General features: G+C 48.1%; 3 protein-coding genes across 3 annotated transcripts; 2 read left to right on the top strand and 1 right to left on the bottom strand.

Annotated features, from left to right (window-relative positions):
• The first annotated feature begins 42743 nt into the window (after nt 1-42743).
• On the top strand, nt 42744-102631 carry sema3c (sema domain, immunoglobulin domain (Ig), short basic domain, secreted, (semaphorin) 3C). Its single transcript, XM_056275602.1, has 18 exons — nt 42744-42860; nt 46566-46739; nt 76862-77022; nt 77910-77972; nt 85217-85336; nt 87101-87191; nt 88441-88560; nt 89180-89322; nt 89447-89561; nt 90109-90178; nt 92553-92697; nt 92909-93131; nt 95690-95778; nt 96519-96560; nt 96965-97122; nt 99594-99661; nt 100480-100610; nt 102118-102631. The coding sequence occupies exons 2-18, from the start codon at nt 46604-46606 to the stop codon at nt 102526-102528; spliced, it is 2286 nt and encodes a 761-aa protein (XP_056131577.1). The 5' UTR covers nt 42744-42860; nt 46566-46603; the 3' UTR covers nt 102529-102631.
• Nucleotides 102632-105484: 2853 nt separating this feature from the next.
• Nucleotides 105485-112956, bottom strand: cd36 (CD36 molecule (thrombospondin receptor)). The gene is made up of 12 exons (XM_056275603.1): nt 112819-112956; nt 112243-112403; nt 110114-110258; nt 108816-108971; nt 108613-108704; nt 107903-107952; nt 107695-107764; nt 107147-107334; nt 106839-106957; nt 106545-106618; nt 106401-106455; nt 105485-105968 (listed from the first exon to the last, which is right to left on the bottom strand). The coding sequence occupies exons 1-12, from the start codon at nt 112939-112941 to the stop codon at nt 105786-105788; spliced, it is 1416 nt and encodes a 471-aa protein (XP_056131578.1). The 5' UTR covers nt 112942-112956; the 3' UTR covers nt 105485-105785.
• Nucleotides 112957-115712: 2756 nt separating this feature from the next.
• On the top strand, nt 115713-140161 carry gnai1 (guanine nucleotide binding protein (G protein), alpha inhibiting activity polypeptide 1). The gene is made up of 9 exons (XM_056278012.1): nt 115713-116056; nt 129404-129446; nt 130060-130201; nt 132683-132840; nt 135646-135774; nt 136758-136887; nt 138317-138470; nt 138834-139047; nt 140016-140161. Exons 1-8 carry the CDS (start codon nt 115939-115941, stop codon nt 139022-139024), a joined length of 1065 nt encoding a protein of 354 aa, XP_056133987.1. The 5' UTR covers nt 115713-115938; the 3' UTR covers nt 139025-139047; nt 140016-140161.
• Nucleotides 140162-144179: the final 4018 nt, after the last annotated feature.

Raw genomic sequence — 144179 nt, 5'->3', positions numbered from 1 at the left:
CTTGGGGACGTAGGACCGGGGGAGGCAGTGTTGAGACATCGGAACGGGAGCGAAGGCACCGGCAGCGCTCCGGGACGCACTGAGGTGAGAGGCGGCCGACCAGGGAGTCGTAGCATCCGGAAGAAACTCCCCCGGAACTCGCAGGGGCTGGCCATACACCAGCTCAGCGGAGGAGGTCTGGAGGTCTTCCTTCGGGGCCGAACGCAGGCCGAGCATGACCCATGGGAGCCGGTCCATCCAGTCGCAGCCAGTGAGGCTTGCCCGCAGAGCGGCTTTCATGTCCCGATGGAACCGCTCACAAAGTCCGTTGCTCTGCGGGTTGTACGCCGTAGTGCGGTGGATCTTCATCCCCAGGTGCTCAGCGACCGCCGTCCAGAGCTCCGAGGTAAACTGGGAGCCCCGGTCGCTCGTGATGTCACCCGGTGTGCCGAAACGGGCCACCCAGCAGCCGATGAACGCCCGTGCTACCTCTGCTGCCGTCGTGGAGGACAAGGGAATAGCCTCTGGCCACCTGGTGGCCCTGTCCACAATAGTGAGGAGGAACGTATAACCACGGGAGGGGGGCAGGGGACCCACCAGGTCAACATTGACGTGGTCAAACCGCCTCTCTGGAACCACAAACGGCGCCAAAGGGGCCTTGGTATGGCGGTGCACCTTGGCGCGTTGGCACGCCACACAAGAGCCGGCCCAGGCTCTAACATCCTTACGGAGCCCAGGCCAAACAAACTTGACGCTCACCAATTTGGTCGAGGCCTTCACTCCCGGGTGGGAAAGGCCGTGGACGGTGTCGAAAACTCGGCGCCGCCAGGAAGTAGGCACCAGGGGGCGCGGTTGACCGGTGGAGATGTCACAGAGGAGGGTGGTGTTGGCCGCGTCGAACGTCACGTCCTCCAGCCGTAGCGCCGTAGGGGTCGACCGGTAGTCTTGAACGGTCGCGTCCTTGGCTTGGTCCGCTGCCATAGCGGCGTAGTCGAGTCCCAAGTGAACGGCGTTAACAACCGCCCGTGAAAGGCAGTCGGCGACGGAGTTATCCTTGCCCGACACGTGTTGTATGTCCGTGGTAAACTCGGAAACCGCCGCGAGATGACGCTGCTGACGCCCAGACCACGGTTCTGAGGTTTTGGCCATACAGAACGTCAGCGGTTTGTGGTCCACGAAAGCGGTGAACTGTCGGCCCTCCAATAGGAACCTAAAGTGTCTGGTTGCGAGGAAGAGACCCAGTAGTTCCCTATCAAAGGTGCTGTATTTGCGCTCGCTCTCACGGAGTTGTTTACTGAAGAACGCCAACGGCTGCCAGCCCCCCCCCACCCACTGCTCACACACGGCCCCCACGGCGTAGTCGGAGGCATCCGTTGTAAGGGCTATGGGGGCGGCAGGCGACGGGTGAGCTAGCAGCGCAGCGTTGGCCAGCGCGGTCTTGGCGGCCACAAAAGCCTCGTCCATCCCCGAAGACCAGTGCAGCTCGTCCTTAGACTTCTTACCCCGCAGGGCCTCATACAGGGGACGCATGATGTGGGCGGCACGGGGCAGGAAACGGTTATAAAAGTTCACCATGCCCAGGAATTCCTGCAGCGACTGTACAGTGCGGGGGCGGGGGAACATGGTGACAGCCTCAACCCTGGCAGGGAGGGGAACGGCCCCCTGTGGAGTGATGTGGTGCCCGAGGAAGGTGATGGACGACTCCCCGAACTGACACTTAGCTGGGTTGATGATGAGGCCGTGTTCGCTGAGCCTGTCAAACAGCTGTCTGAGGTGCGTCATGTGTTCCTCCGCCGACGCGCTGGCCATGAGGATGTCGTCTAAGTACACAAACAAAAATGGCATGTCACGGAGCACAGAAGCCATAAGGCGCTGAAACGTCTGCGCCGCCCCTTTAAGGCCGAAAGGCATACGTAAAAACTCAAAGAGCCCAAAGGGTGTGATGACAGCCGTTTTTGGGACATCCAGTGGGTGGACCGGCACTTGGTGATACCCCCGCACTAAGTCGATTTTGGAATAGATGGCAGCGCCCGCCAGGTGGGTAGAGAAATCTTGTATGTGCGGGATGGGGTACCGGTCGGGGGTCGTGGCATTGTTTAGGCGACGGTAGTCCCCGCACGGGCGCCAACCCCCGTTGGCCTTAGTAACCATGTGAAGAGGGGAAGCCCACGGGCTGTCAGAACGGCGGACAATGCCGAGGCGCTCCATAGTCGAAAACTCCTCCCTGGCTATTGCGAGCTTGGCCGAGTCGAGGCGTCGGGCCCGGGCGTAAACTGGGGGCCCCACTGTGGTGATATGATGTTCCACGCCGTGCTTGGCCACCGCCGAGGAGAAGGTGGGTGTGGTCAGCTCGGGGAAATTTGCGAGCAGGCGTTGGTATGGATCCCCGGTGGAGAGTGTGTTAGCGAGGCACAGCGCTCCAGCGCCCCCAAGCGTGCAGGGGTATGACGCAAAAGAGACGGCATCAATCACGCGACAGTTTTTAACATCCACCAGCAGGTTGAAAGCACAGAGGAAATCCGCACCTAGGAGCGGGGTGGATACAGCAGCCATCACAAAGTCCCAGCCGAAACGTCGGCCGCCAAAACACACGTCCACATGTCTGATACCGTACGTCCGAATGGACGTGCCGTTGGCGGCGTCCATCTGGGGGCCGTGACTGTCGGTCATCGTGTCCACAGCTTGTGCTGGTAGTATGCTGCGTTGAGCGCCAGAGTCAACCAGCAGCCGCCGGCCCGACAAGGAGTCTCTGATGAACAACAGCTTGCAGTCACGGCCGGCGCCCATAGCCGTTAACAAGCGCCGGCCTTGGCGTTTCCCTGAACCCTGTAACTGCAGGGTTTGCAACACCGTTTTGCTTTTGCCCCAAACCTGGCATGGTAATAACAGAGCCCGTCGTCAGGTTGGCGGCGGGCTGTCACCGCAGCCGCGGTGTCCATATAGTCGTACACAGGTGGTGGTGGGGCGGTCTGGTGGGGTAGCAGGGCATGCACAAACTGTTGCCGGTTGGCCAGGAAAACCCTGTCTGCTTCAGCAGCCAGAGAACGGTAGTCCTTGGAGGCGGCGAGAGGAGAACTGGCCAGTGCTGTGCGTACAGGTGCGGGGAGCTGCCTCAGAAAAATGTGTGTGAAAAGAAAGGCCGGATCAGCCGATCCCAGCACAGACAGCATTTTTTCCATTAAATCAGACGGTTTGCCGTCGCCGAGGCCATTCGGGGCCAGTAAACGGTCTGCCTTCTCCAGCTCCGACAGTTCAAATAGTTTCAGGAGGAATGTCTTTATAGCATTGTACTTGCCAGCAGCTGGCGGAGCTTCCAACAGTGTCATTGCTCGCGCCGTTGTCGATGCGTCTAACGCCGCCACTACGTGGAAGTACTGCGTTGCATCCTGCGTTATCCCTCTCAGCTGGAACTGGACTTCCACATGTTGAAACCACGGCCGTGGATTATGCTGCCAAAAGTCGGGTAGCTTCACAGTAGCGGTGTAAATGCTAGCGTTAGCAATAGCCATGTTGTTAGCACCGGCGTCGTCGTTGTCAAACATACTCGTATTAGTTGTTCGATCACGTCGGGGTCACCAATGTGGAGTTAGAAAACAACGAGGCAGGAGACGTGAGAGTAGACGTAGTCGAGGTAGTTTACTAGCTCCAACTTTACATGTCATATATTCGACAACGACACTGAACTCTCTGGACCGGAAGCGGAAGTGCATTCTCTCTTAGGTGAATGTCTCTAGTTATATAGATGTGGGTCACCACAGTTCAAACAATAAAATTAAAGCTACAAGAACCCCGGAAGTAATTGTGTCCTGTGTGGTATCTAATTCCACGGGCTACACAGGGAACAAGCCGAAAGGAGAAGAAGAAGTCTGACCAGGATCTCCTCTGCAGTTTTGCTGCTGGTTCCAGGGTTCCAGACCAGATACATTATTAGCAGCAGGCTTGTTGGACACCCCACGCCTCTTGAGGTAAACGACCTGCTGCGTGTTGGCCCTGACACTTTAACACCCGCCCACAGAGAGAACTGCTCCTACCCAGCCTTTAAAACACAATTAGCTAACCTGTGGATGTGACAGCGCTGTAATTACCTCTATCAGCCCTAAAGACTGTACAAACGGGGGCATCTGTGGCACCGCTGAGGCCCAATTACATTTAGCAGAGATGGCGCTAGATTCAAGTATCTGAGCAGGGACACATCGGTGTTGGTTCAACCTCTGGCCTACCCACACACACGTCACTATTGACAGGGTGAGGTCTAATTGTTGGAATGAAAGGAAGGCTATAGGATACTTCCCTCTCTTTCTCTCCTGCGGCTCCGTATCCACCAGCCTGCAGGACACGTTCATTAATGAACCCCGCTTTCCTGAACTCTGTGGATGACGTCCGTCTGCTCTTCGAGGTCAGTTGATCCGTTTGGACGTTAAGTAACCAACTGAGAATGTCTGCACCTGAGCTCCCCGTTCCAAAACCTGCTGTCTCTATAGTGGTCCACGCTTTTCAGCTGTTGAGTGCTACCAATGAAAGCAGGAAGAAAATGAAAACACTGTCGATGATTGCTACCCTGCTGATAATGAGTCGGCATGTTAAAGTGTGATTTCCTCAAAGCTTTTATAACACAGACGCGGGGGATGAGTTCGGTTTTTGGCCTCTTCGTGTCCTTGGCCCACTTCACATCCCTTCAGGGCTTTGTGTGAAAGAATAGAAAGAGGGGCGTCCAGGTGGCGTGGCGGTCTATTCCGTTGCCTACCAACACGGGGATCCCCGGTTCGAATCAGCGCGTTGCCTCCGGCTTGGTCGGGCGTCCCTACAGACCCAGTTGGCCGTGTGTGCGGGCGGGGAGCCGGATATGGGTGTGTGTCGACTCTGCACCAAAGCACAACGGAGAAGACTGATCTTCCATACAGGAGTGTGACAGAACCACACGCCATCTTAACAATACCGTGTGTTTGCGTGTTTAATGTCATGTGATCAGAGCAGATGGCGCTAAAGGTTTGGCGGTAGCTGTAAAGATGGCGCTGCGTGTCTGATATGCCCGTTAAAGCGTGTGAGAACCGCAGAGCTCCACTTTGAGAAACATGTAAATCGATGCTGCTGCTCGTGTGTCCGATCCAAATAAAGAAGATAATGTTTTCATCAAGAGTTAACCTTTCCCACAATTAACTTTCTTTCTTTTTTTTTTGAATTTCCTCTTTACTCTTACAGGCTGCAAAACCCTCGCCCTTGCTGATACCCTAACGCGTTAAATTGAAATTCAAAGCATTGCATTCGATCATTTCCCATCTCTTTGCTTTTTACTCGTTCTGCACAACAGTTGTTATTGAGACGTAGATAAATTTAGCCCTTCCCATTATTATGACTTGTACTTGCACCATAAATCATGCCGGGAGTCAACAGATGTCCTCTGCTATTGAGAAGGACGGGCTGATGAGCGCCGACATGAGAGGAGTGATTGCGCCGAGGAGCATCAGCAGGATTGCTACCTGCGTCGTTTTATTGATGGGCACAGTGGGAGGCTTTTGGCCTAAAGCTACTTAAACCCGGGTGAAAGGACTTCGGCGGGACAATAGGAGGAGATATTTTACATCAGGTTAACAAGTCTCTCAGTGGCATGACTCAGGAGGTGGAGCCAGGTCGTCTAATCATTAGAAGGTCGCAGGTTCGATCCCCGGCTACTGCAGAGAGCGTGTCGAAGTTCCCTTGAACAACACACTGAACTCCTAACTGCTCCTGATGAGCAGGTTGGTGCCTTGCATGGCGGCCTCCGCCATCAGTGTGTGAATGGGTGTATGAATGGGTGAATGTGAGGCGTGCACTGTGAAGTACTTCGAGGGGTTGCTGGACTAGAATAGCGCCGTGTAAATACAGTCCATTAAAACCTCACCACTGCTTGTATGAAGGGGAGAGCAGTTCACAAACTTTAGCTTTTACAGTTCTTAAAATATTGTACCGACCACGGATGACTAGACTCGCTAGCTGTTGGCTAACGAGTCGAACCCTTTAGTCGACTGGTTAACATAGTCGCCCACGGTGCGGGAGACCCGGGTTCGCATCCCGGCTGCGGCGGTTGCCGGCTGCCCCCTGAATTCGCTACAATATGTACAATATAAAGCATACACAGCAACACCGCCAACACCGAGGGGGAAAGAAATCACTAATGTAATAATATAAAGTCTATGATAGATGATGCTTTAAACTTACCTTGAATGAGGAGGAGGAGGAGGACAAATGGAGGTAGTGAAGAATTGACTTGCAGGGATAATTGTCAACTTGCAGCAGAAAATACAACAATGCTCCAATCCAGCACTGATGATGTATTGGTTGTGGTAGAAAATGTGGCCAGCTGTTGTATTTTAGTCCTAACTGGGAACTACCGAGCATCGATTTCTCTTTCAAATTAAATTGTCATGAGACATTCTCTGGAAACTGACAAATGACCTTTAGTATAACCCAGTCACAAAGTGTTTAAATAGACACTCAGTGGTTGCTTACTTACCTTGGGTTATGCTGCGTGACTGCTGTAGCCATCCTCAGCCAGGTAGCCGTCCCTGTGGTTATAGGAGGTATATATATATATATATATATATATATATATGTGTGTGTGTGTGTGTGTGTACTAGGATGGGATGCTGTGGCTCTCATATTTACAGTACATACCAGTCCTTTGGGGATGGGAAGCTGTAGCCATAGGGAAGGAGCTATTTTGTGACCCAGAAAAAAGAAAAAAAAACAGGAGACAACAACAAACTAGATGAAAAATGAAGTTTGTCACCCCACCACATCCTTCGACATACTGAGAGTATGATTATAAGTCTGGATTAGGTGTTAATTTTACATAGTCTGCCTTTAATTAAACAGCAGTGAACCAGAGATGCAACGGAAGGAGGGAAAAGCTCCATTTGGATTCAGTCCCACAGTATGCCGGTGGGGGTTACAGGGTCTTATTTTCCCTTTTCTGTCGTTTTTCTTTGCTCTTGGTGTTCCTCCACAATGTCTTATCCTGTTTGTGGCTGCAAAATTAGGTAGCCAAAACGAAATGCGAGGGTGTGGAAACCACAAGCTTAGTCCCGTTAAGAGCGTGCATAAACGCACAAATCCCAACTCGTACATGACATGTAGTTCGGCAGCTCGGTGTGTGTTGTGTGGATGTGTGTGTGTGCGTGTGTGAGTCTTGTTAGGCTCGTCTGGGCTGTGCTCGACTTGTTGGGTGGCAGTGGGAGGACAGTTTCGCCTCGCTGCTATCTCATCGTTATGCATCCCCGACTCCGGCACCTTGCAGATGCCTCCACCTCAACTGCCAGAGGATACGGCTACTTTCAGGCTGAATTATGCTTCCCCTACCTTATAAAAATGTATGGGGAGTAAACAGCCCTAACTCGAACAGAATTTTCAAATTATCGAAAGGCCCTGCGTGGGTTTTTGCATGCCTTGTTGGAAGACGTACATAACGGGATGCTCCGTAACGCAGCATCACTTCCAGGTGTCTGGAGGGGATGAACTGAAGTCTAAACTAAAGCAATATAGGAAAAAATAACAAGATGAAGTAATCTCATTTCAATGTGGGCTTAATTTCTCATTTGTGGAACGATGGCCCCAAACCCTGGGCAGCCTAATGTGTGTTGAGATAGCGCCCCCAGGTGGCTGAATACAGAACTGCCTTGCTGAGGTTCTCCGTGGATCAAAGAAAGTTGAATCAGTGCATCCGGGTGCGTTTATTGACAGATACATTTCATCACTCAACTACGTGACGTCTTATATCTGTCAATAAACGTTGTATCTAGAGGAACTGATTTAAACTTGTTCTTTCTTTTGTAGACCCCCCCCCCCTCTTTCTTTCTCCTCCACAATTGTACTTGGCCAATTACCCCACTCCTCCGAGCCGCCCCGGTCGCTGTTCCACCCCCTCTCTACCGATCCGGGGAGGGCTGCAGACTACCACATGCCTCCTCCCATACATGTGGAGTCACCAGCCGCTTCTTTTCACCTGACAGTGAGGAGTTTCACCAGGGGGACATAGCGCGTGGGAGGATCACGCTATTCCCCCCAGCCGCCCCCCCCCCGGAACAGGAGCCTCGACCGACCAGAGGAGGTGCTAGTGCAGCGACCAGGACACATATACACATCCAGCTTCCCACCCGCAGACACGGCCAATTGTATCTGTAGGGGCGCCCGACCAAGCCGGAGGTAACACGGGGATTCGAACCGGTGATCCCCGTGTTGGTAGGCAACGGAATAGACCGCCACGCCAGTTCTTTGTTTTGTTGTTGTTGTTGTTTTTTTACCTGGGTTATGAACATGCATCAAGACGTTCTCCACGGATGTCCCTCGTGTCTAAACGGTCACCCTGGATTTGCGAAACTCTTGCGCATGCGCACTTGATTCGGCACAGTTAGCGTTTCATAAGCGTTAGGTTAAAAATCCCGCGAGAGTTTCACAAATCCGGGGTTACCGTCTAGAAATGCTGGTGGGTGTTCGGGCCTGCTGCTAATACAGCACATGCTTTTCTCATTCCGCTTGTTTATCTAGCCCTCTGTCTCCCCGCCAGCACGTATGTTGTGCGTTAGTGGCAGCCCAAAATGTACAAACAAAGACGCCCCCCCCGACTTTTCCCATGATAAACTCAGAGGTGACATGCCACAAACAAAACAGATCCGTTTGGCCAAATTTCCACAGAGATGTTAAACTCAGAACGGTTAAAAAAACAACTGTACAAATCACATCTCGGTAGGAACAATATTAGATACAGACGGGGTCTGAGCCTGGTCATTAGAATCCTGGTGAGGCAGAGATGACGCTTTATTTTAGCTGGAGCCATCAAAAACAAGCCCAGGCTGAATCAGAAGACATTAAGAAGAGATGCTGCTCGCCGTCCCACTTTCACCTCTTGGTCGGTATGATCACATGCATGTGCATCTGCAACGAGCATGCTAATGCATGCATGTAATTTAGTTTCTGGTGCTGACTACTGCATGGAACAAGGATATCGGTGAATATCGGTGTCAAATAATATTCTCGAGTCGGCCTCAGTTGTGCTCCAGCTCATCGTGGATATCTCTGTGTATTGTCATTGACCCGGCCTGCTCTGCTTTGTCTTGTCTTTACTGTTTCTCTCCGAGGCGGTGTGGTGGGAGACGTTATTTCTCCCCATATCGTAAAAAATAAAATCCACTGTCCGAGGTGATACGTGGTATTTGACATTTCCACATTACATAGCTTGTAAAATTTGGTACCCTAAATTCAAGCTTCATCTTCTGCACTTGCAGTACAATTTGAAATCCTGTCCGGATGGCTGCATGAAATTTAACTCGCATAATGAAACAAACAAAACGAAAAAGTGTGTTCAGTTCTCCCCCACATTTTCATCATAGATGTCTCGTGTATATTATTAGCTAATGACAGACTATGCTCACAAGGTGGCAGCCTTAACAAATGTACTGGGCTACTTTGGTTGCTCTCCTGTGGTTGTACTTTCCATTTCATGCTGTGTTGTGGTTGTCATTTAGGGAGAAGGTTGAGGAAGACTGTGGAACAAATATGGATTTGTCAAAATCATAATTAGTGAAATCTGTGTTGCCTGGGCGGCACGGTGGCCCAGTGGTTAGTGCTGTTGCCTCACAGCAAGCGTGGAGTTTGCATGTTCTCTGTGCGGGTTTCCTCCGGGTGCTCAGGTTTCCTCCCACCATCAACAAGACATGCATGTTGGGGTTAACACTCCTGCCTGTGCCCCTGAGCAAGGCAATGGGAAGAAGAACCGGAGTTGGTCCCCGGGCGCTGCAGCTGCCCACTTCTCCTATACAATAGGATGGGTTACATGCAGAGAACACTCACTGTAAGAATACGGTGACAGAATAAAGCAGCCTTTGTAAGTTATCTCAACTCTTGAACCAATTCACTGGGTGTGTCATGCAGGCTGAAGTTTATTGACTTGGGTGCTGCATGAAAGTCCGAGACTAAAAGAAAAAGATGTGGCAACACTTAGATTGTATTTTATTTGTTTTTGCGCGGCTTGCTTGAGGTCAAATGTGGTCCACAACATGTTTTGTGCGTCCACGGCGAGGGGAAATATGTTGATATTAGATTCAGCCGAAAGATCCTCCTGCTTCTCCTCAAGCTTATCAGCTGCACTTGGTTTTGTAGCAGCTGGCTGACGTATTCCCCGGCTGCCGTGCCTGTTGTTCCTCTGCGAGACGGGGGGAAAGTGAGAGAACCGTCCCCGATGTGTCGTGAATCCGAACACACGAAGCAGCTTGCCACGATGAGGTCCTCCCAACTCCGCAGGATCCTCTCCAGTCCGCCGGTCGGATGACTTGCGGTGCAGCCTGGCATGCGCTCCCCCGTTATTATGTGAAAATAATGCTGGATGTCTATTGCGAAAATCGAACACAGTCCGCCCACACCATTAAAAACATGCAGCTTGGCAAAAATAAATAAATAATAGTAATAAAAAAAATCAGCGACTGCCCGTATGGGCCAGATTCTTTTCTGTTTGAAAATCCATTGAAAGAATATGTTCATGTAGGAACAGGGAGAATGATACCGACGATCAAAGTGGGATTTTCTCCTTAGTTGGCTAATCACTGTCATTCTCACAGCGAGTAATGGACAAAAGGGATGTGGGGTGGGGGTAAATCAAAAATCTGCTTCGGGGCTCCAAAAATGCATGGGCCAGTCCTGTCTCGATGTAAACCTGCACGTTGGGGAGTGATTTATGAGCTGGCGCCACACACGGGGTAATAACATCAGGTGGCGTCCAGCAGCTCCTTCCTTTTTTGGGGGGGGTTTCCCCCCTTTTTCACCCCAGTTGTACTTGGCCAATTACCCTATTTTCCGAGCCATCCCGGTTGCCGCTCCACCCCCTCTGCCGATCCGGGGAGGGCTGCAGACTACCACATGCCTCCTCTGATACACGTGGAGTCGCCAGCTGCTTCTTTTCACCTGACAGTGAGGAGTTTCACCAGGGGGACGTATTCCCCCCAGTTCCCCCCCTTCCCCGAACAGGCACCCCGACCGACCGATGAGAGGAGGCATGAGTGCAGCAACCAAGACACATACCCACATCCGGCTTCCCACCCACAGACACGGCCAATTGTGTCTGTAGGGACGCCTGAAGAAGCCGGAGGTAGCACGGGGATTCGAACCGGCGATCCCCGTGTTGGCAGGCAACGGAATAGACCGCTACGCCACCCGGATGCTGCAGCGCCTTCCTTTGATCGTGCCCTTATGCCAGCAGGCCCTCCAGCTTACCGGGCAGGCACCCACCCGATGCAGTTGATGTGAAACCACAAGCTAACGGTGTTAATAGAGTGAACTCTTTGCATTCTGCATGGCGGTGTTTCACCCGTGCTAACCACCCATCCAGTTTATGGAAAGAGGTCACGGTACGGTAGTTTCCCAACACCTCCCGTTATTCTGACTGGAGAGTGTGTGTAGGTGTGCATAATTTGAAAGCGATCCCGGCCATGAGAGAAGAAAGATGGTGCCAGCAGGGGCATCTGCGGAGGGGTGGGATGAATGCGGGTGGGTGGTGGTGTGTGTTAGTCAGGGAGAGGGATATCTCACTGTGTCAAATGGCCAATTACACAGCGCCGGTTGGGGGTGTTCGCGGGCCCAGAGTGCAGCCTGCTGTTTTCTCCGTTTGTGTGACCTCACCAGAGGAGCCAGCGAAGAATTTCACCGACACGTCACAGCACCTTGTAGAAACAGCACAGGGCAATCCTGAAGAAAAGGTGGCTTAAACGACAGAAAGTAACACGATCGCATTTGACGGGAGCGTTGCTTCATAGCTGAATTCTGCGAGAGCCACAGTCAATTATTCATCCCACCCAGCATTTGTTGGCTTGCAGTCGGGTCCTTTGTAATGGAGCATGTCGTCCAAATGGACACACCAACGGGGTTCATCCACACTGCCAACAGTGTCCAGTGTTCCCACCAAGCGGATTTGTTGACGCGAAGGCTCGGCAATAGAGCACAGGATGATGCACCTCCCAAACTCTTCAGGCTCTTATCAGGCCTCGTTATAAAAGAGGTGTGGGGTTCACACGGGATTTGTGGTATGCCGTGCGTCGAGATAGCTCCCCAGGCTCGTAATGTGATGTTTTTCGCTGGGTGTAATCTAGCCACAGGTGGAGGGGTCCCAAATGCTCACCCGGTCCGGCCCACGAGAGATTGGTAATGACGGCGTATGTTAGATTTACATGCTGAAGATGTCCTCGGCGGTGTTCTCCGCCTTCTCGGGTCACTCGGCAAAAAAAAAACAAAACTCTCCACAGCTCAAGTCTTCATTTAAAGCCACAATCCTGAATACATGCTCGTGAAGAAGTGTAACTTGTGATTCTCTCCATCGTTGGGGGTTCGGTCCTCACACAAACAGCACTGGCGGCTCTGATCCATTATGAATGGACTTTGATTATTTGAAGTGGTCACGTACCAACCCAGGTAGCGTCCGGATCTGGGCCACTTCAGGCAATGGTGCGGCACTGACGGCCTTCTTCTGGCCCTGACAAAATGGATGTGAGCCTGAAGTGGCCCACATGTATACTAGCAAATATGGCCCAAATATGCCAAATCAAATGTGGGCCTTTTTTGGCAAAGATGCGGTGCTCTGGGCAACATGGGATCTGGATGTGACCCTGAAGTGGCCCGTGTGGGAAAAGGTGAATAAGGCCCAAATATCACAAAACAAATATGGGCCACCTCTGGCAAAGATGCGGCACTGCTATGGCTTGGTTCTGGCCCAGATCTGGCAAACGGGAGCGGGGACCGCCCCCAAGTGCCATCATTCCACGCGGCATGTGGGCCCGGATGAAAGCGTCGGGTGTGGGACGGGTCCGGGCCGCAGCAGTTTTGCTATCTGGGGATGCAATCGCCAATATCACCCGAGGTGTCGAAGCAAAATAAAACCGAAGCCCTTCAACATCGCAGCTTTAAAGGGCGGTGCTGGAGTTTTACTAGCACGCTCTTCTGAAACCGATCACTGACAGTGAAACCTTCCGTCCTGAGCCCATTGCAGCTGAAACCCGAGTAAGGTTTTTAAAGCGGGCCATAACGTTATTCTTCAGAGAGTAACAAAGGAGGCAGGGAAGGCAGAGATGTTGTATTCATGATGGAGACAAATTGCAGCAATTCGACGAAGAGGAAAAAGGAGTCTTATGATTATGTGCATACAGTATCCACACACACACGTGTGTGTGTGTGTGTGTGTGTGTGGAGGGTAATTGTGCAAGAGGGTAGCGTGCCGAGCATGTAAAGCCGTCCTTTCTGGCGAAGGTCTGCTGATTTGGTTAAATGGCTCGTGTCGCACATAAATCTGGAGCCTGCCAGTGCTGCGGAGAGGAGACGGGGAGGCTCTCGGGTCATTGTGGTGCGCATGAGGTTATGGACATCTCCCCCCCAAACCGCCCTGTGCTGGAGGACCGTCCACATCCAGTCAGGATTGCTGCCATTATTCCCTCTTTTTTTATCCTTTTTGTTTGTTTAGTCATTGTGTGTGTGTGTGTGTGTGTGTGTCTGTCTGTCTGTCTGTCTGTCTGTCTGTGTGTGTGTGAGACGTTTCACAGGGAGTGAAGTATATTGGAAAACCAGCGCACACAACACCATGTAGCAAAGCGTGCGAGGAGGCATGCTCGCGAAGTTACCCCCGCCGCCCCCCTCCACCCCCACCACCACTTTTACATGCCTGGTCTGCAACCACAACTGTGCATCCAGCATCGGACTATTAAGCCACCAAGGGACTTGCAAATAGGAGAAAATGGTCGTCATCGGATACGATGCACAACCGGCAAGCTGTGTGTGTGGGTGTGTGTGTGTGTGTGTGTGTGTGTGTGTGTGTGTGTGTGTAAGAAATGGAAACGGATGATCTGCTGTGGTGACCCCTAATGGGAGCAGCCAAAAGTTGTAGTAGTAGTAGATTTTGTGTGTGTGTGTGTGTGTGTGTGTGTGTGTGTGTGTGTGTGTGTGTGTGTGTGTGTGTGTGTGTTAGGTCCTTGCGGTGACACTTATGGGTCTACTTTTTTATGTTAAAGGGGCCGGTATTTAACCCTATTTTTAGACATTCTACACAATTCTTCAGCGTATAAAAAAAGTGTTGTGCGGTGTGCAGCTTTTTGTAGCTTGTGCGTCAACCTCTCCCTTCTCAGAGACGTGTTCAGATGTCACACGGCATTCCTGATGTGCAGCATTGTGGGCCGCACACAATGAGAGTTTGACCAGAATTCCTTCCACTGTAGCTCAGTGACTTTGAGAAGAATGATTTGGGGGGGGGGGGGGTTTCTAGCATTGCCACCATGCAAACAGGCCCTGGAGTTTCCCCTTGCCAGAAAGGCACAGCGGGTGTGTGTAATTCGTGTGAGTAATGCCGGGACGGGCTCGTGGACAGGCATGCTTCATATAAACAGAACGGGAGACGTTTGATTTCCTCTTGGAATTTCGGAAACCGCCGGCATAATGAATGTTTATTGACACTCGGCCTTCGCCATCCGTTCCACTGTGTGTTCAGCCCGTAAGCGATATGGCGGCGGCAGGTGGCCCCGGACTCAAACACTCGACTGCAAGTGGATTCATGCGAGCGCCGTATGGGGGGCCCCCCTGGCGTATTTCCATGTTTACAGAGGAATTAATCATTAAGCGACACGGCGGCTCTGCGGGCGGTGGGCTCTGTTTTCGCTGCGTCGGTCTTTGCTGGGTTTTGATGTGTGCGTCGTGCTCTCGAGTCAACGCGCTCAGGAAGCCACCCGGCCTCCTGCTCGGCCTCCTGCCCGGCCTCCTGCTCGGCCTCGACATATGGGCGAATAGACTTGTTTGTTTCTTACTGGGGGGAGCCATGAAACGTGTTGTGCGTGCTTCTCCAGTAAATCTTGCGTGCTTTTTCCTGCGTGTGACGACTCCTCCAGACGTGCTTCCACTCAACCCCCTGAACGCCAGGTTACCGAATTCCGTCTATCAGCCCCATTATGTGTGTTCGGAGTGAAACTGACTGTGGAGAAGTGCACGGGGGGACCCCGGGGAGTCGTTCACCTTCCCCCAACTCGCACTCTGCTTATCCTTGCACTTCAACGCACAATCTGAACCGTATATAATCTCTGTAAACACTCCGAAGGTGTAACGAACACTGCGGCCAGAAGCCGGTCTCCAAACACGAACCCAATCACTGCGAGAAATGCTGCCGGCTCGACTCCCAAGGCCGGTCCCGGCGAGGCCGTTCATCAGGTATTGAGTAGAAAAACATTTGAATGTGACTCCGCAGGACCCCACAGGTGTCTTGGTTTGTTCTCTGAAAAAGAGGCAACATGGGGATGGAAAACAAAACAAAGGATTATTGGCTGGGTGAATCCCATTCCGCCTTCCACTTCCAGTTTTATAACGGCGGTGTTCGAGGATGCAGATGTCGGTGTAGTCGCGCAGTGTCTGTGCACATGGTAGCTGGCCTGCTTCCTCTCCCAGCAGTGCACCACACAGCTGGCTAAGAGAGGAGACACTTGCTCAGACAGTTTGGTTGTAAAAGATTAATTGCGTTCTGGACTGGGGTGTACTCAACCCACTGTGTGATGTTTTTAGTGCTGAAATCTCTGATTTTTCTCCAGGTTACACAATATTAACTGGCAACCTTACCATGGTTGGAAGAAGACTTACTTTGTATTGCTGTTGAAATTTTGGACCGTGTAAGCAGAGCCGAAACTACCACATATATATGCAGGTAATGCAGCTGCATTGGGGCCCACAACAGTTTGGGGCCCGAGGGGCGTCCGGGTGGTGTGGCGGTCTATTCCATTGCCAACCAACACTGGGATCGCCAGGTTTAATCCCCGTGTTACCTCTGGCTTGGTCGGGCGTCCCTACAGACACAATTGGCCGTGTCTGCGGGTGGGAAGCCAGATGTGGGTATGTGTCCTGGTCGCTGCACTATCGCCTCCTCTGGTCAGTCGGGGTGCCTGTTTGGGGGGGAGGGGGAACTGGGGGAAATAGCGTGTTCCTCCCATGCACTACGTCCCCCTGGCGAAATTCCTCAGTCAGGTGAAAAGAAGCGGCTGGTGACTCTACATGTATCAGAGGAGGCATGTGGTAGTCTGCAGCCCTCCCCGGATCGATAGAGGGGGTGGAGCAGCGACCAGAACAGCTCGGAAGAGTGGTATAATTGGCTGGATGCAATTGGGGAGAAAAGGGGGGGTAGTTTAGGGCCTGCACGCATGGACCCCTCTTTAACTCGCTACTATCATATCAAAGATCTCGACTTGATCACTGAGTCTACCATATACGCTATGTTAAAAAATGTGCAAAGTGTGCCCATGTGTAATTATAGACATTTGTACTACTCTGTAGCAAAATCCACACAGAAGAGTTAGCTAGCAGGGGAACTGTCAAGACTTCACACAGCAAAAAGCCCGGAGAGTACATCTATGATGTACGTAGAACTTTATTATTTATTGGACTAATAATCAACCTACACACTTGTGTTTTGTGTGTATACGGTCTATGCACAGACATGAATAATGTTGTCTATGTGCAGGTGCGCTGTCACTGATTATGTTTTCATCTGTGTCAAGGTGCACTGTCACCAATTATGTTTTCCTCTGTGTCCAGATGCACTGTCACCAATTATGTTTTCATCTGTGTCAAGGTGTGCTGTCACCAATTATGTTTTCATCTGTGTCAAGGTGTACTGTCACCGATTATGTTTTCCTCTGTGTCAAGGTGCACTGTCACCGATTATGTTTTCATCTGTGTCCAGGCGCACTGTCACCGATTATGTTTTCATCTGTGTCAAGGTGCACTGTCACCGCGTAAGATGAACACTGGTGCAGTGGTAAAAACATTCCTATTCAAACAGGAAACTGGATTGAAACGTGATGACAATGTGGTGATACTTCTGTTTGACGGGTACTCTACCGATTCAACAATTAATATTACAATAAAACCGTGTTCCCATATAGTTAAATGTAGTTTTTAATACATTAAACTGTCTATGTTAGTTTTGGTCTGCAGATGCCACTTCACAATGATGGGAACTGTTCACTGCTGAGCTGACGGCACACAAGCGACAATGGCTGCCAAACCTAGTGTGTAGTTCCCACCGCCAGAAAGGGGAGCAGATCAGAGGAATTCATGGATTTTATCTTTAAATCAGCGTCAGAGTAAAACATCCAGAATGCAGTTTGTGTAACAGTCGGGATCTGACCTCACAGAAGAATTTCTGATGGACATTTCATCAACTCGGGTATGCATAACTGTGGGCATTCTTTTCAAAAATATCAGCATATGGGATCTCATTCCTCCGGTGTCACCGTGGAAGACTGCACTGAATACACTTATTAAAACCTCCTCTTACCCCCCCCCCCCACGAATTTCCACCAAACCCTGTTGACTTTACCCAGGAAATCCTTGTCTGGCTATTGTGTCAAGAGTGCCCAGAGTCTGGGATTATTCTCAGCCATCTGTTCTTAGTCCAACACAGAGAAAGGAAGTGACAAAATGTGTCACTTAGTTAAATTTCGGTTGCCCCAGATCGCATGATCAAGGCCCCATAACAGAGGATTGTAAAACTGTTGTTTTTTACATGATCATATCCTTAATGTATTGCTGATGTTACACATTGCTCCGGTCTCAGATTATTTCTGAAGGAATCCAGATTTAGAGAAAAAATTTAATTTTAGTGTCAAGGACAGCTCTTTGAACTGCACTGTTGACAGAGATGAGCAGTCAGTGTACCTTTACTACACACATAGTTATGATTGTGCAGGTCCCGCTGACAATGTGTTAATAATAATAATAATACATTTTATTTGTGGTGCCTTTCAGAGCACTCAAGGACACCTTACAGAACACAGTAAAAAAAAAAACAAGCAGCACTGTATCAGACAGCATAAAATCAAAACAAAGCAGGTTAGACAATAAAAAGTTAACACAACAGAGGAGTATAAAATCATCATCTGCACAAAACTCAATGAAACGTGTATCAGACTGAATATGCCAGTTTAAAAAGGTGCGTTTTGAGATGGGATGTGAAGGTTGAAGAGAGTCAGTGTTGTGAATGTCTTGTGGGAGAAAGTCCTATAGGTGGGGGGCAGAACGACCGATGGCTCTAGACCCCATGATAGTCAAGCAGGCTGATGGTGTAGTGAGTTGGAGAGCAGAAGAGGATCTGAGAGTGTGGGAGGGCGTGTGGATATGAAGGAGTTTGGAAAGATACGAAGGAGCTAGGTTATTAAGGGCCTTCAAGGTGAGGAGCAGGATCTTAAAGTCAGTACGGTATTTAACAGGGAGCCGATGGAGTTGCTGAAGAACACAAGTGAAATGATCTATGGAAGGAGTTCTGGTAATGATATGGGCAGCTGGATTCTGGACCAACTGAAGTTTATGAAGACACTTGAGGGGAAGACCAAAGAGGATAGCATTACAGTAGTCAATACTGGATGTAACCAGGGTGTGAGTGAGTATGGCAGTGCATATTGTGTAGGTGGAAGTATGTGTTATACTGTGTGATTTCATAAGTCACTGTAAAAAAACAGGCATACAAGATGGTCATGATCACTCTCATTGATGAGATCTTAAGTTGTGCATCAGTAGTGTCAAACCATGTGCAACTGAAAAGCTATGTGCACGTTTTCATCCCAACTCCGCGCTACGTCACACTTTTTCACTCGCAAACCTCGGCAAGAGAGGAAGGTAGTTTACTATTCAAACCGACTAACTTCATGTTTGCTTGGAATGGCAGCTTCTGTCTACATGGCACTCAGTGGCACGTGGTTGGTTGACAATAACTGACATGTGATGTTGAATGTGCCGATACAGCAAAGTGACTGACCTAGTGCTGTGTGTGTGTGAGAGAGATGTTTGACCTCACAGCAACAGGACACAAAAGGAAGGAATTAACCCCGGCCCTTTTCATGAATTATAACAAAGATGCCTGTCCCCACAGCCCCCTGGGAAAATTAGTCCACAGGTCAACGCTGACAGAATCAATTAGAGACCTAAATAGAATTAGCTATGCATAGTCCTGGTCATCCACTCAGCTAATTAGAACTATTCATCTAGTGCAGATGGATACGGTCCCTTGACATCGACAGGGTCGACCCCAATTAAATAGCTAGACTTTATACAGCCCCCTCATTGCCTCCCTCTTTCTCATTTACTTACAGTACGGGCAGCACAGGGGTGGAGGTAGCTCAAATTGTAGACTTAAACAGGATTTCCCCTGTGTGTTGGACTATTGATCTGGACCTGAAGTCATGCCCTTTTCAATGTTTTCAACTCTGTAAGGCTCACCCTGCAAAGGTAATAGGAATGACTCGGAGAGACAGGTCAATGACCTGCTGGAAATTGAATTGTTCTGTGGCACAATAAAACCAAAGCCAGTTCACAGTGATATTATGTGGATACTGGATATATGTTTAGTTCCGGCGGCACAGTGGCCCAGTGGTTAGCACTGTTGCTTCACAGCAAGAAGGTCCTGGGTTCGAACCCCAGGCTGTTCCAAGGCCTTTCTGTGTGGAGTTTGCATGTTCTCCCTGTGTCTGCATGGGTTTCCTCCAGGTGCTCCGGTTTCCTCCCACCATCAAAAAGACATGCATGTTAGGGTTAATACTCCTGCCTGTGCCCCTGAGCAAGGCAATGGAAAGAAGAACTGGAGCTGGTCCCTGGGCACTGCAGCTGCACACTGCTCTTATACAATAGGATGGGTACAGAGAACAAATTCATTGTAAGAATACAATTCGTTGTAAGAATACAATCTCAAGTAAAGAGGCTGCCATTAAATTGGCTTTAATTTCTGAGAGAGCTAAAACATTGAATAGACTCCAATAATCCAAAAATTCCCCTTCGAATGGCAGCCAATGGAAAATGCAGTTGAAATGTTACGTGACAGCGTGAGGGCGTGTTTGTGTTTGTGTATGGCTATTTGTTTTTGTTCGCATTTTGAATAACCACCAAATTTTAAACGCCATGACCAACCGTGCATGTTATTCACATATGGTTATAATCCTCGGACTTGCCCGATTGTTGGTGTAATGAGCATGTTTCTTGTGATGAAGCAGTACTGGCCTTGAACACGGCAGCAACCCTCCCTATGAGAGTGATGTCATATCTATGAACTTCTATCAGCCAGTCCATCTGCCAAGGGAATCCAGGATCTTACCCAGAAGGCATTATGAAATGCTTAGGAAAGTGGAAAACCTCGAGTGCATTGGATAAACCTGATAATCAACATCATACCTCAGAGGAAAAGTCAAGCATTTTAGCCATAAGAAAGTTATGGATAGTTTTATGTCATTACCTCAGTGCATACTGTCCATGATACATTAAACTGCTGCATTTCCTGTGAGGCTACAGCATCACTGTGGCAAGGTGAGAAAGACGGATAGTATCTAGGCTGGAGAGAAAGGAATGGAAAAATACTCATAATCACATGATAGCTCCTATTCTTCAGGCATTTATGCTTCACTTGTTCTCAACAATAGGATATGCTTTTTCTCAAGCCACAGAAAAACAAGAGGCAAAACTAAATTTTTCATTATTATTTATCTCTGTCTTTCTCTCAGACTTCTCCGATTTTCTGACCCAATGTGCCAGCTCACCTTTTGTTCTCCTCCTGGGTGATTTTAATATCCGCATTGATGACACTCACTGTAAATCTGCCATCGAATTCCTGGAACTGCTTCAGTGCTTCAACTTCACACAACATATCAACTTCCCCATGCCGTGGCCACATTCTGGATTTGGTTTGCTCCATTGGTTTCACAATACATCAACTCTTCAGCCTCAACCTCAATATCTCTGACCACCTGGTAATCACCATGGACATTGACATCCCTATCCCATTCCAAAAGTCAAACACATAATATCCTCCAGAAATCTCAACTCGATCTCCCCCCCTGCTCTTTCTGCCTCTCTTGCCATTAAAATGTCTGCCTCCCGTCCCCTGCTGTCTGAAAATCCCTCCGATGTTGTTAATTATTATAATGACACACTCGCCTCCTGTCTTGTTTAGCTGGCCCCCATTAAAAACCAAAATAGTCTCATTCACATACTCAGCTCCCTTGTATACTCCTGAACTCAATCAAATTAAATCCTGTGAGTGCCAGCTCGAAAGACTTTACAAGAAAACCAGTGTAACTGCATCTCCAAGCCTACACAGACTACCTTCAACACTACAAAGATGCTCTCGTCACAGCCTGGTCCACCTACTACTCATATCTCATGCACTCTGGCTCCACCAACCCAAAGGCTCTCTTTGCCACAGAAACAAACTTCTCAAACCCAGTGACAATTCCTCCAATACTTTCAATTCCTTCACAGTTTACAAGTACAACTTTCATTTCTTTTCCCCCAAACTAAAATTGACACCATCTACAGCAACCTGACCACTTTCCCCACCCTCTCCACCTCCCAACCTATAACCCCCCCCCCCCAACACTCAGCCCCTGTGAACGTTCTCCCCTGTGTCCCCAGTGGAGCTGTCCAACTTTATGATAGGAATGAAAAGCTCCGGTTGTGTGCTGGATCCCCTCCCATCCAATCTTGTTAAGGACTGTCTCCCAACTATCTTCTCACTCATTGCAGAAATCATTAACTCCTCCTTCAGCTCTGGTTCAGTCTCCCATATATTTAAACTGGGTGCTGTCACCCTCACCCTCAAAAAACCTGGACTCAACCCTGATATGAGACATTTTCGGCCCATCTCCAATCTCCCCTTTATGTCAAAAATACTGGAACATGTTGCCTCCTAAATCAAAGCCCACCTCATCTTCAATGACTTGTTCCAACCATTTCAATCTGGTTTCCGCTCACAGCACAGAAACAGCCCTCCTTAAAGTCACCAACTACCTCCTCCTTTCCGCAGACTCTGGCCACCTCAGCATTTTCATCCTCCTCAATCTCACTGCAGCTTTGACACTATCAACCACACCATTCTTCTCTCTCTTGAATCCTCCCTCAACATCACTAGTGCTGCCCTCTCCTGACTTAAGTCATGTCTCACAAACAGACAACAGTTCACCAGCATCAACAGCAGCCCCTCCTTTACAGCTCCTCTGTCCCAAGGCACCCCCCAGAGTTCGGTGCTTGGTCCACTCCTGTTCAAGCAGCTCCTGCAGTTTCTGCTTGTAGCAAAGCATCTCTGATGTTTATTTCCCTTGGACTGTCATGATTGTAAGGAAAGGCCCATTGGCGATGGGGGAAGACCAACGGACATCCGTGAAAGAACGGACGACAGCTTGATGCAATAGTGTTAGGCCTAGCACCCTGAAGCACTGCTTAAACAAGCTACAAGTACCAAACCGAGGGGGATACCCCCAGGCAGACCGAGGAGGGGGGAGAATAATCGTCCTGGACAACACCCTGAAAGGCGATGCAACCAAGAAGATAAAGACTATGGTGCAAGTTGTGTATCAGGCATGCCAAGATGCTTTTGGTGTGAAGGAAGGCAAAACTTTCAAGCCACCAGTAGGTTCCAGTAGGAAGCAGCACCAGATCATGGAATTTGCATAAAGAACTAAGGATGCTGAAGAAAAGGTGGCGAGAAGCAGATGATGGGTGAAAAAGAAGCCCTGAACCAATTTAGCTCAGAACTGCAAAAAAAACCCTACTCTGGCTTTGCAAGACAAAGACAATCCAGCAAAAGCAGAGAGAGAAGCGTCGACAGAGGAAAGCCTTTTTAACAACCCCTTCTGGTTCACAGCTGACCTCCTTGGAAAGCCTAAAAGCAGGAGACTGATGTGTTCCAAGGAAGAAGTGGAGAATAGTGTAGCAGCAGCACATGGCAACCCCAGCAAAGACATTCCACTGGGAGACTATCCTTCCCAGCTGTCAACACTCAAGCCACACATCCCTTTCAACATGGCAGACTTAACTCTTGACGAAGTAAGGGCAGTGGTGGAAAATGCTCAAGTAGGATCTGCTCCAGGACCGTCAGGCACCCCTTAAAAGATTTACAAAAACTGCACACGGCTACTAAAGAGGTTATCGAAGCTTTTACAGACACTCTGGAAGAAAAAGCAGGAACCCTGGCTCTGGACACTTGCTGAGGGCTGCTTTGTCCCTATTGAATTCATTAGGACTTGACCAGTTTCAAGAGATCTCCCTGCTAGACGTTGAAGGGAAAACATTCTGGTCCATCATTACTAAAAGACTAACATCTTATCTACTTGCCAATGAGTACATTGACACACGTGTCCAGAAAGGAGGAGTCCTGGGGTACTCAGGATGTCTGGAGCATACATCAGTAATCAGCCAGGTCATTAAGGAAGCAAAGAGCAGCAATAACACACTCTCAGTCGTATGGTTAGATCTCGCCAAAGCCTACCCAAGCATACCTCACCAGCTGATCCAAAATGCATTGGAGCACTACCAATAGAAAGAAGTAGTCGGGCTTGTGATGTCACACATGGATTCGCTGAAAATGAGGTTCACCATGTGAAATTTCACCGCCAAATGGCAGAGGCTTGAGAAGGGTGTTGTAATGTGATCGTTTAGAATAATGGCAATACAGCCATACTCCCGCTAGGGGTAGATGTTTGTTAGGAGATGCTGTTTTCTGAAGTTTCCGGGAGGGGGCGGGGTCCTCCCTTTTTCGTTTTGTCTTCGCGCGCGCGCGCGCGTGTGTGTGTGGGGGAAGGTAAACTGTCAGCCTTATTAGCTAGTCGGTGTTAGCAAAGTATTGTTTTTTCCCCGGCCTAGATAAAGTCAATCTTGGAGCATGAAGTTGTCGAGTGGTCCTTTTTAGAGGTAGAAGTTACCACATATTTTTGGCGACGAGGTGAACTGTATTTTGTTTTGTTTTTTTCTTTTTCGGACGTGTCCCCGTTTTTGTTGTTAGCTTAAGCTAGGCTACAGTGCGCTAGCTAGCTAGGCGGCTACACAAGAGCCGCGCGGGGGACGAGAGGAACAGTGCGACGATGACTGCAGAGGAGCCAAAAGTGAGGAACAACAAGGTGAGGAATAGGTGGGTAAGCTATTATTCTAATGACTTAATTAATTGTAAAGCGATTTGAGTGGCTTTTGCAGCTAGAAAAGCGCTATATAAAATGCAACGTGATTGATTGATTGGTTGATTGGGCCTCGCGATCAGATGGTTACGTTTGGGACGACCGGTGAATTTGTGGAGGGCGACGAGGACTGGACGGAGTATGAAGAAAGGTTGGGACAATAAGGATTACCCGGGGCAAGTAAAATGCCACGTCGGGCCAGTAAATCTAGCACTAGTAATCGGGCAAGTGGTTAAAAAAAAAGATAAAACGTGTTTGTCATTTTTTTCTATCATCGTCGTCATAAATTATCGTCTATCAATGTTTTCGTTCACTGGCACACAACGTAGCCCCTCCCCTTGCACGCATCGGCACGCACCATTGGCCAATCAAAAATTCAGTAGGCTAGTCATGTGATGCGTGGCTGTCAGACCTGTCACGAGAAAATGGTGACGGATAAAGATGGAATTTATGAACGGAAGCGGAAGAGCGTATTTGAATTATCTTGGAAACAAGGAATTTAGTTGGGGTTGCGTTAGAGGGTGTAGTCGCCCACATCTCTCCAGCCACGTATTGCACAGTACGCCGGAAGTTTGAGAGCAAGGCGGATAAAACGGGGTCGTTTTTCAAAGGCGCGTCAAGTTTCCGATAAACGTCGTTGGAGTGCCATAACAAGAGCCGACAGCATCTGGCCTGCATGGCAGCGCAGAGGGCCGCCGACCACCCCTCCTCTGGGGCCTCGCCGGTGCTAGTAAGAAACATGAACGCCGAGGCAAGTCGGCTAAATTGCTAAACTGATCACCGCAGCGTACCGTCTTTTAAAAAACGTGCAGCCGTTCACTGCGTGCTGTGATTGCTTTTCAACAGAAGAATGGGGTTGACCTGGGTGCGCAGTACCTCACCGACATGGCCTGTCGAAGGCAAGTGTCTATCTAATGTTACACAATTATTATCATTCTGTCTGTCAAACCTTGCACTCGCTGTTTATTTTCTATGGGCTTAGCATTTTGTGTTTTCCAGAAAAATATTTAATCATCAAACTGATTATTTTACAACTGGTGTTATGAATAGCTTAGTATTCGACCACATCAGAACCATAAAAAGCTAATGGCCAATTAACACCGTACATACGTGGTACTCACATAAATTATTAAAGCACAGAAAAATTTGATTTCGTATTTTGTAATGTATCGTGAGTGTAAGGTTTACGAAGTGTGTGTGTTTGTGGGGGGGGGAGCTTAGGTCTGGTCAACTTTTGTTCTATTCTATAAATGTTGTATGGCTATGATTTAAATACAAAGGTGGCTGAATAAATTTTGATTAAAGGTGAGTGACCGACCAGGATTTTTTTTGGGGGGGATTTTTCCCCCCTTTTCTCCCCAATTGAACACAGCCAATTACCCCCCTCTTCCGAGCCGTCTCGGTCGCTGCTCCACTCCCTCTGCCGACCCGGGGAGGGTTGCACACCTCATCTTCCAGGCTACATGACTAATCCAATACATGTGGAGTCGCTAGCTGCTTCGTTTTCACTTGACAGTGAGGCATTTCACCAGGGGGACGTAGTGCATGGGAGGATCATGCTAGTCCCCCCCCAAACAGGCTCCCCGGCCGTCCAGAGGAGGCGCTAGTGCAGCGGCCAGGACACATACCCACATCCGGCTTCCCACCCACAGACACGGCCAATTGACCCTTCGCTAAGGCCCACCCCCCCTTAGTTACTGTTTTTAGGTCCGTCAAGCTTTAACATTATTTTACGGTTAATAAAAGTAATTACTTACCTGGGAGCAGACAAAGCTGTGCTTGTTGATCTTTGAGGGGTTCAACTGGATTTGAGGACGTCCACATTCGACTGGATTTGAGGACATCCACAACCTGCACTTTTCAGGGTTTGATATTAGTTTTGGAAAGGGAAAAAAATGCACATCTCCTTCCAACCTGTCCATGTAATGAGTGCCACTGTTACAAGTGCCCCAGGCACAATGTTTAACCATAACAAGCTAAAAGTCCACAAAACCAGCTCAAAAATGAAGAAAATCTGAAAATGTTGCATCGGCATCAATGGAGCGCCGCCATGAAAGTGTTGGACCTCTGTCCTATGCTGCACTGTGACTGGTCAGTCTGTGTTTTCGGAGCGTGGCTCAGCGAAGGGTCAGTTGTGTCTGTTGGGATGCCTGACCAAGCTGAAGGTAACACGGGGATTCGAATGGGCAATCCTTGTGTTGGTAGGAGCAACCTTTCAGTTGAAAATATTGTGGAAACTGCTATACATTAGCACTGAGGTGCCAGCAGCTGCCAATTTCGGTGCTTTGCGTGTTGTACAAAGATGCCTGTCAGTAGGGCAGAGCACGTCGATATAATTAAGATTTGTATTTATATGGTTTCATTAGGTATTTAGATGCGAAACATCTGCTGTAGCCTGTTCTTTCACTCATTCACTCACACACGGTTAAGCTCACTCGCTCAATCACTCACAGTTAATGAGTCCATCTCAGGGGAGAAGGATGGTTGTGGGGGGAAGAATCATACCATTTTCGATATGCAAGAATGTTTTTTGCCATGCATCTATGACACGGTGTCCTTTATGTATCATAAAGATTAAAAATGACAACTATAGTCTTTGTTGTTATTTGTTAACTGCTAATAAATTAAACAATTTGTATGGGGCAAGTAAAAATTGAGTCTGGGCAAGTAGATTTTTGACCCACTTGCCCAATAGGGCAAGGGAGAAAAAAACCCCACTGTTAATGTTGAACCCTGGTGGGGAGGCTAAGCAACGCTCTATTCTCCGGAGTGTGTGTGTGTGTGGGGCAGAGACTTACAAGTTGATAAGAAACTTAACCACACCGCGGAAACCAGGGGAAATTCCATACGATGAACTGGTCAAGCTCGTTGGGAATCACCACAATCCAAAACCTTCTGTGATAGTCCCAACAGTTTAAATTTCACAGCCTTTTCAGGAAGCCATGTCAGTCTGTAGCCAACTTTGTAGCTGAGTTGGCAACCGTAGGAGCATTGTGATTTCGGGGCAGTGTTGGATGATATGCTCTGTGACAGATTGGTATGTGGCATTAATAATGATGCCACACAACTCTGCCTGCTGGGGAAAAACCCCACCGTTGACTTTCAAAAAAGCCCTTGAGATTTTCCAAGGTATGGAGATGGCTGCCAATAACAATAATTATAATAATAATTATTATTATTATTAATTGCCCTGTGATGGCCTGGCGGCCTGTCCAGGGTGTCTCCCCACCTGCCGCCCAGTGACTGCTGGGATAGGCTCCAGCATCCCCGCGACCCTGAGAGCAGGATAAGCGGTTCGGATAATGGATGGATGGATAATAATATTAATAATAACAATAGTAATGCCAAATATATCCAGAAGGCAAATGGGAGGTTGCAGATAGCAACAGTGCACCAGGTCAGGAGAGAGACTAGTAAACATTTGAAGCGGGTGGGATGCTTTCGCTGTAGAGGGACACACTATGCAGATAGCGACAGTGCACCAGGTCAGGAGAGAGACTAGTAAACATTCGAAGCGGGTGAAATGTTTTCGGTGTGGAGGGCACACTATGTCTGTGAATGTTCTCGTTCATCCAGGTCATGGTTATCCAAAGGAGTTGAATCAAGTGCAATTGGACTTGGTATATACTATATCCGTGAAGACGTTTCGCCTCTCATCCAAGAGGCTTCCTCAGTTCGTGCCTTTCTGACTAGACCAAGCTAGTCTGACTGGCTGGTGATGAGACTCAGAATGTATCCTCTAGGAGTCGTCAGAGCTATTGATATGCATGGCTCTTTGTGATCCGATGTTTACCAACGCCCGTCGCTAACGGAGCCATAGATATGAGTGGCTCTTTAGTGTACCGATGTTTGGCCGCGTCGGTCGTTAGGGCACACTATGCAAATGATTGCAAATTCAAAGAAATTTTCTGCCATGCTTGTAGCAAAAAAGGACACTTAGCTAAAAAGTGCAGGAGTTCAAAGGGTGAGGGTAAGCCTGGGCAGGGAAAAACTCAACAGGCTCAGGCAACCACACCACCAAGAAGAAGCAGAAGAGGCAGCATGTGCCTACAACATGTTTGGAGTGGAAACGGATGAGGAGCCACCTATTATGCCACAGTCACTGTCAGTGGGCAGGACATTAAGTTTGAGATTGATTCAGGGCCCACGAGACCTACAGGAGGACATGGGGGTTTAACCTGCCTCCCATCACCCCATCAAAGCTCAGACTTAGGACCTATACGGGGCAGCCCATACCTCATTTAGGGGTGCTACATATGGACATTTCAGCGGAAGGTCAGAAGGCAAAAGCCAGGCTGGTGATCGCTAAGGGCAGGGGGCCCAGTCTTTTGGGCTGCAATTGGCTTTGCAAAATCTGACTTAGCTGGCATGAAATTAAGTATACACACACAACGGAGAACATTCTGCAGTGGTACAGTGACATTTTCAGCAACAAGCTGGGCACATTGAAGGGTGTAACGGTGAAACTCAATGTCGACCCTGGGGCCACATCACGGTTTTTCAAACCCTGGTTGGTGCCCTATGGCATGAAAGGCAAAGTCGATGAGCTGGAACATTTACAGAGGCAGGGCATCATTGAGCCTGTCCAGTTTTCATCTTGACTGGATGTCCCAAAGCACTGGGAGAAGACTGATACATGTGGAGGCATGACAAGGCCCTTACAGAAATTGCCAAATGGGTGGACTTGCAGAGGGTGAATGCCAGTCAACACCAGGCATTACCACCCAGAGTTGTCAATTTCCAAAAGGAAGGAGATGAGGCTCCTTGGGCAAGAATCCATGCTCCATTTTGCATCAAGCGTCCAACTGGGAGATACAAGGGGACCTGAAGAAGAGAAATTTTTTTAACTTCACTCTGACCAGACATGGTTCTTGTATCCAGGAGCACAAAAACCGTCTTGATAAACGAACTCACTGTGCCCGGGGAGGACAGGCTAGCCACCTCTCACCAACAGAAGAAAGCCAAGTACCAGGATTTGATCAATGAAGCTCTTGTCAAAGGATGGCATGCAACCTTATTTCCCATCGAATTCAGCAGCCGTGGTTTCCCAGTATCCTCAGTGTGCTATTTCCTACGGAGCGTGGGTTTGGAACCCAAACAATTGAAACAAGACATTGGGGAGATAACCATGGCAGCTGAGACCAGCTTAAGATGGTTGTGGTTGATGAGAGCCCTCGGTTGGAACCCTTCTGGTCTTTGCTGCTCAGGCGAGGTGTACAGGCTAAGGGGCGAAACACTTGTGACCCTGAGATACCTGCTGAAGATGCAGAAGGGTTCATTGCCATGCAAATGCTCTGACCACCCTGCCACTAAGGAATACCATCAAGAGGAGTTACTTGCAACATCTTAAGTAGCTCCTGCAGTTTTTTCTTGTAGCAAAGCATCTATTTCACTCGATTGACTTGCTCCATGTGGACTTGCTCCATATATATATATATATATATATATATATATATATATATATACGTATGTATGTATAACTTTGTTGAAAGAAACACTCAATGGTAGGGAAAGTGCTCACCAAATGAGCAAAATAATCCAGTGAGTCAAGTAAATTGTTTAGGAGACACAAGCCTGTTTCTTGCCATAAGCAATCAACTCACAATAAAGCCACCCAGGACAGCTGATGATTGCTTTTGGCATGAAACAGGCTTGTACTGTCTCATAAAGAATTTACTTGACTCACTGGATTATTTTGCTCCTTATTTGTTCAGCACTTTCCCTACCACTTGAGTGTTTCTTTTGTGGCATTACTAATGATGCCATACAACTCTGCCTGATGGGGAAAACCCCACCATTGATTTTCAAGAAAGCCCTTGAGATTTCCCAAGGTATGGAGATGGCTGCCAATAATAATAATAATAATTATTATTATTATTATTGTGATTAATTGCCCTGTGATGGCCTGGCGGCCTGTCCAGGGTGTCTCCCCGCCTGCTGCCCAGTGACTGCTGGGATAGGCTCCAGCCTCCCCGTGACCCTGAGAGCAGGATAAGCGGTTTGGATAATGAATGGATGGATGTTTTTTCCCCCTGGAAACCATCAATGGTGTAGATAAAAGTACCCAACAAATCAGGAGCGGAATATTAAGATAGATATAGGAAAAAAACTTTAATGCATTGAATCAGATTGGCAGCTGATGAGTGCGTGATGCACGAAACAAGCTTGTACTGAAATGTATTAAAGTTTTTTTCCTACATCTATCTTTATGTATATCCCTCTTTACCTTTTTTTTCGGGTGGTGTGTGTCTTCCTCAAGCTCGGGTCCTCTACCAGAGGCCTGGGAGTTTGAGGGTTCTGTGCAGTATCTTAGCTGTTCCTAGGACTGCACTCTTCTGGACAGAGACCTTGGAGAGTTTCTTGAATCTGCTGGAGCCACTCTCCCATTTTGGGGGTCACAGCCCCTAGTGCTCCTATTACCCCTGGGACTACTGTGGATTTCACCTTCCACATCCGATCTAGTTCTTCCTTCAGCCCTCGGTATTTCTCTCGCTTCTCGTGCTTTCGTCCTGATGTTGCCATCACTTAGGATTGCTACATCGATCACTACTGCTGTCTTCTGGTCCTTGTCCCGCTCCCATGACCACATCAACCATGTCTTCCAGAACCTCCATTGGCTCCCTGTCCCACAACGGATCCAATTCAAAGTCCTCCTCACTCACAAAGCCATCCATAACCAGGCCCCGTCCTACATCAACTGACCTGCTCCACTACCACACTCCTTCCTGCAGCCTTCGCTCCTCCGATGTCAACCTCCTGTCTCCCCCACGCACCGGACCTGGGGCGACAGAGCCTTCTCCATGGCTGCCCCCTCCCTCCCTCTGGAACTCCCTCCCCAAACACATCAGAGACTGCACCAATCTCTCCATATTCAAATCACTAATAAAACTCACCTCTTCAGAGTTGCTTGTGTGATTGTGTGTTTTATGCTTTTGGTGTGTTGTTTTTGTGTTTAACATATTTAAAGCATCTTTGAGTACTTTGAAAAGCACTGTACAAATAAAATGTATTAAAATCACGATAATAATGATGATGATGATGATGATGATAGAGTATTATTATTATTAGTATTATTTCAGTTGAGATATTATTATTATTTCAGCTGAAAGAGGTGCATATTTCAGTGGACGAGAGAAAAGACTGAACCAGGTTTGAGTCTCTGGTTTAGGGCTGAAATCATTATTAGAAAAAGCACTGGCGGTTCCGACAAGTCATGATGAGTTAAAGGCAGCAATTGTGCAGACGACAGATTCCAGCAACTAATCCACATGTATTGACCAAACTGTCTGGGCCTCAATTCTTTTTGTCACTCCGCCCTTGATTGCTTTGCTCTTCAGGGACTGAAACCTAGATGCAAATAAATAATTGTAAACTAAAGCGATGTGGGGCATGTTAATGAAGCAAGTCAACAGCCTGGATGAAATCATTCACCGCAAATGGGCCGACCCACAGGCCAGTTAACTGCGTAACCTCAATTGAGTGCATTTTAAATTAAATTTCTGTTGTTAAAAAAAAAGAGAAAAAAAGACCACTTTAATTTGAACAAGAAGGAAGAAAGCCACTTTATTTCGTCATCATACAGGTTACAATAAAATCTGTTTTCTGCATTTAACCCATCCTGTTGTATGGGAGCAATTTGAACAAAGCATATAAAGTAATTTATAGACGGTTTTGCTGCAGCAGCAAGCTAAAAGGAGAGGTACACATTAATGTTGCCCTACGAAAAATATTGGGAATGGTTGGAAATTAAAATGTAGCAGTTTATTAAGGAATTAAGCGTATTTTAATTTTTTTAAACTCACGAGCTCAATCTCTCCTGACACTGTAAAGTTTCATTCTTAACAGTCAACAGGACTCAAAGCCAAGAGTGCTAATTCATCTGATCTTTCAGTTAATGCAATTTGTGCAAAATGTACGTGTGAACTGACTTGGTTTAAAGCCTTGTCCATCAAGATAAGTAAATACCGAGCCAATTCTGGCTCTTTAAAATGAATTAAAGCTAATCGAATTTTACCGTGTTGATGGCTGAAGACTTTCAGACGCTGATTTATCTTGTGATTGGCCATGCTTGTCAGCTGACCTCTGACCCTGGGAAGCACACAAAACAGCAGGAAGTTTACACAAGCCCGATTCATAAGTGATGTGAGATGCAGGACCAATATTCCCCTCCCTGTGTCCAAAGTCAAGACAGTCCACTCTAATCTGATAAATAGCCTTTTGTTTCATATGAAGTCAGACAACATGTTGGTGTGAGTCATCTGCATAATACCTGGGCATCTAGACACAGTCCAAACAGTTACAGAGAACAGAAACATTAAAGGGAAGAGGAAAATATACAACTATTAATAATTTCATATCCGTCCACAGAGAATGGAAAACATGAACGCTTGAATTTAGTTTGCTCAAATAAGTATTAATAGTATCCATCCATCCATCCATTATCCAAACTGCTTTTCTGACTTAGGGTCACGGGATGCTGAAGCATATCCCAGCAGTCATCGGGCGGCAGGCGGGGAGACACCCTTGACAGGCCGCCAGGCCATCACAGGGCCCGACGCATCACACCTAGGGACAATTTTTTTTTACATTTTTTTTTTGGTGTGGCCAAGTCACCTGACCTATACATGTCTTTGGGCTGTGGGAGGAAACTGGAGCACCCGGAGGAAACCCACGCAGACACGGGGAGAACAGGCAAACTGGCAACCCCGGATGACCCCCGAGGTTGGACAGTCCCAGGGCTCGAACCCAGGACCTTGCTGTGAGGCAACCATGCTAACCACTGCACGCCGTGCCGCCGTGTTAATAATAATGAGTATTTTTTCTTCCATTATGCAGTAGGTCAAAGGTTAGAAGCGTTTTCAGAAATATATTTTGTTGGATTTCATCGGTGGAATTTGGAGGCAATATAGTTGTGACTAATGTGGTGGAAAAGCAAAGCCACGTTACTCTGAAGTGGAAAACAAACCTCGCTTCTTTCTTCTTTTTTTGTTGGAAAAGGGAACAGATCTGGAAACATACCAGGGGTTTCAGATTTGGGTGTCTCCTTAATGCTTTCAATGTAAAACCAGCTGCATAAAATCAGCAATTATCCAACAACAATGCAGATAACGCACCGTCAAAATCTGGGATAATATTTTGCAGATGGTTTTACAGTGGAAATGCCGGGCCTTTGCTGAATAGTTGCATCCCGTCAAGTCACGAAGATCTACCGCAAAAATTCATGACACTAAAGATTTGTCATTAGGCCGGGCTTTGCACGTCTAATGGTGGAAACAGTGGGACTCTTATAAACAGCCATAAAAGGGCTTCTTTGCTCTGAATGTGACGGCTCCAGGCCATATTAAAACCCCGACCTACATGCAGGGAGATGTTCCCTTCCTTTATTACCGGTTTCTTCTACAGGTGAGTAGCTTTAGTGAGTTTTGGGAGGGATGGTTTGCTGTTGGTGGTGGTGGGGAATGTGGGGTGAAGGTGAGCGGGTGTAAGGTTGACGCTCCTCTGGGATGAGATAATTTAAGGTGTATGCCTGGGAACGGCTGTGGGTTCACGGTTCACGTTGACTGTTTACTGGAATGGCAGCTCCGCAGGGAAGCCTTGGTGTGTCAAAGGCTTCGGCCGTTGTCTCTCCCGGGGGCCGACGCAGTGGAACTGACATCATGCATCTGTGTCCGATGCCAGGGTCAGGTAAGGGATACGACTCGACTCTTGACCTTCGGTGAAATGCAGCCATTCGTCATGCATCACTGGATCAGGGGCTCCGGCTTCTGGCACATGTGTTCATAATGCAGGTAGCGTGTGGGGAGGGGAGGACTCGGGCTGCTGTGAATCCGAGGCAAGCCGCTGATGTATATAAACTGATGGCAGTTGAGCCGTGGGCTTCAAAAGAGGCCCAGGTCTCCTCCATCAAGTTAAGTTGTATATTTTAGGAACTTCTCTCACCCTAATCAGAAAATTTAACTTTTATGCTTTCAGAAACTCTGAAAAGCATCGATAATATGTCATGATGGCTATAAATGCTTGAGAGATCGCCTTAAACTGGAGGGTTTATTTTCCTATACCAGTGCACTGGGAGTCCATCCATCATTACACTTCAAATAATGTCATGATTTCTGCTAAGTGTCCCATTTAGCTGTCTGCTGGTGTTTGAAATTATTATGAATACGCGTCTTCGGGGAACATCAGGTGTTTACTTTTTGCCAAGATGGATGGCACTCGGTCCCCTGCTTAGCTCGAAAACTTGGTGAACATGTTACTTTTTGTTTGACTTTCTGTAGGGCCTGACCACCACATTCTGTACATTAATGGTGCTTTTGACTTTGTAGCCGCACCGCTGACAAGTCGTGATGCATTGACTTGTTTGGGGAGTTACGACAGCACCAGAAAATCTCCATTTCTCCCGTTGGTTACAGGGGTCAGCCCTCTGAGTGACACCGGTAATTGCGGCGGACAGATGACCTCTGACCTTTTAATGAAGGCTCGATCGGAGAACCGTGACCACTCGGGATTGACGTTGAGGTCATCTGTTTGTAGGTTTGGTAATGCCCACAGAATATATATTGCAGGGCATCCGGGTGGCGTGGCAGTCTATTCCTTTGCCTACCAACACAGAGCTCGCTGGTTCGAATCCCTGTGTTACCTCCGGCTTAGTTGGCCGTCCCTACAGACACAATTGGTCGTGTCTGTGGGTGGGAAGCCGGATGGGGGTATGTGTCCTGGTCGCTGCACTAGCGCCTCCTCTGGTTGGTCGGGGTGCCTGTTCGGGTAGCGTGATCCTCCCATGCGCTACGTTCCCCTGGTGAAACTCCTCACTGTCAGGTGAAAAGAGGTGCCTGACAACTGTACATGTATCAGAGGAGACGTGGTAGTCTGCAGCCCTCCCTGGATCAGCAGAGGGGGTGGAGCAGAGATTGGGACAGCTCGAAAGAGTGGGGTAATAGGCCGAATACAGTTTGGGAGAAAGGGGAGCGGGGGGAATATTGCAGTTTGCCGTCAACTGCATTGAACGGTGTGGTCATTACTGAGTGACTTAGTTGCTCTGAGCAGATGGTGAGGGAGAACCCTGCCGAGAAATCCACTCAGCTGTTTGATGGATATTTGAGTGGAGGGGCATCTGAAGTCTCCAGCAGTCATCCACTACGACAGTTGTATAACAGGAGCCTAGTTTAAAAAGACCAGACTAGGCATCAAACCCTCCCTAAAGGGGTCTTTTACCTCTACTTCCACCCTAAAACTGTCTGTTAAAGTCGCCCAAATTGCGATGACTGACATCAGAGTGGAATGCTTTTGTTGTAACAAGCTATTTTTATGTCATTTGGAGAAAAGCCTCTGATTAGTTTGCAGTATCTCATCGGTATCCATCATCGAGGGTGTTCGCTGTCAAAATAATCGCCGGAGATCTTATCGCAGTTTTGATCCGCCGGCCAAATCACGACCATATTGCTGGTAGGAGAGTTAAGATGGAGGTTAAAGCAACATTGCTCCTGACTCGGGAGAATGCTGCTTTGGCTCTCGAGATTTCAGCTCCTTTTTTTTTTTTAACCCACCTGGTACCCGCTTTGCTAAACACACTTCAGTATGAATGTCTGGGTATGTACTTGGATGTAAACAGTAATTTAACAAAGTTGAGAACTTACTTCTTTGATTTGTCAGTCACATTTCATCACACCAATCACCATCCAGCTGTCTTTAGCCAAACAGTATATATATATATATATATATATATATATATATATATATATATATATATATATACACACACACACACACACCAGCAATTTCTTACCCTTCAAGCTTGTTAAATAGACAATTTTAGCAAAATAATAGATCAAATTCCAATCCGGCTGGACGGAAAGGCCGTTCCTTTCAGGAATGTTTTGGCCATTCATCGGCAGCCCATAAAGTAGCAAACAATTCAGTACTCCACCTGTTTCTATCCGGGTGCCAAACCTTGTTGTACCTTTCGATGACTTGTCCTCCCTGCTCCCGAAAGCGACCTGTGTGGCCTGCATTATCCAGACAGACAGGAGTCGTGTTTTACGGCCCGTGTCAGATTCTGGGAACTGATGGACGAGAGAGGCAGAAATTGTTTTCAGGTGGACCAGGTTGCAGCTGGAGCCGCTGTAGTATATTCAGGTATTTGACACTGTTTTGATTCCCCAACACAAAAGAGGGATATTGCAGTGACGGGGGTCAGCATGCACCGGTGAGAGAAATCGGAATGGATTGGCATGGTACGAAGTGGAGGAAATGAGAGATGAATTTCAATAAACGCCAGCAGAAGGCACCATAACGGAACCGAAGTCCCAAATGGGAGTTTGTATGGGAAGTTAATGAGCTGTGTCATGAACTTGACAAGCCTAAATGGATTTGGCCTCCCCATATTGATGATGGGGAGCGAGAAATGTTTGCAGGATTGGCTCCGTTGTCTGGTTTGTAGCATAATGTGCCATTTTGATGGTGCTCAATCTTCTGGTTCTCACTTGCTCTCTCTCTCGTACCCTTTCTTTCTCTCTGGCATGCTCATGATTTGAATAACTTATTTAGTTGGTAGCATCTGGTGAATAATACCGGGCAGCTGTGTGCACTGAGTAGAGGTCGTTTAGAGAGAGAGTGAGCATGGAGAAAGGCAGAATTAAATGAATTGTCCACTCGTGACGTAATGCAAGGCGGACAGTTTAGAAGATCGTCTACTCTGCAGAGGTAACTGACTATCTGTTATTTCCCTAATGACAGAGTAGCATGCTTTTGAGCTTTAAACACACCTCTTAAAACGTTATTCTGAGTTGATCATGTGCAGCAATAGAGTGTCTCTGTTCAGATGATGGTCGTTGAACCTTGTCTCGCAGGCCGATGTGGAGTGTTTTAATCTATTAGGTCTCGGATGAGCATTAAGAAATGCAAATCAACTTCAAGATTGTTTACCGGCTAATGGGGAGCGTGTAAGTTCTGCAGCTAAGCTGTTTAGACGTCTCAGACAGCAAGCACAAGCAGTGCTCTCATGAATACGAATGGTGTGGGGGAGAAAGTGTGTTTTGGAGCAAAAATGTTCAGTTTTGTGGAATTACTTGTTTAACACGCATCCTCCCTAATGATTCATGACCGTCACTGGCAGCAGAGCCTTGATCTCCTCATGCAGACTTTTCACTCACCAAACTCATGCAGTTGGTTTTTTCCAAACGGGGTGAATTACTTGGAAATTCTGAGCACAACGGTAACACTGTTTGTGATGCATTGCTGTACTTTATGTGCAGCAGCTGAGTTTTTGGACTGCCTTTTCAAAATAAAAGCCAGGGAAAACAACCTCTGCAAGGCAAGCCGGTGTTTGTTATTTAAAGTTGAATTCATCATATTGTGCTCTTGAACGTTTTAAATAATCCTCTAAACTGACATTGTTTATTTTTGAAAGTTGGTGTGGCTCCTAATACCCTCAAATATTCCCTCCAGCTGGCTATCGCTCTACCTGCAGTATCACAGCCCTGTTGACTGTGCAGTAGGTTCACTGTACTGTTCACTATCTACTCCTGGATCACCACCTGGCCGTGGCGGAGAAGCTTGCGTGTACCAAGAACTATGTTGGCTCCTGGTAGGGTCACCAAGGCGGCTAGGTCAAGCGGGAGGTTCCACAATCCAGCAAAAGCCTCAACGTTGGAATTGATGGAAGATGTCTCCAGGTCACAACGGCAGTGAAGGCGTATGAAGGCTGTAACCGAGGGTGGTCCCCAGTCTTCGTGGTTCTCCATGCCATTGGACTCTAGCTACCCTCTGCCAAGGACCGTGTGGTGACTGATGCACCTGCAGCCACCACATGTAAAAAGCTGTCAAATGCAGGCGTCCTCCCATTATGCGGCTCCAGGATCGGTCTCTACGCCCACCTGAGGACCCAGAGGGAGCACAGTCACACTCGACCCCGAGTGACTGCCAATAATGATGATGAGGTTCACTGTGAATGTCGGGATTGCAGAGTTGAATTTCCTCTACCGCTTATGGAAATAGAGTTGAAGACGGTAGCTAGATGAGTTTCAGGAAGTGGGATGAAACATTGTCGGAGGATGTTATCGTCTTTAAAGGTTGCTGCAAGGGCCGGATAATGTAATGTGCCTTATAGTGATGACCAACCGACCAAAATAGAAATGTGTGTGACAGGAAATAATATGCAGTAATTAGGGATCAGGGTGTGAGTTTGCATACGCAAGTGTGTGTGCATGTAGGCGTGTGTGTGTGTGTGTGTGTGTGGACAGTATATGTATGGACAGTAGCCCTCCTTGAGGTAGAGCTTTCCTATCATTACTGCCCCTTTCTTCACCCACCTTCCTTCTGCTTCACCTGTGTCCTTCCCTCTGCTTTGGGCCAGGCTCTGCAGTGGTTGTTAATTCTGGACCTGCCACTTAATCTGCTAATGTGAGATCATGCACTACCAATGTCCTTCTGTTATGGAAATGTCCTCTTGCACACCGAGTCACATTCTGCCCCCCCCCCCACTTTACATTACATTACAGTGCTGCTGAGCCCTGCACTTCTGCAGCTCTACGGTAACGTGTGGACTCAAGACGCAGGTCTCAGAGACCGCCATAGGAGGGTGTTGAGATTTCAAGCTGCTTTGACATAAAGCGTGACTCAGTCAGAATTCCTCACCTCTTTTCTCAGGGGCGGTTAAACCTCTCTTTTAATCCCTTGAAGTGAGTGGTCCAAAGTTAAGGCAGGGCGCCCGTGCAGTTTAACATTTATCAGAGCCGCCCCTTTGGTCTCTGACATCTTATTGACAATGCCATTTTTCACCTCGCTGCGTTTTTTTTGTTTCTCCTTTACCTCATGGGTGGTGTCGATGTAGCTGCCATGGGTACACACCGCGTCCCAAGATGGAGAAAACATATGCAAAATGAAAGCAGTAACGAGACAGTATCGCCATATTTAATTTTGCGTGCAACGCATAAATAAATCAGTGTTTCATTAAGCATTTATTAATCATACACTGCATGGAGATAAAGGTCCATTTTATTTTGATAATTGACAAAAACAAGCCACTTGACTGGACAACACGCGCTGTTACATTTCATTTACTGTCTTTTAATGGTTGTTGGTTGTTGATTGGTTTAATGGTTTTTTGGGTTTTTTTTGCACTTCAACCCCTGTTTCCCAGATTGCCACTAAAAGGCACATTTAAGAGCATGTCGGTGTTCTTCTGTGGTACGCTTCTAATATTCATCCCATCGGGCCATTTCAGGAGTCAGGAACACTTTGCATATCATTTCCCCAAGCCTACAGCAGGGCAACACAAAGACAAAAACACATCTAAAAACTACAATAACACAAATATCAAACTACTAAAAAAAAAAATCACTGTCCCAAGAGAACGAACACCAGGATGACTGTCGGAATTGCCGGTCTGCATAGGCTAGCTGTTAGCTTTGCCTACCCCACCTCCGCGTCCTGTCAGACCGCCCTCGGTGTTTCCCCTTCGGGCGCAGCTCCAGGCAGGGCCGTGGTCCCTGGGCCCACCGGACACAGCAGACTATGCACCCCCAGCCGATCCAACGCCAGCTCCCCCAGCCAGACACCCTCAACACACCTCCCTGCACTCCACACGAGGACACCAAAAACACAGTCAACACTAGGTGAGGCCGCCACCAGACCGCCCTCGGTGTTATCGGAACTGCCGGTCCGCATGAGCTAGCAGTTAGCTTAGCCTGCCCCGCGTCTGTGTCCTGTCAGACCGCCCTCGTTGTTTCCTCTTCGGGCACAGCTCCGGGCAGGGCCGTGGTCCCTGGGCTCACAGGACGCAGCAGACCAAGCTCTCCCAGTCGATCCAACGCCAGCTTTCTGAGCCATCAGATGAAGACGTGGACAAAGACACTGCATGGACGGTACTGGGTGAGGCCGCCGCAAATGTAAGTTCGCGCCGCCATCTTCTCACACCGATACTGGGTGAGGCTGCTGCAGAAGTAATTTTGCGCCGCCATCTTCCCATTTAAAACCAAAACAAGGCCAACAACAGCAAAGATGAAAACAATACGGCCTCATAGAAATGAAATGAAATGAAAGAGAAAGCTTGCATCAGAAAAATTTAACATAGAGGTAGTGGTGACAGTATACATCAGTATCTTTCATTAGGCTGACGCTTGGGGCGGATCGAATCCAACCGAGTAAATATTTGACACGACAAATGCATAACATTTGCACTCCTAACAAAGGATTGGTTGTTCAAAAGTGTGTGTATGTGTGTGGGCGGGGGTGCATGTGCGTGATTGATTGACTGAGAGCATCCCACCCCGCCAACTCGCACATCCATCCTCCACCACCGTAAAACTGCACACAGCCCACTATCATTTAACGCTGCCACCTGCGTCCCTGCTGTTCAGGTGCTGTGGGACCAGACTGCATGTCAAACCCCAGACAAAGAAGAACATCGGCCTGCAAACATCAAGACATTGGTGGAATGCGTCAAATGAGCCGGATAAATACTGCGCCATCCCCGTTTCAGGAGGATTTATTATGAGCTGGCGGCCCAGCCAAAGCCGACACACAACTCCCAGCTTCTTTGACGGTGCTGAGATCCAAGACTGCTGGCATCCCATGCGAAAACGGACGCATAGTTGAACCAAATATAGGATCACTCCACACCACGGAACTACTATAGTGTTGTTTGGTAACATAATGAAACAAAACCACGGGAATTACCAGGGTGATTTGTATGATGTACTACTACTGCCTATAGTGTTTATATGCTAATAAGATGATGAAGAAAACACGGGAAATACTGCACCGTAGTTATTATGATGGTTTTACTGTCGTCAGTTTCCATACGGGGATTGCATTTTGAGAGGGTCATGCTGCGGTACCTGTCGAGTTTACTGAGCGATTTCCGTTCCCCACGTCCCGTAACCAGGTCTCATGTCCGACATCTCCCAGCCCTCGTCAGATCTGGATGTCGGCTAAACACCCTCCGATCCATCACGCCTAATAAAAGGGAACTCATTATTTAAGCTCCGCACTGAGGACTGTAAAGGATAAACCTCAAATGACTGTGTGTAATGCATCTCTCTCTCTCTCTTTCTCTCTCTCTCTCTCTCTCTCTCTCTCTCTCTCTCTCTCTCTCTCTCTCTCTCTCTCTCTCTCTCTCTCTCTTTCTGCACCAGCGATACGTACATAAGGTTTTACAGTCCAGTGAGAAGCCTGTGCCGCTCGGTTGGACTGTCCTGACAGTTTAATTGGAGAGGCGTAAATCAGCCCGCCACGTCAAGGAGGAGGGGTAATTATTTCCCTCCGTCTCATCCCCCCTTTTCTCTCCTACCACATTTCAGATGCTACAGCTCTCTTGGCTCTTTCTATGACCGGTCACAGAACTCGGCTCACTTGCGGTGATTTTCCCCAAAATTAGCTCGGCGTTTTCTTTCTCTTTTCATTTTTCACCCCTTTTAACCCTGACGCCAAAGTGTAAAATCCAACACATCCTGTAATACAGCCACAATAAAGTTATATGATCCGCAGTCGGCCCTGAGAGCAACACAAATGCGGCCATTCATGGAAAGACAAACTGGGTATAATTTCCCTCCGTGGGGTCGGGTATGGAAAATGGAGCATGCTCTGCAGCATGTGGCCGGTGGATAGTATGTGTGGCCCGTGTTCGAGATCTCCGAAACCTGCGGTTTGTGGGGGTTTGGCCCTCCGCTTGGGTCGTAGATGTAAAAATGAGGTGATAACATAACACATCCCGTCTCGAGGTCTGCGATCCCTGACGGAAAACGAAACCTTTTGTGTTCTTACCCAGCTTGGCACGAATCACGGCGAGTTTCAAAAGCAGAATAACTTGAGCGCCCATGCCTGCCAGAAGGCGTTCTCCCTCGACCCTGTTTGAGGAGGAGACGCGTTTAGCGCGTGACTCTTTTTTTGTCTTAAAGCTCTGAAAGTGATATGTTCTCTGCATGGGGGGGGGGGTGCGTGCTCCTGGATGGAAATGGAGTGTACCCCAACTCTCCATGAAAGAATAAACCCCTATTTTAAGGTGGACCACATTGCATATATCATGCCCTGATTTTTTTTCCTTTTTCTTCTTTTTTTTTTGACCTGAAGTGATTGTAAAATATGTAAAATATGTAGGCAAGACCAGTATTGACATTAAAAATAGGAAATCTGAGCTTGAAAAATGTATCGGCTCATTCTTGGTGTTAAATGAGACCTTCATGTCTGAGCCCAAACCGTTAATTATAGGTTGAAATGTATCTTCTGGGCTTTTTGAAGCTGATTCATTGTGGTGAATATAACACCAATAATTATTCATGTACTATCTGTGGAGAAAAGGGAACATCTGCATTTTGATTAAATTTATATATTTCTGGGGGTGGGGGGTTGAAGAATTTATATGTTTGCAGTGGGCATGTGGGCAACCACGGATGGAGGGTGTTCGCTGTAAAGGTCCCTGACCTTTCTGACGACAGACTCTCTCGTGTTTCCTTCCATGTGAGAGATACTCATCCTCCACCTCGCTGTACAAGTTTAGATGAGCTGTTGTCTGTCTGGTTAGCAGAGAGAGAGAGAGAGAGAAAGAGAGAGAGAGAGGTAGAGAGATCATGGAAGGGAGGGGTTGGAGAGGAGGAGTAGAAGGAGGAGGCACACTTCAGTAGAGTGTGTAATCGGACACCAGTCCTCTCTTTTCGCTCGCCTCTCTCTCTCTCTCTCTCTCTCTCTCTCTCTCTCTCTCTCTCTCTCTCTCCCCTCTGTCTTTCTCTTTCACTCTTTCCGTCCAGCCCGTCCTGTAGGCAATTCAATGGAGTAACAGTGTTTTTTTCTTCTTGGTGAGGTGTGTTCATTTGGAACTTAGTGGAGTCAACCAGAGTGTTTGGAAGCGGGGGGGACAGAGACCGGGTCTGTTTGGCAGCAGGGACGCCCGATCGAGGACAGCACTGAGGGAAGCTTCATAAGGTGAGTAACCAGATGGAAATGTTAGGGATGGCTCTCTCGGTGCATGGATAGGTGGATGCATGGATGGATGGAGGCGAGTGAGAGCGGGGGAAAGTAAGAAGGAGAGGGGAGGTGGTATAGGCAGGAGGTGAACAGGTGCAGGATCTCTCCAGTGAGACTGGATTCAATCCAGAAGACTGGAAGCCTATAAGATACAAACTCGTAACTTTGCTCTTGCATGCTTTCTTTTTTACCGTCCCACTCGTATCTTTTTTTTTTAATCTCTTCTGTAGACCTCCATCTAAGGAGGTCCAGCGTGTAGAGCACAGTTGTGTTGCAGTTGTTGTAAAGCCACTACAACAACGTGTCCAGAAGCTCTCGTGGACATTAACGGGTTGGGTCAACAGAAGGTTCACATCTGATTGCATGCAGTCTGCCCTGAGTAGGACAACACTGAATGACACTCATCTGGCTTTTCTTAGCCGCGTCCATGAGTCAGGTGTGGGTGTGTGTTTGTGTGGAGCAACATGTCACTGTAACAGGACCGCTGCCCACTGAGTGACAGTATATGGTGCAAACACACTGACCATCCTGTTACGAACTGGGGGGGTAACTGGAAGGCAGAAGACCCGCATACAGTTGAAGCAAAGCTGCTCTCCCTGATATATCCGGCACTATCCTTTTGTTTACCTTTCATTTTTGTTCGTCGTCCAAGTTTCATCTCCTTGACGACTAAAAGGTGTCCTCCAGGATCATTTTCATGTGATCCAAATCAGAGCGAAGGAAAAAAATGTCCAGTTAAATACATACAGGAAGATGAATTAGAGAGAGCCGCAAGAACAAATCCATCACAAACTTTCATCGGGTCGGGTGGACTTCCCCAACCCCCCCCCCCCCCCAATACTCAGGAGCAGTCACAATAAATTGCCTTCGTGTGTATAAGGCATCAACAGGGAACCTTTAACAACCACAAAGCCGGTTTGGCATCCGAAGAATAAACATTAGGCAAGTCGGCCGTTAAATTTCATACTTTGATCAATATGAATTTTTAAGCGGTGCCATTAAAATGGCAAGATGGAAAATTCATTAGGCTGTGGGCCAAAGAATCCACAATAAACTCAATTATCATTACACCCTTCCTATAATACATCACTCCACGGCACTTGCTCAAGCAGCGCTCCTTTGTGGAGACATTTAATTTTCATCTCTGAGATCCCTGACTGCATTGGCACTGGTGGTATGTCTGGGCTGCGCAGGGCTCAACCAGGCAAAGGGATCGTGAACATTTATTATGTTCATTGCTGCAAAAAAAGGAGAAGGCATTTTTTTTGAGAGACAAATTAGTCCAGGCAGCAATTACGACACTCAGTAGGCCAAAGTGAGGTGGCTACAACAGGCAGCTCAAGGGTTCAGATCATGTCGTGTTTTTTTTGTGTCCATAGTGTTATAGGGGGTTCTTGTACATAGAGAAATGTGTTTGTGAAGTAGAGGAACTGTAACACCTCTAGTCCTAAACCGGCTGGGTGTCATGGGAAGCCCCTGTGGTATCTCAGTCAGTGACTCCTGATATCCAGAAGCGGTCCGCTGTGGGCTTGACTCCCCTGCCAACGACTTTAGCAGCTGTGAGACGGATGACTCCAGGTCAGAGAAAAGAGCATCTCCCCGGGACATCGCCCAAGATCTCTCCGACCAGAGGCAGTGGTAGACATGAAAGGTTAAACTGTGTATTTAGGGTCTTAGGTGGAGGATGAAGTAGGTGGTGGGGATGGGGCCGAAGGAGCAACTCGAGGAAGGGTGTGTAGATGTTGAGGTGGGGGTATAGAGGCTGGAAACAGAATTTGGGGCTTTCTGGATAGGCACATCATGCTGTTTTATTTCTTTCAAGTGCAGCCAAAGAGATCTCACACTGCTGCAGTTTTCCATGTTGTTTTACTGCATGGACACACACACACACACACACACACACACACACACACACACACACACACACACACACACACTCACAGTAGCAGCAGCAGCCCCTGCCTAATCCAAATAGTATAATTTTAGCTTTTAGCGCCATCATATATTGTTCTAACTTCGGCCACACCCACAACACAACTCAACCTTTTTGTACGCCGCATCCCAAACTGAAACTTCCACCGAAATCCTGCATCTTTCTTTGCTCCCGTTCATCCATCTTTCATTACCCATCTATAAACCATGAGAGCAGAGATCATCCTTTGTGGACAGACGTCATTTTCTCCTCCCTTGCTTTACAAGTAAAAGGCCACTTTATACCTCTCGCTGTGTAATATTCTGCAGCGCAGGTAGTGCTGCAGCCAATTTGCCGGGCTGGTTAGAGCAGCCGAGCTCTCTCCAGCAGCAGAGATTTGCCATGCAGGAGGTAGCGCCCCCAGGCAATACCTGTCATTATCAATAATTGAGCCGCTCTTGTGCTGTAATGGAATGAGAGTGAGAGAGAGACGGAGGTGGGGGGTGTGGGTTGTGGTTGGGGTGTCCTATCTCTGGTAAGCTCTTTTGTGCAGATTTACCTCATTCATATTTAAAAGAAACACATCTGAAAGGGTAGCGTAGGTGACATGTTAGCCTTTGCTCTGTGTTTCAACATTGCTTCTGTGGGCTGATTGTGTTGAACTCATGGAACTTGGGTTGGAGTAGAACGGACATTCCCATTCAAATAAACATAGCAAGACGGTCAGGGCGGTGGCCATTTTTATTTGAATCAATTCTGTTGCAAAAACTGTGACCGTTGTAGCGGGCTAGCTTCCGTATAAACGGACTTGTGGTTTTGCAGTGACCAAACAAGCAGTGGAACAATACGAACATTTACAGCCCCACTGACGTGTGTTGTCATCATAGCAACTAACCACAATCGCCATTTTCTTTTGAGCTACTCAAATGACCACGGCAAACAGTTAAAGCCCGTTCTATTCCAATTCAGTTTCTGTGGTTGAATACTTAATTTTGTTAATCGGTGTCGCCGCACAGATCACACTGATGAAGGGGTGTACAGGTAGCATGGCGGTCTATTCTGTTACCTACCAACATGGGGATCAGCTGTTCGAATCCCCGTGTGACCTCCGGCTTGCTCAGGCATCCCTACGGGTATGTGTCCTGGTCACTGCACTAGTGCCTCCTGTGGTCGGTCGGGGCGCCTGTTCGACGGGGAGGGGGAACTGGAGGGGAGTAGCGTGATCCTCCCACGCGCTACGTCCCCCTGGCGAAACTCCTCACTGTCAGGTGAAAAGAAGCGGCTGGCGACTCCACATGTATCGGAGGAGGCATGTGGTAGTCTGCAGCCCTCCCCAGATCGGCAGAGAGGGTGGAACAGCGACCGGGATGGCCAAGTACAATTGGGAGAAAAAGGAGGGAACCCCCCCCTCCCAAAAAATAATGTAATTGAGTGTTGGTGACGGGTAAATGTGCTCTCTGTTGTCCCCCATTTCACACTTTTATGATTCAAACTTTTTCCTTACAAGCGCTGCCCTTACAAAACTGGACCATCTTCCAAATACTAAACAGTGTAGTAATTCAGCTAAACAAATACTGTCATATTACTATTTTGCGATATGCATTTTCTCTAGCGTTTCCTCTCCTGGCTTGTATCACAGCACAGCAGAATTTTCCATAACAAGTTTTATAAAACTACAGTCCCCTGCCAAACCCTTTAATGCTGACTGGTGTTTGTCTTTGAATAACATGATGTACCCCACACACACACAGGCGGCGGTGGCTGGGCGCGGCTCCTGACTTGTGCAGTCATGGGCAGGCCGGAGGGGTTGGCCAGGCTTCCTCTGGTGACAGTTATGGCTTCGTCTGTCCTGGCTCTCTCCATCCTCTTCATCTGCGTCTCCAGCCTACCTCAGCCCCTGCCCAGACTCTTCCTCTCATATGAAGGTAAAAAAAACTGCAAAAACTATAACTATCCTCTCTCTCTCTCTCTCTCTCTCTCTCTCTCTCTCTCTCTCTCTCATGTTCGCTCGCTCACTCTCTCTCTCTTTCTCACACACACATGCATGTATGCAAAGTATCAACCGGCCTTTGCCCCGTTGGGGTCTGTTTTGTGTCCTCATAAGGGTAATGAAGTTGCGGGGTGATGCCATTTGTTTATGACGTTTATGCCTGCCAATTGGTGGAGGATAAAGGTGTGCCAGGGGCATTGCTGTCAATTTAATTATGGCGCACAAGACTTACCTTATGGGCTTTGCAGAGCTATGCCTCAACTATGCTGGCTCGTAAATCAAATTTACGTTAGATTGTTTGTTATCTGGGAAAGGTTGCCACGTGTACACACACACACACACACACCTATGTTCTGTAACTACACACTCACGTGCACATCACACAAGCATGCATCTCTCCACTCTCTCCGGCTCATGCCGGGAGCTGCATTCCTGGGGGAAAGTCCCTGTCCTTGCATTGTCCTGCTGCACATCAGTCTGGTGCTGGTTAAACTTTCATGACATGATGCTGTGTGAGAGGCCTGTGGGCATTGTAACGGCCTCTGGTTTTGATTCTGTTGTTTTATTTAATCGCCCTGACATGGATGATTATATGAATTTATGATGTTCCCCCTGAACTAAGAATGCAGGGGTAAACCCATTTGGTTTGGACGAGTCTGTGTGAGTGTGAGAGAGTGTGTGTGTGTTATAGTATTTGCATGAGGCTGTGTGAGTTTGTGGATGGGGACATCTCTCATGCCCCTGCGTGGTGGGCTGTGCGGTAACCTTTTAGCGGCGTCTGGATGGGGTACTGATGGGGGCAAATGGAGACGTTTGATCCCTCTGCACTACCTACTAGCTGTGGACGAGGCAGCCGGGTGCAGCTGGGGCTGTTGGTCTGTGATGGTTCTGCCATCAGACAGTTAAAATAAGCTTTATAGTGTCGAGCTGGGATAGGTTTTAATGGATTTTCCTTTTGACTATCTCAAACCTACATTCTCTCTCTTGCATCCAGACTTTGAATGGGTTTATTCCACTGCCCCTCGTGTCCTCTTCCTCATCTTAGTCTTCGTCTTTTCCTGTGCATTAGCTGTTGCCTGAATCGGGCTTCTGTGTAAATGCTCACTCTGGAGTACAGCACGAGGAAGGCTGCGTCATATCCATGCCTCTTTGTTTTAATTAGTCCCGCTTAGTCATATTTGAGGCTTTTATTTCCAGTTTTCCAGCTTACCAGAAGACAGCTGTCATGGAGACAATGAGCTGGCCTGTTAGCATCTCATCATGCTGGGGGGGGCAGGGGGGGTTCGGTGTGGAGGGCGGCAGCTTTGGAAAAGTTTACAGGCGTGGATGCGTGCAAGCAAAAAGTACACCGCCAGTATCTACAGAGTTCAAGCTGGGTATTATATCGATCTACGTAGATATTGTGATAATAGACGAGATATGGTCTAGTGTTGTCTTTCCCTGGAGCCTCCTCGGGCAAATTTGTGATATTGGGCTATACTATTGGGCTATATTTGACTTGACTTGACTTAAAAACTGGATGACAGTAAAGATAGAGTTTTCTGAAGTTATTCGACTGTTTCAGCTGGGTGAAATGAAAAAATGAGCGAGCTCTAACAACTTGGTCATCGTATCCACGATACTAATGATCAATTGTCAACATTTTCTTCTGTGTGTGTATCTTAATGAAAGCACCAACTGCCATCTCGCCACATTTCTGATATCGAGGTGTTCTGTCAACAACATCCTGCTTTTAGATTTGTCGGTACACACTGTATTTCCAAATGACTGACTGGATTAAGAGGGTCCTCAGATGGGCCGATGCCTTGTTCAGGACATCTCCCCTGCCTTGTGCCCAGTTCTTACTGGGATAGCCTCCAGTTCCCCCAGCAATCCTCGACTGGCTTAAGCAGGTATAGAGAATGAATAAAAGGATTAATTACTATAGGTCGAAGGTGACCGTGCTATAAATGAGCCAATCCCTGTGATCCTGGAAGGCTTAATTCCTTTTCGAGCAGTGGATTTTATTTCACCTCTTATGTTATCGTAGCTGTATTTTGCTTCGGAGGGGAACCAGATATTATGGCTATATGAGGGATAAGCAGGAAGGAATTGGCTCTTATTTGGCTTTTGGTAACCTTAGTGTCCAAATTTTGCCATGTGGGCAAGGGGCTATATTTAACCAGGGATGCATAGAAATGCATTTATGACACAAGAGGAAATGATGCATAGTGGAGAGGTGGGATGGGACATTTCGGGCAGGGTGTATTATTCCCAGCTAAATGGCAAAAGGCAAATGTGGGATTACATTCCAGCTGTGAATAATAATATCTGCCCTCATCACCTGAAATAAAACACATTATGTCATGACAAAAGTCACCTTCATTTGTCCATCAGAAATCATCTGGCATTCACATTTCCTTGGCTTCGGGTGGAGCGGGGTGGGGGGGGGGGTGGGGGAGTTCACCATGGGTGCGCACCAGATGTAGGAAAGCTGTGGAGATTTTTAGGCCCAACGTGGAGGCTCCTCTCCTCTGTAAACACTTGTCTGGAAGTCCTCATGGAGGGAAGAATTCAGGGGTGCCTGGTTTCTGTCCAAGCTGGAGTCAAATAGATGAATGGAGGGAGGTAGTGGAGAGACGAGGGGGACGGAGAGGTCTGGAAGAGAGGAAAGTGCAGGTGGTTTGGCACCTGTTGGGTGGTCAAAGGTTCATTCGTGGTATTTTTTCCCGGTTCGGGTATTCCCAAATGTGAAGGCCTCTTTCTTCTTATTCATAGCCTGGAAGTTACTAAATCAAGGCCTTGAGAAAAAGATAAAGCATGGAGGAGGCGTCTAGGGTCATACGTAGATATGAGCGATGGCGTACACTCCTTCACTTTCTCCCCGCATCCCTGGTGAAATCCCATCTTGGGGTAAGACGAGTTCAGGGGACTGGCTCGTCGGGGACCGGCTCCCGTCCCGCGTACAGTAGGAAATGCTGTTTCTGAAATTCCTCTCTCCCCTCACACTGCATACTCTTGTCTCCCAGAGGCGCACACAGCAAGGAAAGCCACATAATAAACAGAGCAAGGTTTCCCCAGAATGTGGCGAACCCAAATAAACACTTGAAGCTCGGCCAGTCTCCTCGGCTTGGTGAGACAACAAACACACGCCCTCCGTTCTTCGGGAAAACCTGTTTTAGGATAACTTTCAAAATTTGCTCAGAATATCCTTCTCTATTGTTATTGGTCCATATCTCATCACCTACAACAGATATTTATTTTTTGAGATTGCAATAGCACAAAGCTTCAGAAAGACATACTGAACCCTTAATAGTTGTGCCTGGGCTGATTTGTTTTTCCCTCAGCCCGACCATATTATTGTCAATTAGATGCAATTTTGAAAGTCTTTACTTATGCAGATGACAGTAGACAGCAAAATATTATGGAGATGAAATTGCTGAGATTAAAGGCACAATATTTTGATTGATATGTGTATAGTTCTTGGTTGGTAACTGCAATATTATTTCAACATTACTATATAATTTTTCCTTTCACGTAACAAACCAAAATCCGAAGTGACCTTTTTGTTGTGCTCGCGCACCAGAACCTGACCCGTGTGGCGAAACCCAAGACAGACAGACACGAGATGACTGCTAAGTCTACAAAGGGGGGTTTTATTGTGGGAGGGAAATGTATGGTGAAAAAAGGCGTTCTGTTAGTGGGATGTGTGAATAAACTATGTGTGGTGTCCCGTGGTTTGCGTGTATAACTATGTGTGAGTGTTTTTAGCCAATGTGTGGTGCGCTATGTAAATGACCAGGAGGTGTTGAAGAAATGTGCGTGCACCTGGCGAGAAAGTCCAGGTCCCAGAAGTCGAGTCCGAAAGGAGGGGTCCAGGTAGAGGGACAAGGGGGGGAGATCGCAGGAGAGGTCCGGGGAGAAACGTGAAGGTCGCTGGGGACGAGGGGAGCCGTGGAAATCGCGGAGGGAGAGTCTTGGGAGGAAACAGACACGAAGATAAGACACTGGGGAATAAACAGAAAGCAAGGAACGCTGGAGGGCTTATCAGAACTTCACCGCAGGGTTCAGTACGTCGAAGCACCGAGAGACGTTCTGGGAGGCTTTTTGTAGAAGGCTGCCTGATTGCCACAGGTGTGCCTGATGGATGATGGCAAACACCTGGTGCAGTGCAGCGCTCGTCTCAGAGCGCGAGCCGAGCGCTCGGATGTTTCCGGCACGTCCGAGCTGGGGGAGTGGCTTGAACGTGCCGGGGAGGCAGCTCGGGGCGGTGTAACCACAACAGGACCCCCCCCCCTCCTACGGGAGACACCGGGCGACCGTCCGATGGCGTTGGCCCGATAGAACTCCTCCAGGAGTGCGGGGTCGGCCAGGTAGGACCGGGGAACCCAGCTGCGGTCCTCGGGCCCATAGCCAACCCAGTCCACCAGGTATTGGTACCCACGCCCCCGGCGGCGTACGGCGAGCAGCTGGTCGACATCCCAGACCATGTCACCACCGTCGAGGACCCTGGGGGGTGGCTACCGGTTTGAGGCGCGAGACATGGAAGACGGGATGGATCTTGAGTGAGGTAGGGAGATGGAGACGCACCGCCGAAGGGTTGACGATGCGGTCGATGGTGTAGGGACCGACGTAGCGGGGAGCCAGCTTCCGGTTGAGGGTAGGGAGGGGCAGGTCCCGGGCCAGGTCGATAAGCTGGGGCCGGCACTCTCCGCCGGTTGGCGCTGCGCCGGGCCCGCTCTGTAGCTCGCAACATAGCGGCCCGGGCGGTCTTCCAAACGCGCCGGCATCGGCGGAGATGGGCCCGCTACTTCCAACTCCTGATGGGGGAACAGAGGGGGTTGATAGCCCAGGGAACACTCGAAGGGGGACAAACCGGTAGCCGAACTCTCCATGGAGTTGAGCGAGTACTCCACCCAGGGCAGGTACTTGCTCCAGGAGGCGGGGTTGCTGGTGGTAACGCAACGCAAAGCCGCCTCCAGGGCTTGATTGGCCCGCTCTGCCTGCCCATTGGTCTGGGGGTGATACCCGGAGGAGAGGCTGACCGTGGCCCCAATCCCCTTACAGAAGGCCTGCCATACCTTCGAAGTGAACTGGGGACCACGGTCAGAGACAATGTCCAGGGGAATCCCATGAGGTCGGACGACGTGGGAGACGAGAAGGTCCGCCGTCTCGGCTGCAGAGGGGAGTTTGGTGAGGGCAACAAAATGGACGGCCTTGGAAAACCGGTCGACAATGGTGTCATTGCCTTGGGACACGGGGAGGCCAGTTACAAAGTCCAAGGCAATGTGGGACCAAGGTCGGCCGGGGACAGGAAGGGGGCGCAGGAGACCTGCTGGAGGGCGATGGAGAGCCTTGCTGCGGGCGCAGGTGGTGCAGGCTGCCACGAACTCTCTGGTGTCTTCCTCCATGGTGGGCCACCAGAAACCCCTGCGGATGAAGGCCGCCGTTCGGTAGACACCGGGGTGGCAGGCAAGATGGCTGGAGTGGCCCCACTCCAGCACCTGGGGCCGGACAGAGGGAGGCACAAATAGCCGGTTCCGGGGTCCATTGCCTGGGTCGGGATGGGCTCGCTGGGCCCTTCTCACCACTGATTCGATGGCCCAGGTGACGACGCCCACCACCCGGGCCGGGGGAAGGATGGTGTCTGGGGCGTCAGGGGACCCCTCGGGAAACAGACGGGAGAGGGCGTCTGCCCTGACGTTCTTGGTGCCCGGGCGGTAGGTGAGGGTGAAGTCGAACCGGCTGAAGAAGAGAGCCCAGCGCGCCTGCCTGGGGTTGAGCCTCTTAGCCGTAGGTCAGGTTTTTGTGATCGGACCATACGATGAACGGCTGCCCTGCTCCCTCCAGCCAGTGTCTCCACTCTAGTGCGGCGTTGACGGCCAGCAACTCCCTGTTGCCGATGTCATAATTCTCCGCAGGACTGAAACGCCGGGAGAAGGCGGCGCACGGGTGGATCTTCTGGTCCTCCTCCGACCGCTGGGAGAGGACGGCTCCGATGCCCGTGTCCGATGCGTCCACCTCCACGATGAACTGTCTGCACGGGTCCGGGTGGGCGAGCACCGGAGCCGTTGTGAACAGCCTCTTCAGGGCCAAGAAGGCGGCTTCCGCCTCCGAGGTCCAGGAGAAGGGGTGGAGGTTGGAGGTGAGTGCAGTGAGGGGGGCGGCCACACGGCTGAACCCCCTGATGAAGCGCCGGTAGAAGTTTGCAAACCCCAGGAAGCGCTGGAGTTGCGTCCTGTTGGTGGGCCGTGCCCACTCCTCCACCGCTCGGGTCTTCCTGGGGTCAGTGCGGACGAGCCCCTTCTCCACGATGTGGCCAAGGAACTCCACGGAGGCGGAGTGGAACACGCACTTCTCGGCTTTCACGAAGAGCCTGTTCTCCAGCAGCGGTTGGAGGACCAGGCGGACATGCTGGTGGTGTTCCTCAGTCCTGGAGAACACGAGTATGTCATCCAGGTACACCACCGCGAACGTGTTCAGCATGTCCCGGAGCACGTCGTTGACCAATGCCTGGAAGACGGCCGGGGCGTTGGTGAGGCCGAAGGGCATAACGAGGTACTCGAAATGCCCTAGGTGGGTGTTGAAGGCCGTCTTCCATTCATCCCCTTCCCGGATGCGCACCAGGTGGTACGCGCTGCGCAGGTCCAGCTTCGTGAACACCGTGGCGTGAGTGAGTGGCTCGAACGTGGAACTCATAAGGGGGAGTGGGTATTTATTTTTCACCGTGATATTATTTAACATTCGATAATCTATGCAAGGCCTCAGGCTGCCCTCCTTCTTTGCCACAAAAAAGAAGCCCGCCGCCACCGGGGAAGACGAGGGCCTTATGATTCCTGAGGCCAGGGACTCTGATATAATTGCGCATAGCCTCCTTCTCCGGGACGGAGAGGTTATACAACCGGCCGGTGGGAAGGGCGGCCCCGGGAAAGAGATCTATGGCACAATCATAGGGACGGTGAGGGGGGAGGGAAAGTGCACTCTCTTTACTAAATACAGGGGCTAAATCGTGATAAATGGAAGGAACACCAGTGAGATCCGTGGGAGGAGGCACGGGTCTGAGGCCGCTGGACGGGGAGTGGGCGGAGCGAAGGCAGTTGGCATGACACGCAACGCTCCAACCCAAAATCCGCCCAGTAGACCAAGAGATGTAGGGATCGTGCCGTTCCAACCACGGTCTTCCTAACACCAGGGGCGCGCAAAACCAAGAAACGGATAGCTTCCACGTGATTACCCGAAAGAGTGAGGGAAGCAGTGCTGTGTGTGATTTTACCAAGTGAACGTCCATCTAGGGCTTGGGCTGTGAGGGGTGTGTCTAGGGGGACGAGTGGAATGCCGGCCTGCCGGGCCAGCGAGGTGTCCATCAAACACTCGTCCGCCCCCGAATCCAGGAGTGCACCAACAGACAGTGAGCGGTTACCCCAGGTGAGTGACCGGAAAAAGGTGGTTGTGCTCCTTCTTGGGCTGGGGCTGAGGAAGGGTCGTCAGACTCACTAGGACACCCCTCACTAGTGAGCCGGGTCTTTTTGGGCGAGTCGGGCAGGCCTTGATATAGTGGCCCGACCTCCCGCAGTAGAGGCAGAGGTGGCCATGCATCCTCTGCTCCCTAACTTCCAGCGGGAGCCGTGACCGACCCAACTGCATGGGCTCCTCCGGCCTGGATCCAGAAGCCACCTAGGGTTGCGAGGGGGAGTGTGAGGGTGGAGAGAGCCCACGGGACGCTGACCCAGGGAAGGCACCGGTAGGACGGACGGGGGTTGGTCTATGGGAGGGGCCAGCGCGCGGGGCGCGTTCCTGGCGCCGCTCCCGCAGCCGTTCGTCCATCTGGAGGGCGACGAGCTCGTTGAAGGAGGCAGGGCGGTTCCGAACGATAAGATCTTTGATGGGCTCGCTCAGCCCCCTCCTGTACGCGCAGTGTCATCCCACCCACTGTCTGCCGCGAGTATCCTTACCTCCAGGGAATACTCTGCCACCGACCTGGCTCCCTGTTGGATGGAATGGAGGCGGCCGGCAGCGTCCTGCCCGTCAGATGGGTGGTCGAACACCAGATTGAACTCGCGGCGGAAGGCACCATAGTCCGAGGCGAGCTGCTCGGTATGGCCTACCGCCGCTATGGCCCAGCTGAGGGCCTTGCCGGTGAGGAGGGACATGACAAGGGCTACCTTGGTCTCTCCTGTCCTATACCTAGCTGGCTGGTGTTTGAACAGGAGCTCACACTGACCAAGGAAACCCCTGCACAGCTCGAACTCCCCACCGAAGGCCTTGGGGCAGGGGAGGTTAGGCTCGCACCGGGGGTCCAGTGGGGGTTGACTCGGAGGGGGAACGTCGGGACCAGGAACGGGGAAACCGGAGGCAGAGACCGAGGCCAGGGCAGGGTGGTCGCTCATCCTGGAAACCGCTGTGGAGTGCGCAGCGATCTGCGCGGTGAGGGCATCTAACGTGCTCGTCGCGGCCTGGGAGCCGGACTGAAGATCGCTGATCTCTCCGGTGACACGGGTGAAGGCAGCAGTAAGCTCTGAGCAGAGAGAGGCAAGTTGGCAACTGTGACTTCTTACTACTGCCTCTAGGGGGACGGGGCTCAGGGGCGTCACAGGGACCGTCCGCTCCTTGGGTTTGCCTGGGTCCATAATGGCTTCGACGTTCTGTTGTGCTCGCGCACCAGAACCTGACCCGTGTGGCGAAACCCAAGACAGACAGACACGAGATGACTTTTAAGTCTACAAAGGGGGGTTTTATTGTGGGAGGGAAATGTATGGTGAAAAAAGGCGTTCTGTTAGTGGGATGTGTGAATAAACTATGTGTGGTGTCCCGTGGTTTGCGTGTATAACTATGTGTGAGTGTTTTTAGCCAATGTGTGGTGCGCTATGTAAATGACCAGGAGGTGTTGAAGAAATGTGCGTGCACCTGGCGAGAAAGTCCAGTCCGTGATCCAAGAGGGGTTGTCCGAGAAAGTCCAGGTCCGAGATCCGGGAAGTCGAGTCCGAAAGGAGGGGTCCAGGTAGAGGGACAAGGGGGGAGATCGCAGGAGAGGTCCGGGGAGAAACGTGAAGGTCGCTGGGGACGAGGGAGACGCGGGGAGCCGTGGAAATCGCGGAGGGAGAGTCTTGGGAGGAAACAGAGACACGAAGATAAGACACTGGGGAATAAACAGAAAGCAAGGAACGCTGGAGGGCTTATCAGAACTTCACCGCAGGGTTCAGTACGTCGAAGCACTGAGAGACGTTCTGGGAGGCTTTTTGTAGAAGGCTGCCTGATTGCCACAGGTGTGCCTGATGGATGATGGCAAACACCTGGTGCAGTGCAGCGCTCGTCTCAGAGCGCGAGCCGAGCGCTCGGATGTTTCCGGCACGTCCGAGCTGGGGGAGTGGCTTGAACGTGCCGGGGAGGCAGCTCGGGGCGGTGTAACCACAACACTTTTGGCCAAACTCAGATGGGTGGATTTACACGCCTGGAGAAACTGTTTATATCAATATGTTTCTTGAAGGGATTTTGACTGGAAATGAGTCTCACATCAGATAGTTTGAACCAAACCTAAATTTTAAAAAAAGAAAAGATATTTGGCTCATTTCTAAGCTTTCTGGTACCACTATTTCTCCAGTTTCTTTGTTACAGTGCTAAACTACAACACCAGAGCAACCGATCGCAATATCAATTTGCTGTTTTCTAGACACCTTCTGGTACTCTGAAATATTATCTTACAGGCAATGAAAAGATCCCTTAGCGCTCGCCTTTGACCCCGTCGCATGCCTTTACTTCGGTTGATGCTAGATCCAACGGGGTGTAGGCACAGAAGTAGACGTGATTGGTTGTTGGTTAGAGTTAGGATTTAAACTCTTTTTGAATTTTCATTGTTAGCAAGCGTTAACGTTAGCCATCATTACAGTACGATCTGGCAATGTTAAGGTCAGTTGTAAGCTAGCTAGCTAAATGTTTCAGTGTGCATCGTTTGTTTCAAATCAGTGCGCTTCGAGGTTCCGCGCTGTCTATTGGCCCACGCAACAGCCAATCACGGCTACTTCCCTGCCTACACCCCTTTAGATCTAGCATCAACCCTTTACTTCCCGTTGACTCGTTTTGTCAACAGTAAGTAACAACAGTTGTATTAAGCTAGCTAACATGCTAAACTCAACCGTGTGAATCATGGATGCATTTTACTCAAAAAATTTTACCAAGACGTGCAAGAGATGATTCAGTTCAAAAAGTGTTTTCTTTGTTTTTTACTTGAGTATAATTTAATCAGTTAAACGGAGAATGAGTCGGATTTGTCGGTTGTGGTTTGTAAACGCAACATTCAAAGTTGGCCCCTCCTCCCCGGCTCAACGTCACCAGAAGGACCCGCCCCCTGACCGCAGTTACCAGAACACATCCCACTGTACAGGCCAACGCCGCGTCGCTCTTCATCCCCATTCTCTCCTTCAGTGCTCGCCAGCGGGTGAAAGCCAACCCCGGATTCACTCTCGTATTGGAACGAGCTTTGTCCGCTTGACGTTTCGCCTCGCTATATTTGCATCTTTTTGGTGCTGTGTCCGCCATTGTCGTAGCTTCTTCTTGGATGTGTACTTATGATCTCGATCTGGCACCTGGTTTCTCCATTTTTATAAAGTCCCGCTGCCCAAAGGTTAACGCCCAGAAATGTCCCATACACAACAAAATAAGAAAGTGGGCAGAGGACAGGATCTGCAGGTACAGACACCGCCACACACATTTAGTGGGTCATAAGTAATGATTGATACCACTGGCTTGGTCGGGCGTCCCTACAGACACAATTTAAAGTGTCTGCGGGTGGGAAGCCAGATGTGAGTATGTGTCCTGGTCGCTGCACTAGCGCCTCCCCTTGTCGGTCGGGGCGCTTGTTGAGGGGGGAGGGGGAACTGGAGGGAATAACGTGATCCTCCCATGTGCTGGGAGGAAAATCCTACTTGTTCAACCTTTAAGAAGAGTTCATATTGTTCGATTTCTTTGTCTGTGCAATAAAAAAGACATGTTGTCATTTGCTCTTTGTGTTAAACAAGGTATCTGTTCATGCATTAAAAGTATTGCTCTAGTGCTGGTATTGGGGGAAAAAACCATAAGTGATACCCATCCCTAGACTTGCCTCACAGCAGCCCATATGTCTAAGAATTTTAACAGTGTGTGAGACCAACCTGTTAAAGTTATTTCGGTCCGTCCCTCATTTAAGACACTAACTAGATGTTTAAGAGCTGAAGTTGCGATGTCACATATCAACCGGTGACTGGAAGATACCGTTAACGCTGTATCTACCTGTGTACAGATTGACAACTGCCATGTGGCCTGCTTATCCCTGAGGTGACAGAAAGGCTTACCAACTACCACCACCCCATCCCCCCACCTTTAATTATAGACACTGTTTTAGTATGCAGCTCATGGCGGTTGTGTATAAAAAGGGGGAAGAGTGAAAGGACGTGTAATAGACTACTGTTTTAGTGCTGGCTGTGCAAATACCGTGCAGTATTATCATTTCCATTGAACCCACTGTGAGGCGTCCCCGCTGTTGAACCACTCTGGGGGCTCATGTATAAAACTCGAGCAGGCTTTATTGCTTGAAATAGACTTGCGTTTATTGAGGAGGCAATACCAGTGCATTCAATATCCTGTTATTTCAGCATTAGCACTGCAACTTGTTCCAGAGATGGGCTCCAGCATTATGAAAATTCAATTTCAGGAACGGTACAATCAAAGTGTTGGGCCCTATTCCCAAGTCCTACCGCTTGGAACGGCGATGTGTGTTTATGATCAGCATCATTTAACCTCATTAGCGGTCTCACCCTGTTCAAGTGAACTTGCAGTATACCTTACTCTGTTGATTCAGCACCAAGCAATACATGAATGTCAGACAATGATGAAGGATGGGGGTGCACACATATGCTTTTGTACCTCTGTTCTTGAATGACCCTGTTCACAAAAAGTATATGACTCCAGCTGAGATATTTGAGAGGTTGATAGATATTGTTACTGTAGTTTATTAATTAATTAATTAATGTTTGAATTTTCTCCCCAACTGTATCCGGCCAATTACCCCACTCTTCCGAGTCATCCTGGTCTCTGCTGCACCCCCTCTGCCGATCCGGGAAGGGCTGCAGACTACCACATGCCTCCTCCGATACACATGGGAGTCGCCAGCAGCTTCTTTTCACCTGACCTTGAGGAGTTTCCCCACGGAAAGGATCACGCTATTCCCCACAGTTCCCCCTCCCCCCCGAACGGGCGCCCCGACTGACCAGAGGAGGCGCTAGTGCAGCGACCAGGAAACATACCCACATCCGGCTTCCCATCCGCAGACATGGCCAATTGTGTCTGTAGGGACACCCGACCAAGCCGGAGGTAACACGGGGATTTGACTCGGCGAGCCCCACGTTGGTAATTACTGTAGTTTGAACGAGTCTTTCCTAACACTGGTCTGACCCATAAGGGCTTCTGTTTGGAGCTGAAGCCCTGGACAGAAGCAGCCGCACGGCCTGGTGCCCCAATGGAGAACAGATACACCGTGTCCTATGGATTAGTAGTCACTTTTATCATGCCTCATTACACCGCCTATCAGTCATATGGGATAAATGCTGCTCATTTACCATAGGCTGACCCCAAGCTGTTAAGGATGTTTTTACTTGTAATAGTGTGGGATTTAGGGAATACGTATGGGGAGTATGTGTAAAGGAGTAGTGTGTGTGTGGGGGGGGTCAAAGGGGGGGGAAACTGCTTGCACATAGCAAGTGGTTGAAAGTGCATTCCTAAGACATTTAGGTGGCAGGGCTTCTGCTGAATCATTGCAAAAACCATCCCGTTTTCCACCCCTATTATCATTAAAAGGCAGATCTACTAGCTATTTTGCTGGGTGGATATTTCAAAATACATGGAGTGCCAAAAACCATCAGACCCTTAGGAGCTTTTCATCAAGCCACTTACTGTATCTCACTTACCGAGACGGAACCATTACCAAACTGAAATATTTTCTGAATTCCTAAGAGAAGAGATCAGTTGCAACACAAAGTCTCGCCAATAACACATTCAGCCCCTGTAAGGTAATGTCTCGAACTTAAATCTAATAGGAGAAAGAGTAATAATTTAATTTTAAATGTCTGTGTATGGCCAGGGCCCTTAATGATGATAAATCACCAAATCTTCCCCAATTCTTTGAGGGATTTGATAGAAAAGCCCTTTAATGGTTCAGGCCTTTTTGACCGAGGGTTCATCCGGCGACCTTGCCAGAGTCGTAGACACCAGACTCGGATCGGCCAAGCTGTCTGCAGCGGGCGATGGCATGCAATAGCCTTTTGGGGACACCAAGATGTCAAAGAGCATGAGTCAGATCTGACGAGCAGCCAAAAGTGAACAAGTACGTCTGTGTTTGGGTTTCAGGCTTCAGAGGCAATACGGCAAACTGTTTGCCAATATAAAAAGTTATCTTTCTCCTCTTTCATGTTGCACACCTACATTTGTGGATCTTCATTTTTCATAAGTAAACGGTTTTTTAAAAATTTATATCTGATTTTTCCCTTTTTCTCCCAGTTTAGTGGCCAATCGCTCCCTATTTCGGTTCAAACACCCACCCTCGTACTGCATGCATTTGCAACTGCATCTCTCCGGCCGGCAGTCTCGAAGGAGACGCCTCCCCACTTTCGTGACAAGGTGAATCCAGGCCGAACCACTGTTTTTTGCGACACACACAGAGACGCATTCATGTGACGAACACAAGCCGACTCCGCCCCCCTCCCAAAGACAGCGTTGCCAATTATTGCGTCTTCATCAAGTCCGGCCATAGTCGGATCTGACGAGACCGAGGCGCGAACCCCGGTCCCCAGTGGGCAACTGCATCGACACAAAGTCGAAGCTTAGACCACTACACCACCGCAGACCCTAAGTAAACGTTATTAAGCTCTTGAACTGAAATCAGTGATGTTCCGTGGTTACCGAGATGTACAAATAGCTGGGCTGACCATGAGCATGTGCATTTATCGCTATCTGTTTTGCCTTGTGCATATACACTGTATGCATGCATCAGCGACTACGTGTATTCATCGGTGTGCATATATGCATCACGTCCGCAGGCATTTTCTCCACCTGAGTTCCCAGGTTGCTGAACATGTTCCATTGAAGGTTAGGGGGTGCAGTGAGATGGAGCTTATAGTGCCTCATGTCTGACAAGTGTCTGAGATGTTTGACAGGTCCTCTGTCAGCCTGCCTTTCTCTGCCTGACGGTGTTTTGCCATTCCCGGATCTGACCTTGCCCCCCCCCCGGCCCCCTTGTTGAATGTTTTATTGTTCCTTTTCCACAACATGTCGAGAGGTAATCAATAACCGTCAATATGTAAGAGACGGTATCTTTCCAATAATGCCCAAGGTCAAATGCAAATTCCACTCACTGGAGCATTGCAGTATATATTAAATGCGGCAGTTTAAATTTTGCAACATTTTTTCCCAGACTCTTTTGTCAAGCAAACTCAAGCTGTTGGGTTATTGAGGAAGTTCTTATACCACTATAATTAGGTTGCAGGATTTTTCATTGGCTGTGCAATAGTCGAACTCTTGAGGAAAACAGAACAGCCGTACAGGAAGTAAGTCCCCGGTGTTATGAACCAGTTATGTCTTTGAGTCTGTTCTTATGTCGGATTTGTATGTAAGTCAGAACAGTGGCGTACTGTTCACATCCAGCGTCCCGACTCACAGGTCGGGCCCCCCCCCCCGGGTAAGTGGAAAACCGATGAGCGTTTTACCTCTCTCTGAACGCTTTATTATTTCCACTTTCATTTCAGTCGTGATCGTTTTCCTTTTCTTCGATGCATCACCACCACTTGCATCAGATTTACACTTTGAAGCCATGGTTATGAGGGTGAACACATGGAAAATTTAAGTGAAAACACAACGCATACAACAATGTTTACGCGATACGACTTAAAATGGCGACAACGGCGTGGCATTGTTTTCCCTCGGGCCGACGAACCGCCTAAAACTCGTAGTGTTTTGAGCGTCACGCAAAGTAGTCCGTCCGTTCGTTAGTGCGAACCATTTTTAAAAATAATAGGCTGTATGGAGGTCGGTTCATAAGTTGGGCATTCGTAACCCGGGGACGACCTGTCTGTATACAGACGGGTGACAAATTACAGGACAAATGTCTTGGTGAGGTGTTGGTCCACCAGGAGCCTCCAGAACATCTTGTCGTAGATTCTACAAGTCTCTGAACTCTACTGGACGGATGAACTCCATTCTTCTAAGATATTCCCTCATTTGGTGTTTTGATGATGGTAGTGGAGAGCTCTAACACATCGGTCCAACATCTCCCACAGGTGTTCAACTGGGTTGAGAGCTGGTGACTGTGAAGGCCATAGCATGGGATTCACACCATGCTCATCCTCATCAAACCATTCATACCCCTTTTCCACCAACATGGAATGGCTTCCGTTCCGGTTTGCGCACCTGATTTTGAGCCGTTTGGAGCATTTCGACCAAAAATAAATTGGCTCGTAACCCAAACAGTTGGTTCCCAGCTGGAACCAAAAAATAGTAGGACCTGAAGTGGGAGCCGTGTCATATTCTAGGTTGGAAAGAAAGATGGAGAAGGCAAAGTTGGAGGTGAAGTCAACTGAGAAGTTGTTGGGGGGGGGTTCTTTTAGATGCAGGCGTAACAAAAACTGTTTTCTGTGGGATGGGGTGCTGATTAAAATAAATCTAATACTACTACTACTACTACTACTACTACTTTCGGCTGCTCCCGTTAGGGGTCACCACAGCGTATCATCAGTTTCCATCTCTTCCTGTCCTCTGCATCTTCCTCTGTCACACCAGCCACCTGCATGTCCTCCCTCACCACATCCATAAACCTCCTCTTTAGCCTTCCTCTTTTCCGGCAGCTCCATATTCAGTATATTAAAACACATTTTAATCACACTGGCGGCTGATGGGTGCGTAACATACGAAACAAGCTTGTACTGAAATGCATTAAAGTTTTTTTCCCCTACATCTATCTTAATATTCCGCTCCTCATTTGTTGAGCACTTTTATCTACTCCATTGATGGTTTCTGGACCCCCCCCCCCCCGTGTGTGTGTGTGTGTGTGTGTGTGTTTGTGTGTGTGTATATATATGTGTGTGTGTGTGTGTGTGTGTGTGTGTGTGTGTGTGTATATATACCACTGCAATCACTCAGTATCAAAAAAAAAACCTTTTGACCCCAGTGATGTCATTATGTCACTGAGAAAATGTTTCCTTATTTTAAATGTTACAAACTGTCCACCTCATCTGGTCATGCGTCTTGCCGTTCCCTGTGGCTCCCCTTCATGACTAGTAACTCCTGTGATCCGTATCTCCTGCTACCTCTTCTAGACCCGGGGTTCTCTATAGGTCTCAGAGCTCTAACAGAAAGTCACAGTGATTTACAAGCTGCTGGAGGTGAAAGGTAAGTAGAGTTCCCCAATGTGGGCAGATGAAAGTTCACAGCTCTGCAGATGAGGAGAGGCCGAGCATGTTGGGGTGTGAAGATCTGATTGTGTGTGACAGGTGGAGGAGAGGCCAGGTGCTAATTAGGGCAGTGGGAATGCAAGCAAACTAGCTCATGGGCTAGCATGACAGACAAGTTTGTATCTTGGGTTTCATCTCCTGGAGGGAATATTAGCCAACCCCTTAGCAACCAGCCATGCAATGCAGTCCACTGTGACGATGGCGATGAATGACATCACCCCAGTGGAGTCTCACTCACACAGACACACTAGGTTTTCCAACTCTCCAGGATTGGCCTGGGAGAATCCAGGATTTGACCAACATCACCTGGAATGCAAAATCAATCAAGATTTTATTTTGACAATGAAAGCGTGAACAGTGAAAACTGTGGTGAGCGCTGCTCTCTGCAGTGTGCATTACACCAAACCATGTCATTGTGGCATTAGCAATGACACCTCCTTTCAGAGTGGCCTAGAGATTGTCAGAATCAGAAAATTCAATTTTTATAATTTAATTTATATTTTCATTAATACTGTCTCCCTCAGTTGCGCTACTTCCAGTACAGCTCATGTAAATTAGAGCTTTTGTCCAATCAGATTTTCCCTGTGCTGTCTATGGGTGAAAAATCCCCCCTGAGGCCTTCAGAATTTCGAGTGAATCCCTCTGCCGTTGAAGCAAATGGGAAAGATGTTGATTGTCACATTCTGTAACCAATCAGATTTCGAGTTTGCCATGTTAGGCATATTCTTTGACATGCCAGAGCCTTCTAGCTTGCCTAGCCGCCTACGTCAGCATTTTTCATGTGGCGGGCTGCACATCAACATAGGGCCAGTTAATTACTGAAGTAAAACTGGCTAGCGTGTAAAACAGCATTAGCTAAGATTTATTTGAATTTTCTTTCATGGTGTTTAGATTTTTAGATGTAGTGCTTTAGATTTTTTTTTTGTAGTTATATTTCTGTTGGAACTGAAGCACACCGGTGTACTGTTCAACCGTGTCATTGAACTCTATAAAGAAAGAACGTAGGATGGACTTTGTCTTCAAATGATGAGCAGCTTTGGTAAGTTTGATGGATGCACCGAAGACCTAGATTTAAAATACACGGCCCGCCACTGCTTCCATCCATCCATCCGTCCATCTATTATCTAAACCACTTATCCTGCTCTCAGGGTCACGGGGATGCTGGAGCCTATCTATCCCAGCAGTCATTGGGCTGCAGGCTTCCATTAATGGCAAAAATATATTATCGCTGTTATTGAATCCAATAGCAGTTATTTTTTGCTGGTCATCGCTGTAATTCAGATGGTTCTTTATGAACTCAGCTGTTGTTTGCCCAAGTGTAGGTAGTCACTCTTAATCTCTCGTTATGGCATTCACTGCTCACTCCAGCTGTCAGTAATATGCATGTGGCAGCGGGTTAGAGCATTACAAGGAATTTGTGGCTCCGAGTTTTGTTTGTGACTCTCTGTGACTCACTTAAGGGTCTGCCATCCGCCCGTCTCTGCACCACTTCCACTGCCACCCCCTAGTGAAAAAATCTCCTCAATTGGAGCCGCGTGGAGTTGGCAACCATAATACACACTCATTACTCGCACCTAAAAAATGCTCAGCCAAGGAAGAAGGGATACTCTGGGTTCTCATGTCCCACTTAGATACAGTGGTGTCTGCTTCAGGAAAGTAGGAGATGGAAAAGGAATTCATTAATCGCTTTAGAATCCCACACATTCATATGATTCCCTTTAAAAAATATACTGATATAATGGGAATATGATATGCAGCAGCAAACAATGGGGGAAATTAATGAGCTGTGTGTGGATAAAGCTCGTCTGTGCTGCACCCTGGATCCTGCGCATGGCAAGTGGTTTCAGTAAGTCCGCAGGGAAGAATGTCTTGTTGATGTTTGCCTGGTGACTGAGCCCTCGGTGCCGCCCGCCTGGGAATGTGGAATATGTCAGTCGGACAGACAATCAGACGACTGTAGGTTCGTGTGGGATATCCTGGGTGGTCTCTCGGTAGATGGGTGGGGGCTTCTTTGCCCTGGTGTGGCACATTACCGTCCCATCTGCTACACCTGAAAATATCACACTGATTATCAGTGCGTGCCGCTGGGCCAAGTCTTGAGGGGACTGGACCAGACATCCCCCGTTCGCAAGGAAAATTGCCATTACCATTGCCATTTATCTCTGCAGGGTTTCTGTATGTTGCCAGGATAAAGTCTTTTCCTGGAGCAGTATGTGTGATTTGACCAACCCCGTATTAGGTAAGTGCAGTCATCCGGAACTGGACTGAAGAGCCCTTGACGTTGTCCGGATAAAGGGCAGCAGCTTTTGGCTGACAGTTTGAAATCAGGCCTCTCTGATGGAACCAGCTCCTCTTGTGAGGATGAATTACAGTGGGGGAGGGTGGGGGGGGGGCTGCTTCAATATTTATCAAGGCAAGTGATTGGGGTCCTCCCACCGAGTGCCCTTGACAACCAGAGACAACAGGTTCTTGCTGCAGAGAATGGTGATAAGCCTCATTAGCATGGAGTTTAATTTATTCGTGTTGCCCTTTCAGGTGGTGCCCCATTGAAGTGGTCTGATTTTGTATGGGGGTACTGGAGACAGAGGGACTGGTTTGTTACTGGCCCACCGCCTTTCCCTGTGGTGTTAATGGGGTGCGCAGACCTTTTGGTTTGTTGGTCAAGAAGAGAAAACACCCCACACAGCCATTCAATGGAGCAACCAAGTTCATCTCTTAGCTCGTGAGGAGCAAGGTAAAATAGACATCATGGACAAGGTCATCCCAAATTGTTGCTTTCTGCTGATATTATTTTATTTACTTTCAGTTTGGCTAAGAGCACTTCTCTAAATAGTCTTGGTGTTGACAAGACCTGAATAAATTGGTGAGATACATAATTGTTCATAGAATATGTACGAGCAGGGCATCCAGGTCGCGTGGCAGTCTATTCCGTCGCCTACCAACACGGGGATTGCACAGGTTCGAATCCCCGTGTTACCTCCAGCTTGGTCGAGACACAATTGGCCGTGTCCGCGGGTGGGAAGCCAGATGTGGGTATGTGTCCTGATCGCTGCACTAGCGCCTCCTCTGGTCAGCCGGGGTGCCTGTTCTGGGGGGAGGGGGAACTGGGGGTAATAGCGTGATCCTCCCATGTGCTATGTCCTCCTGGCAAAACTCCCCACTGTCAGGTCAAAAGAAGCAGCTGGCGACTCCACATGTATCGGAGGAGACATGGTGGTCTGCAGCCCTCCCTGGATCGGCAGAGGGATGGCGCAATGACCGGGACAGCTTGGAAGAGTGGGGTAATTGGCCAGATACAATTGGGGAGAAAAAGGGAGAAAAAATTTCAAAAGAAAAAAAAAAGGAATATGTAAGAGCAACCTTGTTCCTTTTTGGACATTGGAATGTAAACTGCAGTCTTTGTTTTTACACCACACATTAAAATCAGTGGGAAGCGCCCCCTTAACACACACTGAACTACATCTCCATATATGTCAGTACACTCCACAGATGAGTCACTTCATGGAGAATATTAGGGTAAACGGCACTGGAAGCATGGTATACAACTAAGCCCCACTGTATCATCCTCTCATAACCCCCTATCTCACGTGCCACATTTACCTTCAGATCATGCCATGATGCCAACTTCTCCTTATGCCACCTCTGGCTGGGTCTTATCAGCCATATTGGAAGAAGAGGGAACCATAACGCTGTCAAAGTGACATCCCTGGGCCACCCAGGCCAGACAGTTGGCACTGCTCCCTAAACTTAATCCGAGCAGATCCAGATCTACAGTCATCCATCTCGTAAAGATCTCGATACACTTTCCAGCTGCTGTGAATCTGTTTTTCTTTCTGCTTTTTTATTTCTAACGATTCTGCGATACGATGAACCGCTCCTTGTATGGCGAGCCCCAACTAGGGGTTAACGGTGGTGGTGTTTACTGCTTGTAGAAATCAAGTTACTTGGTCGCACAAACTATCTTGGAAGCCTAGTCTGTCACAAAAAAAAGGGTTTTGGGTTGGAAACCTGAGCGATGCTTAAATTGCGGTGTTGCCCCCACCCCTCGTCCCTCACCCCAACCACCACCACCACCCATCACCGGCCACAAGCTATGTAATCACAGCAAAGCAAAAAGCAATTCCCCTCTGTCATCTCAGGAATAGCGACCAAGCACCGCAATCTCCACTTTAATAGCTGCAAAACCAATGGGGGCACAATGACAAGTCCCTTCCCAGTTGCCCACATTTTTTTCTGTTTCTAGTTGGCTGTTCACCACAATCACATTGGAGGGAATGTTGTTCCTGTTTTTACTCAGTGGCTTGTGGCCTTTCACAATGATTACTATGGGGCTCTCTTTCCTTGACTGATCGATTCTCACACAGTTTAGAGAACACCGAATTACACGGGACAATGATCAAAGCTGGTAGTTACTTCAGATACTTTCTCTTCAGAGAGAAGTATTGACTACACAAACACAAACTCATGCCGTCACAGACCGAGGGGGTCCTTTGTGTCTTCTGTTAGAATGGGGATGGATGAATTTCCACCGAGTCAATCATGAATCCAAAGACGGGAGATCATTTCGGCTTGAATGAGAATTGATTTGGTGCCAAAGTTCAATGAACTTGGCAGCACACAATCCATCTCTGACTTAAAGGATAACTTCAGTTTTTTTACAACCTGGGGTCTTCATAAATTTTGTCATCGTGCATATCGGTTATGATATCATTTTACTCATTGTTTTCATTGTAGAGGTTTTAGATACAGGATCACCGCTGGATTTGGCTTTACAATGGCATCTTATGGGACAACTGAACATGAGCATCAGACATATTTCTACAAGTACACTTTAATCAATTTGGAAGTGAAAATGACAGTGAAATTTAAAAGTTTTTCTGCTAGTTGTCCAGTATTATCAATGGTCAGTCACATTGATGAGTTACTTCCTGGTTCAACTGGCAGGAATAAACAGCCTATACCTAATCTAGGTAGTAGTAACCATCGAGAAAGTACCTGGCCAGCATAATAGAGAATACATAGATAATGCGAAACACCATACACATGCTAACTGAGGCACTAGGGTTTTTTTGTCACTCTGGTTGAAAAGACATGTCAACCTTCACAAAGACTTGTGAAGGTTTGTGTTCAGTTGACTCTTAAGATGCCATTGTAAAGCTTTGTCTGGCACAAAATGAAGTTAGTGACTAAAACATCATAACTGAGCGTGGTGGCGTGGTGGTCTATTCCATTGCCTACCAACACGGGAATCGACGCTTTGATCCTCTTGTTACCTCCGGCTTGGTCAGGTGTCTCTACAGACACAATTGGCCGTGTATGCGGGTGGGAAGCCGGATGTGGGTATGTGTCCTGGTCGCTGTACTAGCGCCTCCTCTGGTCGGTCGGGGCTCTTGTTCGGGGGGGAGGGGGAACTGGGGGGAATGGCATGATCCTCCCACGCGCTACGTCCCCCTGGCAAAATTCCTCGCTGTCAGGTGAAAAGAAGCGTCTGGTGACTCCACATGTATTGGAGGGGGCATGTGGTAGTCTGCAGCCCTTCTTGCATCGACAGAGGTGGTGGAGCAGCAACCAGGATGGCTCGGAAGAGTGGGGTAATTGGCCGGATACAATTGGGGAGAAAAAGAGGGGAAAAAACATCTTAACTGATATTCACAATGGCAAAAAACTATGAACATGTGACCCAGGTTGTAAGAAAAACTATAATTATTGTTTAAATAGTCAAACTTCCTTTTATTAGTTTACATTACGTACAGCTGGTCTTCCTACATGCGAGACATGGTTTCTGATTTAGGATTAGGTAGCACCGCAGCCTGCTAAGAACTGTAGCGAGGGCTGCAAGTTGCTGTTTAATATTGGATGACCCCTGTGGTTTCTTTGCCCAACAAAAGGCTTTTGTACTGTTTTCGCTTGACCAGCTCACACAAATAAACCGCTTCAAAGGGCGAGGGCACTGGAGTTTTCCATTCATCGCCTTGGCCAGTCCACCAACCTCCTGTCCAGGGCTGGGGTCAGGGTCACTAAGGGTTGTGTGACTGACTGACCAACCACCTCCATTAAAAAGGCTCAGAGCTCAAAGCGAAGACCTTGGGGAACGATGCCAGATCTACAGGGAGCCGTGAGGCCCACCTGTCCATATGAATAATACAACAACCAACCGCAAACCACCAACGCTCAGGCCCTTCTCTTCTATCTCTTTCCCTTTTCTTGTTTTACCTCACTCTCTCGCTCTCTCTCTCTCTCTCTCTCTCCCCATCTGTTTGTCTGCAATGAAAAAAGGAGCCCTCTTTCTGTCATCCCTGCAGTGGCAGAACAACACAGCACAGGGGGTCCGGATGGCGTGGCGGTCTATTCCGTTGCCTACCAATACAGGGATCACCGGTTCAAATCCCCGTGTTACCTCCGGAGGGCTTGGTCCGGTGTCCCTACTGACACAATTGGCCGTGTCTGCGGGTGGGAAGCCGGATGTGGGTATGTGTCCTGGTCACTGCACCTAGTGCCTCGTCTGGTCAGTCGGGGGGAAGGGGGAACTGGGGGGAATAGCATGAGCCTCCCACACGCTGCGTTCCTGTGGTGAAACTCCTCACTGTCAGATGAAAAGAAGCGGCTGGCGACTCCACATGTATTGGAGGAGGCGTGTGGTAGGGCTGTGTATTGGCGAGAATCTGGCGATACGATACGTATCACGATACGGGGTTATGAGTCAATATATTGTGATATATTGCGATGCTGTAAGAAAGGCGATATATTGTGATGTCATAGGCCTGTGTTCTTTGTGCTTATGCTACTTTCTGTCTCAGTTTATGTTGTTTCGTTGGAGTGGAAGAGTCCAATGGCTGAAGATAGATTACAACACTGTTATCTAGTGGTCATGGGGTTACACACAACACAAAACGTTTGTCACAAACCTTTACATGTAAACAATTAAACATCAATATAGTGGTTTTGAGAGTCGATACAGTATCACCAAAGATAATATCGCGATACTCGGGTGTATCGATATTTTCTTACACCCCTAGCATGTGGTAGTCTGCAGCCCTCCCCAGATCGGCAAAGGGGTGGAGCAGAAACCGGGGTGGCTAGGAAGAGTGGGGTAATTGGCCGGATACAATTGGGGAGAAAAAGAGGGGGGAAATTAAAAAAAGAACATCACAGCACGAGACGTTTCCATCATAGACATTGCCTCAGCCTGTCCCTGCTGCCCCCGCGCCCTCTCTCGCGCCTGCCTCTCCAGGGCGGGACCGCACATCATGTCTTTCCTAGAAATGTTAATTTCCAATAATGCAGAACCTCTTCCTCACACAGAGCAAATTAGGCCTGTTCATTCTGGTGTCCACAAACACTTGTGGACACTTCTGCTCTCTGGAGTTCTCTGATCTCAGCTGGGAGGAACGCGCATAAACTCACAGCTAATGAATCGCATGTGGTCAGGAGATGTTACAAGCCAGGGGACTTATTACTCGCAGATAGGGGGAAAAAAAAAACGAAAGCAAAACTCCAAAGGTCAAATTTCCCTTTTGTGTGCCAATACATTGTCCCCACTTGAAACAAAAGTAGTGTGTGTTTGATTTTGACAATGCGGATTTATCACCCGGGGAATGTTGCTGTCAGGCAGTTGGCTGTGATGTCACAATAGGTGATAATGACATTCATTGCGACATTTCTGATTTTGAAGATCCATCAACGTTTTTATGTTGTGTATTTAAAAAAAAACACAGATGGTTTGGTGAGAGGCCATATCGGAAAAAATTAGTTTTATACACACACACACACGTTTCACTATCCTTATGAGGACCCCTCATTGACTACATTCCTTTCCTAGCCCTTAACCCTAACTTTAACCACACAAACTACATGCCTAACCCTAACCCTTACCCTAATTCTAACCTTAATCCTAAAACTAACTCCTAACCCTAAAATAGACCCTTTTACTTGTGAAGACCTCTAAAATGTCCACACAAGGTAGGTGGTTTCTGGTTTTTCTATCCTAATGAGGACATTCGGTCCACATTAGGATAGTTAAACATGTACACACACACACACACACACACACACACACACACACACACACACACACACAAGGCAGCCCCCGGGAGGCAGTCGTATTCCAGTCTTTGCCAACCTGATTTGGAGATCATGAGTTGGCATATGTTGTGTTTACGGTCTGGTTTGCCCCAGTGGATTTTTTCATATGGTTTATATATAGACTTGTTTGCCCCGGTGGATATATCGTATGACTGTGAAAAACCTTGACGATTCTTGAAAGCAGCCCGCACCCCACTGACAGAGCAGGTGCACCATCTGGTATTGTAAACTTCTGATGTTGGTCTGAAATGCCGTTTTGGTGCAGGCGTGACTCATGTTGTTTGTGCGGGCTCCGGGGCCGAGCGCCGAGAAGACACTGGATCCAACGGTATGCGCTTTCTCCAGAGGGTAGGCTCGCCTCTTTAGCGGATAGGCCGGGGGCTTTGGAGGGATCCATGTGACACACCCCTGCTGTGTCCCATCTCAGCGCTGAGGTCAGAGCCCTTCCGCCCTCAGGAGGGAACATGAAAGTGTCCCCGCCTGCCCCCACAGGGAATCTATACAAAGTTCCCCATACTATTAACAGTTGCTTCACCTCGCACGCCTCATCTACGTGAACACTTTGTTCCAGTTTGGGGAGCGACGTCCTGGAGCAGTTTTGGACCGAGCTCCACCTCTGATTAAACTGAAGTGAGCCACAGTTTTACTAAACCACAGAAAAATCTCAATGAAAAACACCACCACATGTGTGTGTACACACACACACACACACACACACACACACACACACACACACACACACACACACACACACACATCTCTACTGGCCAACAATCTCATCATGACACAATTAATAAGCACACATGTAAATGGGTTAACTTGCTGACAAGTACAGTCACACCTTCAGCACTATACCATGATAGTGTGATTTTACTGTAGTGGATTTATGGGCATAATTCACCACAGCTTGTTGGTTGTGTTAAGTTGACGTATTCACTTTAAGGGCTCAGGGGGTAGCCATGGTTACGCAGCGCCATGTGGTTGGGCGGGATGGGGAATATAAGGAAATAAACAACACACTCGTGTAGTGAGAGAGAGAAGTTGTTCGACTGTTTTCTCCCAACTTCCACAATGCTCTGATTATACTGGCTCAGTAAATCACAAATCTCAAATGTTCGAATAACCGGGGTTCCCACGTATCCTGGAAAACAGCCGACCGATTTTCCAGTCATGGAAAACGCATGGAAAATGAGAGGAAAACTAAAATGTCCGGGAAAATTATTTCAACATTCTTCTTTTTTCCTTTAACTTAGAATTAATTACTAGGCGATCTATCGGAGCTCCCCAAAATGAATATTTCCCATATTTCTCACCTGCGTTATTCTATGATCATCCATCCATCCATTAGCTGAACCACTTATCCTGCTCTCAGGGTCGCGGGAATGCTGGATCCTGTCCCAGCAGTCATTGAGCAGCAGGCGGGGAGACACCCTGGACAGGCCGCCAGGCCATCCCACTATTCTATAATCAATATGTCATAATTTCTAAGCATGTAAGAGGTGGTTTCATAGATAAGTTATAGCCATAGACTGCACGTCTTTGAATCAGACTTCTAAAAAGAGGGACATATTATTGTATGGCGCGACCCCTGTGTCATACCAGCTAGATCATCACTGAAAATGTCCTGGAAAGGTCCTGGAAAATGATCTCTGGAAAAGAGTGGGAACCCTGATAATGATTTCATGGTCTGATTGGGTTTTGCCAGTTTCTCAGAGTGTGCTACAAATATCTAGATTCGTCCGGTGTACCGCCAAGGGATGCTCTGCACACCGCCGGTGGTGCCCGGGAACCAGTAAGTCTGAAAGGATGTTCATCGAAAGAAGAGCTCAGGAAATAATGTCCTGCAAGAAAGCACCAAAGTGTATCAGCTAGATACACTTCCAGTTTCACACCGTCCATTGTAAAGTGGTGTCATTACTGACAGCTGTGCGCTGATGCGTTCTGCACTCCAACCAAAGCGGACGCTCGAGCAGCGAGCTGGTCAAATTAAAACTTTACCCCCAAGTGTAAAAATGAGGCAAAAAAAAGTGAGTGGCCCAAAAGGTGTTAAGTCTTCCCCCAGCTGCTTATTTGGGAAAGCTGTAAGAATGCATTTTTGGCAGCGGTTGGCAGGCCGGTGTGTTTTTAATTAGATGTTAGTTGTGGTGGCTTGTCCGTTTTCACGGCGCTGGGCATGTAATATCTTTGGCTTCCTCGGAGCTGGAACAACACCGCCCCTGCTCACTGCCCCGTGCTATGATGCTATCGCTTCGGCTTTGAACCCCGACGCCCATGCAATCTTTTTCCAGAAGTTTCCCTTTGTTGAACACACACTCGGTCCCCCTCCCATTCAATTTAATTTCCACCAGGTCAGGTGAACACAAAGTGTCTTTTGTGTGTGTTCATTTGACTCCAGAAGGTGTCCTCATCTTCAAAAGTAAACAGGGGTGGAAAGTAGCAAAGTACGAGTACTTTGTTAACTTGAATACATTTTTCAACTATCTGTACTTAACTTTTATTAGTGTATTAACATAATGTGCATTAGTATAGTATAGAGAATTGTCCCTAGGTGTGAATGTGTGTATGTGTGTGTGTGTGTGCGTCGGCCCTGTGATGGCCTGGCAGCCTGTCCAGGGTGTCTCCCTGCCTGCCCCCCAATGACTGCTGAGATAGGCTCCAGCATCCCTGTGACCCTGAGAGCAGAATAAGTGGTTTGGGTAACGGATGGATGGCTGGATAGTATAGAGATAGTAGGTATAATACTAATACTATAATACTAGTATAGTATAGTATAGTATAGTATAGAGATTGACAGATGGATTGGTGCGGCATCAGCAGTAATGTGGGCGTTATACCGGACCGTTGTGGTGAAGAGGGAGCTGAGCCAGAAGGCAAAGCTCTCAATTTACCAGTCAATCTTCGTTCCAACCCTCGCCTATGGTCATGAGCTTTGGGTAGTGACCGAAAGGGTGAGATCGCAGATACAAGCGACTAAAATGAGTTTCCTCCGAAGGGTGTCTGGGCTCAGCCTTAGAGATAGGATGAGGAGCTCGGACATCCGGAGGGAGCTCGGAGTAGAGCCGCTGCTCCTTCGCATCGAAAGGAGCCAAATGAGGTGGTTGGGCATCTGATTAGGATGCCTCCTGGGCACCTTCCTTTGGAGGTTTTCTGGGCACATCCAACTGGGAGGAGACCCCGGGGTAGACCCAGAACTCATTGGAGGGACTACATGTCCACTCTGGCCTGGGAACACCTTGGGATCCCCCAGGAGGAGCTGGAGGGCATTGCTGGGTAGACGTCTGGAGTGTCCTACTTAGCTTGCTGCAACCATTACCCGACCCTGGAGAAGCAGCTGATGATGAGATATATTAGTATATTCAATTTTGGAACCTTTCGGCTTTCAATCCACTACATTAAACAGCAAATATCCATACTTTTACTCTATAACATAATCATGTTACTTAGGTTTTTTGAAAAAATAAAAAAAATGAGGATTTGTATTGACATATAAATCAGAATCAAGCGGAACCAATCCACTGAACCAATCAGATGGGTAATTAAAATGTTCCAAAAGCAGGATCAAATTTTCAGTTTGATTATTGTTTGTAAGGTTTTTTTTAGAACCACTATCTTTCACCTAACTCCAATTCAGTGTCCAATAAAAACATCTAATTCAAGGCGTCCGGGTGGCGTGGCAGTCTATTCCATTGCCTACCAACACAGGGATCGTCGGATCGAATTCCCGTGTTACCTCCGGCTTGGTCGGGCATCCCTAGAGACACAATTGGCCGTGTTTGCGGGTGGGAAGCCGGATGTGGGTACGTGTCCTGGTCGCTGCACTAGTGCCTCCTCTGGTCAGTCAAGGCGCCTGTTCGGGGGGGGGGACTGGGGGGAATAGCATGATCCTCCCACACGCTATGCCCCCCTGGTGAAACTCCTCACTGTCAGGTGAAAAGAAGCAGCTGGCGACTCCACGTGTATCAGAGGAGGCATGTGGTAGTCTGCAGCCCTCCCCGGGTCGGCAGAGGTGGTGGAGCAGCGACCGGGACGGCTTGAAAGAGTGGGGTAATTGGCCAGGTACAATTGGGGAGAAAAAGGGAAAAATGTCATTGTGGTGGTTTAATTTTGTGTCAGGGTGTTTGTACTTAAACTTAAAGGAACATTTCACCGATTGTTTTGTGTATGTGCAGTCAGTACTGATGAGTACTTTAGTGGTTTGAAGCAGTAAAGTCCTCACTGTGTTGTATGTTGACAGAGAAATGGCTGTTTTCCCGCTCACGGGGTCTTACATGCCAGAATGCATCGCTGCACGTTAGCTTCTGTATCTTCGTCCTCCACGCTCGTGCTGCAGGACATTATGTCCACCATCTGAACCGCAGCTTAGCCGAGAGAACAGGGATTTGTTGTTTGAATGGGGTGTTTAGAGGAGATGAAAGTATTAGAAACCCTGCTAGGCTGTTAGTTTTTCCATCCACCAACCGGCTGACATCACGGTACGTCACTTGGCGGCCAGAAAAAAACTGCTTCACTGCGACCTGAGAGATGCAGAAATAATTTTTCATGCACTATCCCTGTCACAGATAGACAAGGTTGAAAATCTGTGAATTTTCCCTTTAAGTGAAAAGGTCAGACAACTTCTTCCACGCCTGATTATGAATTGTTCCACCCTACCTCACCATGCGCTGAGGAGCTCTTAGAGGTCGGTGGGGGTGGGGGTGAGGGTGTAGATAAGGAGGAAGTCGTGGGAAACGTTCGACTCGCCTATGTCTTTTGCGGTTAACTCGTCCTTGTTTGAAGTTAAACACGCCGGGCATTATGTCGCATCTGGCTGAAGAGCCCAACAAAAGCTTGTGATCAGAGAGGGGTGGCGCTTTTCTTCAAGATGAAAAAGCCTCCGTGGAAGAAAAAAAAAACGCATGCCACAGGATGATGAAAATGCGACTTTAGCCTGAGGCTCTGGAAACCTTGTTTGCTGATTAGAGGAGGAAAAACAGACGGTGCTCGTGGAGGGTCAGAGGATGGGAGGGCGGAGATGGAGTGCGGTGTCTAGTCTACATCAACCCCCCCCCCCCAAGCGATCAGTACAGATTGAAGAAGTGATAAATATGCATGAGGTGGCTTTCACAGTGAGGGGCTTTGATGGTATGGTTGAGGGTTCTCTATTACCAACATGAATAGACTGGAAATAACTGTCTGAGGATGTTTACCTCCGATGCGAACAATGTGCGCCTGTAATTAGCTGGAGAGACTCTGGAGGAAAGTTGCATTAACCACTGTACACTGTATATGTCTCCCCTAATGTTCAGGGTTTCCCATCTGTCTAGGGATGAGAGCTAAGTGGAAGAAACAGGAGTATCGAGTGGTAATATGACACAATGGTAGCAGCAATAAATCGTGAGATTTAAATCCTTGTGCTCAGACCTTCGTCCCCCTGAGGTTCAACTCAAAACACGAAAATCCCGATTCAAACTAGAAGTCATGTTCAGACTCCATGGCCCTTAAGTGTTTTTCCTGAGACCATGTTTTTTTTTTCCCTTTTCTGTCACAGACCTGCAGGCGTCCCAGTCTTTTGAACATTTCAGTCTGTCCGACAAGGCCATGGACTACAGGATCCTGCAGATGGACGAGGACCAGGATCGGATGTATGTGGGCTGTAAGGACCATGTCCTCTCCATGGACAACAACAACATCACGCAGGGCACCCTCAAGGTCCGCTACCACACCTCATGGTGTTCAATAACTAAAAGAGGTCCTCTACCCTCTACCCTTGGGTCATGTGACTGGTGCATCCATCCAACACTACATCCATTGCTCATTAGTGACTCACAGAACAACAGATTGTGAGATATATATATTTTCCTACTTTACGTAGTACCTACATATAAATTTCAGGTCAGTGTATGTGGGGCGAGATGTTCTCATTCCTGCATTTCCCTGGTTATTTTCAACTCCCTGTACAAATAAACAGGAAGGGGGGGAGTTGATTATTCAATATCGCACCATGTCAGTAACGGCTATTAGACTATATGGCGTTTTAGTCCATATGATATTATGCAAATTACTACGTATTTCCATGATAACAGCCAATTTGAGGCTCTGCATAAGAGTCTTTTCAAGCGCTTCGGGTTACCGCTGCATGAGGTGGTTTCAGAAGCTCGGAGATAAATCTGATTCAGTGTGTGGCGAAGGAGTTTTCCCGGGGCGTAATTGACAAGCGTGGAGAGCATAAACAGATGGGGGAAGTGTTTCGTTTCCTCTGGGGACTCCCGCAACACATCGTTTTTGCAGAGTAAATTGCCTGATGTATTCATTGAGCCAGACCTTTCGAAGCCCTTTTTTTTTCCAGGCTGAAAACCGGCGCCATTTTTCACCAGCTGCGATGGGCCATCACCCCCGACTGCTTCATATTCAAAAGATGATCGGAACTTTTATGAGGCGTTTTCCATTTTATTCTAAGCAATTTATAGAATTTTCCCTGTAACAAGGTGGATCTGATCAAAGCTTGGCTTGCTTAAACCCCATGCTGTGTGTCTCTCAGTCCTCGTGTTGTCCACTGCTCTCATAGTAAATTGTTTAAATTTTGTGTCTCCCAACAGCTGTTTTGGCCCGCGTCTGCGAGCAAGATAGAAGAATGCCAAATGGCTGGCAAGGACCCTACGGTAAGGACACTGATGAAACATCCCAAAAGTCTGATCTGGGATCACTGGGTGGTCCTACCCCCCCTCCCCGAAACGCAGATCAAGATTTGCAGTTGTGTCATCTTTTCCCTGATCAACTCCTATGCATGCAGGGGTGAACTCAGGCTGGAACCATGGACGTCCTGCCTCCTGGGCTTCTCCTCTCCCATCTGCGAGCATGTGTCTCATGTCCCGTGGTCCAACCACATAAGCGTCAGGCAGCAGATGTCCGGAGGGTCACTGACTTGGCCTGGCCCGGCTGACTCCACCTGGCATCGGCCCTGTTTGTCGAGATGAGAATGAGGCGTGGGAGTCAGGGGGGAGCCCACAGGACGCAGTAGAAAAATAAACCGGCATCAAAGCTCGCGAAAGTGGACACGGCTCATTGCCACTTCTGTCTAAAAGGTTTCATATCAGGCCTGATTTTAGTACGTTGAGCAGAGTGCTGCTCATGAGCTGTAACAAGGCGAAACTAGGATGTGTCTATAGTGCTTTTTTTCTTCTACTTTTCTGCTTCTGTTTTCCACTCGTTTGGCTGCTTGGGAGAAAGAACGGGCATACCGTAAGGGTCCACAGAGGTCACAGGGTAGTGACTCTACTGTGCAGTTGACCTGCTAGTCATTTGTTGTGGCTGCTTGATGTCTTGGAGCCCAGATTTACTCCATGTGCTCTGCACTCATTAGAAATATAATAACCCAATGCATTTGAATTTGCTTTGCTTATATTCTTGGTATTTACTATATATTCTCTACATGACTCTTGTCCACTCTGTGCATTCAACACCTATTGCATGTCTGTCCGTCCTGGACGAGGGATTCCTCCTCGGTTGCTTTGCCTAGGGCCCCCCCCCCCCCCCGACAATAAGTTTTTGTTACGGAGTTTTTTTCCTCATGCGAGGCGAGGGTCCAAGGACAGGGGGGTTTGTATATTGCACTGATTGTGAAATCCTTCTGGACTAATCTGTGATTTGGGGCTATACAAATAGACTCGACTGGACTTGAACACATCCAGTGAGAGAAGTTATGACGTCTGTTCAACACTATGCAGGAGTGTTTCTTTGAAAACACATTTCTAAGAATTTAACTGTTGATGTGAGTAGCAGTTTACACGGACTGAAAACATGGATATGAAACTGCTGCATTTGTTCTAACACAGACCAACGTGTCTCCGGCCTGTGGCAAGCGGGGTGAGGAGGGAAAGAGCGAGGGACTTGTGCAGCTCAGCTTTGCAGCGGTAGAGAAGAAGCTGTTTCCAGTCACTGGGTGATTTGTGTTGCTTTGAGTCACAGCCCAGCCGCTGTGGACAGGCTCCCACAAATATTTAGCTGTCTGCGTATGGAGCTATTCAGCGCTTCCTTCTCTCTTCCACTCTCCTATGTCATCCCTCTCTCTCTCTTTTTTTTTTTTTGCTATCGTGCCATCTCCCATTTTCTATTATAGTTTCTCCCCAAATGTTTGGTACGCCTTTTTCTTCCTGTTGGGTTTTCTTTTTCTGTTTCAGCTTTTCATACCCTGCACTTTTCGGCTCTCTCTCTTTCAGTCTTTCATTCGTATGCGCTGCATGTCCTCTGTCTTTCTTAATGCCGTTTCCCCCTTTTTGCCAGGCGGCGTCTCCGTCCAGGCTGTTTTGATTACTCATCTGATCTGTGTATATTAAGTTCCTCCACCCGGGTGAGTTCTGTGGTCAGCGAGGCTTCACAGAGCGACCACATGTTGTTTGGCTGGACGGTGGCAATTAAGAAGAAACGCCCTCAAACCTGTTTCGATTAAAAAGACCACCCGATTGACTACATCCATTTCTCTGCTTTGACAGAAAGCCTCTTGCCACCTGAGGCCACGGCTGCATGACTTGATGCAGTTCATCATGGGTGGTAATGAAGGCATGGATGATGTTAAAACATCATTCACTCTCTTATATATCACATTATGAGTCTGTCATTGATGTGAGCAGACTCCAGGGTGTAGGCATGTTGAGAGCGGTGGAGATGGATCAGTGATAAAACTGAGGAGAGAGCGAGCGAGAAAGAGAGAGAGAAAGAGGGTGAAAACAAGTGAGATGGGCGTGCAATGGGGATGCAGTTGTCTTTCGATGGCTCCCGGCGGAGCCGTGTGTGGACCGTGAGCCACAGCAGCTGCCGCGTAAGCAGCAATGGCCAAGTTCCTGACGGCTCCCAATGGTGCTCGCTCCCCTCGTCTCCGGTTCGCTCCTCTTCTCACAACTTCTCTCCTTTTCTGCCCCACCCATCTCCCCTTTTCCCCTCCACCCCTCCCCTCTTTCTGCAGACTCACACTTGCATTACCCACAACACCCAGCGCTCCAGCGGCTCCCGACAGAGCGGGAGGTGGAGGCAGCGATAGAGAGAAGTTGGCAGTTGGGCTTACCTAGAAATGTCATGTTCAGTACAGACGCCCTTTTTTCACTGTCTGTCTGTCTGGCCTGTTTGATTGCATGCGACTGCATAACCAGTTCATGAGTGTGATGACTTTGATTTGCATTCCCCGAGCGGAGCGCGACACTTTAAGAGAGATAAACAAGTGCTAGGTTTTTTTGTGCCCCTCGCCCTCTAACCCAGAGCCTGAAGAAGTAAACCTCATCCACTCCTGATCCTGGTTGAACATTACCGCTGTGTTGACATTACATTGCTGATAAACAACATACAAAAAGAAAAAGAAAAATGTTCTCCGAGTCATGTCATCATGAAAATAATTTGTTTTCATTTCAAAAGTACAAGGTATTCATTTTGGAATGCCGTACTTACCTTTTGTGCATTTTATTTTGGAAACTGCAGGTGATCATGCCATCTAAAATATGTAAACTATTCTATAAACAATTGTTTAGTACCAAGCATATCTTGCTTTCGTAATGTGCCGTATTTCCAAGTAACACAGAATATTAGGGTGGGACAAAGTGTAGGGAGGGATGTGATTTGATTGGATGGTGCAAAACATTTGATGATATTGTGGTGAGCTTGTGAGAGGTGGAGGTATGCACTGGAGAGAAGAGGAACTAAAGTCAGTAGGAGCAAGACGAAATACCTATGCATGAATGAGAGGGAGGACAGTGGAATGGTGAGGATTCAAGGAGTAGAGGTGATGAAGGTGTATGAGTTTAAATACTTGGGGTCAACTGTCCAAAGTAACGGGGAGTGCAGAAGAGAGGTGAAGAAGAGAGTGCAGGCAGGGTGGAGTGGGTGGAGAAGAGTGTCAGGAGTGATTTGCGACAGAAGGGTACCAGCAAGAGTTAAAGGGAAGGTTTACAAGATGGTTGTGAGACCAGCTAGGTTATATGGTTTGGAGACAGTGGCACTGATGAAAAGACAGGAGGTGGAGCTGGAGGTGGCAGGGTTGAAGATGCTAAAATTTCCACTGGGAGTGACGAAGAAGGACAGGATTAGGAATGAGTATATTAGAGGGACAGCTCAGGTTGGACAGTTTGGAGACAAAACAAGAGAGGCAAGACTGAGATGGTTTGGACGTGTGGAGGAGAGATGCTGGTTATATTGGGAGAAGGATGCTGAATATGGAGCTGCCAGGGAAGAGGAAAAGAGAAAGTCCAAAGAGGAGATTTATGGATGTGGTGAGGGAGGACATGCAGGTGGCTGGTGTGACAGAGGAAGATGCAGAGGACAGGAAGAAATGGAAATGGATGATCCACTGTGGCAACCCCTAACAGGAGCAGCCGAAAGTAGTAGTAGGTGGTGAGCTTGTGTGGAAGAAGGCATAGTGAGACAGAGATCTTAATCTTACGGCAATTCCCGTGCCCCACACACCACACAGCTCCAGGAATGCTCTTTTACTTAATGACAGAACAGCACAACAACACAATGATTTCCGCCCTGAGGTCACAACCAATGACGTTAGTCTAACTCACAATCATACAGTCAGTCAGTCAGTAAACAGTCTTCTATTTAGTCCGAGTCAAACCCCCAAACAAACTACAAATCCCAACATGAACCAAACATTTGAACAAGTAAACATTTAACATAAATCATAACAATTTCAACTCGAACATTAACAGTCCCCATGAGCCCTTGTGCTCATGGGGACAGTCAGATAACCGCCTCCTCCAGTCGCTACATAACCCCCATCTGAGGGGTCAGTCGTCCTTGATGACCCCAACACATAGTCCCTCACATGCCCAGGGTGCCATCACTGGTGAACAGGCCACCTGGGGCTCACAGGAAGCGCAACTGGAGGAGAGTCAAACTGATCGGTGCATGGGGTGCTACTGCTGCCCCCCCCCCAACAACAAGCAGAGCAAGGGGAGGGTATTGGGAGGGTCTGTCCTGGTGCAGAACTCATGTGCCAGCTACTGGTCTCCAGCCTGGACTTGCGGTGACTTTTTCCCTCTCATACCAGCCTTATCTTCTGTCACTGTCATCAGCTGGGTTTAGGTTAGTGACCATGCCACTGAGAGTGGGCTGGTGGTGCCCAGGAGGATGCCAGGTTGCACCAGAGAAATGGTAGACCCTGTGTCTACCAGGCCCTGGCAGTTGCCAGTTCAGATACAGCCCTTTGGTGTGACCTAGGCAGCCAACCAGCGTGCTTTGGCCTTGATGGGGGTCTGGAGACTGGAGTGGTGGTCCCCTCACTAGGCCACTCTGCCGTCATTTCCCTGCCAGGCAGGTGACTCTGGATTTCAGTGCTGGTGCTGGGCAGTCGCGGGCTATGTGACCAGGCTCGTCACACCGGTAACAGTGGTCAGTCGGCTGGGGTGGACGTCGCCTGGATGTTGGAGGCCATCGCCGAGACTGCTGTGGTTGAGGCTGAACTTGGTAGACCTCTTCTGCCTCTTCTTCCTCCTCATCGTAGTCAGCCAACCTGACGTGCGGTCGGAGAGTGGGGCCTTCTGTTGGGTGGGCCGTGTGTAGAGTACCACCTCAGCCCATTCAGCTTCGCAGAGAGCCTTGCTGAGGAATTGGGGCATGGCAAGGCGAACATGCTGGCGCAACCGCTCCGGCTTGAGCTCCTGCAAGAAAGTGTGGAGGGCCAGCTCCTCTTGGGCAGCTGTGTTAAACTGCAGGTAACCATGTTGGGTGTGCAGCTGCACATCTGTGGCGAAGGTGCCCAGGCTCTCTCCTTCTTGACAGCGGTGGCTGGCTAGCTGCTCCCTGCGCTGGTCAGTGAAGGGTTGCTGCCAGAATCGCCTCTCCAGTGCCGTGGTCAGGGCATGGAGATCTCGCTGCTCCACTGGGGCTAGATTGAGCAGCACCTGCAACGCCTTTCCCTCCGACACCATGGCCAGGTAATGGCAGTTTCTTCATTGCTCCATCCGCTGTGCTAGTTGGACTTGCGAGAGGTACGTCTCTAGCTGTGTCATCCCGTTGTGCTTGGGCAGCTTGGCTGTTGTTCTATGCCCAACTGCGGGGCGCGACAGGCTGGGCGTGGGGACCAGTGGTGGTGGCTCATTGGCAGCAGCCCTCCTGGTCTCTAGGGGGCGGTCGGTGGTGGTGGGCAGCAGGCTTTCCCCTGTATTGGCACTTCTGGCTTCTAGGGGGCCGCGGTGCACTGGAGCCATCAGGGTAGGCTGGAAAAAGCCATCTCTGTCAGGCTCCGTCTTTTGCCATGCCAGGTTTTCCAAGCGCCAACGGGTCCGTTCAGTGTCTCATTTCAATCTCTGGATCTCTCTCTCCATTCTTCAGCCCAAATCCCACTTCTGACACGAATGTGACAAGCTTGCGTGGAAGAAGGCATTGTGAGACAGAGATCTTAATTTCAGGGCAGTTCCCATCCCCCATACACTGAACAGCACAACAACACAATGATTCCCCCCCCCGAGGTCAAAACCAGCGATGTTAGTCTAAGTCATGATCAGTAAACGGTCTTCTATTTAGTCCGAGTCAAACCCCCAAACAAACTACACACCCCAACATGAACCAAACATTTGAACACGTAAAAATGTAACATAGATCATAACAATGTCAACTCAAAAATTAACAGACCCATGAGCCCTTGCGCTCCCCCAGCGCAGAACCGTCGCCAGTCAGAGCGACCGCCTCCTCCGGTCACTTACAATATTATTGGCTGGAATGTTGCTCGGGTCGCCCACCTGCTCAGACTTCGTGACACAATCACAAAAAACTTGTCTGTTTAAGAGGAAGTTAAGGTGATTAGATTTTAATGGGAAGTAGAACATTGAATTTTTTATTATTTTTATGGGGTTAGGTACCTAATGCAACATGAGAAATGAGCTAACGGTAAAAAAAGTCAATATTCATCTCAGGTTGTCTTTAAATAGTCGGAAAAAAGTGTTGCCAATGTATGAACGAATCGGTGGACGAAATACAGGAGAAAAACTACTATATGCTTTCTCTGCTTCACAGTGGAAACCTTAAACTTGGGCTATTTACGTAGGCCTTTTTATACATAAACTTCAGTGTAAAGTGCTCAGAATGCACTATATTAAATTAAAAACTGATAAAACATTTATAATAATAATAGATTACATTTATATAGCACATTAACTAGACACCCAAAGCACTTCACATTTAAGGGGGAAACTCACCTCAACAACCACCAATGTGTAGCACCACCTGGATGATGCACAGCAGCCAGTTTGCACCAGAACGCCCACAACACATCAGCTTGAGGTGGAGAGGGAGAAGTCATTGAGTGAATTAAAAATCAAAAAAGACATGCATGTTAGGGTTAGTACTCCTGTCTATGCCCTTGACCGAGGCATTTCAAGACGAACTGGAGTTGGTCCCCGGGTGCTGCACGGCGGCTGCCCACTGCTAGCTACACAGCTAGGATGGATTACATGCAGGGCATAATATCCCTATGAGGATCAATAGAGTGTATCAAAATCAAAACAAAATCAAAAATACACAGGGGATGATTAGGTGGCCAGATGGAGAGAGCCAGGTCCATGTTGGTATGGCTGATACAACAGAACAGTTATTAAAAAAAGATGGCGTTTAAAATAAAAGTGAAGGTGGTGAATATTAATTACAAGCAAGGTTTAATAAGCAAACAGTTGATTAAAAATTCCTGCTGAGCCTGCCTCTCTACTGTCATTACATGGGGAGGTCCAAAGGATGCATCTCCATTTTTCCTAGGGGATGCAGAGGATGTGTGAGAGCCTTTGTTTACCTTGCAGGGTGTCGCTGTGAAAGAGCATGCACACGCCATACAAATAAAATAAAGATTTTACTGTAATGAATTGTTTTTAATTGCTGTGCTCACTCACATAATTTTTTCCCCTGGTTTCCTTTCGTTTTGTTATAGCATGGCTGTGGGAACTTCATCCGCGTGGTGCAGCCCTACAACAGGACTCACCTGTTCATGTGTGGCAGTGGAGCCTACAGCCCCGTCTGTGTTTACGTCAACAGAGGCCGGCGACCAGAGGTAACCACCTTCAACCCTACGCCTCATCGTACAACGACAATAAGACTCAAGTGGTCAGGCGTCCCTACTGACACAGTTGGCCGTGTCTGCGGTTGGGAAGCCGGATGTGGGCATGTGTCCTGGTCGCCACACTAGCGCCTCCTCTGGTCGGTTGGGGCACCTGTTCAGGGGGTGGAGGTGGAACTGAGGAGGAATAGCGTGATCCTCCCACGTGCTATGTCCCCCTGGTGAAACTCCTCCCTGTCAGGTGAAAAGAAGCGGCTGGCGACTCCACATGGCAGAGGGGGTGGAGCAGTGACTGGGACGGCTCGGAAGAGTGAGGTGATTGGTCAAGTACAATGAGGGAGAAAAGGGGGGGGGGCTAAACTGATGGTTGTCTTCCTCATGAGGTTGTATGATTTTGGTGGCCACAGTATCTCAGTCTCCTCCTCTGACCTGCAGTTTGTTCCCTGTGAGTACGGTGGACTTAAGAGTTGAATGTGTCTCACTTTCCTCATCGTGTAATTTCATAACGGTTTATTTTACGATGGCACTAAAAGAGAGGTATGTGCCGCAGTGTGCCGGGGTGCCAGCAATAGCAGACTCTTGGTAAAAGTGCTGGAAATTTACACGTGTCATCTCGAGGCCAGAGGAAGTGTCAGATGGAGTCTATGAGACGAGCCATTCCCGACCCTGCATCCCGCCGTCAGATACGGCAGCGGATGAAATGAGATGGCGAGGAAGGAGGGAACTGAGAGCGTGATAGAGCGAGGGATGGATAGAGAACTGCCGTTTTTGTTGTTGTTGTTGTTGATGTTTTTTAGTTTCAGGTCCTTGGCTGTCTTCATCCAGTCGGTCACACGGCTCTGGAAGTCAGTCTGGGGAACCCCTCCAGGAGAAAAGTGCTCACAGACACCCAGCTGCAGCCAAACGCTAATAGGGCGAGTCAGAGCTCCCGACCAGGCTCTCTGCACGCAGCGGTGCTTTTCGTCATGTCGGGGGTTTGTTTGAAAGGCAGGCCGCTCTGAGTTTAACCCCTGGGCTCTAACGTGACTGTGCCTCAGACAGGGGGACCTGTTAAGTGTTAACAGGCTGTTACACTTGGATGGTGACAGTGAGCTCACAGTGGGGCCTGTGGCTTATGAGCACGTGCCAGACTGTCGAGATGCAGAAGAATTCAGCCAGACAGTTGTGACAGGCAGTCCACCTCGCTCCCGAGTGGACGTGTATAGGCTTTGTGTGCGTTTGTCGGTATTGCGTGCTGTGACCACGCAACCCGTCCCCGGATTAAAGATGAATAGCGGAGATCAGTTTAAGAGCCACGCTGAAGGAGTCGAGTCCGCCGCCAGAAGTATGCCGAGACACCGCCGTCTCAGATCTAATCGGGGCTGGAAGCTCCCCAAGTCACCCATTTTAGACAGGCAAATGGAAGAGCCATCCCAGTGGCTCAGTCCTCCGAAAGGAGGGTGTGGGATTTGGAAGCTGCTGTACCTAAACTAAGATGGGGAAATGGCTTCCCGTCATATTAGCAGGAAAATTTCCCCTCCCTCAACTGGAATGTTCTTTATACTGTCCTCAGCGAGCTGCTTAATGGGGACGGCCCAGGAGCGTCCCTTTGATCCATTAGAAAAGGAAAGGGGAGAAGCGAGGCCACCTTATGGAACATTTGGTATGCTCATATATTCAGGGTTCACGTTGTAGAGGACACAATGCAGGACATCCCCCGGTTCCCATATAAACCTGTCTGCCTGTCTCTCAGTTCCTCTCTCCCTCTCCCTCTGGCAGGAGCAAGTCTTCCACATCGACTCCAAGACCGAATCTGGCAAGGGACGCTGCTCCTTCAATCCCCAAGTAAATACTGTGTCCGTCATGCTCAGTGAGTACCTTATTCCTCGCTCTCCTCATACATGTGTATGTGTCTGCTCACCAGCACCTACAAGCACTAAGACACACATTCATTCTCTCTCTCTCTCTCTCTCTCTCTCTCTCTCTCTCTCTCTCTCTCTCTCTCTCTCTCTCTCTCTCTCTCTCTCTCTCTCTCTCTCTCTCTCTCTCTCTCTCTCTCTCTCTCTCTCTCTCTCTCTCTCTCTCTCTCTCTCTCTCTCTCTCTCTCTCTCTCTCTCACACACACACACACAAGCACTCGTACACACACACTCGTCCTTTGATATTTCGTGATTGGTCGAGAGGTATCGGGTTGCTGTTGACACGGCCCAAGGCAACACGTTGCACGCACAGCTCTGCTTTCTGACACCCGAGCACCGCTGTGTCAGCAGCGGCCTCACTGGGCGGCCAATCAGCGTGCTCAGGATGTCCGGTCAAAAGGCAGGATGGATATGTGTTAGAGTGTGTGTGTGTGCGTGCGTGTGCGTGCGTGTGCATGCGTGTGCGTGCGCGCATGTGTGCAGTAGCGGTCAGATGGACAACATGTAAAGAGAAGCGGGCTACTATGCCTCCCCGCGCCCTGCTGAACAGAGCCGAGGTCAGTAGCAGCAGAGCGGGAGCAGTGATGCAGCACACCAAGCCTCTGTGAGTCAGTCAGAGGACAATCCCAGCCAGTGTCTGGGTTTGATAAAAACTCTATCGGGACTGTATCTCCCCATATGCAAGTGTGAGACCCTCTGTGGCTGTCTGGGCTGTCGGCACATTCTCCTTGGAGCAGGCCGGCTTGGACGTGAGCCACACCCCCCCTCCCCCACCCCACCACCCCTTACTTTCCCCACGTCCTCCTTAATTCACAGGCTGGAGCTGTTGGAATGATGAAGTGCAAGTAGAGGAGTGATGAGATGCATAGCTAAGCTGCGGAGGAGCACCGAGAGGGGGTTGGTTAGCAGGAGTACAGATCCACTTAAATCCATTGTGATTGCTGTTGAAATTTATCATCACCGTTTGCCGAGGTCAGACGACTCAGGTGCGTTAGTCAGTCAGTGGCTACTTATGGTGATGGATTATAACTTAATGTTCTCCTGCATACATGAGACGCCTCACAGTATATCTGTGGTGATTAGGAGAAATATGCAGTTGTTGTCATCATTTTTGTTGTGAGAACACAAAAATACCTTTTGATGAGTATTTTGAAGTGGATTTGTGTGTGTGTGTGTGTGTGTGTGTGTGTGTGCATTCAGATCAGGAGCTGTTTTCGGGCATGTACATAGACTTCATGGGGACAGATGCTGCCATCTTCAGGAGCCTGACCAAGAGAAATGCGGTGCGGACTGACCAGCACAACTCCAAGTGGCTGAGCGGTGAGCGGGCGAGCCTAAATAGTGTGACGAGCAAACCAACGAACGACCAAGCCTTTCAGATTTACACAAGTTTTTATTTATGTTACGTGTGAAGGTCTTCCTTTCTGATAAATGTCTACCTCACTATGTTTTAAATGTTCCTGGGGCATCCGGGTGGCATGGCGGTCTGTTCCGTTGCCTGCCAACATGGTGATCGCTGGTTCGAATCCCCCATGTTACCACCGGCTTGGTCAGGCGTCCCTACGGACACAATTGGCCGTGTCTGTGGGTGGGAAGCCGGATATGGATCTGTGTCCTGGTCGCTGCACAAGCACCTCCTCTGGCCGGTCAAGGCACCTGTTCAGAGGTGAGGGGGAACTGGGGGAAATAGCATGATTCTCCTACGCGCCACGTCCCCCTGGCGAAACTCCTCACTGTCAGGTGAAAAGAAGCGGCTGGTGACTCCACATGTATCGTAGGAGGCATGTGGTAGTCTGCAGCCCTCCCCGGATTGGCAGAGGGGGTGGAGCAGAGACCGGGACGGCTCAGAAGAGTGGGGTAATTGGACGGGTACAGTTGCGGTGAAAAAGGGGGGAAAAATCCAAAAAACAAATTTTCCCGCCTTTCCTCTCCAACACAGAGCCAGTCTTCATTGATGCCCATCTGATTCCGGATGGAACGGATCCAAACGACGCCAAGCTGTATTTCTTCTTTCGCGAGAGGCTGACAGACAACAGCGGAAACACTAAAGATATCCACACCATGGTGGCCAGAGTGTGTCCGGTAACTAGCTTCCTCTGTGACAGCTGGACGAACGGGATGCTTTTACGTCTCGTCTTTTCAGAGCTATCGTGTGCAAGAAGGAGCAAGGTGGTAAGTAAAGTTCTGCTTTGCTCTTCGTCTGCAGAATGACATCGGGGGCCAGCGGAGCCTGGTGAACAAGTGGACCACCTTCCTGAAGGCCAGGATGGTGTGTTCGGTGCTGGAGGACGATGGTACCGAGACTCATTTCGACGAACTGGGTGAGAGGAAGCAGTGCAACACAGTTCACGTCTTTCGTGTCGAGCCCCATGGAGCGTGGCACCGCCGCAGTTCAGAGGTCTCGCTTGATTTGAAAGGGTACACAACAGTTTTTCATGAACTTGGAGGCCCTGTAACGCTTTCCAAACAACTCCTGTAGGCTCAAACAATACACGGGTGTCCGTCGGAGACCTCCCTTTATCCACAAATCCTACTGCTTTGGACGTGCGAGGTTTTCACTGAACATCAACCTTTGTTGGCTGAAAGTCTATTATTATTTTTCTTACCTTCTTTAATACAGTCTTTAGTGAGTTTGCACTGGTTTATGAGCAGATCCGTGGGCTTTCTTATTCTGGGCCCCGTGAGTGAAGAGTCAACACAGCTTTCCATTGGTGTCTGCCAGACACGGACATTTATTAATTTACACATCTATCACGTAGATATCCTGTATCTCCTTGTGTGTGTGTGTGCGTACCTATGTGTTTTCATGCACATTCTTCGGTTGTGTGTATTCGCCCGTGTGCGCTCACATGTGTTTCCCCTGTACAGAGAGTGTGTTTTTGCTGGAAGCCGATCAGCCCAAGGGCCTGTTGGTGTTTGGCGTCTTCACTTCCACAAGGTAAGAGCAACTTTGATGAAGCCAAGCGTAACATTCCTGCAGGCCCTAGTGGTTAAATGCTAATCGCTAACTGGCTATCAGCAGGAGTAGTGCGAGCTGCACACATCACACGTCTTGTTGTAGAGCAGGATACTTAAGTGACAAACCTTCAACTACAGCATCATCATATGGTTTCCCCCTTGATGAGCTTTCCTTAAGAACAAGAAATACACATACATATACTATAACAGATGAAAAGCAGTGGCGGCTGATGCTAAAAAAAATTGGGGGGGGGGCGTAATTTACCTTGGCACAGCACACCTGACAGCTGCTTTAATGTCCACACATTTATGAAGAAGGACAGTGTAGCCTATAGATTTTATCAGGGTTCGTAGACGGTGGATGATTTACAGTCGAGACGAGGCGTCGTGGTGGGTGTGAACATGATTGACAACCACGAGAACTGTCCAGTCACATTAGATCAAAAATCATTAAAACAATACCAATTCGCTGCCAATAAAAGTGGGGGTGTCCGGGGTGCACAGAACTGCGCCCCATGGAAAATCCGAAGAAACCAATCAGACAGCAGCCTCAGGTCACCTGCTCACCAGAAGTTTGAGGGCTTACATAAGGTATCGTTTGGCCAGCGCCCCTCACCCAGGAAGTATATTTATTCAGACAGAAATCAACCAAATACCATTTGGAGCCAATATTTAATGGCTGCTGACAGGTGCTCACAGACTGAAAAACACGTTTATTTTGAAGGGGGCAGCACCCCAGCGCCCTGTACTGGCCAACCACCACCGATGAAAAGTGTTTTCACGCAAAGTGGCGACTGCAGAATTTTTGTGTTGCAGAGGGCGTTGGTGTCCCATTTGTGTACTTTTAAGCAAAAATAACCTATCACCTTCTTGGTTTTAATTTAAAACTACTACCTTTTGCATCATCAGTGAGTCTCATTTAAAACGTCATTACGTGGTGTTCAGTTTACACTGGTAGAAATGAGACAAATTCAGGGCGTCCAGGTGGTGTAGCAGTCTATTCCGTTGCCTACCGACACAGGGATCGCCAGCTCGAACCCCAGTGTTACCTCCGGCTTGGTTGGGCGTCCCTACAGACACACAACTGGCCGTGTCTGCAGGTGGGAAGCCGGATGTGGGTATGTGTCCTGGTCGCTGCACTAGCGCCTCCTCTGGTCAGTCGGAGTGCCTGTTTGGGGGAGGTGAGACTGGGGGGAATGGCGTGATCCTCCCACGCTACGTTCCCCTGGTGAAACTCCTCACTGTCAGGTGAAAAGAAGCAGCTGGCGACTCCACATGTATGGGAAGAGGCATGTAGTAGTCTGCAGCCCTCTTCGGATCGGCGGAGGGGGTGGAGCAGCGACTGGCACGGCTCGGAAGAGTGGGATAATTGGCCAGATACGACTGGATAGAAAAAGGGGGGAAAGTCCAAAAAAATAAAGATACGAGACAACATCACAGCAAGTTTACTAGCTGATTTTTTTTTATTCTGTAAGTTTTGCTCTTGCGCAGTTTAACCCAAAATAAAATTAAAAATGAAAACTTTTTTGAATGACCTATTTTCAGATATTTTTCCTGCTGTACTCTTATCTTGCCCACCTCTTGAGGATGTTGTAACTTACCATACAGTATACAGTACAGTAATATCACTCACTTTCTATGATGTCTGATTTATGTCTTCAGTTCAGCGTGGCCATATGTTCAGTGTTCATTATTAAATGAAGGTTTATCGTGCGGCAAAGCAATGGACACCCTTCGAATAGACAATATTTGGTCTGCTCCTGACACGGTGTGGGTCAAGTTGCATGGTGATTCGGTTAAATCAACCTGATTAAAATGTATACATTCTGCAGGATGTTATAACTGGTACGCCTGCGGACAAGTTCAGAAGTGGTCACGCGATCCGTCTTGTTTGATCACTTAATGGGTTTCACCTGGTTAACTCGGGGTGACACAGGCACAGGCGCCCCCATTCACTTGTTAACCCAGGATCATGTGAAGGTTACAGTCGTTTTAGACCGGTCCTTCATACACTGCCAAACCAAGCGCTGAGGTCCGTTAGGTCTCCCCACACCTTGTTATTCCTGTTTCTGAACTGATGTTTCTCCCTCCGTCCCCTTCTTCCCCCGTTATGCCTCTTTTCCCCTCCCACAAAGCCTCTTTTATGTGCTACCAAACCACCTTCAGGGGGGAAGCCGGGCGAGGTGTCCCCCACCCGAGCGGGACTCTGGTTCCACCCCAGACTGCGTGGCTTGGACATCCCATAAGAAACAACAGGATTTAGGGGGCACTGTAATGTTTGAACTGGTCGTGGGATTGTGGATGTTGGTTCCCTCTGTTGTGTTTCATGGAAACCACGTGTCTCGTCTTCTCAGCTCCGTGTTTAAAGGCTCAGCGGTGTGTGTGTATAACATGGCTGACATCCTCACCGTCTTCAATGGGCCGTTCACTCACCGAGAGGGACCCAACTTTCAGTGGGTGGCCTACCAGGGTCGGATCCCATACCCAAGGCCAGGAACCGTAAGTTCAGTTTTGGGTCATTCGCATGCGGACTTCGACGACAAAACTTACTTTGCTGACTGTATTTGCATCCACATTAGATTCTTAGTGTCGTCCAGCGGAGCAAGTCCACATTTTGTTGACATGTAACCTCGTTTCCTTGTTGAATTGTAGAAATGTCATTTGATTGGGTCTAATTCTTTGATGCCTCACCCCCATCCCCCTTCTCTAGTGCCCTGGCGGGGCCTTCACCCCGGACATCCACACGACCAAGGAGTTCCCAGACGACGTGGTGACGTTTGTGAGGAACCATCCAGTGATGTTCAACCCCATCTACCCAGTGGGCAGGAGACCCCTTGTGGTCCGTACCAACGCTGACTACAAATACACCACCGTGGCTGTGGACCAGGTCATGGCCGCGGATGGCAACTACCAAGTCCTCTTCCTTGGCACAGGTATGGACATACACACAGACCACGCCGTTTGTCGTGGGGTACACCAAATCCTTTTTCATGCCTGTCAGCACACTCAAGGGATTCGTTTTTACAATGCTACACGCCACGCTTAAATACGATAACCATACATGGGCGGCACAGTGGCCCAGTGGTTAGCGCTGTCGCCTCACAGCAAGAAGGTCCTGGGTTTGAACCCTGGGGTTGTCCAATCTTGGGGGTCATCCTCTGTGTGGAGTTTGCATGTTCTCCCTGTGTCTGCGGTGGGGTTTCTCCAGGTGCTCTGGTTTCCCCCACCATCAACAGAAACATGCATGTTAGGGTTAATACTCCTGTCGGTGCCCCTGACCAGGGCAATGGGAAAAGAACTGGAGATGGTCCCCGAGCGCAGCATGAAGGTGGCAGCCCACTGCTCCTAGCTACACAGATCACAGCTAGGATGGGTTAATTTGCAGTAACTGAATTTCCCCAAGGGGATTAATAAAGGAAACCTAACTACCTTAACATCAGCAGAGACGATCATAGTATAGTGTGCATGGCTAAGACAGGGCTAATGTCATGACAAATTAACACCAATAAAAATAGAAGATTCTGGATCACAATCTGTGACTGTAGGTACGCTGCAGGTAAGACGTCCAGGTCAGGTTTTATATTAATATAAATTATCATATAGAACCAAACCATTCAAGGCTGTTATAGTTCAGTGTTGCTCGGCTTGACTTGCATCAAGGCAATGTTAACATACCCGTCTGCTGTTTTCTCTACTACTGTCCTTTATGTAAATTGGTTAAATAAGCGAATCTACTCATCAAGAATTCAACCTTGTTCTGTTATAAATAAATAGAAAATAAATGGACTGCATTTATATAGCGCTTCTCTAGTCTACCGACCACTCAGGGCGCTTTACAGTGTATGTCTCACGTTCACACACTGATGGAGGAGGCTACCATCCAAGGTGCCGACCTGCTAATCAGGAGCAGTAAATGGTTCAGTGTCTTGCCCAAGGACACTTCGACACGCTCCTCTGCAGGAGCCGGGGATCAAACCAGCAACCTTCAGATCACTAGATGACCTGCTCTACCCCCTGAGCCATGCCACCCCTGATGGTGGGAGGAAACAGGAGCACCCGGAGGAAACCTGCACAGACACGGGGAGAGCATGCACACTCCACACAGAAAGAACCTGGGATGGCCTGGGGTTTGAACCCAGGACCTTCTTGCTGTCAGGCAACAGTGCTAACCACTGGGCCACCGTGGTGATATTTTTGACTGAATACCTCGATATCAATATGCATACTTTCACAAGATGATGATTAATAAAGTGGATATGACGGCCAAGCAGGTAGAGATGGTCGTTGTTCATTTCCCTCAGCTAAAACAGTCTGACATCTACATTTTAGTCTCTGGCCAGCTTCAGACAGGGCAGCACCTATAATCAAGTTATACTGTGATGACGTTTTCTTTTTTTTATACCAGACAGGCCGGTTGAAAAGTAATTCTAATTTACAATGACACCCTGAACTCCATTTTTAATTAGTCTCATCAACACTTTCTTATGGGTCACATGACTTCCTCTGAGGCGTTTCATAAGCAAAACATTTCAGTGGGGCTATGAGTCCCCGCGCTGCGGCAGATTAGTTGATAACAGAAAGGCTTTTGCACAATGGGTGTAACTGCTAATTTCAAGACTTTAGACTTGGAAAGATTTAATGGATTATACAGACCGGGGGCGGGTGGGGGGGGTCCGTTCGTTGAGATGTTTGTTCTTTTTTGAGCTTGCTAACACAGTAGCATAAAATCCGTGCATGTAATTTCTAATGCATTATTTGTACATGTGTGCACTTGTGTGTATGTGTGTGGACATCCATGTGTGCGTGTGTGCATGCATGAGTGATTGTGCATGTGTGTGTCTATGCGGGATGCATGCATGCATATGCTTGTGTGTGTCTACGTGTGCACATGTAAGCGTTCGGTCCACCGCCTGGGGAGTTTCTCCAACAGCTGATTGTGTTTATCAGGCAGCCTCCCAGTTCTGTTTCTCCTGCCTGGAGTTTTGAAGGCAAGCCAGCGCTGCCTACCAGCAGCCGGGGCCAGAGACGGAGCTTTGGTCTCAGGGATGAGGGGAGACTCTTATCAGGGGGTTTCCAGGAGCTGTAGCTTGTTGTAACCCCTTCGCCTCCTCACCACCCTCTAAACTCCCAGCGCGAAGCGGTGATATAGATGATGGCGTTGCCTTTCGCCCTCTCCGTCGACGCTCCCCACACGTACCATTCCTGGCACGGCTGGTTTTGCTGCGGATGCGGATCACAGCTATTATGCCTGGTTCGAAAGCAAACGCGGGCGAAGCCAAACAGACTTGGAATTTATTGTTTTTGACAGGCTGTTCCAACATTGTGTTCTGATTTCACCACCCACATGTGTCCCGGGTCTTCACGGCTGAGGCTGTGCACAAACAGGCCTCTCATGTGGTTACAGAACGATAAACCTGGGTGTGAGTGTGCGTGTGTGTGCTTGTGTGTGTGCATGTGTATCGTTTCTGACTCATTTTCTTTCTGCATTTAGACAAAGGTACAGTGCAGAAGGTGATCGTCCTGCCAACTAATCGTTCCCTGGACGAAGATTTGATCCTGGAGGAGCTGGAAGTGTTTAAGGTCAGCACTCTCTTTCTCACTATCTCTCTCCCCCTTTTTCTCTGTTTCTCTTTAATCGCTCTTCTTCAGCACACCTCACATCAAAGGCAGAAAATAGGGTGAGTTTGGCCACAACACAAAGGCAAAGGGTGGACGAGACCAAAAGACAGACAGACGGAGGAGACGAGGCAGGGTTCGGGCAGGGATGGCTGGTGTGCACACTGCGCCGGGTGCAGAGTGATGGGAAACACTGACACGCTGCCAGAGCCTTGCTGTTGACCCCGGCGAACCTTCGCACACGCCAGTTTATCTTTGCCCACTGATTTTGCTCGGGCCGCCAAAGCCTGTGATGAAGGGGGGGCGGGGGCGGGGGGGGGGACCACAAGCCGAGGCGCCTTTAATCTTCCAGCACACCTGGGCTGCACCGGCCTTCAAATCAGAAGGGCAATTTGGGTTTCGTTTTTTTTCCCCAAAACACAGAGTAAGATTCTCACTAGGGAGCTGCAGACATCTGAGAAGAGAGAAATGGGGGGGGGGGGTCTCATGGTTTCTGCTGCTTCATAATAATCTCTCTGCACTGAGTACGTGTTTTTATACAGCGTACCTCTGATAATCTGGTGTTTGTACTGTCGGCTGAGATAAAAGTGTGGGAAGCAGAAGATTTTCTCAGAATATATTGATGTACATAAAAAAAACAATGTCCCGGGAATACTGACATGGCTTTTTTTTTCTTTTTTGTTTTTCTTTTTTTTCGTTCCCAGAATCGAGCTTCGGTGACAAACCTGAGAATATCCTCGAAAAAAGTAAGAATTCATGCGACTTCACATGACGAAAATGCATTGATGTTGTTTTGATATGTTCATGATTATTACTATTATTATTATTATTATTATTATTATTATCATTATTATGTTATTATTATGACCACTATGCAGTGCAGGAAATGGGAATCCCTTGTGCATATCTGAAGAAAGTGCGACTTTATGATTCTACATTTGTAATTAGCAGCTTTTTATTGTTGTGATATGCCGTGCTCCTGCATAATACATGAAATAGAAATCCCTTGTGGGTAAGAGGGTGCCAGAGAGCAGGAGAGGAACCAATAAACCATAATTGCATCGGTGATCTCGCCCCATTTTCCCATCAGCCGACCACTTATGAAGACAAACGGGGGCGGGGGCTGACATCTGAACTGTTTATTTTACAGCAACAGCTGTACGTCAGCTCGGAGCACGGGATCTCCCAGGTCTCCTTGCACCGCTGCCATGCTTACGGCTCGGCTTGCGCTGACTGCTGTCTGGCCAGAGATCCCTACTGCGCCTGGGACGGACTCAGCTGTTCCCGCTTCTACCCCACCGGCAAAAGGTACACGCTGGTTCAACCTCATGTGCCGCCATATGGAGATTTCGTGCACAAAGCTGCACAAAGGGCAACAACAAATAAGAACCATTTCCTCCTTATTAAGGTTCCTTACCATCATAGGCGCCCTTTCAAAGGGGAATCCAGAAAGTCAACGTATTCTGCTGAGACTAGCTGATATATGCATCATAATACACATCATTAATGACAGATACATCATAATATCAAATACATCATCAAAGTGGATGGCACAGTGGCCCAGTGGTTAGCACTGTTGCCTCACAGCAAGAAGGTCCTGGGTTTGAACCCCAGGCCGTCCCAGGTCATTTCTCTATGGAATTTGCATGTTCTCCCTGTGTCTGTGGGTTTCCTCTCACCATCAAAAAGACATGCATGTTGGCGGTGTCCAGGTAGCGTAGCGGTCTATTCCGTTGCTTACCAACACGGGGCTCGCCGGTTCAAATCCCCATGTTACCACCGGCTTGATTGGGCGCCCCTACAGACACAATTGGCCGTGTCTGCAGGTAGGAAGCCTGATCATGAGTATATGTGCTGGTCGCTGCACTAGCGCATCCTCTGGTCGGTCGGGGCACCTGTTCAGGGGGGAGGGACAACTGGGGGGAATAGTGTGAACCTCCCACACGCTACGTCCCCTGTGTGAAACTCCTCACTGTCAGGTGAAAAGAAGCGGCTGGCGACTCCACATGTATCAGAGGAGGCATGTGGTAGCCTTCAGCCCTCCGCGGTTCGGCAGAGGGGGTGGAGCAGCGGCTCGGAAGAGTGGGGTAATCAGCCAAGTACAATTGGGGAAAAAGGGGGGGGAGTGAAACATGCATCCATCTATCCATTATCCGAACCGCTTATCCTGCTCTCAGGGTCGCGGGGATGCTGGAGCCTATCTCAGCAGTCATTGGGCGACAGGTGGGGGAGACACCCTGGACAGGCCATCACACAGGGGTGTGATGCATGCATGTTAGGGTTAATACTCCTTCCTGTGCCCCTGAGCAAGGCAATGGAAGGAACTGGCGTTGGTCCCAGGGCGCTGCAGCTGCCCGCTGCTCCTATACACTCTCAGAAATTGAGGTACAGAAGAGGTACACTTCTATGCTCATAGGTACATTACAGCAACAGAGGTACAATATTGTACTTTGAAGGATCAGATGTTTATCTTTCCATAATCTGAAAGGTAACAAAGTTACTTAAAAGACAATGAAGTGTCTTTACATGGGTACATTATTGTACTTCAGAAAGGTACTGCCCCAGCGACAAGCATTTGTACCCACTTGGGTACACACTGGTACTTGTTTTTTATTAGTGTGTACAATAGGATGGGTTAAATGCAGAGAACACATTTCATTGTGACCTACGATGACAAAATAAAGTGGCTTTCCTAATATTTGTCCTTAACCAGGACAAAGGTAAATGAATAAAATAACTGGATTGCATTTATGTGGCACTTTTCTAGCTGCAACAGCCACTCAAAGTGCTAAAGGTAGAGTATATTTGGCTATATCTCTGGATTATTGGTATGAGCTAGAGCAACAAAAAAAAGTCTGAGCATAAACTTTAAAGCTGAGGTCTGTGATTTCCCCGACATGTCCCTCCCTCCCTCCGCCAGTGAAAACTACAGCCCTTGCCGCTTATGCCCCGTCAGCTCAGCAGTAAACAGTTCCCACCTCTGTAAAAACATCCTTGGACCAAAGCTAATATATTTCAGACTACATGGGAACACTGTGGTGCAGTCATCTTGATTAGCAGTCCAACAGAAACATCACCACTTCCTGTTTCAGTCCTTTTTGCCTGTTTGAGTAGGAACGTTTTTAACGCCGCACCGGTGTTCGTCCTACCCCGGTTAAAAATATCCCCAGTGGCGTATGGATGGTGTCTCCAACCAGGGTTAAGATGCCGGCAGTGTTATCTCACCCGACTCCGTGGTCCAGATGGATGAAGTAACCATTCATTGATGTAGAAACCTCCCGGAGCTAAGCTTTGATGTTAATCATGTCAACAACTGCTTTTTTCCCTTTGTCTAGACATAACACAGACAAGGAGGTATGAGTGCCACCTCCTCTCCTGGACCTGAGACATCTCTGGTTTCTTTTACGGGCCGGCCGCGTGTCCGATTTTCCAGTCAGGCGCAGGTCAGACCTAGTTTGGTCAGAGAACAAAAGCTCGGTTTCCATTTTTCCTGCAGGAAACATGTCTTGAATATGCCAGCTGTTTACCTCCTCTTTTCTCCTGGCACCAGAGAGCGGAGGAACACGGTCAGCTGTTCCTCATAGTGCTTTTGCTCGGTGCGCCACCTCCCTAAAGTTGACGTCGGATTTACACTTGAATTGCGGGGCTGAGCTGACGGTAGCATGCCGTCGATGGGTCTTGTATGTCTATAAGTACGCCTAATGTGCTTGCATTAAGCCATGTGTTATATTCCACCAAGCTGAAAATGAGTCTTCCCCCCTGTGAATTCTGCCTTGCAGGAGGAGCCGGAGGCAGGACGTTATGCACGGCAACCCTCTCACACAGTGCAGAGGATTCAATCTGAAAGGTATTTTACGACTCACCATTTATTAAAAAAAAAAGGGGGGGGGGACGCTTATCTGGAATGACATGCTTCTTTGGCTTGACGTTATTTGTTTTTTCCAAAGAAAACTCAAGTGAAGCACACAGCCGATCCCCTCATTGCAAAACCATGCACATCTGATGGGATCAGGCGTCATCCAGAAAACGGGTCTAACCGAGATTACAGTGGTTTGTGTGAAAGTTGGAGCTTAGCGATGGCATGCACATATGTGTGGACTTGTCTGTGCGTGTGTGTGTTTGTGGGTGTGTGTATGAGTGCCTGCTTCTGAGTATGGGCACAGCAGACACCGGTATGAATATTCCCCCCAGTCAGCTTGCAGGGTGCAGTTTTGGTGGTGGTGGAGGGGGGGGGGTTGTTGTGGGTCCCCAGAGTGTTCCATTTCCGCTAAACCGTTTACATCACTAAATGAACATGAGCTCGGGGAGCCAGCCATATGGCCATTACCACTAATTAGTCTCTCACCTGTCATTCAACCAGCTGAGCAATAAAGTGTTTGGCTGGCATGAGAAATGTCACATGACGCGGCTGACGGCTAAAAGACAGGACCCCGTCTGTCCGGTTCATAAAGGGTCAAACAGTTTCCCTGACAACAGGAGCTAAAATGCGCAGGGTGGGAATCTGGTTTGGATGCAGGTGTTAGGCAGAGTTTAGGCCAGCTTCCCACCCTCACCACTGGGGACAGGAGAGATACACATCCATCTGCAGGGTTCATGTCTGTCAGCAAATGACGTGTGTGTGTGTGTGTGTGTGTGTGTGTGTGTGTGTGTGTGTGTGTGTGTTAGCTTACAGGAATGCAGTGGAGATGACGCAGTATGGTGTGAAAAACAATACCACCTTTCTGGAGTGTCTCCCCAAGTCTCCCCAGGCCTCCATCCGCTGGCTCATTCAGAGAGACAACGACAGGAGGAAAGAGGTCAGTGCAGGGTCACGCGGGGGCCGAAGGTCGGCGTTGCAGCTGCCCCGAGTTCTGATACTTGGCAAACTAATGAGGGGCCAAGCACAAAATGCAACTCTTCAGACGTGTAAACTGGTCAAGTCAAATCGAGGTTTTTGTAATGCACAGAACAGGACAGCAGCAGTAGTTGCCGGCAGTGAAATGTTGTGTCTGCGAGCTGCAAGAAAAAATGTTGATGTGAAATAAAAAAACACCAGCCTTGACGCAACATAAAGTGGGGTGCTGGTTTGTGACCAGATGCTGCAGCAGCGGGTGAAAGAGTTTGATACTTGGGTTGGTTAGAGTCTCTGATAATGGACCAGACCTTCATTCAGAGATCCTCTGGGGCAGATACCCGTGTCGGATGACTCGCTGCCTGCGATGAACGGCGCCGATTTCACCTCCGCCCGCCGAGCCTCGCGGCGGAGGGGCGGTGACATGCCGATATCGTGAGCAAACTCCCCCGATGGGCTTTTGTACCGCCCCGGGGGGATGGCGCTGTGAGCATTTACTGTCGACGTAGCATCGCAGCGAGTAGTGACACATATCAAGCATGATGTGGACCTTGACTAATGAGCGGTTTCTCAGCAGGGGGACGTTTTGGAAATATTTGATACCCCTTAAACAGGGGCTGAGACACATTAAGGGAGCGCCCCGCCACACGGTCGAGACACATCTTTAACAGATTTAACGTTCGGTGCTCTCAGAGAAGGCTTGCATTAACAGTCGAGATGTTTAAAGCTGTTTCCCTCAAGGATATAATTGGACCTTGAGATAAAGTGTTATAGCTTTACGGTGTGGGTTTCAAGCGGTTTCTGGTCGCTGTAACATGTTGCTGTGGTCATTTAAACCCGCTTTAAAAAAAAACGGAGCAGTCTGTGTGTGTCATTATTATAATTTATCATCAACTGAAGGTTGATCACAGAAGGTTGAGTCCGTGCTATCAAAATGAACCATTACTCAAAATGATTATCCTGGGGGCATCCGGGTAGCATGGCAGTCTATTCCATTGCCTACCAACACTGGGATCACTGGTTCAAATTCCCGTGTTGCCTCCGGCTTGGTCGTGCGTCCCCACAGACACAATTGGCCGTGTCTGCGGGTGGGAAGCCGGATGTGTGTATGTGTCCTGGTCACTGCACTAGCGCCTCCTCTGGTCAGTCAGGGCACCTGTTCAGGGAGGAGGGGAAACTGGGGGGAATAGCGTGATCCTCCCACGCGCTACATCCCCCTTGGTGAAACTTCTTACTGTCAGGTGAAAAGAAGCTGCTGGCGACTCCACATGTATCGGAGGAGGCATGTGGTAGTCTGCAGCCCTCCCCGGATCAGCAGAGGGGGTGGAGCAGCGACCGGGACAGCTCGAAAGAGTTGGGGTAATTGGACAGATACAATTGGTGAGAAAAAAAGGGGGGGGTGATTATCCTGGTTCAATTTATTAACAAACCCATGTGAACTGTGACACAACTTCAAATCGCCCCCACCACAGGTAAAGCTAAGCGACCGGATCCTCTCCACCGAGTACGGCCTTCTCATCCGCTCCGCCCAGCTGTCCGACCAGGGCCTGTACTACTGCCTGACCACCGAGAACGGCTTCAAGCGCACAGTGGCCAAGATCCGCCTGCGGGTGCTGAGTGAGGCCATGGTGAGCATGCTGACAGACAAGCAGCAGTCGCCCTGGGCGTGGGCCAGCGCCCTGCACCCCAAGGCCCTGCTGGCGGCCTTCAGCCCTGCAGAGAATCTGGCCGTGCAGCAGTACTGCAAAGAGAGGAGGCACCTCCAGAGCCTGCGGCCTCAGCTGCAGCCGCCGGGGCCACTTAGAGGAGACCTGGCCAAGCTCAAGCCCCTGCTGGACCGCAGGAAGAGCCGCAACCGCCGTAACCACCTCCCAGACGTCTGACAGAGAAGAGGGCATCAGAGCTAGCCAAGAAACTAATTCGCCCCACATCCCCAGCACCATCATCCCATCCCACCCCACCCCACCCGCCCCTCTGACTCTTTACCCTGCCAGGACGTTCAGAACAGCACAGACGGTTATTATTAGTCAACTCCTTCAGCCCACAGAGCTGCAACGTGGATGTCAGGAGAGGACAGAGTGGATGCGGGGGCCGAGGTTATTCTTGGATTTGTCTTATTTTATACAGTATGCATGAGGTACTGTGACCAGCTGACTGTGAGCTACCCAGAAAGACACTCTCTGACACGCGTACACACACATATACATACACGCTTGCACACGGACGCATACGGACGCACAGCTTAAACGCAGACACAGACGCTGGCCATTAGTTTCACTGTGATGCGTTGCAGTCACTCCGTAAACCGAAATGGCCGTAGTGGAGTTTATGGCTGCAAATAAAGTGGTTACAGCTGTATATTGCTTATGTTGATACACCTTCGAAACGCGACTAAGAGGAGTGATGCTATCGTATTGTAGATATAAGAAGGGAAATTGGGGCTGTAAGATATGTCAATGTCAGAAAAGGGAAGTAAGTTGAAGAAATGCTGATAATGGAGAGAGGGAGATGGGGAAGGGGAAGCGAGAGCGATGGAAAAAGAGAGAAAGAGAAATGTGCATGTTTTTAGTCAGCGCCCTTGCTTTTTATGCTAAGCATTATAATTGTATTTCACTAGATTTTATTCCCCTTTCAATGTTATCTTGAACTAGCTCGGCAAAATCTCTCAGGGCTCTTCTGGAGGTTCGTATGGAGTCATTGTAGTCGTTCCAGCATCATGTTCCGTGTTACACAAAAAGCACCAGATTACACGCGGTCTTAAAAAAGAAATGGGGGGAAAAAAAGTTTGGAATTGAAAATAAATTTGTGGGAAAGCCAAAGACGATGTCTGGCTCAAACTGATACCGCGGCAGAACACCAACGAGAATCAGAAACATTTTGTGCACTGTTGTAAACTTGTAATGTCGGATTTCCTGATTATTTTTCTCTCCCTCTCATATTAGTCGAATGTTGTGGGTGCAAAACATTTGGGACGATTTGCCTCGGGGTATTTTAACTTTGTTGTCTGCATATATTTGTGTCATTCTTTTGAGATGATGGAAGAGGATTTTCTCTCTACTCAACCCATGTTTTCCACCAACTGTACAGCAAGGAGGGCGTAGGTACAAATCACCACATGAACATCATCTACGGGACAGTTTGTGAGACAGGAGTCAGGGAGGCCTTTTCATTTTATATATGTGAATAGCGTTGTTTGTGTTGTTTTTCGGCAGCCTAGTTAATGTAGATAGAGATTATATTTTGTTTGTGTACAGAGTGTTTTCCTTTTTTTCATCCTTTTAACTTAAAGCCATGCCATCTCTGGGGGTCTTCAGATTGACCCGTGTGTATATTGTTTCCATTCGTTTCATCGATTAACCTCGACTGTGTCCGCAAATTGCGGAGATACATTGTCTTTTTGCAAAAAGGCGCCTTCTCTAGTCTAACCCATCTTTGTTAGAGATCTGTCCTCCCCTTTCAATAAAGATTAAGAAAAAAAACATGTGACCAGCATCATGTCACGGTCAAGCTGGTACAATTTCAGTGTTATTATGGAACCTATGTATTTCTATTTATTAATGTAATATTAGCCTGAATAAATGGAGTAAAGATGAATTTGAATTCCCTCCAGTGATCACAAAATGTATTGCCCGTTTACGTTTTCATCAACATTTCTTCAACTATGACATTATTATTCTTCTTGTGCGTCATTTGCCTATCTAAGCCTAATAGCCTGACTCATGTGTCGCGATAATCGACCAATAAATTGTTCTATATTGATAGTTACGAGGGGGATAAAGGGCAACCTTGTAAATTCTTTGCTTTAACAGTGTGCTCAGATAGATTGAGGGCTGTTTCCGCCTTACGATCCATCCAACCAAATACATTTAAAAGGGAAGTGTGTGGACTAACTGCAGTACCTGTTACAAACACCACATTCACACAAAAAAGAAAAAAAGAAAGAAATAGACACGTTAAGAGCTGTCTCCTTTAATCTCAGTGAAACGTTTCCTTGTATATCTTACACATGCGCTCCAGACTTCACAGTGGAAATTGAAGTATCCCGGGAGGCTGCAGTAGGTCATTTAAAACCATAGAAGAAGAGAGACAGCCAGACAGACAGCGCGTGTGCGTGTGTGAGAGTGAGAGATCCTGCTGGGTTTCTTCACCAGACAAAGCTGAGTACCACGCTCAGCCGCAGCATAATCGTCCCCGAGGGTAATTTTTACCCTTATTTTGATTTATGGGCCACTAGAGGTGAAAAGGAAACCGAATAATTTTGCTTTGTCACGCACAACAGAAGGGTTCGTTTCGGCTGTGGGGAGAACCTGAGCCAGTTTTGATTGGCTTGTGTGCCACAAGTTAACAGTCCCCTGAGAAAGTTGGCAGGAGTATTTCACCCAATGGAACATTTCTTTCTTCTTCTTTTTTCCTGATGGCTCAGGTTCATTGCAACATATAAGTGGTGATATACTGTTATGAGTTACACGTCTTTGATAAGTTGTATAAGAAGTCTTGCGTGGAGGCCCACAGTGGTTTGATGACTTTTCCCTGAAGGGGTCGCCTCTCAGTTAAAAAAACAACAACAAATAACGAGCAATTAAATCCATAACGTACCAAACAATGATTTGCAAAAGAAATTCAGCGCTCAAAACTTGAGCAAAATCACGGTATACCTCCCTTGGTATCGAATACAATTTCAACATTATACATAATACTGAAATTACAAAAAGTGCAGGTTAATGCCGAAAGGTCACAGTTCGATAGCAGCGTGAACGCACTGCGCCGCCAGTGGCGCCCCCAAGGGGTGGCCACGGCCACCCTGATACTATCCCTGGCCCCCCCGCTGCCCCCCCCCCAGCCACGAGTCACATATGCAGAATATGCTTCTGATTATGCATAATATGCTTCTGTCTGATATTTTACATTAGGTGCTGTTCATTTAAATTAATAATGTATATTTTTCTTAACTCTAATATTGAGCCTATACAGTATACTACAACAGCATAATACAATTCCCGAAATTCAGTCGTGGCTTTTGGTGTGCGACCCCAAGATTTTCAGTGGGCCCCATTTGGCCACCCCTATGAAACATTTCTGGGGGCGCCACTGTGCGCCGCACGCCTATATCACATAACACAAAGGCTTTGGCCTCATCCGCTCACACCAGTTTGCCTCGGTGTCGGCCATTCTGCGTCCTCTGCAAACAGTACACGATAAGGCAGAGAAGGAAGATGGAGGCGCCCGCGACCATGAGGGTCAGCTGTATTATCTCCAGCAGGGTGATGGGGTAGATGAGCTTATCCTTAAACATGTCTGCCGTCGCATCGTCCACGGCAGCCGTCTGGATGCACAGATGAAGGGAAGGAAGAGGGAGAAAGTGAGCGAGAGAGAGACCAGCGTCTACTCCCCAGATGAAACATAGCTGTGGCGTTAACCGCTATGAAGATCACACTTGCAGAACTCACAACCGACTTGACGTCTTTATTCTCGGGCTATTGGCCACAGCCACGCCGTACAGACCGCCATTAATTAACTCAACAACCCGCCATGCAAAACAACAAACAACAATAAATAACAAGCGAGCCGCCCGTCGCCCTCTGCTCCACCAATCACAGGCACGCACACTGACCGACATAAACATGCGTTCCCATGATTGGCAGAGAGCCGGGGGATGGCAAACTGACTCCGCCAATCAGCACCCTTAACAGTACAGGGTCGCTACAATACTGACCACAAAAAAAGTCCTCAGGGTTCATTTTTTGAACTATCTTACCTCGTTCAGCCAAACAATAGGGAATATGGTGTAGTCCTTCACATTCTTAAGCACCCTGGAGGGGAAACGGGTAAGTTACGTAACAATTCTCTCTCGAATGGTTCTGGAAAGACGAGTGAAAATGACTTAATTGTGTAAACTCACTTGATAATCTTGGATGGCCCATACATCATGTTCACCTGGAGTCGCTTCGCAAACCTCAGCGTGAACCCAGTAGTCTGGTGGAGAACAGAACAAAAATCCAAATCATGCTGGTGTAATGACTGCCAGTCCCGGTTGTGAAAGTTTAGAGAGGCTCTCCGTGTCAACAAAATTCCTACCAGCGACAAAACAAATCCCCCCCCAAAAATCTATTCGAGAAGGTTCATTTAGACTTAAATGCAGCCACGTGGAAAGAGGATTGTATGATGAAGGTGAAAGTTCATCCTTGGTTCTTACAGGTTCCACGTCCAGGTAGGTGGAGTGGTGCTCCCCGCTGGGACTGAGGCCCAGCACGTCCTCCCTCAGACTCGGGCTGCCGTGGAGAAAGTGAGGTAGAGATATGTAGACGGGGGCTCCTGTTTGGAAAACAACCGAGGGCTTAACAAACAGATCAGAGTGCTGAAATGAAAAATGAATAGTAAGCAGTCATATGGGGGCTGATTACAAATTGTGTCAAATGGTAAAGTGTCAAGTTTTACTCCGTCCCGGGCCCTTCCATCACTGACCGCTGTTTAGGGTGTAAGTGAACTGAGTTCAGCACCCACCATCTCGACAGGAGCCGGTGTCCAGTACACCAGCTACTGTGCAGTTCTTGGTGACCAAGCGGTTCTTGCAGAAGCAGTGGTTGTCTGGATTGACCACAGGGGAGGCAAGGGTGGATGGGAGGAGGCCGTAACGGTACACCTCGATCCCCTTCAAATCCAGACTGGCCTCATAGCTGGCAGACACCGACCTGAGGACGACAGCACAGCGGACAGGTTAGGCCCAGAACTTTTTACTACGAAGACATTGTGATTTGACTCAGTCAACCTACAGTATCCAGCACAACGGAAAGCACGTAACATAACGCCACCGACCTGTGGTGTCTTTTTTTAAAATTCACATTGCACGAACAGTTTCTAAAGCCAAGGTTTTGCTGTTGGCCAGCTCTGCCCCCCAGTGGCTACTAACAGTAAGACAGCCAAACCATTAAAATTAACGTTGGCGTCACTCAGACCTGAGATTTTAGAGTATTTGTTTCATTACAGAATTAGACGCTTTAAATCAAATATATTCATCCTCAAGTCATATGAAAACACATAATCCTCATCACCTGCAGATGTCTGAGGCGAAGAAATAGAGAGGCTTCTTCTTGTCCACAAAGGGCTGGAAGGAAGAGGCATCTGTGAGAACGACAATTCTGTCAGAGAGATCATCATTTCCGCGCTGTAGGATCTTGTTACTACTGGTGCACAGTAGCCATAGTCATGTACATGTTGTCTGTGATCACAAACAGCAGATATTACTGTCGTAACCTTTACCCGTCCCGTTGATCATGTTGCAGTATGTGTCATTCCAGAAAGGTACACTCCTAATAGGAAAAATACAAGACCGGTCAGGCCACGGCATGCCAATTTGCATGATGCACAAAATTATATTTTTTCTAAACTTGTACGGATTCTGGAAATTTTGCTTATCAAGTTTCACGCACGTGACGCAGAATCAATTTATAATATACACCAAATGTAAATACGATGTGACATTATGATTTATACTGATGTTAAGCGATAGCTCACAACAGGCCGTGGTATATTGTGATTATGTTGTGCAACCCCCTTAAGCTGTGATGTAATCACCATATATCATGGCCTGGAGTGAGCTACTGCTTAAATGAAACGGTTGACAAGTATGGCAACATGAAGGACCGATTTTATTAATATGTTCATAAAGCATTGTTCTTAAAAAAGAAATAGGCCCTCCTGGCTGCCTGCACACAGTGCGAGGGGGTTGCTATGCAACCTACTAGCGGAGTGATACTGAACCGTGTAAAGGAATTAGACGTCATCACCGTTGTAAACGGTTATTATACCACGGCTAACAACCAGATTGCTTGATTTCGCTATTCATCTAATTATATATAGATGGATAGAATAATGTTAGATTGATGTTTGAGACGTGTAATTATATAACTTCTGCAAGTCTGTACAGCCTCATTCAATATCTCATTAACATTATTCACACTTAGATTTACCTCTCTCCTTGCCACCTGTCAATAAGCCCCACTTTAGAGATGTCATCCTTTCCAGTGTGGATGTTGTAGTAGCCATCGTAGGTACCATTGTACTAGGGAAGTAACAGGCGTGTTTTATGTCATCTCACTGCTAAAGTGTGTAAATAAAGAGACTTTTTGCTCAATTGTGGAAACTGAAAGCAATTATATCCTTGCTTGCTTACAGGTGAGAAAACTCCCACGGTCCCTTTCAGTATTGGGTCTGTGTAACCCCACAGGATATCTTTGACGGTGCGGCGCTGGAACAAGGAGGAGTTGGTGGTCTTGATCAAACGGTCCAGAACAATATGCAGCACTTTGGGAACCAGTGAGTAGGCTCCCTGAAAAGAGCAAAAACATCTGTCACTATCTTTGAAAACACAAACAGTCAGCGAAATCGAACTATCTGATTGGCAGTGGGGTTAAATTAAAATGTAACGTGTTCGTAAAACTGCTGCAATAGCAGTTGGTAGATAAGCCAGAAAAACAATCCTGTTTTATGACTGCAGATACTACATAATGACTCGCACGTGAGAGCGAGTTTCAATGTGTTGCAGTTGTTCATTTTCATGTACTATTTATTTGTCAAACGCACAGCAATACAGCCTGGCAGACATTGCAGGCAATGAAATGCTTAGGCATCAGTTCAACCTCAAAAAAGCTGCAGAATATGACATAATAGATTAAGTTAAAGCTAAAAAAAATCTTAATAAATAAATATATGTATGTGTATATATATATATATATATATATATATATATATATAAAATCACAGTATTTGCAGTCGAAATTAAAAAGTAAAAGTAAAAATTTACAGTGTCAGCACACCGGAGAAAAATAATTGCTCACGCTGTCTTGTTTTCCCTCATCGGTTTTCAGAAAGGTGTTACATGTAATGTGCCATAAACAAAGGTTGTAAATGTGTAACCAGGACGCCTCAGCGGGCCACAAAGACCACCTATTCCATCACAACAGCCTTGTCATCAGTCTCTTGTCTTGATTACAGCAGGATCCAGTTCAGTCCTGTTGCCTCTCCATTTTCAGATTTCAACCATACCTGACTAAGTATAGCCTGCTATGACTTACATAACCCCTTTGTTTTTTGCTGAGCTCATCATCGGCCTCTAGTTTTGTCATATGCCACCTCACAAGGTTATTTGCACCACTAAAAAGATGTTAAATGTGGCCCTCTGTATTTTTTGCACATCTCCTTTTTGCACCTTTTTGCCAGTCTGGGCCAAACTACGCTGGCACAGCTAATTTTTTTCCCCCCCTCATGCTTGTTTCCAGCGGACACCTCCACCTGGTGTGAGTGAATGGCGGTGTACCCACACTTCCTGCTGGACCTACCGCAATGCAGCTCAGCTAGACTTGGCTTAGCTTGTCTTGGCTGAGGAAGGAAAACCCCACTAACGGCACAGCTAAGTCGAATGAACCAGAAACCACTGACTCGGATGAAGGGGTCTGCCATCGCCGCACTTACAGCCACAGCCAGGTTAAGCGAGGTGACTTCGTCTTCCTCGGGTCCCACTGACATGGACGGCTCAAAGATGGCACCCGCAGGGAGCAGGAAGGACACAGTGAAATTGGGGTTGGATGTGATATTCTCTTTGGGTAAGTATCTTGTCCTGAGGGGGGAACAGATGGTGAATAAATAGACCCTTCTTGAATAGCAAATATATGTGAAATCACATTAGATTTGATAAACCAAATGACCCGAGTGAAACCTTGTGTTAACTTGATTCATTAAAATATTTCATTTTAGGGGGGCGTCCGGGTGGCGTGGCGGTCTGTTCCATTGCCTACCAACACGAGGATTGCCAGTTCGAATCCCTGTGTTACCTCCGGCTTGGTCAGGTGTCCCTACAGACACAATTGGCCGTGTCTGCGGGTAGGAAGCTGGATGTGGGTATGTGTCCTAGTCGCTGCACTGGCGCCTCCTCTGGTCGGTCGGGGCGCCTGTTCAGGGGGTAGGGGGAACTGGGGGGAATAGGATGATCCTCCCACGCACTACGTCCCCCTGGCGAAACCCCTCACTGTCAGGTGAAAAGAAGTGGCTGGTGACTCCACATGATCGGAGGAGGCATGTGGTAGTCTGCAGCCCCCCCTCCCCCCCCTCCCCGGATCAGCAGAGGAGGTGGAGCAGCAACCAGGATGGCTCGGAAGAGTGGGGTAATTGACCGGATATAGTTGTGAGAAAAAGGTGGAATTTTGTTTTTTAATTATATATACACTACCGTTCAAAAGTTTGGGATCACCCAAACAATTTCGTGTTTTCCATGAAAAGTCACACTTATTCACCACCATATGTTGTGAAATGAATAGAAAATAGAGTCAAGACATTGACAAGGTTAGAAATAATGATTTGTATTTGAAATAAGATTTTTTTTACATCAAACTTTGCTTTCGTCAAAGAATCCTCCATTTGCAGCAATTACAGCATTGCAGACCTTTGGCATTCTAGCTGTTAATTTGTTGAGGTAATCTGGAGAAATTGCACCCCACGCTTCCAGAAGCAGCTCCCACAAGTTGGATTGGTTGGATGGGCACTTCTTTGAGCAGATTGAGTTTCTGGAGCATCACATTTGTGGGGTCAATTAAACGCTCAAAATGGCCAGAAAAAGAGAACTTTCATCTGAAACTCGACAGTCTATTCTTGTTCTTAGAAATGAAGGCTATTCCATGCGAGAAATTGCTAAGAAATTGAAGATTTCCTACACCGGTGTGTACTACTCCCTTCAGAGGACAGCACAAGCAGGCTCTAACAGGTACTATTTAATGAAGATGCCAGTTGGGGACCTGTGAGGCGTCTGTTTCTCAAACTAGAGACTCTAATGTACTTATCTTCTTGCTCAGTTGTGCAACGCGGCCTCCCACTTCTTTTTCTACTCTGGTTAGAGCCTGTTTGTGCTGTCCTCTGAAGGGAGTAGTACACACCGGTGTAGGAAATCTTCAATTTCTTAGCAATTTCTCGCATGGAATAGCCTTCATTTCTAAGAACAAGAATAGACTGTCGAGTTTCAGATGAAAGTTCTCTTTTTCTGGCCATTTTGAGCGTTTAATTGACCCCACAAATGTGATGCTCCAGAAACTCAATCTGCTCAAAGAAGTGCCCATCCAACCAATCCAACTTGTGGGAGCTGCTTCTGGAAGCGTGGGGTGCAATTTCTCCAGATTACCTCAACAAATTAACAGCTAGAATGCCAAAGGTCTGCAATGCTGTAATTGCTGCAAATGGAGGATTCTTTGACGAAAGCAAAGTTTGATGTAAAAAAAATCTTATTTCAAATACAAATCATTATTTCTAACCTTGTCAATGTCTTGACTCTATTTTCTATTCATTTCACAACATATGGTGGTGAATAAGTGTGACTTTTCATGGAAAACACAAAATTGTTTGGGTGATCCCAAACTTTTGAACGGTAGTGTATATATATATATATATATATATATACAGGTGCAAGGTGAGAAGGTGAACAACATCCACATGCATATATGACTGAAAACAAAAGGTGGAAATACGGAGATATGTCAAAATTTAGACCAAGTGTGAATCAGGAGCACAGATTTTGCTGATGAAACGCCCGAAGGAGCAAAGTGAATTGGCCTTACTTGTATGTGTAAGGTCCTTTCTCTATCACCACAGGCTTTGAGCCATGCTGCAAAACCTCGAGAGGGTTCTTCACGTCAAAGAGCCAGAACTGCCGGTACACCACCGCCCCTGCAGACACCCAGTTCTCATATGCTGTTGTACCGGGCTCGATCACAGCTTCCTGTACGCCGCAGACACACAGACAAATCTATTTTTAAACAAGCCAGAAGATTGCCAATAGGCCAAGAGCCCTGCCGCTTACACATCTGAGCAGTTTTTCCCCTTTTTGACGAAAGACACCAATCTCCCAAATTAAACAACAGCTAACAAACTCAATTACTCCCCCCCCCCCCCCGTCTTATTTTCCATCTTGCTGTGTCTTTGAAACACACACGTCTCCTGTATCTTCCCCTTGTTTACCAGCTTGGTTGTCACACAGCTTTATGAAATGTACACCTCTCTCTCTTTCTTTTCTCCATTTCTCCTGGTTCACCTTGATCACTGCATAATCACACATGCACATGACATGCACACCCTCTCCCTTCTCTCTGTCTCTCTTCTCTGTACCGAACCCAGGGTGAGACCCAGCGCCATACCTTCTCCACTGTCCCCTCAATGACGCTGTTCCCCAGCGGGATAAGGATGCCTCCCAGAATTGCGACCGCCGCCCCAAACGCGGCTCCGGCAATCAGCCCGCACCTTCTGTTACAGCAGCCCATGGCTAGGTGTGTCTGGCGTCCTCCGTCCGTCTGGCTGTCTGCACTCCTTCTGTCTCTGTGTTTTGTGGGGTGTGCGTCTTGTCTATGTGCCCTGGCAGCCGAGGAAGCAGATCTGTAAAGAGGAGCTGATGGTCTGCCCAAGGCCAGGTAAAGGTACAGATCCCTCTGGCAGCGACCCAGGGCTCCTTCTGATTTGCCTTACATAATGACAATAAAAGGTGGGGAAGGTGCTCCTGCACCCCGTGGGTATCAGCGCGCTATCTGTGAACTGATAACAGCCCCTCCTGGGCAAGGGACGAGGCTGACAGGGGCATCTGGGTAAGATACAGAACACAGTAAAGGTGTGTGTGTGTGTGTGTGTGTGTGTGTGTGTGAGAGAGAGAGAGGGGGGGGAGCAGGCATTGCACATTTCTCAACCTAAGATCATGTATTATTTCACACTACACGTCTTCTTTCAGCTTTTCCCCTCTTTTTCGCACTACACTATGCAATATCATTTTCTTTTCTTTTAGTCTCTCACACTTTGGCATTATTTGAACACATTGTTCTGCTCTGCTCTGGTTGGTCCTGTTCTGTTCTGCTTTTGATGTGTAAACTGCTTGGCAGATAAGATGCAGTAAATACTCTCGGAGAGGGCAGAAAAGATAATGAAGCTCCATCTATCGCTCACTTGCCAGATTTCTATCAGCAGCATGCTGGAAATGAAAAGCATATCTCTATTCATGTGCACGGAGTTTCACGAGGGCTAATTAAATTAATTGCTTTCCACTTGTTATGGCTTCTTCTCCAGCCTCGTCTTGCTGGGTCACTCTGATATAATTAGAAAACGAGTGCATGGGTTTCAATGCAAGATCATTATCGAGGATAAATAAGTGCATTATGCATGTGTTGTCTCCCTTTAGTTTTTCAGAGTTTCCCCCCAGCCTGGGTGTTCAGTTTATGTTATGTTAAGTTTGGGGATTTTTAGTCCTGCCTCATTACCAGATCATTGCATCATTTTGTTAATTGTGGATCGCTTGTGTGAAGAATAAACCTTGTCCTCCTTATCAGCTGTTTACTTTACGCCACACGGGGGCAGCACTATCCCTCATTTGTCACGTTAGAAAGAGCAGGCACGCGTCTTATCCCATCCATCAACATCAGATTTGCTCTGCAGATCCGTCCTCTTAGGATCCATGCAGAAACAGATTACATCTCACTTCACTTAACTCCATGGGTGGATTACTGAACGGGTCTACCGGGCTCAGGGGCCCCAAGAGCTCAGGGGGGCCCTAAGCCAGAGCCTCTGCGCGAAATCGCTGTTATTAACTTTGCATTTCTTGTCGCATACTCAAAAGGGCTTCGTCTTTCATGGCAATAACAGAGCCCCAAAATCCCTACTGAAAAACTGCAGGAAACTCAAGGTGAATGTATGTCTTTGTTGATTGCCGTTGGCTTTAATTGGGTTATTGTGCTGTCGGCTGCGAGTCAGTGTACCTGCCCTGCTGGGGGCGCTTTTACGCGTCCGTGCCCAGGGGCCCATTGTCTCATAATCCGCCTATGTCTTCACAATGAGGCATCTTCATCATCTAAACTCGCCCTTACCTAACGGGGGAGGGGGACTCTGTGTTCTCAGCAAGCAACTGTGGGGGTGTTGGACATCTTAATCGAGAACTAATCTTTCATCCCTTGTCTGCTTTTCAATGGCGTATTGGATAAAATGGAGCTAAATAAGGTTTAGCCTAATCGCCCATCACGTCTTTCACGTTCCCCCAAGGCGGGATTCGGGATTCTCTGTGCATCCATATCTAAATGATTACCCCTGTGTTGAAATCAAACTAAGGCCCGTTAACTCAATTGAGGCAAGGATCGGCGTTCGACCTAGTGAGTGGGCCCAAGTGTTACTGCACATGCGCGGGTTAGGGTTCGGTTTGGGTCACACTAGGCATGTTAGGAAAATTTGTCAGAACAACGGCTCTGCACCGAATGCAAATGTATTTACATTCGGTGCTGGGTTTTACTGTGAGAAGGTCCAGAGTGGGAATGTGCAAATAGTAGGCGGCTCTAAGCGACAGAAAGTGGCGTGGAAGGGCAAAGAGAAAATACAGAAAAACCACACGAATTCCTCTCTAAAACTGCGACTCAGTTTGATTCCTATATGGCTGTTTGATTCCTCTATGGCTATCAACTTTGTAAATTGATTGTTAATCTCGTTTAACAGGGAAAAAGTGCCTGCCGCCAAGAACAGGTTGGCAGTAATCAATTTTGCATGTGATGTCAAGAGTGGTTTATGATCGTTTTGCATAGAGAATGATTTGCCCCTGGACAGCGCCAGCATGTCCCACCGAGGGCAGATTATTATGGAAAGGCCTCCCCACTAATTTGCATGTAGTCGTGAAAGAGCGTATTAGAAATGAAAACTATGAATAGGCTTGTTTATGACGCTAATCCCATAAAGGGCTTTGTGTGACGACCCATGGATGTGCTCAAACAATGAGGGGGAAAAAATACAAGCACGTAGTAGTGTCAAAACGCCCACGTAAGGTGTTTCCTCTCCCGTGTTGCCAAAAATTAAAAGTCGCCGGGCGAGCGAGTAAAGCTTTTGGAAACTCTTATTGTGAAAGCGAGCGCCGAGGACGGAAGCGGGGATGCAAATCAGCAGTGGGCGCCTGCGATCGATGGAACAACACACGAAACTCGCCGTCACAGCGGATGGAGGCGAGCGGACGGACGGGTGGGAGACACATCGCCGAGGAATCGCCTTGAAATCGGAACAACCCCCCCCCCCCCCCCCCCCACGACATAAACCGTCTCGAAAACGCGCATCTGTAACCCTTTTTTAAATTTTAATTTTCGAACAGTATCCGTTCAATTTTGAGGGGAAAAACAATACTGTCATCAAAAAGGGCGTGTGTGTGTGCGCGGGTCCCCGAAAGCGGTTTTTTGTTTTAACCCTTGAATGTGGGTTGTGCTGCACATCCCGGGGGTTTTTCTTTTTCGCTTGCGGACACATCGAGGATGGGCTGCACGCTGAGCACGGAGGACAAGGCGGCGGTGGAGCGCAGCAAGATGATCGACAGGAACCTGCGGGACGACGGAGAGAAGGCGGCCAGGGAGGTCAAGCTGCTGCTCCTCGGTAAGGAGAGAGGAGGAAAGCGAGAGAGGGTGGATGTCGATCAACGTCGCTATTTGTGATCGTTATGACATACGGTACTGTTTGTGTCAATTTAGACGTCTCGATTCGTGCGGAGACTTCGTTCGATTCCGCATAGTGCACCCCTATGAGCAGAGGATGTCAACATTGGTGCCACATTTCTCACCACCAAAAACAAAGCCCTATTCGTTTACATCTTAAAACCGTGTAGTTAGTTTGCAGATAGCTGTGTTCTACTCTCTGTAGGCAAAATCTACTCTGTAGGCAAAATGAAAGGCTGGTTAATTTTGCGCCGCGGCGTTGACATCAGCACAGCCCTATTGGACAAATTCAACAAAGTGACTGGTTTTGTTCAGGCAACAAGTGGTCACTATGGGCCATTGTCATTGACTAAATCCTTTCAACAATGGCACATTTTCTCCTGTCTGGTGAATTGCAGGGGAAATCAGCAGCTCTAGGCCCATGCTTAATGAGGGGCAAGGCCTTACAGGAAAAAAGGGGGTAATGTGCACATCACACACAAAAAAACCCTGCAGAATGTGTGCTGTTGTCCGAAATGCTTATGCTTGAAAATGCTTCCTTGATGCCAGAGTGCACCCACCACGTTGACTTCTTGGTTTGGGTTTCCTGAAATTATTGGACGAAAGTTCCTCGGGGGGTCTCCTTACCACTCTTGATTTAATGCATTTTGTTTTTGAATCTGGAATATTTGGTTTCAGAGGCTTGCGAGCCATGTGTTGAAATGCTGTTTACAAGTGGAAAAAAACTGTTCCCTTGTCAGCGCACACTGTTGCTGAGAAAACTTTTTTTCAGAAAGGCCTCATGGAGGTTGGCCTTGGGGAAATGTTGACATGAACACACATGGTATGTGGGTTACCAGGCCAAATAGTCTGAAACCAATGTCATTATATGCAGAACCAAACACCAAACAGACGGGACACTAACCAACAGTCTCCGGTAGCCTTTCTTAACACGCGGTTAAGCCATGGCTAATTAATCACAATTTCTACATGGTTTTACCTTGTCTCCCAATACGGCGACTTGTTTTGCCTTTCTTTGTGTCCTGGATTGGGAGATTTTAAAACAATGTGCTCGCCGCATGCGTTTGGAGCAAAATTATATTTAGTTTGACCACAGTATTATTGGGTTTAGGCAAATGAGCATAGTTTCTTTCTATGGGAACGTTGCATTCCTCAGGTGCTGGGAAGCCAGACGGAGCTTGCTGATTCAAAGTGAGCAAGTTAGGTCAAGTTTCTGCTAACTCGCTGCAGGGCGGAACATGGGTTATCAGCAGTTCTGCTGATTTACAAAAAGAAAAGAAAAGAAAAAAACATTGTAAGTACTAAGTACTCCCCACTGTGGTGGTAGTTGGCCATTTTTGCAGCTGTTGGCAGTGATATGTGGTCAGATGTGCACCCTCACAATAAAGGGCTGACTTGTTCGGGCCTATTGTCCTTGCTTAATTGGTTAGCCATGGCATTTGGATCTATGGGTGAATATTTTGGCCCCGTGCCGTTTGTTTTGAAGGTAGCCAAGTAACACACACGCACACACACACAGCCTCTTCAGGTTACGGCCAGAAGTGATAGGCTATGCAACAGACAGGCAGCCAGAGATCCAGGAGAAAGGAACAGAGAACTTGTAAGCCGAGCACCGAGCACGCCTCTTAGTGACTGGAGCATTAAAAATGGAAGACGTCCCACTGCAGTGAGGTGGAGGCCGAGGTATGTGCTTGGTCTGTTTACTCAGAAAAACAAACAGTCAATGAAAAGATATTGTTTCCAGGTTTTTGATTTTTTGCTGTAAGCATTAGCTCACAGGGGTGCAGGAGCAGCCCAGGTCAGTAGTCATTATTTTTAACACAATGTGATCATGAGGCCCCACAACCCTGACTTACATTACACAGGTGTACCATAGATAACGAATGTATTGGATAATCACAAACATTGAAATGTGAGGAAAAAAATGTAGGTTTCAACTTCAGCAACATCGGCCTGCTGTGGTGTTGAATGTTGATGCTAAAAAGTCACGTACGTTGGTGGCTTTAATGAGATGGTCCCACTAGATGTTGCAGTGTGGAGATGTGGACTTGGGAGAGGGCTGGGTCATTTGTCTTGAATGTTTACTCAACGCATGGGTGTGTGTGATGCGTTGGTGCCAGGGAATTATTCCACTGACTGATGCCTTCATTTGCATGAAAAACATTCAAATCTCTTGAGTGTACTTGGACTCACCCAGGATGGAACAAGTTGTCAGACTCAGATGTCTTGTGCAGGTAGTGAAGGTTATATCACCAATGGACATGTTTCTATTTCAACTGTCAGATCTTTGCATGGCCCTGATTCTCCCACATCTCCTGGCGCCAATTACTTTACTATACATATCTATGTGCTAAAATAGATTACAATCTCCTCAGCCTAATTACTCCTGCTATAGTGGTCTTACAACTGGGTGGCAAGGTTTTTCTTAATAATCTTTGACCTTTGCCTAGCTTCTGACATTGCATTCTCCTAGGTGTTAATCTAATTAAAATCTTTTTTTAGGTGCTATAGCCCAATGTATGTGTGGCCATAAATTGAACAGTGCTGCCACAAGGCTACGTATGTTGAAGACGAGTGCAATCAAAGCAAGTCAATTGCTTGCATTCCTTTATCTCCGGCACCATCATTAGACATCTCGCTCAATAGTTCCGTCAGTGCTAGCGGGTGTGGGAAGCCATCTATTACCAGCTGATCTTGGTTGTTTGCAGATCGATTCCAGTGATTTAGCCTTGCTCATTTTCCAGGTGGGAGGCTCTTGGAATCCCTTCGGAGTGACTCATATGAGAGAGAGAGAGTGTTAGAGTTAGTAGGGGGTAAGGGGCATTACGAGTCATAATGGAGAAACAGAAATGGGCAGATTGAGAGAGAAATTGCGAGTGTGTGTGTGAGAGGAGGAGTGACGAACACGGCATACAGAGGCAGAAACGAGTGCAACTGGGAGTGAGAAATGGGTTGTTTAATAAAGGAATGAGAGAAGGATGGTACTGCCAGCTCATGCTGCTAATGTGACATTGCTAATGTAGTTAGTACGCTGTAGCGCTACATCAAGTAATCCATCCTTAGTCATTGTAAAGCTCACCAAACCAAAGTTACATGTGAGAACTATTTGCTAGCCTGGCAGCCCAGCAGTGCCCCCCTCCCTCCAGTTTGCAGTCCCTGAATCTGCTGACCCAGACAGATGAACCCTCGTGCCACAGAGCTGACCCCCTAAGCCCAAATGAGTTGCTGTGAACCTGCGCCCTGGCAAAAAAAGGAGAAAAAAAAACACAAACATTCAGATGCTTTAAAAACCCCAGCCAATGGCTGATCTCCCCTTGTCCCCTGTCCCACCCCCTTATCTGCCATTATTGTTGTGGAAACCATGTGACTGGTGAGGACTGCCGATTCACTTTCTCAGCTGGCGACGCACAAATAACACGACTTGAAAATGTCATACAATGCATAACCCAAAGTCAGTATTCACGTGTAGTTTATAGGCATTACTTTGATTCCTTATTAATTACAAACCGTGCCCCACATTGGTGTGTTGTAGTGTAATGTTGCAAACCTACATGGCCAATAAACATAATTCTGATTAGCAGCAGTAAGTACAGTTACATTCCATGTCCCGAGTACCAGTCTGCGATGCCAGAAGTCGGCACGCCCTGGTCCCCGCCTTTACCTGCCGCCCGGCCTGCATTAAACCCTACCCCAATGCTCATCCCCACAGGTGGGGGGGTCCATGGGGTGGTGGCTCCATGTTGTTTTTTTTTTGTGCTGGGCCCTTATGGGCCAAGGTCCGGCCACTAGACGCTTGCCTATTTGCTCCCTCCTGGTTGGGGATGTGTTGTTGCCTCAAGTGAAGGAGTTCAGGTATATCAGGGTCTTGTTCACAAGTGAGGGTAGGATAGAGCAGGAGATTGACAGGCGGATTGGTGCATCATCAGCAGTAATGCCGACGTTGCCATTGTGGTGAAGAGGGAGCTGAGCTGGAAGGCAAAGCTCTCAATTTACCAGTCAATCTTCGTTCCAACCCTCACCTATGGTCATGAGCTTTGGGTAGTGACCGAAAAGGTGAGATCGTGGCTGAAATTAGTTTCCTCTGTAGGGTGTCTGGGCTCAGCCTTAGAGATAGGGTGAGGAGTTCGGACATCCGGCGGGAGCTCGGAGTAGAGCTGCTGCTCCTTCGCGTCGAAAGGAGCCAGTTGAGGTGGTTCGGGCATCTGATTAGGATGCCTCATGGGTGCCTTCCTTTGGAGGTTTTCCGAGCACTTCCAACTGGGAGGAGACCCCGGGGTAGACCCAGAACTGGCTGCAGGGACTACATGTCCAATCTGGCCTGGGAACACCTTGGGATCCCCCAGGAGGAGCTGGAGGACATTGCTGGGAGAGGGATTTCTGGAGTGCCCTACTTAGCTTGCTGCCACCGCAACCCTACCCCGGAGAAGCTGCTGATGTTGAGATGAGATGAAGTACAGTTACAATCTTTTGGGTTAAGGTTAGGTGGTGGTTTAAGTTTAGGGTTAAAGGGTACTTCCAGTTTTTACAAGCTGGGTCTTATTTTAGTAGTTTATGCCATTGTGCATATTGATTATGATATCGTTATAACCACCAGCTTCATTTTGGAGATGCTGGACAGGGGACCACCGCTAGACATCGCTTTACACCAGCGTCCTATTGAGCAGGGAATACAGTGCATTGCCTTTCAACCGCATGAGACTGTGTACATGATTTGTCGTGATTTGTGAGCTGGCAGAGTAGTTTATCAATGGTTACTTGCAAGTCGAACCAGGAAGTGGCTCAGCAATGTGATGGATCATTGCTGATAACATCGGACACTTTGGGTAATAACTAATACCTTGCACTTCCGTTTTTACTCCCAAGTACATGGTTTTAATATTTGGGTTAAATTGGACTTGTTGAAACATGTCTAATGTGGCACCACAAGACGCTGTTGTAAGTCCGAGTCCAGAGGAGCTGCCGTGAAATGAAGCCGGTGAGTAAAATGATATCAAAACTGATGTGCACGATGGGGAAAGCTATGAAAATAAGACCCGGGTTGTACAAAACGTGGAATTATCCCTTTGAGGTTAGGTAATTGTTAAGTCTAGGGTTAAGGTCGGGCTATCTTTGTCTAATCATGTGGTTTCTGAGCGAACGTCTATGGAGACTCTCCCCCTCGGCCTCGGAGTCGAAATTAGTAAGAAAGGCACAGCTACGTCACTTACTGTCTCGCTCAGAATCGGGGAAATCTAATGCTTTCTCCCAAAATAACACGTTTTGGACAAAATGTGAATTCTAGAGCATGCGTGTTTTTTGTTTTATCATACGTAAAGTTAGCAACATTGCTTCGGAGTATTTATTATTCGCTTATCACCGGTTGGGGTCTTTTAGGTTGCAGTGAGTATGACAGCCAGGATTATATAAAAGCTGCAAGAGAATTCGCATTAGTACATAGCCAGACTATAATTGGAGAGCAAATGTTCAGTAGCCATTTTAATCACATTCGTCTCCATAAGAGCATTCTGCTATTGTCATCATGCATTTCTTTGTTTTCCCTTCCTCTCCACTGAGGGGAAAATCACCTAAGGGAACTTCCAGAAGGATACTTGCGTCGGTGGCTGGTTGATAGAAGCGGCTCTGTTCTCTCTAAAACCTTCCCTTCTGCTCTGGAGGGCTTGGCTGCGATCGTCTTAAAAATAGTTTCAACCATGAGAAACAGAAAACAGCTGCTCCAGTGGTTTTTAGGTCGGAGGCTGTTTCGGGGTGGGTGCATCAAAGCGAGTGGGTGTGTAATGCGACTCTGCGCCAAGGCCGAAAGGTCAGCCCTGCGCTTCCTTCCACTGAACCTGTGGAGAGGTCCATGTGGGTCGAATCGCAGCTCTGCCGCATTTTGCGCTTCCCCCCCGAGGCTCTGACCCCTCTCTCCAAGTGCGCTCGTAGCTCGCCTGAAGCGGATGTGTCGCACGCCCCACAGCGAGAGGCACTGGGCGTGGGGATGTGAAGTGGCCGTGCGGCACTGTGGGAAAAAGCCTCTCGGGGCGCGGGGCCCAGGGCTTCGCTGCCCTGTCGAGCGGCGTTGTCTTGCGGGTCCCGTGAGAGTCACACCATGGCCCCTGAGTGCCGGGAGATGACACTGTAACGTTCCCATCCCCGCGCCGACGTTCCGGCACCCAGAGCACCTACTCCTAATTAAAACGCCGTGTCCCTGGGTGAATCACGTCCAATTATATCAAAGGTGGGCGGCCGTGTCGGCACGCATTTACCGCTCAGGGAGGAAACCTGTTCACAGCGCTGCATATTAGACCCCGTGCACTTTCTGGCAATAGCACACAAGCTTCTTTTCTTCCTCTCTCTCGTAGGGGAAATGCTGCGTAAGTCATGTTGTGTATTTGCGTCTGACGCACAGTGTCACCATGCTTTGTGTTTGTTTTGCAACTCACAGATAAGAGGAACTCAAGTAGTTGGTGCATTTATTATGCAAGAGTGGAGCATGGTGTTCCTGCTGACTGCATCACGAGGTAACCAGTAGTGGTAAATTTCATGACATGACTCCACTTCTCCTATTTGTGTGTGCAACCTTCGAGAGGCCAGAGGGCATTTACTTGGACTAGCCATTCTGCCGTGGTTTGAGAAGTCCTCCCTGGGAGGACAGATTTATGTCCATGAAAATAAAAAGGGCATAAGATGAGAACATGGGCTGCACGTTAGCAGATCTAATAATATCGGTTAAGGTAGTCACCATCAGAGGTGAAGCACTTGGAGTCAACTTCAAGTGGCCACTCCCCAAGAATCAAAACATATTAAGGGAAATGTGTTTTGGGCACGCCCAAATAGTCAATTATGACTGATGTGTACACTAGATGATGTAGTTCAGCAGATACATGAAACAGTCGAACTAAAAACAGTGTTTCTTTTTCTTTTTTTCTTTTTTTTTTGGACCCCCCCCCCTTTTCTCCCCAATTGTATCCGGTTTCCTCCCACAGTCCAAAGACATTAAGTCAGGTGAATTGGCCGTACTAAATTGTCCCTAGGTATGAATGTGTGTGTGTGTGTGTGTGTGTGGATCCTGTGATGGCCTGGCGGCCTGTCCAGGGTGTCTCCCCGCCTGCCGGCCAATGACTGCTGGGATAGGCTCCAGCATCCCGCGACCCTGAGAGCAGGATAAGCGGCTTGGATAATGGATGGATGGATTTCCCGAAACACTTGGGCCTTCCGTAAAAACAGCTGGAGGAGAAAATGAACACAAGTGAACCGTCTCCCTACTTCATTCAACTTGCTAAAACACAACAATGTCAGTATGTTAGAGGCAGTCCTCACTGTCATCCTTACTTTTTTAATGTGAGAACTTGCATCTTCTGTCATAACATTACTGATGTCCGGGTGGTGTGGCGGTCTATTCCGTTGCATACCAACACGGGGATTGCCGGTTCGAATCCCCGTGTTACCTCCGGCTTGGTCGGGCGTCCCTACAGACACAATTGGCCGTGTCTGCGGGTGGGAAGCCGGATGCGAGTATGTGTCCTGGTTGCTGCACTAGTGCCTCCTCTGGTCGGTCGAGATACCTGTTCAGGGGGGGCCTGGGGGGGAACAGCATGATCCTCCCATGCGCTACGTCCCCCTGGCGAATGAGCCACCCACTAGACTACTCTCGTACCCCTCCATGTTTACCAGCATCACACTGAGAAGAGATGGAGTGATGTATGCGTGTAGCTGAGAAAAATGGACCCATCATTCCTTTTCCAGACACGGGGTGGGAACGTTTTTCTAATTCAGTGTTTCTATGGAAATATCTCCAAACTAGAGTCTTGTAGCTGAAGAGACAGTGCGAACATTCAACGTGGAAACCCAGGAACCTGCTGCTCCACCAGCCATCACAGGGACCGCTGCAGCCATTTTACCAACAGTACAAAGATAAACCAGCCCAGAAGAGCAGAGAGAAGGCAGAATTAATTCAAAAAGAGACTGTAAAAGAAGGTCGGCATCAAACATGCAGCGACAAGGAGTGGGAATGTGGATCTTGAAATTCAACTTTGTTCCCTCTACGGATTCAAAGTTCAAGATTCAAAGGATGGAAATTAGTCACAGTGATATTTCACACATTACATTTTACTGTGTGTAGCTCACTGTTACGGCACAAGCCTTCTATTCCCTTCTCCTAAGATTAGCAGTACAAAACCCCAGCTGTACTCTTGCACCTTTCTCCAGCTTTCTTTTTTTTCTTCTCCCCAATTGTATCCGGCCAATTACCCCACTCTTCCGAGCCGTCCCAGTCACTGCTCCACCCCCTCTGCCGATCCGGGGACGGCTGCAGATTACCACATACCTCCTCCGATACATGTGGTGTCGCCAGCCGCTTCTTTTCACCTGACAGTGAGGAGTTTTGCCAGGGGGGACGTAGCGCGTGGGAGGATCACACTATTCCCCCAAGTCCCCCCCCCCCGAACAGGCACCCCGACCAATCAGAGGAGGCGCTAGTGCAGCGACCAGGACACATACCCACATCCGGCTTCCCCACCCGCAGGCACGGCCAATTGTGTCCGTAGGGACGCCCGACCAAGCCGCAGGTAACACAGGGATTCGAACCGGCGAGCCCCATTTTGGTAGGCAACGGAATAGACCGCTATGCCACCCGGACGCCTGAAGAGCTCACTTTGAAGGCTTTAGAAGGGGATCTATTTGATAAGTCACATCACTGCGTTCTCACCCACCTGATTCTGTAACTGACGAGAGGTATGTGCGCACCTAGCTGCAGCAGACACAGCTGAGATGAAGAGAAGCGCAACGTAATTAAGCCCCTCACTAATTCACATTACTCAAGTCCAGTGTCCAATGAAATGCTCAGTAACATTAAAACTCCATCCATTATAAACAGCCAGGGAACAGAGCCAGGCTGTTGGCTCCATTTCCTCTCAGATGATCTGCTCAATGGACACACACAAAAGTAAAATAACATTTTTTATACACCTGCTCCTTTTCCCCATAGGTGGTGGGACTTACTGAAGAAAAAAACTTGCAAGCATTACTACCCCTTATTTCTGACACACAAGTACTGAGCCATTCCATTTTTTCCCCCGTTATCCAAACCGCTCATCCTGTTCTCAGGGTCGCGGGGATGCTGGAGCCTATCTCAGCAGTCAATGGGCGGCAGGCGGGGAGACACCCTGGACAGGCCGCCAGACCATCACAGGGCCCACACACACACACACGTGCACACACACACACAAACACACACACACACATTCACACCTAGGGACAATGTAGTACGGCCAATCCACCTGAACTACATGTGTTTGGACTGTGGGAGGAAACCGGAGCACCCGGAGGAAACCCACGCAGAATCAGGGAGAACATGCAAACTCCACACAGAGGATAACCTGGGACAACCCCCAAGGTTTGACTACCCCAGGGCTCAAACCCAGGACCTTCTTGCTGTGAGGCGACCATGCTAACCATTTCGCCAACGTGCCACCAAGTACCGAGCCAAATTTTTTTTTTAAATTTAATTTTAAAATTTTAAAAACAAGCACCACCTGCTTCCAGTACAGTGCATAATTTGAAAACATGAAAAATACAAGTACTGGGCCAAATTTCATATATTAAATAACTGAATGATCTATGATTAAGATAATAGTAATAAGATAACAGAATACGTAAGAATAATGGTGGTAGTACAACTTCTGCTTCTGTGGTGCACGACAAGTCATCTGACACAGCAGCACCTCCCTATGACAGTAGTTTCAGGGACCATATCAAGGGGAAGCACTGCATCTCCATACTTAAAGCTATAGAGAATGGGTAGAGGTCTTGACATACAATAACGGGAGTGTCACTAACCCAATTTCCTGAAGGGCGAGAGAGGGGTGCACAGCCTCAACACAAGTTGAAGCCTAAATCTGTGGTTGCCTTCTGCTTGTTTTTTAGTGCTAGAGGTAAAAGCAGACAGGATGGTGAGGAAGCTCCGCCAGACACGGGCTCTAAGGTCACACACCACTGACTTCTACATCTCCAAACGAGCGCCCCGCCTGCTTCCAGTGCAATGCACAATTTTGCAGAATCAAAGAAAATGGCGTATACCAAACAAGGCTGTGGTTTTTGTTATTTTAGATTTCTTTTAGTTAGCCCTCTCTGGCTATTTACTCAAAGGTCAAAGCAATAAAATCTACTAAAATGAGGAAGAAAATTAACCATTGATTAAATGGCAATATTCTTTACGGATGACCTTAATGTGTTTGCTTGGTTTATGAGGCAACTAATAAGTGGTGCTGGCCAGCGGCCACTCTACCACATGTGTAACTTAAACAGTATCGGTTATTTCTACCCCATGGAAGGTGCATAATGTTAAATTAATTCGAGAAACCTACCTAATGAGAAATAAATGGGTGCATGATGCTAGCTAGCATCATTATTTGTAAGAGCTAACGCTACCTTTATACTTACAAAAGGTTGGCATACTGTAGCAACTGGGGCAGGCGGATGCTCTGACTGTCAATGGCTCCGTGCTGGGATAGCGCAAGGACTTATGGGACTGTTCATGTTCAAATTGTACTTTAATAATGTTCTGTTCATGCTGTGATTATTTTTGTTTGTTTGGGGGTTCAACTCGGACTGGGTAGAAAACTATGTTGCTGACTGTCTGACTGCAGGACCGTGATCGGGATTACTGTGTTCAGTGACGACCTTGTTGGGGGAAGCTATTGTTCGGCAACCACGGGGAGGGGCAGAATAAAGGAGCACTCCTGGGGTCATATGGTCTATGGGACACGAGAGTTGTGAATGAGAGATCCCCATCTCTCCCTTCTTACACGCCGGCTTGCCACATTGGTGTCAGAGGTGGGATTGAGCAAAGGAATGCAGAGGGAGATCCAGAGAATGGAGCGTGACATCAAGAAGACCCTTTGGTGCTTGGAAAACCTGGTGTGGCAAAAGACGCCAGTGCTCCACCGCCCCCTGGAGGCCAGGAGGACTAGTGCCAGCTAATGCACAATGCCTGCTGCCGCCAATCGCCCCCTGGAAGCCAGGAAGACCAGTGCTGGAGAGCAGCTTCCCGCCAGCGTTGATTGCCCCCTGGAGGCCAGGAGGACCAGCGCCATAGAAACGCTTCCCGCCACCGTCAATTGTCCCCTGGAGGTCCAGCAAGCCAGTCGCCGAGCAACTGCCGCTCAGCAGGCTCAGAGCCCCAGTGCGCCATCGGAGTGCCGCTGCTGCCAGCGGTAGGAGCGGGGCCAGATGATGTCGACGGTGGCAGCCGTTCAAACCACCAGCAACAAGGGGAGGTTGTTCCCGTTGATCACGCAGCAGCAGGAGGCAGATATGGACCTTGCGTGGATGAAGGGCTGGCTGGAGACAGGGCAGTGCCCCAACTGGATGGAGGTGTTGGCGCTGGGGCGTGAGGTGGGGGCCTACCACTCGCAGTGAGGCAACTTTGAGCTCCACAACGGATTGGTGTACTGGAGGTGGCAAGCTCCCAGACGAGAGAGTGGCCTCTTGCAGTTATTGGTGCCCCGTGTGCTCCGTCCCCAGGTTCTCCAAATGGTCCATGGCTCAGTGGGAGCGGGGCACTAAGGGAACGTCAAGACCCTCCACCGCCTCCTGAGCTTGTTCTACTGGCCTGGCTGTTGATGCGACGTGGAGCTAGCTGCACGTGCACCGCTGCAACTCCTGCACCCGCCGGGCTCAGGCCGACTCTTGAGTATGGTGGAAGAGGGCCTATGGCACATGGTGCTTTGGGTGGCCTGTTTGCCAGTGACGGCCCCCTGGACATTTGAGGGACTATGTCTTGGGTGATGGGGTCATCAGGGACGACTGACGCCTCAGGTAGGGCCTATGTAGCGTCCGGGGGAGGCGGTCGCTCTGACTGTTGACAGCACCGTGCTGGGGGAGCGCAATGACTTATGGGACTGTTAATGTTTGTGTTCATATTGTGCTTTAATACTGTTCTGTTCATGTGTGATTATTGTTCTTTTTTTGGGGGGTTCAACTCGGACTGGCATACATCTACCTATACGTAGTCGCCATCATCCCCCCCCCCCCCATACTTGCTTGCTGCTCCATTCATTGTTGTGCCGTCTCATCAGTCGGCAAGATTTCCGTCAATCTAATAAGCGTCCAGTAATAAGTGACATGATAGCGTTTCACACTTCACAGCATCATCAGAAATGATCCATTTTAGCAGAGGTCCCACATCACACTGAGGCCAAAACCCTCTCAAGCAAAGTAGAGAAGATGTGAACTCAATGTTTTTGCCTGCTGAAAAAGTATTTCAGTCACATTGTAGCTGTACAGTGGCACCGTCTTGACACACACACACACACACACACACACACACACACACACACATTTTCCTACCCCAAAACAAATTAAATCAAGAAAAAGCCATCTTGACCAAAAATGTTGATGTTGATTCATCAGTGTATGAGGTTGTGGTTGTTTGCTGAAGGCCCAGAACTAGAACCAGCATCCCTGTTGATGACTTAAACTCAAGTCATACATAGGCCTTCAGCGCACCTTGACTCACACAGACGCATGCTTGTTTCATGTTTCACAACCATATTATCTGGCAAGATTACACGGTTAGGCAACAATTGTAAGTGCTAAAATGAAAACACGAGGGCCCCTTCGGGGGATGCAATCTCTGAGTCAGAGATGTCAAATGGGAGCCGAGCAACCGCCAAGCTGGTGACTACTCATTTACATTTTCGTAGTGTTGCATAAGCGGTTCCACGCCCTCCACATCCAAATTTGATGCTCTCACAAGGACAGCGGATCAGAAAGCAACAAGGGGCATCCAGGTAGTGTGTTGGTCTATTCTGTTGCCTACCAACACGGGGATCTCTGGTTCGAATCCCCGTGTTACCTCCGGCTTGGTCGGACATCCCTACAGACACAATTGGCCACGTCTGCGGGTGGGAAGCCGGGTGTGCGTATATGTCCTGGTCACTGCACTATCGCCTCCTCTGGTCAGTGGGGGGAACTAGGGGGAATAGCGTGATCCTCCCATGCGCTACGTCCCCCTGGCAAAACTCCTCACTGTCAGGTGAAAAGAAGTGGCTGGTGACTCCACATGTATCGGAGGAGGCATGTGGTAGTCTGCAGTCCTCCCCGGATCAGCAGAGGGGGTGGAGCAGCGACCGGGATGGGTCGGAAGAGTGAGGTATTTGGCTGGGTACAATTGGGGGAGAAAAATGGGGGAAAATCCAAAAAAAAAAGGGGGGGGCTGGTTATAGGTATTGATGGCAGTTCAGTGGAAGTTTGTAATCTCATGCCTGTTTTTCGGTTGTCTCATACTTCTCCCACCTCTTTCCCGCAGGTGCTGGTGAGTCAGGGAAGAGCACGATTGTCAAGCAGATGAAGTGAGTTCATTTCACTACAGTCTCGTCTACTCACTCTGCAGGCTGAGCAGTCAAAACAAACTACATTTTACAGGTGCCTCCATGAGGACTAGACCTGTCAGGTGTGAAGAATGCCACTATACTGGAGGTCATTTTATATTCATTTAGCACACAGTGTCTAAACACTGATTGTGAGATGTTGGGTTGTTTTTTTGGGGGGTGGGGGGGGTTCAGTTTTTCTTCGTAATGTTTTGCTTTACAAAGCAGGACACAAACAAATGTTGTGCTCTGTGGAAGGGAGATGGCCCGGCAGAATCCATTAAACTAGACGGTGCGCCATGTTAAGGCCCGTATATCTTCTAAATTGTGTGTGGCATGCGTATGAATGTGTAATGAACTGTTATTCATAAACTCCCCGCAGACACACTAATCAGTGGAAATGCTCCAAAGCGCAGCATTTGTAAACATGGCACCAGTTCAATTTCAAGGGGGGGAATTCACTGCTCCTTTATCGCCTAATATAGACCGTGTGGCGAGTGTTGCATTTCTGGAAGAATTCATTTGATTTCACTTTTAGTTGATTTGTTTTATGGGAAGGAAACACTGACTGCTGGCCGTCTCTTCCATTTTATAGGATCATCCATGAGGCGGGTTACTCAGAGGAAGAGTGCAAGCAGTACAAGGCGGTGGTCTACAGCAACACCATCCAGTCCATCATCGCCATTATCAGAGCCATGGGCCGCCTCAAGATTGACTTCGGAGATGCTGCGAGAGCTGTGAGTGATGGAGAGGGAGCTGAAACAAGTAGTACAGAGCATTAAAGCTGCTGCGAGGAGTTTTGGGTTTTTGTTGACTTTGCGCGACGCTGTGGACACAAACGGTAGTGTTTCACGGAAGAGGCAGGGATCAGGAATCAGTTTTCCCCCAGCCTACAGCAGTGCAACACAAAGATGAAAACACATATCCAAAAACTACAGGAACACATATATCCAAATTAAACAAAAAAAATCACTGTCCAGGATGAGTGTCGGAACTGCTGGTCTGCATGGGCTAGCAATTAGCTTAGCCTGCCCTGCTTCCGCGTCCTGTCAGTGTTTCCTCCTTGGGTGCAGCTCCAGGCAGGTCCGTGGTCTTGGGCCCATCAGATATAGCAGACCAGGCTCCCTCAGGCGATCCAACGCTAGCTCTCCCAGCCAGGCACCTTCAACACACCTCCCCCGCACTCCACATGACGACATCAAACACACCACAGTCAACACCAGGTGAGGCCGCCACCAGACCGCCTTCAGTGTTATTGGAACTGCTGGTCTGCATGGGCTAGCAGTTAGCTTAGCCTGCTCCGCTTCCGCGTCCTGTCAGACTGCCTTCGGTGTTACCTCTTTGGGCGCAGCTCCGGGCAGGGCCATGGTCCCTAGGCCCACAGGACGCAGCAGAGCAAGCTCTCCCAGCCAATCCAGTGCAAGCTCTCCAGCTGTCAAACGAAGACACACTTAGATGTGGACAAAGATGCTGCATGGACGGTACTGGGTGAGGCCCCCGCAAACGTGAATTCGTGCTGCCATCTTCCCACACCGGTATGGTTGAGGCTGTCGCAAACGTGAATTTGTGCCGCCATCTTCTGCCACCGCCGGCACTTCATTGTCACAAAGATCTATATTCGCCCTCTGGTAGCTCATGCATTTGTTTTGAAGAGAAGAGTGAGCGTTGTATTGTTGTTCAGGGAAAACTGTTGTCTATGAGCTATACAGTAATGAGGTAATTAATGTGTCTCTAATTGTGGCTACGTATTCCGCTTGTGTGTCGTAAATCATTTCGTCGGATTTCGTGAGGAAGCTGACCAGCAGACGAGCATTTGGATTCATTGTAGCAATATCTAATCTTCTCACTGATGGTCTCATTCACTTAAGTCCATCATTTGGAGGCATCAAATTAAATTGAGGCTTGTAGTCGGTGGAAAAACTCCTCATAGCAGCTTTAAACTGGTTACCTCATGATGCTAGCATACATATTGATGACATCTCCAGCATACAGCAAAATTTCAGCCACCCCTCCTCTTTAATGAGTAGTTAGTCATATTGGGCAGCACAGTGGCCCAGTGGTTAGCACTGTTGTCTCACAGCAATGAGGTCCTGAGTTCGAACCCCAGGCCTTCCCAGATCCTTTCTGTGTGGAGTTTGCATTTTCTCCCCATGTCTGTGTGGGTTTCCTCCAGGTGCTCCGGTTTCCTCCCACCATCAAAGAAACATGCATCCATCCACCCATTATCCAAACTGCTTATCCTGCTCTCAGGGTCGCGGGGATGCTGGAGCCTATCCCAGGATTCATTGGGTGGCAGGCGGGGTGACAGGCCGCCAGGCCATCACAGGGCCGAAACATACACATTCACACCTAGGGACAATTTAGTACGGCCAATTCACCTGACCTACATGTGTTTGGACTGTGGGAGGAAACTGGAGCACCCGGAGGAAACCCACATAGACACGGGGAGAAAATGCATGAGCTTTATGTGATGTTTGGAGTTGGTCACCAGGCAGTGCAGCTACCCACTGCTCCTAGGATGAGTTAAACGCAGAGAACACCCGGTCTTGGCCAGAGCGTCCACGGAGTAAGGCATTCATTAGGCCACCCTTACCCGAGGGATAGTGGGTGTAGATTGGTGTAGTGTTTGGGGACTCGTCATTCTCCAGCGACCCTTCTGGCCCATCCGGGCACCTGCTTGGCTGCAGGTGCCCGACCTGAAGGTAATGCAATCCATGCGAGGCTTCAGCATGTAAAATAGCAAGAGCAGCCGACACGAGTTTGAAGGAAGCTGGTGTTACGAGTATCTCCTTCCTGTGGAAACGTGAGCCAGGGGAGTTATTCGACGAGAGTTCCGGCCATATGCCATTCACTTAATCGGGTGGGATAAGGGGAAAAACTAGAAATAAATTTATAGAAAAATAAATGCAGAGAACACATTCATTGTAAGAGTACAATTTGTTGTAAGAATACAAGTACAATTTGTTGTAAGAATACAATGTCGAATAACGTGGCTTTCATTTCATTCATATCTGTAAATGCAGAAAGGACAGGGTGTTGTTCTTTGCCTAAATGACAATGAAATATAGGAAATGTTGAGTCTGATCCCGCTCGGCTCCACAGTGTATTTCTAAAAATGCATGTTGTTTCTCGGGGTGTATTGGCGTTGATTATGACGGCAGTGTGGTGACTTTGGGGGTGTATCGACGAGGCTGACGTTCACCCGATTCTCCTCGCAGGATGACGCACGACAGTTGTTTGTGCTCGCGGGCTCGGCGGAGGAGGGCTTCATGACGGCAGAGCTGGCCGGAGTCATTAAGCGGCTGTGGAAAGACGGAGGGGTCCAAGCCTGCTTCAGCCGCTCTCGAGAATACCAGCTCAACGACTCAGCAGCATAGTGAGTCACACGCACGCACACACAGACTAAAGTCAGACTCTCCTGCGAGCTTGTGAATCACTGACACATAAGGCTCCGCCAAAAATCAGCAGTTCCTCAAGTCGTTAGCAGTTTTTACTCATGTACCCTGTTTGCATACTGTCCTGGTCAGTCTGCAGCACGGTATAGCCCGACTCTGAAGTCCCAGGGGCCGTTCTGTTGCATACAGGCCCCCAGACCTCCTGCCACAGCAAGCCACATTTGAACGGTATGGTCCCCTGCCTTGTTTGGGGAGCCAACAGCCACCATGTGCCCAGCATTTGCACTTTGAGTTTTACATTGTCAATATTTGCCCTGTTTTACTGGGCCCGCAGAGTTGTAGCCAGACATGTTCTTTCGACTTTCAGGGGTCAGGAACATTTATTTGTCATTTCGTTCCATGCACCTGTGCACAGGAAATGAAACGAAATGCCGTTTCCCCCAGCCCACAGTAGTGCAACACAAAGACAAAAACACATGTCCAAACTACAAGAACACATATGTCCAACATATCCAAAAATAAATAAATAAATACATTGCTGTCCAAGAGAGCGAGCGCCAGGATGACTGTTGGAACTGCCGGTCTGCATGACTTTGACCTCACCTTTAAGTTTAGTAGCATTTGCTACCCGGTTACCGGACTAAGGGGGAAAAAAGGCACATCAAGCACACTTTCTTTTCCATGTTAAAACATTATCTGTTTTAATTTGGTATTTGTAGACATAGGGTGAGGAGCTCGGACATCTGGAAGGAGCTCGGAGTACAGTCGCTGCTCCTTCATGTCGAAAGGAGCCAGTTGAGGTGGTTCGGGCATCTGATTAGGATGCCTCCTGGGCGCTTTCCTTTGGAGGTTTTCCCGGCACATAGAAATGGGAGGAGACCCCGAGGTAGACCCAGAACTGGCTGGAGGGACTACATGTCCAATCTGGCCTGGGAACGCCTTGGGATCCCCCAGGAGGAGCTGGAGGGCGTTGCTGGGGAGAGGGACGTCTGGAGTGCCCTACTTAGCTTACTGCCACCACGACCCGACCCTGGAGAAGGAGCTTATAACGAGATGAACCATTATTTGTCTTGGGGGCATCCGGGTAGCGTAGCGGTCTATTCTGTTGCCTACCAACACGGGGATCGCTGGATTGAATCCCCGTGTTACCTCCGGCTTGGTTGGGCGTCCCTACAGACATAATTGGCCGTGTCTACAGCCGGACACACCAGATGTGGGTGTGTGTCCTGGTCGCTGCACTAGCGCCTCCTCTGGTCGGTCGGGGCGCCTGTTCAGCGGGGAAGGGGAACTGGGGAGAACAGCGTGATCCTCAAACCTGCTACGTCCCCCTGGCGAAAATCCTCACTGTCAGGTGAAAAGAAGCGACTGGCAACTCCACATGTATCGGAGGAGGCATGTGGTTGTCTGCAGCCCTCCCTGAATCGGCAGAGGGGGTGGGGCAGCGACCAGGAAGGTTCGGAAAAGTGGGGTAATTGGCCAGATACAATTGGGCAGAAAAAGGGAGAAAAAAATCCTGTCTGAAGCAGTTTGGATTATGTACATCTCGCTTGAGTGAATACAATATGAGAACAAGTGACGTCATCACACAGGAACTCCAGTGTTTGTGCCCCCAAGAGAAAGCGCTTTTGCCCTTTTTTGCAAAAAAATAAATAAAAAAACCCTCCCACTCTCCTGGCTGGCTGGGAGAGCCGTAGTTGTTTGCTGTTTTCAAAGTGACATCAGCTGAGGCCACGTCGGACCACTGTTCCTGCTTCCCGAGGGGCATTTCATCAATAAGAAACACAATCACTAAACCTTTTGTAAATGTAATTCACAAATACCTTAGAAGACAAACAAAAGGATTGTTTGAGAGTCGGAGCGGGTGGGTGGGTGGGTGGGTGGGGGGATAACGCCTGGCCTCTTTGCTGTGTGTTTTTCCGGGCAAATGTGTGCATATACACAAGGAGGTCACTAATCTTCCTCTGGAGCAATTCACCCACAATCACATTGAGGTCTCTGTAAATGCATCAGTTTGTTGATGATCTGGTTTCCCTCACCTGAGCTCAGCCAAGTAAGCAAGACAACAGCAATGCTATGGCTGCCAGCTCTCCATTACATGGTGGTGCAGAACTTGTTCTCTCATTAAATAAAACTGTCTTTTATCTGGACGCTGTAGAGAGAGGCCAAAACATCACTATCAGTGTGTGTGTGTTTCAGTTTTCGGTGTGTGTTATGGAATTTGATACAGCGATACGTGGTTTCTGATTGTCTCATCATCTCTGAGAATTTGTTGGAAGAGGCTTGCTTGACTGGCAGTTACACACTCACCCATGATACTCTCTTTCACCCCTTTGCTTCCTCTCTCGTTCCCCATCTTGCGGCATGGTGGCGCAGTGGTTAGCACTGTCACCTCATAGCAAGAAGGTCCTGGGTTCGAACTGCGGGATTGCCTAACCTTGGGGTCATACCAGGTCATCCTCTTGTGTGGAGTTTGCATGTTCTCCCTGTGTCTGCGGTGGGTTTTCTCCAGGTGCTCCGGTTTCGCCCACCATCAAAAAGACATGCATGTTAGGGTGAATACTCCTGTCTGTGCCCCTGACCGAGGCATGGCAAGACAACCTGGAGTTGGTCCCCGGGTGCTGCATGGCGGCTGCCCACTGCTCCTAGCTAAACAGCTAGGATGGGTTAAATGCAGAGTGTAATTTCCCTACGGGGATCAATAAAGTATCTCAAAATCTGTCAATCTCAATCTCAAATCTTGCTCACCTTGTCTCTCTCTCCCTCTCCCCCCTTTTTGTCTTCCCCAGCTATTTGAACGATCTGGACAGGATATCCCAGGCAACCTATATCCCAACGCAGCAGGACGTCCTGAGGACCCGAGTGAAGACCACGGGCATTGTGGAGACCCATTTCACATTCAAGGACCTGCACTTCAAGTGAGAATTTCCTCACATTAACCACATCAGATGTTTGGGTTTTTTTTTTTCTTTCTTTACACAGTGGCTTAGTTTTTCTTCCTGTTATTGACTTTTGTTCACGCCTCGAAGTTTCCCCTTGTATACGTACACACGGCTGTAATGTATTATGACACAGGGATGCTGTGGACATCAGCGAAGACTCATTTCAGTTCTCACCTTTCACTGGCCAACCCCACACAGAAAGTGGAAGTAGTATGGCCCCACATACATGCCTGTATTTACCAGGAAATCTGATTTGAAAATACTTGTGTGCAAAGATTGGTATTGCTAGTTAAGTGTGTTACTACAAAAACACATGAAACTGATCCAAATGCAGACGTCCACGGCTGATCCCGGGTAGGACTCCTATCCGAAGGGCTGTACATGACCATGAATGTAAGCCATTCGATGCAGCTGAGGGAAATATCATGTTTATTCCTGCTATCTTAGCAAGTTGCGAAAGCATTACGGAGTGCTAAACTTCTGCACCGTCAATCCTCAGTAATTATTCTGTGCCCTGACTTGGTCATCTCTGATCAACAGAAGGCCTCACTTGATGGTCTGTGTTCTCTGCACTCAGGTTATTCCCTTTCATGAAACGTCTTTTATACAATAATGCACATATTTCATTGTGTGTAGTGCAAGAGCCCACAGAAATGTTCGTCGCATAGATGTTACCCCTTAACTACAAATGAGAAACACTTGGCGTCCGGGTAGCGTGGCGGTCTATTCCGTTGCCTACCGACACGGGGCTCTCCAGTTCGAATCCCTGTGTTACCTCCGGCTTGCATCTGAAATCCACTGTTTGACCTTCAAATACCCCCTCGCCCCCAACAGCAACACGCTCATTTCCATCTTTTTATTTCCACCAAATGACAAATAGACAGTGCTTTTAAGTGCATATGTCAGGGAACATGCTTCATTTCTAATGTGCGGCATGCTGCTAATTTCCCCCTCTTTAGAATGTTTGATGTTGGCGGTCAGCGGTCCGAGAGGAAAAAGTGGATCCACTGCTTTGAAGGCGTCACCGCCATCATCTTCTGCGTGGCCCTCAGTGACTACGACCTGGTGCTGGCTGAGGATGAGGAGATGGTCAGTGGACAAGGATGAAGCTGTTTTCTTTTTCCTCTTAGGCCTTTTTTCGTTTAAGATTTGCTTTGAAGCTGCAGTTTTAAAGTTTTACATCCAAACAAATGTCCTACTTTCTATTGCTGGTGTATTTAAGACAATACCTTATCTTGAAATATATATATATATATATATATATATATATATATATATATATATATTATGTACGCTATTTAAGTTTGTCATTTCAAGCACTATATTAGCGAAAGACTTTTTCAAAGAAAACTTAAAAGTCTTGTAATGTTTTAAAACTACACCACGTTAGCCAAATGTAGAAGAAAAGGGCTGATAGCGGCAAGTTTGAAGAGGGAGCAAAGATGTTTTGGCTAAAATGCAGATATGGCTAAGCAAGCACATAGAAGAGCTTTACTAACAGATACAACATAAGCATTGACATACAACAACAACAACAACAACAGATACCAACAACATCATAGCTAAAACTCAGGTTCAACCACATTGGTTTGGTGGTGGGGAAGGTCCTGACACAACAGCACTGAGGACTGTTTCATTTCAAATGGCTCGCTGGGATTCAGCGTGGTCAAATACTGATAACAGTACCAGTGTCACCATAAGTGTTAGTAAGTTCGACGAAAACAACAGCTCTTCAGGATGGTAGCTTTATATATATATAACTGTATAAAGAAACACTCAACAGTAGGGAAAGTACTCAACAAATAAGGAGCAAAATAATACAGTGAGTCAAGTAAATTCTTTATGAGACAGTACAAGCCTGTTTCATGCCATAAGCAATCATCAGCTGTCAATGTACTGTCTCATAAAGAATTTACTTGACTCACTGGATTATATATATCTTATATATATAAAGCAAGAGTGTATGTTTGTGTGTTCGCTTAAAACTCCATAAATACTCATTGTAGAACAAAAAGAAAAGTATCTTTAGAATCAGCACTTTCCAAGGATTGCACAGGTCAAAATATATTTCAAAAACCAAGTAAATTTTTTTATTTATTTGCAAAAGAGGCATTTCAATGACGCTTTGTTGAGGCTTCCAGCAAATCCTTCCAGTGGTGAAGGGAGGCACTACACCTAACATTGTCAATGCTAGCCTGAAGGCACGCAATGGGGTTTACCCTGAAGCGCTTCAGCACTGAGCAATTAATGCACACATTGGCAAAGAAGCTTAATGAATGGATTGAAAATTATGACATTTGATAATTTTCGTTGTTTATCACATGTATCATATCATAAATTATCCTATATTTCATCATTGATTATATTGTAAAAATCAGATCGTGTTGGTTGCTTTGGTGAGAACATTTTCTCCGGGCAACGCTGGGTACCTCTGCTAGTGTATGTATATATATATATATAAACATACCATCTGAATATGAAGGACAGTAACCATCGTTTTCCCTATTTTCCTCTTAAGAACCGGATGCATGAGAGTATGAAGCTGTTTGACAGCATCTGCAACAACAAGTGGTTCACAGACACCTCCATCATCCTCTTCCTTAACAAGAAGGACTTGTTTGAAGAGAAGATCAAGAGGAGTCCCCTCACCATCTGTTATCCAGAATACGCTGGTAAGATTGGCACTGTCTGGAAAATAGGTAAAATGGAAATTCACGCACAGCTACGTGTTATTAGAAAACTGACAGTTGAAAAGAGTTTCGTAAAAAGTGATAGAAATTGGTTAGCTGTATCAAAATCTGCCCAGCCTATGGGTCTGGTATGTAAGCAGGAAACTTAATTAACTTCAGACAATTGCTGTTCTGCCTTTCATCAGGAAGGAAATCAGAGTGGCAGGATGCAGTCTGCACATGTTTCTTCTGTTTCTCTGTAAATCCACTACAATGTCCATTTTCCCAGCCTTCCATATGTTGTGGCTTCCTGTCAATTATACTTCCTATTGCCCCCCCCCCACCACCCCCCACTTCTTTGGCCAGGCTCTAACACATATGAGGAAGCAGCCGCCTATATTCAGTGTCAGTTTGAGGACCTTAACAAGAGGAAGGACACCAAGGAGATCTACACCCATTTCACCTGCGCCACAGACACCAAGAATGTTCAGTTTGTCTTTGACGCCGTCACCGATGTCATCATTAAGAACAACCTGAAGGACTGCGGTCTCTTCTAAAGCCGATGCTGAGCTTGTTGCAGGTGAGGAATTCTTAATTCTCCCTTTTACTTTGTGTTTCCATGCTCAGAGAATTGGGCTCAGTGCTTGCGTGAAGCCGGGAACACATTTGACGATTTAAAGGCTTATCATAGCCTTGACTTGGTCACGACGACTGATTCTTCCAAGATCACAGAGAATCTGAACCAGTCTGCACAATGTAGGGCAGGTAACCACGGACAATCGATGTGAGATCTTGTCGTGTGCAGGTTTTTGAGATTTAAATCACTCGCCTCCCCTATCAAGCATTTGACCAGTTGGCGCTGTCACGATCATATCAAGCATGCTTCATTTTTACAACTGGAGTCTGGATAAGTGTGAGCTCCACAGCCAATTTATGCACCTCGATGAGTGTAGCCATACTTAGTGTGCTTGTCTGGGACTGCAATCCAAGAAGGACAGTCATTAAATGTGCGATGCCGTGACTTTTCCCAGTTGTTTAGGGCTTTAAAAATAAAAATCTTCTAGTGTGTCCCCAGCTTAACACATGAGGGAACGTGTCTTGATTGTAACTGAATGGCAGCTCACCATAGCCGAGCCTGCTGCATCTATGGCCTTGGTCCAGTCGGTGTTGCTTTTGTGTTCGCCCTAGGAAGAGCTTTGGCTTTCCAACAAGTTTTTATTTATTTATTTAAAAATTAAGTGACTGGGCTTTAAATTATTCCAAGTGTCCAAAATTTGTAAGAGCTACATAACACAGCTGGTTTGGCCAAAGAGATGCAGTCCAATTCATCATAATCAAATGCTTGAGTAATCGAATCTACTGAAATCAGTGCCTTCTTTTATTGGAGGCCTAATTAGATTTCCAGCTCCATTAAGAAATTTGAGAAATTATACCAACAAGGTCAGGCTTTCCCAAATCTTCCATTAAAATGACTCTGCTCTCGTTTTGTGTTCCTCTCTTTCATCCGCCCTTTCACCTTTCCCCATGATCCCCTCTTTCTTCCGTCAGGCAGTGAAGCTGGCGCAATGTTCATCTTTGCTGGGGAGTACGAGAGGAGTCGGAAGGATCGGTCACGGACCAGTGCTGTACTATATGCCACTTTTAACAGCTTTATTTATGGTTTGTTTGTTTTTTGGGGGGGGGTGTTGTTTTGGGGGGGTTTTTTGTCCTTTTTTTAGGCCTTTGAACATTTTGAACCGCCGTTATGACATTTGTGTGGGATATTTGTATCATTGTAAAAAGCGTCACGGCAATGTTTCACGTTTTTCGTTCCTCTTTCTCGCTCTCTATCTCTGTCTCTCTCTCTCTCTCTCTCTCTCTCTCTCTCATCGCTCTCTTTGAGGAGAGGGAAGAGCTAGCATTTTCGCTGTTCCTCTTTGCCGCCCTCTCTGGAAAAGGAGACTTGCCGTTGGTGGGAAATACTTGTTTTCTCCTCCCCTTACAGACTGGGGAAAAGGGTACACTTTGAGTCCAGTTTGTTGGTACTTGTGCCTTCGCATGCCTTTTTAACTGCGGTCGTAGTCCAAAAATGCTTGTTCTTTTGCCTGCTGAATTGTTCCAAAAACATAAAGAGGTAAAATGTTTTCATATGTTGGTGTCCCTGCTATTTTCTGTGTATGCACCACTAAGCCAGTGAAGGGGAGAGGGGGGTACTTTTCCCCTCACGGTACATGGGTCTCTATGGCGAACACATGTAGCTCCAACGAACCCCCCTACCCCATCCTCCACCTGCCATGTCGATGGATGGCCATGCAGGCTGATCACACAGTACAATACTGAGATGTATATTGTTACATTTATCTCGCCAGGGGTCCTGGCTTTTAACAGTGCACAATATATCCGTTTCTTCTCAACCATTTGGAAAATGGTTAGTTTGAGGGGGCTTATTTTATGCTCCGGTGTTAAAAAAAAAACAGAATTTCAACAATCAGAGAAGACCCACTTCTTGTATATTTTAATGTATTTTGAGAAGAGTTACATAGCCTTTGGTGTTGAACCATGGAATAGCGAACCACAGAAGCGACAGTCGTCGAGATGAGGAGGTCGAGTTGTGAAACGTGTTTGTGGCTTCAGACAGTTCCTCGGTTTCTATTTATCAGGCGTTTTCAGAGTAGAGGTGCTGTCTGAAGGGTCACTCGTGTCTTTCAAGAGAATATAATGGAGCTATCAAAGAGGACCTAGTCTGATTCTGCGTCAGCACGACTACACTGACAAGTATGTTGAATATGGTCTTTGGTCCGTTCGCGTAAAGAAACTGCCACAACTGTCTGTGTGTGTCTGTTCTCCTTGAATGGAGAATCTTTGTAGACTCATCTCCCTTATTTTGTTAATAAAAACCATTTACAAATCACAAAGATGTCACAGGGTGTTTTTCCCCCCCCCACAGGATCCATGGTTTAGGTTTGTGCCATGTCAAAATAATATGTAATGTTCAGTTAGTTCTCACAATTTACCAGTCAATCTTCGTTCCAACCCTCACCTATGGTCATGAGCTTTGGGTAGTGACCGAAAGGGTGAGATCGCAGATACAAGCGGCTGAAATGAGTTTCCTCCATAGGGTGTCTGGGCTCAGCCTTAGAGATAGGGTGAGGAGCTCGGAGTAGAGCCGCTGCTCCTTCATGTCAAAAGGAGCCAGTTGAGGTTGTTTGGGCATCTGCCTCCTGGTCGCCATCCTTTGGAGGTTTCCCGGGGACATCCAACTGGGGGGAGACCCCGGGGTAGACCCAGAACTGGCTGGAGGGACTACATGTCCAATCTGGCCTGGGAACGCCTTGGGATCCCCCCAGGAGGAGCTGGAGGGCGTTGCTGGGGAGAGGGATGTCTGGAGTGCCCTACTTAGCTTGCTGCCACCACAACCCGACCCCGGAGAAGCAGCCAATGATGAGAGATGAGAGTTCAGTTAGATAATATGTCACAGAACTGAATGGAGATCAATATATGTAATGTCTGTGTTATTTCATCCAAATATCACGTTAATATCACATGCTCTGCCTTCAAGCCTCGCTGTGGTCATGTTTTCCATGTTAATAATTTGCGGTTTTCCTTCAAAGATTCACACAGGAGGGTCCTATCGTTCCTACTGACGCTCCCCCCCTCCCCCCTTTTCTCCCCTGTTGTATCCGGCCAATAACCCCACTCTTCCGAGCATCCCGGCCGCTGCTCCACCTCCTCTGCTGATCCGGGGAGGGCTGCAGACTACGACATGCCTCCTCCGATGCATGTGGAGTCGCCGGCCACTTCTTTTCACCTGACAGTGAGGAGTTTCGCCAGGGGGACGTAACGCGTGGGAGGATCACGCTATTCCCCGCCCCCCCAGTTCCCCCTCCCCCACGAACAGACGCCCCGACCGACCAGAGGAGGCGCTAGTGCAGCGACCAGGACACATACCCACATCCGGCTTCGCCCGACCAAGCCAAAGGCAACACGTGGACTGGTGTTGGTAGACAACGGAATAGACCACTACTAGACGCCCCCTCTCTACACTCGCTTTAAATGACAAAAACCCAGTGGGAAGCTGGATTGTTTCCGCAGAAGATAGGATGTCTTACCAAAGAAAATACTTAAAGTTCAACTTTATTGTCATGTGTATCAGAATACTGTAGCGAACTCGGGGGGCAGTCTGGGAGACCGTCACCACAGCCGGGACACGAGCCCGTGTCTCCCACTCCGCAAGCGACAACGTGACTGGTTAACGTTGTCGCTTGCGGAGTGGGAGACACGGGTTCGCGTCCCGGCTGTAGCGGTTCCCGGACTGCCCCCCGAATTCGCTACAATACAATGAAATACTTATGCTCGGCTCTCTATCTTAACACAAAGGACACAAGGACCAAGGACACACTATGCCAAAGACAAAAACCATTACAGACCTACACAGACTATGTACACAAATTCATACACTACACAATATAGAAAAGCACATGATAACACAACAACACACATATGGGTGCGTCAGCTGTCCTGCTCAGCCCGTGGAAAGAAGCTACTGAGACGGGTGGTGTGTGATTCGATGCTCCAGTACCGTTTTTTAGATGGAAGAAGCGAGAACCGAACATGAGCAGGGTGGCTGGTGTCCTTAATGATGTTTTTGGGATTTCCTTTTGCAGCAAGTGGTGTAATTATTATGACGTTGTGGTAGTTCCATGCCAGTAATTTTTGCTGCTGTCTTTACAGTCCTTTGAAGCAGTCTGCAGTCCTGAGCAGCCAGGCTACCAAACCACACTGTGATGCAGCCTGTCAACACACTCTCCATGGTACTGCCATACAAGTTAATAAGAATTATGGTGCTCATACCAAAGCTCTTGAGATGCCTCAGAAAATAGTCTCTGTTGTGCCTTCTTCGGGATGTTCAGAGACCATGTGAGGGTGTCTGTGATGTGTAAACCCAGAAATGTAAAACTCCACGATTTCAACAGATGAACCATTTATGGAAATAGGAATGTGAATTTCTCTGATCTTTCTAAAGTCAACAATGATTTCTTTTGTCTTTGTGACATTTAGTGAGAGGTTGTTATCATGCCACCATATGGTTAAACCTTCCACTAACCCCCTATAGGCCCTCTCATCACTTTCGTTTATAAATCTAATCACTGTGACGTCATCTGCAAATTTAATGACGCTGTCGGTAAACTGGGAAACAATCAGGAGAGAAATTAACAATAAAGCAAAGAGAAATGAAGTGTAACACAACTTGTGAAGCGTGTAAATTGAAAATATGAGAATACAAATTTACATATACAGGGTGCAAAACCAGCCGTCATCACAGAGAATAAACATGTCTCTGCGGAGATGTGAATCCACACCCATCAGTGATGAAACATGCTGGCGTTTCTCCTTGCACAGGTGTACCATCCTCCTGTTAACATGCATATAGGAGCATGATCCTTATCCGAAGAAGCAAATGGGACTCTTACACATATACAATTGTAACCGGTTATTTTCTTGCCCGGTGCGGTATTCGATACGGGGTGTATTGCACCACAAGGCGACGTCACTAACCGCTCGGCTAAAGGGTCAGACCCGTTAGCTAGGGGCTAACGTGTCTTATTAGTAGTTTACAGTCGTCACCCTCCCCGGAAGCGCGCCCTCGCGCTTTGTTATTCCCGCGCTCCGAAGAGACTTCTGAGGATCTGCACACTTCCGGATCCCACCGCTGCCACCAATGTAACCGGTTAT

Source organism: Lampris incognitus, chromosome 3 (genome assembly GCF_029633865.1).
Source record: "Lampris incognitus isolate fLamInc1 chromosome 3, fLamInc1.hap2, whole genome shotgun sequence".
Lineage (NCBI taxonomy): Eukaryota > Metazoa > Chordata > Actinopteri > Lampriformes > Lampridae > Lampris > Lampris incognitus.
This window is presented reverse-complemented; position numbering and strand designations above follow the sequence as displayed.

Coding starts and splice junctions, on each gene's coding strand:
- sema3c (XM_056275602.1), top strand. CDS start 46,604: ATGGGCAGGCCGGAGGGGTTGGCCAGGCTTCCTCTGGTGACAGTTATG. Junction 97,123..99,593: donor TTCTACCCCACCGGCAAAAG/GTACACGCTGGT, acceptor TCTGCCTTGCAG/GAGGAGCCGGAGGCAGGACG. Junction 99,662..100,479: donor CAGAGGATTCAATCTGAAAG/GTATTTTACGAC, acceptor TGTGTGTGTTAG/CTTACAGGAATGCAGTGGAG.
- gnai1 (XM_056278012.1), top strand. CDS start 115,939: ATGGGCTGCACGCTGAGCACGGAGGACAAGGCGGCGGTGGAGCGCAGC. Junction 116,057..129,403: donor GGTCAAGCTGCTGCTCCTCG/GTAAGGAGAGAG, acceptor TCTTTCCCGCAG/GTGCTGGTGAGTCAGGGAAG. Junction 138,471..138,833: donor CTGTTATCCAGAATACGCTG/GTAAGATTGGCA, acceptor TTCTTTGGCCAG/GCTCTAACACATATGAGGAA.
- cd36 (XM_056275603.1), bottom strand. CDS start 112,941: ATGGGCTGCTGTAACAGAAGGTGCGGGCTGATTGCCGGAGCCGCGTTT. Junction 107,335..107,694: donor TTCGCCTCAGACATCTGCAG/GTGATGAGGATT, acceptor TGTCGTCCTCAG/GTCGGTGTCTGCCAGCTATG. Junction 106,619..106,838: donor CCTACCTGGACGTGGAACCT/GTAAGAACCAAG, acceptor GTTCTCCACCAG/ACTACTGGGTTCACGCTGAG.